Source organism: Sturnus vulgaris, chromosome 2 (genome assembly GCF_052056855.1).
Source record: "Sturnus vulgaris isolate bStuVul1 chromosome 2, bStuVul1.hap1, whole genome shotgun sequence".
Lineage (NCBI taxonomy): Eukaryota > Metazoa > Chordata > Aves > Passeriformes > Sturnidae > Sturnus > Sturnus vulgaris.
The window spans coordinates 104,354,528-104,469,454 of record NC_142244.1 but is presented as its reverse complement, the minus strand read 5'-3'; the positions used below and the strand labels follow the sequence as shown (position 1 = coordinate 104,469,454).

General features: G+C 39.5%; 2 protein-coding genes and 1 long non-coding RNA gene across 9 annotated transcripts; 2 read left to right on the top strand and 1 right to left on the bottom strand.

Annotated features, from left to right (window-relative positions):
• Nucleotides 1-1,089: 1,089 nt before the first annotated feature.
• EIF1AX (eukaryotic translation initiation factor 1A X-linked) lies at nucleotides 1,090-10,235 on the top strand. Its single transcript, XM_014875849.2, has 7 exons — nucleotides 1,090-1,261; nucleotides 2,117-2,200; nucleotides 3,766-3,869; nucleotides 5,224-5,274; nucleotides 6,676-6,757; nucleotides 6,865-6,956; nucleotides 8,521-10,235. Exons 1-7 carry the CDS (start codon nucleotides 1,246-1,248, stop codon nucleotides 8,524-8,526), a joined length of 435 nt encoding a protein of 144 aa, XP_014731335.1. The 5' UTR covers nucleotides 1,090-1,245; the 3' UTR covers nucleotides 8,527-10,235.
• A 14,841-nt stretch (nucleotides 10,236-25,076) lies between these two features.
• On the bottom strand, nucleotides 25,077-28,118 carry LOC148224939 (uncharacterized). The gene is made up of 2 exons (XR_015801776.1): nucleotides 27,917-28,118; nucleotides 25,077-27,085 (listed from the first exon to the last, which is right to left on the bottom strand). It is a non-coding gene; the product is annotated as an uncharacterized LOC148224939 (long non-coding RNA).
• A 3,742-nt stretch (nucleotides 28,119-31,860) lies between these two features.
• On the top strand, nucleotides 31,861-112,626 carry MAP7D2 (MAP7 domain containing 2). Of its 7 annotated transcripts, XM_088160255.1 has the most exons (18): nucleotides 31,861-31,930; nucleotides 76,638-76,715; nucleotides 79,845-80,008; nucleotides 86,086-86,200; nucleotides 87,112-87,210; nucleotides 89,126-89,236; nucleotides 90,524-90,646; nucleotides 93,452-93,603; nucleotides 94,652-94,779; nucleotides 102,406-102,638; nucleotides 103,013-103,139; nucleotides 104,345-104,549; nucleotides 105,320-105,424; nucleotides 106,591-106,644; nucleotides 107,277-107,355; nucleotides 108,040-108,226; nucleotides 110,165-110,444; nucleotides 111,013-112,626. In XM_088160255.1, the coding sequence occupies exons 1-17, from the start codon at nucleotides 31,888-31,890 to the stop codon at nucleotides 110,412-110,414; spliced, it is 2,253 nt and encodes a 750-aa protein (XP_088016381.1). In that variant the 5' UTR covers nucleotides 31,861-31,887; the 3' UTR covers nucleotides 110,415-110,444; nucleotides 111,013-112,626. The 7 variants fall into 7 exon arrangements, with proteins under 7 accessions (XP_088016381.1, XP_088016383.1, XP_088016382.1 ...); XM_088160257.1 differs by lacking the exon at nucleotides 90,524-90,646 and having other exon boundaries at nucleotides 93,476-93,603; XM_088160256.1 differs by lacking the exon at nucleotides 90,524-90,646.
• Nucleotides 112,627-114,927: the final 2,301 nt, after the last annotated feature.

Genomic DNA, 114,927 nt, shown 5'->3' with positions numbered 1-114,927 from the left:
AAAATATGGGCATGTTGGATAATTAATGCACTTTGTAAACATTTGAAACATGATAGTATATGCAGAAGTACTCCATAAGCAATAGGCCCATGTTTTAGCAACTAATACAATTTGGAAACTAACAGCTGTGATTCTTTTTAACCTTGCAACCTGGAAAAGATGGAAGATTTTCAAAGGTTGCATAGTCTACAAAAAATGGCTGTAATTGTGATGGATGATTTGTGAGGAATGTCACCAGCGGTTTTGCAAAGTGTACCAAAAGCAAGACATCAGACAACATGGAGAGGTTTGGTAATGGATACAGGGCAAGGGTACTGTGATTTCCTCAGTGAAATTCACGCATGGGATCACAGGTGTGCATAGCTGTGGCCCTTTGTTCACATAAGGATTTATCGTGCCTGTCTAAAAACATTTTTAAATTTGTTTACAAATAAACTGGATAATTTGTAAGCCCCCAGAAATTCTGCAAAGGCAGAAACGGGGGCTGGTGTACCACAGCTTCTGCTGTCAGCCTTCCTCACCTTTGTACCCTCTGATTTACAGAATCATAGAATAGTCTGGGTTGCAATGGAGCTTGAAAATAATCTAGTTCCAATCCCCCAGCCGTGGGCAGGGACGCCTCCCACGAGAGCAGGTTGTTGGGAGCCTCACGCAGCCTTGCTTTGAACACCTCCGGAGCTGGGGCAGCCTGTGCCAGTACCTCACCACCCGCACAGTGAAGAATTTCTTCCTAATGTCTCATCTAAACCTACTCTCTTTCCATTTGATCCCGTTCCTCCTTGTTCCGTCACTACGCGCTCCTATAAAAAGTCTCGTCCCGTCTTTCCTGGCAGGTACTGGAAGGAGTTCTCACTAACACCGCTCCCCCGAGCGCTGTGCGGTGTCCCGGGGCTGGCTGGCTGCGCGCTGCCCGCTTCTGCTCCTCCTTTTCCGCGAACTCCACGCAAAGCGCCTCGCCGGGCCAGGCGGGGCCGTTCCCGTTCCCCCTCCCGAGGCCGGGCCAGGCGGGCTCGTTTCCCGTTCCCGAGGCCGGGGCCGTTCCCGCGCCGCTGCAGTCCTCCGGGCCGCGCGGGGGCGCTGTGGCCGGGTCGGCGCAGCGGCCGGAGCGCAGCGCACGAGCCCGCGCAGCCCCGGCCCCGCCGCTGGTCCCGCCCGGAGCCGCCGCCGAGCCCGAACCGCCGCCCCCGCCCGGAGCCCCTCCCGCCGCCCCTCCCGCAGCCCCTCCGCGGCGGAGCGTTCGGCGCCATGCCCAAGAATAAAGGTGAGTCTCCATTCCCTTCTCCGGGCCCGCGGCGGCGCGGCCGGACCCGGGTGCGGTCGCGCAGGGCAGGCCCGGGGCCCCTCACGTGGGCGCCGCCGGAGCCCGGAGCCCGCGGGCGGAGGGGCCCTCCCGGCACCCCGGCGGCTCCCCGGGCCTTTTCCGCCTGTCGGGCGCGCAGCGGAGGCCGCTGAGGCCCGACCGGCAGCGGGAGGCCCTGCCCGCGGCTCGCTTGTCAGGAGCGGCCCTGCCGAGGAGGCGGCCGGGCCCCTCCGTGCCCTCGATGGGCAGTGCTGCTGCCGCTTCCCTTCTTTCTTACCCCGGAAAGGAAACGCAGAAACCGTGAGGGAAAGGAGCAGCAGATTTTAACAGCGGGGCAAGTATGAGCTGCTCTTATGCTCTTCGTGAAGAGCATCTAATCTTGTTGCCACGTGTGTGCCTTTTTAAAAGGGCAGCTTCACTTGTAGAGTAAGCTTCCTCTTGAGTATTTCAGGGATTTCAGCACCACGGTAACTGAAGTTATTCATCTGCTATTGATGATTACGTGCATCAGACTATCCCACCGTTATTTCTGAGGTGTTTGGTAGCAGGGATCACAGAAACTGAAAATGGCCATTTTGTGAAAACCACTCCAGAGCAACCAGGACATCTTAAACAGTGGAGATTCTAATGTATAATTATTTTGTTACTACTCGGCTAAAAATTTAGACTTAAAAGTAAGCAAAAAAACTAGATCTGGGGAGGATACTTAAAATAGCCATATAGAGTACAAGCATAAAAATCTCCATAAATCTGATTTTTTTCACTCAATGTATCTAGAGACAGTAACGCTTTTTATTTCTCCCACTTTTAATTTAGGCAAAGGAGGTAAAAACAGGCGACGAGGTAAGAACGAGAATGAATCAGAAAAAAGAGAACTGGTGTTCAAAGAAGATGGGCAAGGTGAGTTTTTAACTATAGTATGGCAATGTCATTGTTTTCAGTCACGTACGCTAAGTGACAGAATAGAGAGAGGTATTCTTATTGGAGTTGTGTTTGAATTCCAAATGACGCATTGAGTGTAAGAGAAAGACAGTAGGAGAAGGGAAATTTTTCATAGCTTCACCACTTAAGAATGAAGTTTCCCCTGTTCTTGACCTTAGTGTAAAACAGCACTTGAACATTCTCTAGAAACCTCTTGATAGCTTTGTGTGAGAGTCTGTGAGCAGATGTGGTTCAGTTTTGCCAGTAATTGTCCCTGAGATTCACCGTCCCACTTTGTGTTTTATATGGACTCGAGCATCTCTTGGATCCTTCACTGAGCTCCCCAAAGTCACTGATGTGGCAGAGCAGCTCATCTCACTGTTCTGTCCCCTGATGGTTTGGTTCAGTTGGCTCCTGGGCTGGAAATCTAACCAGAGCAGTAGGTGGGATGCTGTCAGGTGAAATAAGGCACAAGTGAGTTCAGCCAGGAGATGACTGGAATTCCCATCTGCCCTGCCTTTGGTGACACCTCCCTTTCAGCTCACCCTGTCCTGTGTGTCACACTCTGGTGATTGCTCACATAATATGAGTGCTTTCCTAATAACCAAGGAATCAGTTGGTTTGTTAGAAATATGAGAAAGGTACTGATTCAAATCACTGTAGAATAAGTGCCACTGAACAAATTTCTGGTATTTTGTTTTGGTTGTAAGCAGAAGATGAGTTTATTTTTATGTACGTCTGAAACTTAAGATCCTTTACATCTCCCAAGCAAAATCTATTTAATGAAACATTATTCTCAGTTATGAAAAGTCTTGTGGTTAAGTGGACTATCTAACTTGTGTGAAGTTTTCCAGTATGTGATTTTTGCAGCTTGGTGAGGGAGAAGACAAAATACAAGGTGAAGAGATTGAGGGGGTAGGTGTTGGAGAAGTGCTTCTCAGCTGAAGTCTGCTGGTTGTCTTCCAGACAGTGTCTGATAACACCAGGTTATGTCCTTTCAAGGACAGTGGGGTGTTGTCCACAGAGCCTCTGCAAGAGGGATTCAGAGTCTTAGTGAGTGGTTATACAGGGCATGCAGCTTTCTCCTGCCTCAGTGACAGCACTGAGATGTTGTCCTTTAGGACAGGTGCTGCGATGTTGTCATAAACTTTCAGACTCTGAGAGTGACTCAATAGCTTTGAGATTTTCTGTAGTAAGCATTTCAGAGGAAGCAAAAGGGTGGATGCAGCCAAGAAGGAGCAGTATTTGAAAATGTTAACATCAACAGCAGTACAAAACTGTGATACATTCAGCAGCCTCTCTGGGTGCTTGAAGCTCCTCTCAGCAGTTCATGTTTGATAAAATGTTACAGCACATTTGGGTTACGGTGGAAGAGTTACTGGATGTCTTTTGAAGTTGGGTTTGTTCAGAAGTTTAGCTCTGTGTGCTTTGTGACATGGCTTAGCGTTGGACTTACCGTGCTGGGTTAATGGTTGTACTTGTTGATCCTAAAGATCTATTCCAGCCCACATAATTCTGTGTTTCTGTGTTACCATCTCTTTCAGAATATGCCCAGGTGATCAAGATGTTAGGCAATGGAAGACTGGAGGCATTATGTTTTGATGGTGTGAAGAGGTTATGTCATATTAGAGGGAAGCTAAGGAAAAAGGTAATGCTGAAGCATTGCAATAGGAAAGGATGTCGTTATGCATGATATGTAATTGTAAAAATTTACGTATGTAGCTTGTTACAAAAATGAATATTTCTACTTCACTTAATACCTTAAACTACTTTTTTGATAGTAAACTAGTCTGTCCTTCTGTTTCCATTGCTGGCACAAGAATAGGCTGTCTTTGGCTCTTGGGTGAAACTCACAGTTGAAGGGCAGCCTTTCAATGTGTATATTTCAGGGGAAGGTTTTTTGACTGCTTATGACATACAAGCCTTTCATATTCTAGACAATTACACGTATATAAAATAATAAAATTCTCCCTAATTGCAGATGGGGAACTTGGTAACTATTTAGAAAATACACCTCCAATGCCATTGTTTAATTGTCCACTTCATCAGTTCCCAAAATATTTCTGTTGAAAGCTAATCTGCAAAGATTTGTACCTTCAGGGATGTCAGGTGTGAGTGTTTGCATTCTTAACTTTGCCACCTTCAGATGGTGTCCCCTCTGGCCCTTGTCAGGTGTTAGATCTTGCTGTTCTCTGCTGGTGGATGGTAAGGAGGAGGTCCCTCAGTCTGTTTCCAATGAAAACAGACATTCACTGGCTTCATTCTGGATTGTTCAAATTTTTGTACAGCAGCGAATGCACGTGTCTTGGGATCAGTGAAACCAGTGCTATAACTGCCTGCAAGAAACTGTTGAAGGTAGTGGAGAATGTGCATAAATAAACACTAAGTGCTGCAGAATTGACTTCTTGCTACAAAAAGCACCACTTATCTATTCTTTATGTTTAAAAGAAGGGAAATTCCAACTGAAATGAATTCATTCTCCAAAAAAATCAAGTGGATGTGGCATAGAACGCACACAGAATCACCCTCTGCATTTAAAGGCATCTTCTGTTCTGCAGATTTGTGGTTAACATAGTTTCTAGAAACAACTCCATTCATTTTCTTGTGCTCTTCACTGTTCTTGTCCATCACCTCCTTCATCAGGTTTTTCTTTAATTTTTGCTCTTGAGGAGCCCAGTTCACGACTAGTGCCTTGATGCTTCCTTTCTGTTTTCTCACATGTTAAGGCTTTATAACCACCCTGTTGGCTAGAAGCTCTTCAAAGAAGTTTGATTACCCTGTAATAGCTCCATAACATATAAAAATAATGTAACTATGAGTCTTTATGAACTTGGATTTGCTGTTAAAACATTAAATTGGATATTTCTGGCATACTGGTTAGGAAATGAAGGTGGGGGCTGTAGTGAAATGTTTTATGTCTCTCCGTAAATCTAAATGTGCTATTTGGTTTTTGTGTTATACAACAGAAGTTGAATTTCTGTAACACATATTTTCTCCTTCAGGTCTGGATAAACACATCTGATATTATATTGATTGGCTTAAGAGACTACCAGGTAAAAATTCAGTATAATATGCCACTATAAGGAGTATCTTACAAATAGCTTTATTTACTTAAATTACAACAGGTATTGTGAGGAAATTCCTGTCTAACTTTGTGTTTGTATTTAGTTATGCTAAATCATGATTTTTGGTTTCCTTGTAGTACAGGAAGATTGTAATGAGTAGACAAGTTCTGGTTCGACTTGTTCTTCTAAATTGCACCCTGAGACTTTGTGAGTGAAGGTGCTTATTGTCATCAAACTTGGCCTTATTTTTCAGATGCAGCTGTTTGGTGCTTGCATCCTGTAGTAAAAAGGGAGATTGAGTCAAGTACCAAATATTTTATTGTGATAATTAGAATTTTTGGTAATCAGAATTTTGGATCCTCGATGTTCAGGCTTTTACCTTAAGAGGCAAATTAATCAGTAATTAGTTTGCACTTAAATTTTCCAAAATGAGTGGCATAGCTTTACGTAATATAAACAGTAATGGGAAACAGTTGTCAAGTTTTCATTAGGTGAATGCCTTTCATGAATGTTAGTGTTGTCATCAGTTGTTGAAGGTAGATTCTGCCTGTGAAATTAGGTGAATTAGGTTTATAAAACTTGTAAGAGACTGTCAGTTACTGTATATATTAAAGTACTTAAAACTAGGAATTTTTTGGTTTTGACTTTGCCAAGGCAAATATAGGTTGGATGTTAAGAAAAAGGTTTTTACAGAAGGAATGATAAAGTACTGTACTTGTCTGCCTGGGATGCCAGTGGAGTCACCATCCCTGGATGTGTTTAAAAAAAGACTGGATGTGGCACTCGGTGCCGAGGTCTAGTTGAGGTGTTAGGGCGTGGGTTGGACTTGATGATCTTAAAGGTCTCTTCCAACCCAGTGATTCTGTGATTCCTGATTGACCATGAAACACTTCACTGTGTGTATTGTCTGAAGATAGGTTAATTTCAAAGGCATGAAACTTAACTTGTGAAGTTGTTTAATTCTCAACATTGCTTATTTGTCTCAAATTCTCTTGTCTTGTTGCCCAGGGAAGTTGTGGATACTCAATCCCTGGCAGTGTTCAACGCCAGATTGAGCTCTCTGATCTAGTGGAAGGTGTCCCTGCCTATGGCAGGGGGTTGAAAGTAGATGATCTTTAAAGTCCCTTCCAATCCAAACCATTCTATGAATCTATAAATTACTTTTAATTTGAGATAATGAAGTTTTCACTCAGCAGAAATGAAAATATTCCAATGTGTTTACTTCACATTTAAAGAACTGCAGGGGAAGGAAGAACAGGATGTTCTATAAATATTATAGGTGTTAATCCACTTCAAATAGTATAGTTGTAAATAATGGAGTCTGCTGAGGTTCATAGTTTTGGTTTTCCTTCATAGGTGATTAATGCATTCTAATAAATTCTTATTTAGGATAACAAGGCTGATGTTATTCTAAAATACAATGCAGATGAAGCCAGAAGCCTGAAAGCATATGGAGAGCTTCCAGAACATGGTAAGAATCTTTTCACTTCAAATTGCAAGTTCATGTTGGACTAGAATACTCAGTCTGTCTTGGCACAGTGTAAGTGCACTCCTTAACTTCTCTGAATTTCTTCATAGCTAAAATCAATGAAACAGACACATTTGGTCCTGGAGATGATGATGAAATCCAGTTTGATGATATTGGAGATGATGATGAAGATATTGATGATGTAAGTAGTAAATGTCTATTTTTACCACATGCTTGAAGCCCTCATCTTTGGCAATAAGCTGTTGTTGTTAGTTCTACAGCAAAGAATACACGGCTGCTCAGGATAGCTTTGCTCCTCAGAGACTGCCTCAGGAAGTGGTGTGGTGCATGCATGTGCCACCTTTCTATCCTCTCTCCTGTCGTTCCCGAGCTGGCCTCTGAACACATGGTACACTTGGTGTCATGCTGCTGAAACACACATGCAGCAGTCTGAAGGTGCCTGATAGAAAATCAGTCATTTGACCACCCCCAATTCCTCTGTAGGTTTAACAGCCTCACTGTCCCACCAGAACTGCAGAAATCATTGAGGGATTTGCTTTTTAAAAAACAAAGGTTTCAAGTCTCCATTTTTGTTTACATAAAAACTACAAAAAGCTGCATCTTAGTATTTTTTCTAAAATTAACATAATCTTGACTGTCACAGTCACTTGTGTTACTGCTTACCACTAAATTGTAATAACTGGTCATGCACACTGAAATTATAATAGTAAAATTGTTACAACTCAAATTTTATAATAAATTGCAGAAGTAGAATCTGCTGTGCAATGTTTTCTAAGTTTGATGCACTTTAATTTACAGCTGAGAGATGAATGTATGCAGGGTCAGCTGGCTGAGAGGATAAGTAGTAACTTACCAAGCCAGTGAGTTAACTTAATTGGATAGACTGTTCTAAGAATACTATTATGCTTTAATTCTTCATCTTTTTAGTCCTCTCTCTCTGAGTTGATAATATGACTAATTCTTTTAAAATGTTTACATTATTCTGACTTTTTTGAGGTTCTCAATATATGATTCATTAGATCAAGTATTTTAAAAATATCCAAATGCTGAGGAATTTTTCTTCAGACTTCTGAAAATTTCACTTTGGGCCTGTCAGTGATTGAGCTTGCTGAAGATTTAGCTCATTGAAGCCAGAAAAACTAGTGCTACATGCTTTTAATAATGAGGCTATTGTAAGACATCAAAGAGATAAGTAGCTGTAGGACAAATTTGCAAACTAATGGATCAGTGTGTGGGGTTAAGTGAGCAGCTGTGATTGTTTTTAAGCTTTTGTCAGCTCTTCAACAAAATATTAGTATCATGCTTTAAGAAAGTAAAAGATGTAAAGAAAAGATGTGAGTAACCTCTGAGGATCCCTGTCATGTATCTGGAATGAAATTCAGCCTCGGAGGTCCTTGATAGGAGGAACTCTGTGGAGCCTTTCCTATGTTTTTTATGTCAGAAGAATGGTTAGAAAGTCACTACTTAGGGAAGTGAGTCTCAAATTTGGTTTTATTTTCATTTCTGAGAATCATTGGCTAATTTATGGTTGTTGTAGTGATGTATAATTGTATTGTAGATACTGTAGTTATACAGAATTGCTCACCTGCATGACCCTAGTATTGTCACAGGGCTGGTGGGGACAAAAGCAGGGAGTAATTGTTCATGTGTTAACAATGATCTGTGTATGATCTGTGGCAAAAAAGAGTTGCTTGATGAAAAATATACTTGGATGAAATACATGATGTGGTGTTTTTGCTTTTCAGATCTAATTTGGAACAGAGGTTTACATTCCAACTTTTTTCCTCCAAGGATTGTTCTACATTGATACTTCGATTATTTTTTGGGTGAAGTCCCTTACTTTTAAGAAGACTGAAAATTCTCGGTAAAGAGTGTAGTTTGTTACATCAAAAGGATTTATTTTCAATGTTTGTTTTAAAGTATTTATATTTCTTTAGAAATGGATAACGCTGGATTATCACAAAGGTTCAATGACATGCCACAAATATTTTGTCTCTTCACCAATTAGAGCTTTTATCTCTGGATGTAAGTGAGGTACAGTGACATGGGCTGTAAAAGACTGCATTTTTCCCTCTTCTGCTTTCATCACTACAATTCCAGTTAAACTTGTATTTTGAAATAAAAATTGTTTACCCTGTAATTATCATGGATTTTGATTAAAGGCAAATAACCCAGTTCAGATTAGTATCAAATCATACTATGCAGTGTCTGTCCTTATACCCCTTGCCTTGATGTTAACTTTAAAAAAGATTTTGATAGTATAAGAGGAAGGCAGAAATCTGCATTTAAACTCACAATGCATGATGAATCTGCTTTTCACATCTAGTAGCATGCTGCTATTTTTATACTGATTTTGATAATTAAAAACACTCATTATTTCAAAGATGTACATTTTCCATGGTGGAGGGCGTGGTGGGAGAGGAGTAAAGCTGAAAAGTGAGCAGCATCTCAAATTTGCAATTTTTTGGAAACTGCGGCTGGTGCAGTGGCCGAGCTGCAGCTGCAGACGATGAACACTGGGTGGCACCCGACTGAACAGGGAGACACAAATGCAAAGCCTTCACAGTTGGGTTTGTACTGAAAAATGCATAAAATAGATTTTCCCCAAAGTAAATGCTTAACATTCTTGATATGTTAAACATGTAGAATATTTTTTACATTATATAAAAGGTTATGTTAAGAGTAGAGTTTTATTTTAATCTGAAATTCCATACATTGTAAGGTGCAACATAAAAGCTTATGTGAACTTTGAGTAACAATATAAATAAGAAAATAAGTTTGTGTCAAAAGTAGAAAGAATCTTTTCATCCAGAATAAATCAATGAAACAGACTACTGGAAAGATTCTTGTCCACCTTCAGACTGGAGGAGTCAGTTGAGAAACTGAATAAAGACTAACATCATCATGCAAATATTATTTTGTGGTAGCCTTAGTGTCTTTGTCTTTAATGTATTTAACAACTCTGAAAGCAGGTTAATGGAAAAATTCCTTTTGTGCCATAAAGATCTGATTAACACTTGTATTCCTTATACAGTCTTTTTGGTATGATGTAAAGTGACTACCCCAGTAGATAAAAACACAATGGCTTTAAATACGGAGTGGCCTCTTTGCTTTACGTGTTTTTTAAAGGAGATTTAGACATCCAGAGCTTTTTTTAAAATGTCTTCTCTTTTTCTTTCATTATAGCGTCTATTTTCCTTACCTATGGATCAGCTATCCTGCTCTAGAAATAACATTTTCTTAGTATTAAGTAATTTCGCCAAATATTTAATGGATTTTAACTATTTGTTGTAAAAACCTGGTAAATATTGAGGGAAAGATTCTACCAGTACAGCATTCTTACTCAACTGATCTTAAATGTATCAATTTTCTGTCTTTGTATGTCTGTAAGGTTCAATTGTGAAGGAACATAAATGGTGTAATGTTTCAGAATAAGGCTTATAAACCACTTCTAAGCTCATTGGTTTCCTCATTGTATTCAACAGGCTATAAGCAGCTCTGAAAATGGTTAAAAACTCTCAGAGTTCCTGAGATCCAAGTGCAGAAGGTGTCTGTCCTTTCAGTTGTATTAGCAGGAAGGTCAGTGATTAAACTGTGGGGAATGTGTACTGAAGATTCAGATATTATGGGAACTACTTGCCAAAACTAATCTTCTGTATGTGAAATGTAAATGCATGGTCAGTGGTAAGGGGAAACGTGTACACACTGCTGCTGTAGGGAGCCTACAGTTCTCAGTATAGCACAGACATCAGCTGTGGGTCAAAGATGAAACTGTTTCTGTCAGAATCTGTTGTGGTTTGCCCTTAGGTTCCCTCCAGTCTTCATTGCTGCCAGGTTCATGTCTGGCTCAACCTAAACTGCAGATTTTAAGGAAATTTCTTACTTAAATATTAATTTCTTACTAGTTCACTAGCTTAACACTCTTAGGTTTCTACTCATAAGCTGGGCTGTATTATCTTTTTGAGTACTCTTGGCCACCTTGTTTCTCCATCCTCTGCTAAAGCTCCTTTCACAGTCCAGTCGAGACAGCTTGATATCATCCCTCTTGCCTGTCTCCTTTGGGGCTGGAAAAACAGCTTGCACAAGAAGCTGTCTTTCCCATGTTTAGAGAACAGTGGTAGAACAGCAGCTGCCAGCTAGAGCATTGCAAGGTTGCTGACTCTAAAGCTATGAAAGGTGCTCCATCTGTAAAAGTATTTCTTAGATAAATTTTTAATTATTCTTGTGTAACTGTGAAAATTGCTGCTGGCTTTTTCCTTAGAGTGCAAAATTGAAAGCAGGGATACAAAAATTAATCTCCCACAGCTAAAATACAAACTTTGTGTTCTGTGTTTCCCACTTCAAGGTTTTCTCTGTAATTAGCATTTTGATAAACTATTTGTGTCCATTGTTCGAAATCTTGTCTCTTCACCTTGCAATAGGGGCAACTGTGCATTTGCTTGGACAGCCCTAATGTTTTTCCACCCTAGTCCTTAGATACAGTCCAGACACAGCAACTGAAAAAAGGTGTATGAGAAACAACCTCTCGTTCCCTTCTCAAGAGGAGGAGCTGGTAACCCATGACTGCTGAGCTCTGTGCCATTTATTTGTTACTGCTGATAGGTTCTGTCATGGCTGTGCTCTGCATGTGCCAGCATGCACATCTGAGGAAACTGTGTGCTAGTGCCATCCAGATATGTGATACATGCCATAAATCTCATATAGATGGTTCCATAATATACACACACACTTAAATCAGTGTACAGATGGAACCTGCAGAGGTTAGGCTGGCACAGGGGTTGCTCTGTCCTCTGGGTATGTCCATGAATGTCAGTGAGCTGATGACCAAGGCTGGCAGGTTGCACTGTGTGGTATTTGGCCACACTCCCACCAGGTTCTTTATGATAAACTGGTAGGACTGGTGGCATCTCTGTGCGTGAAATAATGCTGGGACTGCTGCTCCCTGAGACCCTCTGGCCATAAAGTAAGTCCTGCTCTCAGGTGAATTGGAATGTCAGCTGTTTCTGCAGTTGAGCAAGTTCCAGTCTAATCCATAATTATTTGCTGGATATGAATATCAGAGGACTTGGAGTTATCCTATGGTTTCCTGGAGGACTCAAACCTAGCTTTTCATCTGTGGACACTGCTATCCTATAGGCAGGTTGACTGCTTCATAGAAGACTTAAAATTAGGTGTAGCTTTTTGAAAGTTGTATGGGAAGAGGGAAGTATTATCTGAAATAATTCTGTTGTAGTGTGAGTGCAGCTTATTTGTTCCTTTAAACTTGAGTCCCATGGCTGGCTTTTCTGCAGGTACCTGTTGGCAGTGCTTTCTCATTTTGTTGCAAAAATGGGTCTTCAGAACTTACTTCTCAGGCTGTGATTGCCCTTCCTTTTGGAGAAGGAGAGAGAAGTAAAGGAGGAGGCCTTGGCTTCATTATGTTTTTAATCACAGCAAGCAAGAGTCAGAGTTCCCATTGATTAATTCAGGTTATAGCTTGTGCTATCTTGCCTGTCAGATTGAATGCCAGAGATCAACACAGTGATTATAAAATGCAGTCACAACCAAATAAAGAGGTAAAGTGAAAACTGAGTACCTTCATTTTAGTAATTGCAGCTAGTTTAGTGGTACAAAAAATACTTTCAGAAATGCACAGATGAGACTTCTCTGATGTATGAGCTGTTCTTCATGTTTTTTCTGTGTTTGTAGAGAGGACACTTGCACAGCAGTTTTATTTATATCCAGGCAGCCAGCTCAGGGAAGGAAAGCTTCAGCAGAAGCTGACAGAGACTCGGGGCCTCTTACTGCATCACTTGCTTAGCAGTAAATTCTCTTTTGAAGCCCTTTCACTGTGTTTTGTAGGCACTCATTTTTCCCTCTTGCAAAAGTGGGTGGCTTGTCATTGTGTGTCTAGGCTGTGATGGTGTAGGAGTCTGCTCTGTCACCAGCACCTGTATTCCTAATCAGCCCTACTCTTCGTTATGGTTAAATTAATGAATTTTATTCCCAGTTGAGGATAATGATCAGCTTGGCCTCTGGAGGGAGCAGACAAACAAAAAAACGAAACAGGAGCAAGCAGCATCTCAGCAGGAAGTTTCTAGTCCTGGCTTTCAGAGACTCTGAGGTGCTCATGTCTGCAATAAGTATTGCCAGCAGTGGAAATATTAGAGATTTTTTTAGGGCTTTGGAAGTAGGTCACCTTCTTCCTAAAGAAGCAGCTGATTGAAACATGTTAGTATGGGCTTAGGTGCACCTCTGGCACCTAACACACACGATGGATACTGCTGTTGCCAGCTGGAGTAAATACAGCAAAGAGCAGCAGAAATACTGAAGGATCCCCATGGGACACCCAGAATTGTGTAGCTTATATATGTTCCACTATCAGTGGTGCTGGCTGTCAGGAAGATACAGCCTTGTGACAGTCCTCAAGACAGTGACAGGACACGGTGGGGACTGTGTTTAGCCTCCGTGCTTGGAGAGGAAAGCCAAGTGCTGCGCAGGGCTTGAGGAAACAGCTTCTGACTTAAAAGACTTTGAAACTAACTGTAGGAGACAGTGGTGAAGGGTGGAGAAAGGAGCATTAACGAGGTTTCTGAGAAGAATTTTAGTCGGCTGCCTGACCCAGTAACAAGATCTGCCCTGGTCATGAAGATGTATAGAGAAGCTACAGTGATTAAAGCAGTAATCTTGAAGACTAGAATCAAGGAGCCCAAGACCCTGGAAAGGTTTGGAAGACCTTGCTGCCTTTTTACCCACTGGACAGTGACTGTCCCAACTTGCCTTGGCAGATTGTTCTGGAATAAATTGGGATGTTAATAATGAGCTGTTGCAGCAGGTGGCTGACCAGAGGGAGTCTTGCAGCAGCTCTGACAAAGGGACTTTTTTGTCTTGGACAAGTGACAATATGCAGCTAGATCATAAGCTTTGCTGAAAATGGCAGAAGGAGCCAGAATGGAATATACAGAGATGGATCTTCAGACTTGATTCTGGCAGCTCTGTTAATTGAAAGCAGCTTAAAAGATGTCCTAAGACCCACTGGTGTGTTGTCCAGCCTTACTGTATTCCTCTTGAGTGACTGGGTCAGAAGGAATTGGCACCTGTATCTCCCTGTGGTTGTCAGCTGCATCCCCTTAATAACAGCTTACACAACTTCCAGCCTAGTCATGTGTCTGGATTGCTGCTGTTAACCAGAGTATGGGCAAGTGAGCAGAAACCTCTTCCCGAAACAGGGCACCAGTTTCACAGAGGTGTTGGAAATGTGTAACAGCCTAGGGACTGTTTCATTAAAAGTGTGAGTGTGCCTCTTGTAAGTGGAACAAATACTGTTACTGGTGTATTGTTACCCTGGCACCGACTAGTGAAACAGTTGCTGAAAAGTGGAAAATGCCAGTATTAGCTTGTCCTTTTTTTTATTAAATTATGCTTTAATCCTCAACAACTCCCATGTCTGCCTCTCCTCACCCCAGTTTGGATTGATGCTATCATATTGCCAAGTGTATGCTTCATCCACAAATGTAGAAGGAGTGATCTCAGGCTTCATGAAAGGTTTTTAACTAAACTGATGTAAAGCTACTGCTTAGGACTACAAAAGTCTCGGTTAACTGTAATATTTAGTGTAGAATAATACAGAAAATAATGTATGGTTACAAAGAAAAACAATGTAATAGAGCCAGTAGCTGACTGTGTGTGTTTAGGGGCAGTTTAGGTTAAGCTATCAATAGGTACATAAGCAGATGTTGGTGAACCAAAAAACACTGAAGATCTGTGTCTGGTATAGCACATGGGGAGGCATTTAGAGGGAACAGCTTGAGTGCCAAGTAGCCAATAACTTTATATTGAGAAGACTGCATGAGTGTTTCTGATTATTTGTGTAGATTGACATCCAAATCAATTTTAAAAATAACAGGGGGAAGGAAGGAGAGTATGACACCTAATAGTTTCCTTCTTTATTACCCAAGCCTTCCTTATTAATGGTTTTCAAAATATTATGTACTCTTGAATAGGTTTTGGGGATTTATTTTGATGTGTGCACGCCTAAAGAAGGTAAGGTGTAAACCACTGAGCATTCTCCAAACAAGCATTCTGAGAAATTTAAACTTTCAAGGTAATCTGGGAGTTTCCACTGATCCTCTGAACAAACTGGAGAGCACAATATGTGAGGGTATCTGTCAGTCAAATTCAGATTAGGAGCTCCTGCCTGTTTACATATTTTTAGTATTTTTCACTCTAACAATAATGAATGTTTGCACAGCTGAAGTACTATATCTATGATCTCTTCAGCAGATATTATTATATCTTACTATTTACTGTTCAGTAACAAGAAATCAGAAGCTGCAGAAACCTTTTTCTCGCTTGAGCTGAATTAGCAGTAGCCTGTGAATCTTTGCAACAAATTCCCCTACTGTAATTCTTCTGTGAGAGTAGTCCTTTAATGATACTGAAGTTAGTTTATTGGTATAGAGTTGGTACTGACTCTGGGAAGTCAGTATTTGTGTTACTCTATTTCTCTGTAGTTGTATTGGCAGAATAATGCTACATTGGTGTAAACGGCAGAGAAACTACCATTTATTAAAACAAGAGAATTTCTGGATTTCTGAAACTGTAAAAATTTTAACTGATCACTGGCAAGACAATAAATTTGGATAAATGATCTTTAGGGCCTTCCCTGGTCAGTACTTTTGAACTTCTGCCACAGTGTGTACAATACAACAGTTTGTGCAGTACAGGGCAGTTTAGTTGTTTAGTTACTAAAGAAAACTTTTCTTTTTTTTTTTGAAACCTGTTTTGAATCTGGGTCACTTCACTGTTCCATTTGTGTTAGTGCCAGCCAAGCTGCCAAGCTGAAGGAAAAATGCACTGAGGAGTGGAGGCACAGATACTGCTGTGAGCTGGTGGTATATCCGGACCTCAAGCAGCTTTTTGACTCACAGAATTGCATAGGTTGGAAGGGACCCCTGGGGCTTGCAAGTCCAGTGTTCTGTGCAAAGCAAGTCAAGTTAGAGCAGGTTGCTCATGGCTTTGTCCTTGTTACCTTTTTAGTATTTTCAAGGTTGGAGGTTCCACAGCTTCTCTGGAAAATCTATTCCAGAGTTTGACAACAAATAACTTTCTTGCGTCTCATTTGGAATGTCCTGTGCCCTGAGTTGTGTCCATTGCCTCTTGTTCACTCATGATGTGCAGCCAAGAAGAGTCTGGCTCTCTCTTTGCCTCCACCTCAATTATGTAGTTGCAGAAAGGAGTAAGATTTCCCCTCATTATTCATTTTCTCCGGGCCAAGCAAGTCCAGATGTATGACTGTCTCCCCAGTATCGTGCTCCAGTTCCTTCAATCTTGTTAGTCATTTGTGCTCATTTTTCTTATGTTGGGGAGCCCCAAAATGGACACAATGCTTTGGATGCAGTGTCAGCATAACAGTGTTCTTCACTGCTGAAGAAACTGAAACTCACTTCTGAACCAGGCATCTGGTCTATGACTTTTTAATCCACTGCTGGGCTGTTGAAGCACTTGATTTGAATCACAAGATTAGAACTTGACTCTAAGGATCTGAGAACTCCTGACTCACCTCTCTGTTAGAGAAGGTAACTGAGCAATTGACTGAGCAGAAATGGAAAAATACAATTGGGAAGTATTGCATAAAAAATGTAGAGGTTCTCTTTTTAAATTTTCTTTGTAAACTAGGTTATATCTTCAGCACAATTAGAAGTGCCTGTAACTCCACTGAAAACTGCACCATAGATTACGGTACTGGTTACTGTCATAACCACAGACAGATCTCAAAATGTTTGGAAATCTTGGAGCTAAGCTTCAAAGGTGTGATTTATATCTATTGAATCCCAGCTCAGAAAAGTAAATTCTGGTATAGAGAATAGGATGTATTTCTCATACCAGAAGGACTTTCAAAGGTGTACTTGCTTGAGCTGTGAGGTACTGGAGTTATTTTTAAGTTCGTGTTTAAACAAAGTATTTTTCTTAAGCCTATAATCAGTTTGAGTGTTCATTCTGTAGGATCACTTGTTCATCCTTTAATATAATTAGCTTGCAGCCTTTCTTCTAGGGAGGAAATAAGTGCAACTGCTGGAATAATTTAATTGTTATTCTGAGACTCTCTCTGTCCCAGCCCCATTTTAATCTCCTCTCTGTCTGTCTGGATTTGAGTATTTGGTGGATGAGAAATTGGTTGCATGGTCTCATCTAGAGGGCAGTGTTCAGTGGCTCAGTGCCCAGATGGAGAACAGTGTCAAAGGCTGTCCCTCAGTACCAGAACCAGTGCTGTTTAATGTCTACATTGATGACATGGTGGGATCAAGTGCACCCTCACCGAGTTTGCAGATGACACCAAGCTGAGTGGTGTGGTTGCCACACCTGAAGGATGGGATGCCATCCAGAGGGACCTGGTCAAGCTCAAGGAGTGGCCATGGGAATCTCATGAGGTTTAACAAGATTAAATGCAAAGGGCTGCACCTGGGCTGAAGCAACCCCAGTATCAACAGAGGCTGGGAGATGAACAGATTGAGAGCAGTCCTGCTGAGAAGGACTCAAGAATACTTGTGGATGGAAAGCTGGATGCAAATGGGCAATGTGCAGCTTGCAGCTCAGAAAAACAACCATGGAATCTAAAAGCAGTGTGGGCAGAGAGAATTTTGCCCCTCTACTTTGCTCTGGTGAAACCCCACCTGAGTACTGCTTCCAGCTCTGGGGTCCTCAGCACAGGAAAAGCATGGATCTGTTGGTCCATGGGAGGGCCACAACTACAATCCCAGGGCAGAAGTACCTCTCCTTATGAATAAAGGTTGAGAGAGTTTGGACTGTTTAGCCTGGAGAAGGCTCTGGAGACACTTTCTGGCAGCCTTCTAGTTTTAAAAGGGGCTTAAAAGAAGGATGAGGATGAAGTTTTTAGCAGGGCATGTTGCAATAGGACAAGGAAAAATGGTTCTAAACTAAAATAATTTAGTTTTAAACTAGCTGTAAAGCAGAAGTTTTTTACAATGTGAGTGATGAAACACTGAACAGTTTGCCCAGAGAGGTGTTGGATACTTCATCCCTGGAAACATTCCAGGTCAAGTTGGACAGGGCTCTGGGCAACCTGGTCTAGCTGAGGATGTCTCTGCTTATTGGGGGGTGGGTTTGAAATAGATTATTTTAAAATTCCTTTCTAATGTGAACTATTCTATTGTCTAATCCAAAACCCTATTTATTTGTCACTGCCTTAGTGTCAGCAATCCCTAAAGCCATAGTTTTCCATCTGCAATACTTAAGACAAAAGATTCTTCAGCTCAGTATTCTAAGTGAATAGAATTGAAGAACCCTTCCATGGCCAAGTACCCACTGTCACGGGCAGGTGAGTAGGAACAACAGTCACCAGTGGTTCAAACAGCACCAGCTTTTACTGAACTGCTTTATCAGGTACTGCATGAGACAAGGGAAGGTAAAAGGAGATTTCTACTGCATGGACTTCAACAAAAGAAAAAAGGAGATCAGACATAGTGTTTCAGTCCATCCTCAGGTACTTCACTTTTTCTCCCCAGGTGCAGGACATGGCATTTTCCTCTCTTGAACTTTACAAGGATTCTGTTGACTGATTTCTCCAGTCAGAGTCCCTGTGAATGGCAGCACACTCATCAGATGCATCGCCTACTCCTCCCAGTTTTGTGTCATCTGCAATGGGTGCAGTCTGTCTCATCATCCAGGCCATTAATGAAGATGTTATGCAGTATTAAATCCGGGGTTACACCACAAGTGACTGACCTCAATCTTGAGTTCACGTCTCTGATCACAACCCTTTGAGCCCAGCAGTTCAGTCAGTATTCAGTCCATTGATTTTGTACCTATTTTATCATTTCTCTACAAGGACGTTATGAGAGACAGTGTTAAAAGCCAGTATAGACAGCACCCACTGCTCTCCCTTCCTCCACCAGGTCACTTACATGATCTCATCATAGGGAGGCATAATCTCCACTTTGTACATCAACCCTCACTACTCCTCAACACCTTGTTCTCTTTCATGTGTTTAGAAATCATTCACAACATCACTTTCCCAGGGTCTGAGGTGGGACTGGCTGCCCTGTAGGTTCTTGGATCCTCATTTTTGCCCATCTTGAAGGAAGCAGTGACATTTGTTTTTTTTTCCCAGTCCCAAGGAACCTCCCATGATCACTGACACCTTTCAGAGATTAGTGAGGGTGACCTCACAATGGCATCAGACAGCTTTATGCTGTTATAACTTACATAATTCAAATCTAGAAGAAGCAACACATTCCATGAATTGCAAGGAGGTAAAAAAACCTCATCCTTAGTTTTATGTGACAGTGAACTTTAAGCTTTGGAATTAAGGTTAGTTAATGTTTGATTAATATGTTTCCTCAAGTTTTGACATATATGACAAATATCTAAAGGCAGCTCTGCAAAACTTCCATAAAGTTACATTATTTTCATCTTTCATGTGGGTTAGGTGTAGTCCATCAGATATCTTCTGGTTTTAATTTCTCCAAATATGGCTGCTCTGCTCCTCCCATTTAGATACATCATGTCCTACCATTTCTCCACTGAAACTTTGAATACTGGACCCAGATCAAATCCATAATACAAGAAATTATTCAGATGCATGGCATATATGGATCTAAACTACCCACTGAGAGTGGGGGTAAAAGATTCACAGTTCTAAATAGAACACAAGCAGGTTACTGTTTCCCAAAAAAAGTTCTCTTGGTGGTGGGATCAGTCTGTGAATCTACTGGGCTGAGGTGTTATGGAATCAATATAGTTCACTACAGAATATGCCTATTTATATCAAATCATTTTCTACAGAATAAGTTGGATACTGCTTTGATAACAGAAAGCCAGAGAAAGGCTAATTACTATTTGTTTCAGATACACTGGAAGGAGCAGCTGAGTTTATATTCGTATTTTAATGTGGTGGACGCCCAAGTCAACTAAGCTGGGAAGACAAATGGGCACCAGGGCAAGGGAACGTGGAGTAGAATTGTGACTTGAAAGCCTTTCCTTAGTGGAAATCTCTTGCTACATTTCTAGCTCCATAAAGTAGGTTGGTGAGAGATGTTGTCCCAGTTAGGCAACTCACCAAGGTGTTTCCCATATATTGGGTCTTCTCTTTCCAAACAGGCTAGGTGACAATCTTTTACTACCACTCATGAAACCAAACAAGTTAATAAATAGATTATTTTAATAATAGGCTTTATTAATAAGATGTGAAGACCTGAGACCTGCTGCAAGAACATCAAAATGTTGGTTGAAAGGTACCTCTGAAGGCTGTTTTTTCAGTTGGACCAGGTCAGTACTAGACTATGTCAACCTTGGCTTTGCCCAAGCCTAGAAGATCCTCACTAACAGAAATTCCTCCACTGCTCTGGACAGCCTGTTCTACTGCCCAGCTACTCATTGATTTTATTTTCTGATGTTTGGTCTGAACCTCCCAAGTTGTAACTGTGGCAATTACTCTGTCAAACCAGCTGCAGTGATAAGAAGAGTTCAGCTCTGACGTTTTCCTAATGATCCTTCAAACGCTTGTAGACTGATGCTATGTTGCTTCATGGCTTCCTTTCTACCAGCTAGGTCCAGTACCTTCAGCCTCTCCTCAATGACTCTTTTATCAGCCCTCCACTGAACATACTCTAATCTTGCCCTGTCTGTCTTGATCAGAGGTATCCAAAACTACTAAAGGCATGGCATCACCAGTACCCAGAAGAGATTATCAGCAAATGCCCTGTGATGTGCTGGCCATGCCTCTAATGCACCCCAGTGGAAGCCTCCTTCCAGAAGAGCCATAGGTTCCTGTTGCAGTTACGTCAAGACAGACACAGCCAGCATCACCAACAGTCCTTTACTAGCAAGCTCTACATGTGTTCTCCTCTTAATGAGCTTCTTACCTTACAACTCTCACTCCTTCTCTTATTGACCTCTCTCAGACAACTCTGTCTCCTTCTCTTATTGTGGCAACTTCCCACAGTACTGATTCCTTGTCTTACAGGCAGTTCCACATAGCTCTAACTCCTTCTTTCACTCTGCACGACTGGCTAAACCCAAGGTGTCCCTTTCCTGGACACCTAACCCTGTTTGTCCCTCACACAACTGCATATCCCTTACCTGTGCACAGTACAGCAGCCTCCTGCTTTTACTCCAGCAGACTCTCATTCAGGCAAGTGCCTGTAACTGGTGGTCAGCTAACCCACTCTTTTATATCCCCCAAACTGATTGGCCAGGCACAGATGTTTCCACTCCTTGGTAATCAGTTCAGCTGCAAGTCATTGGAGAAGATTTCCTCCTGCACTATCCTTTCAGCCTAGCTACCCACAGGTTCCTGTTCACCCTGGTGTGTGGTGTAACCCACAGGACTGTGACCTTGCCAGCCACTTCCCACTCTGCACCCATACCTGGCAATTCCAGCTGTTCCAGGGGCAGAACTTCATACTTCTATAAGAATCATGATGTCTCCATAATCCTTAAGCTTTTCAGGTACTTTCTGGTTCAGCAACCTTCTGGGTTGAACCAGAGCTGCTCCCCGACCTCAGTCTTACCTGCTCAGAATGAGCTCTGCACTGCAGCCAGGTTGTTGATCAAGGCCCTGGATATGGGTGCCAGTATTGAGCCCAGTCTGTTCTGCTGATTACCAACCAAATACTAAGTTAGTGATTGCTATCCTTACAGCTTCCAATTCATCCAAACAGGTAGTTTGTCTAGTCCACACTTCTGCTATTTCCAGAGGGGAAGGGTGGGGAAGGTTTTGTCAAAAGCCATATTCAAACCAAAGTCTGTTGCAGCCACCACTCTGCCCTTGCCCACAGGGCCAGACATTTCATCACTGCAGGCACTCAGCAGGTCAAACATGGTTTGCCCTCCTAGGCTGACTCCACTGATTATTGCTCCCTGATCTTTCTGTTGACTGAGATGTGGCCGAGCGGCCCATCCAGAGGGCAACTCTCCCATCCTCAACCCCTTCCAACCCAAACCATCCTGTGATTCTATGATTCCCATCTTCCTTCTTGCCATTTTTTAAGGATGATGATTGATAGTGGCTTCACAGTCAGGCCCACCAGATCTACCAGTAAGCTTGGGGTGATTCCCATCCAGCCCAGTGGATCTGAATACACAGAGCTTCTCTAACCTCCTGCTCTTCTGTTGCTGGCTGCCCAGTTCCCTCCCCAGTTGTGTCTGTACAGGCAGGAGTTGAGGAGCTGGCTTTGGCTCTGAAGACAGAGGCAGAAAAAAGGCACTGAGTTCATCAGCTTTTTTGTCAATACCTGTTGTCACACGGCCTCTGTCAGTAGAAGTCCATTTTCCCTGAACTTGCTTCTCCAATTAGCAATCTTCAGAATCTGCTTTGTTCCAACCAGTGCCCCTCGGCAGTCTCAGCTCCAGCTGGGATTTGGCATTCCTGTTTTTGACACTAGGTGCCTCACACTCTGGGTGTTTTTTGTCTGTCAAGTGGTAATGATTTACTTGGGACATTAAAATACTTTTTTTTTTAGTTTGGCTAATCAAAATCACATAAAAGAGATGGTCATTCTGACTCTTGTACACTTTTGTTCCAGTAGGTCAAGACTTATGAATGAACATGGAAAAATTGCTCCAACTGCAGAAGCAATTGGCAGCTAGCAGGAAGAGATGGAAAAAAGTTTTAAATTATAACCCAGTGAAATGTGATTAACACAATATCAATAAAAATGAATGGGATTCTTTTGTTTTTTAAAGAAGGAAGGTGCAACTAGGGAAGACCAACAGATGACCTGTAGGAAGGCTTAGGGTTGGTCTGCCATTGGCAAACATTCTTGGAAGAGGATCTTGCACATGCACACACAGAATAGTTTGAGGTCTGGACTGGGATCAAGGCTAATTTGATTGATGAAAGCTTAAATTTTAAAGTAGGGAACAAAGCTGGGAAAGGTTCATTTAATCTGCATGATGATAATGTAGTGAGAAAGGAGTATCAAAAGGTCAGAGGAATGAAAGTGCCAATACTGATACACAGAGTGGAAAAATGCTGGCTAAAAATTAGCCTCTTGTGGTGGCCAGCATGAAGATACTGGATTGGTAAAACAAAACAGAGCATCCAAAACTATTGTATCAGAATACAAAACTAGCTAACACAGATAAGTGTGGCAGATTAGCAATTGTGGCTGGAATAATAGGATGGAATTACATGCATAATTTAGGAAGGATGGAGGAGAAAAAAAAAGATGGTGAAACAGCATTTTACATTAATTACTTCAGAGAAAGGAAAGGGATGGTGTGAATAGCAGGAGTCATGTTTAAGTAAAGATTGTTTAGAAAAAGTTAGAAAAAATACTGTACTGTACTGGAGTATCAGAGAGCCTGCAATATACAAGAAAACCTGGGAGTTGATTTAGACAAGGGTGTAGATGTCTGTCGTGCCAATTGGAAAAGAAAATAAGTACCTTTAGTGTCTCTATAAATATGGAGATATAACATTGTAAGAGCTATTCCTGAAAGTGCTGAAAAAAGAGACCACTACACTGCAGTGAGAAGATATGCAAGAGTGCTATGAAAACTTTGCCATAGAAAGAAGAAGTTTGTAGTATTATTAAATATTTTTAACTACAAGAAAGTAATTCCCATTACTTCAATATGAAATTAAAAGAAATTCTGAAATGTCAGAATTCTCATTGAATAGAAACGCTGGTTTTAGCCATCATAATTTTCCAATTTTCCCCAATTAATTGTGATAGTTGCATCCGGTTGTATCCTCAAATTGAGATTGAAGACAAAGTAACTTCTGTCATAAATATCACAAATTAATTTAAAAACAAACTTCAAACATTCTAATATGCAGTAAATATATATAAAAGAGAGAATTTAGAAAATACATGCTACATATAATTCTGATTTTTAGTGGGAGGAGAGGGAAAGTTGATGAACTAGAATTCAGAAAATACACAAAATGGCTACAAAAACAGCATTATGCATTTGGGACCATCCTCGACACTATTTCGACATTTCTCTCATGCCTGTTTTTATTCAATAACTAGCAATTAACCTTTTTTTTTTTTTTATTTTGGTCTCTCTTATGTTGGCTACAAAGGTTTATAGACACGTACCAAAAGCATACACTGTATTTGGTGAGTTGTAATTCCTATAAAATTCGAATCTAGAGGAAGCAGCATGTTCCATGATTGGATTGGCAGGGAGGCAGAAAATGGGTGCTTAATTGTTCATGAGAGTGATCTTTAACCTGTGAAATTAAGGTAAACTAATGTTTGATTAATATCTGATGTTTATTGAAGTTTGATCTAAATGCATCTCCATGAGACTGCTTGAAGTTGTCATTTTATCTATTCAGCATATCTAGTTAGGATTTTTTATCAAGTGTTTACACATTATAAACTAAAGTAACTGACTTTTCTCTTCAGAGACATACTGAGTAATTTGTTGTAGCTGTGTTGAAGTCAGTGGAGCTCAGCCTGAAAATCCATTTCATTCTTGATGAACAAGTTTTAACAATAGACCCTCCCCTTTTGTGTTAAAATGCCTGGTATAATATTTTATACTGATTGATTTCAGATTCAGCTCAACCATTTTTCAAACACTGCTTGCTTAAAAATTATTGATCTCATTTTAATAACCAGGAGGCCTTCAGGCTATAACCATCTCCAGGCATAGCCTGATTTATCATGCTTTGAAGCAGCCACAGAATGACTGGGACCAGCGTTGCTTCCTCTATGTCTGAGTGTGCCAAGTCACATGGCACACTCCTTGTCTGTGGAATTTAAGGAAGAATGCAAAATTGATTATAAGAGTAAATAAAATCCTCATATTTTACCATGTTCTTTCTCTCTTTCAATAAAAGTAATCAGAATTTGATTTCTACTTCCCTATGCTGGGCAGGCATTAAATATGTTCTTAAATTACATGTGGGTCTGTCATAGATTACTAAAAGGTTAAAAATTCATGAATGTTTATTATTTTAAAAAATCATTGAAAATTAGTTATAGAAGCAGATTTGTCTCCTAGAATTATCATGTCTCTCCCATAGTTATCTTCTGGACAGTGCTCAGAGGGGCTGAGGCACTGGACTTACCAGGCATGTGGGAAGTGGTGAGCACAGAGCATCCAAACGGTCTCACTGTGCCTGCGAGGCAGTCTGGCTGTGCAGATGCAGTGCTACTCATAAACTTGTGTAATCTCAAGACCACATGAATTTTTGGACTACCTGGTCTATATGTTGCAGAGGTTTTGCATCCCCAGGTGTCCTGATTTAGGGCAAATTTGGGAGGAAACTTCCAAAGGGGCCCCTCCAGAAAAAGATTCAAGCGGCCCTTCCCTCACTCGTTTGGGAAAAGATTTCCTTGGAGAAAAGTGGAAAAGAGCTTGTTTATTTAGCAAGCGAAGTATTCACAAGCATAAAAAAAAGAATATTACACAATAAAACCTCTCGCTGTTCTGAAGAGATGGTAAATTCAGAAAGTCCTTTCCGTGGAGTGTAGCTCAGTTTGCTCAGTCTCTCTCGGTCCCTCCTGCTGGAAAATGCCGCGTCCTGGCCCCGGTGGGACAGAGGTGAGAGCTCCCGGTGCTTTTCAGTCCGGAGCAGGGCTGATCAGTGCCAAGAAAAAGAAAAGTCACAGTCCGGGGAACTGCTCTGCCTCAGCCAGCTAAAAAGGCTAACTAAAAGCAAAGGAGAGCTCTCTCCCGCTGTCCGTGCTGCAGACAACACACCGAGACCCAGCTGAAGCTCTTATCTTTATTTTCGAACACAGCCGCGAAAAAATCCCGCCGCCTTTCCTTCTCCCCCACATCACTCTCAGATCTAGTTTTAAAGGTGCAAAACTTATTTCTGGGCTAAACAGACGAATGGGGATACAATTCAGCGTCGTAAAGTCACCCCAGGACACCAGGGTAGTCATGATTTCCCTTCTCTTCGAAGTGACTGGATTTATTATACCTGGGATGCTAGTTTAACCAAAGAAAGTATAAAAAACTAATTCTCTATTGACTGACTGACATCTGATGCAATACAATTATTATTCAATTATAACTAAACTTGATTAGTTTAATGCTATTTTAGGCATTCAATCAGGATAGAAACATCTTAGGATTTGATATTCCATGAACTTGAGAACAGTTCGTTATCAATCTGAGGCAGGAACATTCCTGTCCATGCTTCTCTCTTATACAACAAAATCTTTTCCTGCATATTTAATTGAGGTACTGCTGAGGGAAGAATATTCCACTTCCTGGCAAAGTATCCTGGTGCAGTTAAACAAAAGTACTACAAATAACTGCAAATCCTTCAGGCAAATATCAATCACTTCAGCAGGTGGTGAAGAGAAACAGAAAAATATTTCTATGGCTGCAGGGCAGACATTCTTCCTTTCGAAAGCAAGACCTATCTCCTGCCTCTCCTAGCAAAGATAAGACCGTGTCACATCCTCTTAAAGAATGAAAAGCTGACAGAGCTTTTGCCTTTTCTTTGCCTAATACTGCAGTAAATAACCTTTAGTTGCATCCCAGAATCAAAAGCAATCGAGAACTCATTAAAATCGAACTTGTTCATATTCCCCAATGATGCCTGCCGACAAATCTGCAAAGCAATTAGTAACACAGCTCTTAAGATTCATGGCTCACAAGGTTTTGAATCTGGAGGAGAATAGCAGATATTTGGTGGCAAATATTTAAGGACTTATTTACAGGATAAATAATAGATATCACTCTTTCAATGAAATACTGATAACAAAATATTCAGTTTAAATCAGTTAAAATCAATATGAAATAGGTTTGCGCTGCATTCCACTACTGTTTATTCCATTATCATGCTCAGCAAAGCAGGGTGTGTATACAGGGCTATGTTTGTACATGACTTAAAATGCCTCTGCTGTCAGTAAATAACAAAGGACAAGGTGATGAGAGAGTTCCTCTCTTGCTCTATTTTCACTTATTTTTGTGAAGATCAACCCTGTTAGTGCCAACTTTTTCCAAATCAAATAGTTATGACTGAACTTCAAAGGATGAAAGTGTGAGACAAGTGGGGAAAATATTCCCCTAGTCTAAGGCATCTGGGAAGTACAAAAAAATCACATATGGCACAGGATGTTGGAGTGTGTGATTTAACAATTTAACATTTAACAATGTTTTAACAAACCTACTTTCACGTGAAGGAGAAATAATATACTTTTCACATGTCAAATAATAAATACAAAGGCAATCCATTATGATTCATCCTAAAAAATATTTTAACACTAGGCTGATATTACTCACTGAATGACAGTTCTTAGATATGGAAATACACAAAAATAAAGCAGACAGATGTAGTTCAAGTTTTTCTGGACTGAGTTGTACATTGTTCCTGCTCTTCATCAGGGGAACCTAAAAAGGCAAGTTTAATACCTGTGAGTATCTGTGGCTTCTTAAACAGTGAGAGACAAACAGAAATTGAAGCCATTTCATCTGAGCAAATTAACTATTTTTATAAAAGTATTTTTGACTAACGGGTAGTAGTCCTTCAGAAATACAACCATGCGTTCTGATTTCAAAACAGTGGTTTTGAAAGAGAGCAACATTTTATTGTTGGTATCTACCTTCAAGACTGCTACCACCAACACGTTCTATAGAAAGTCTCAAGCTACTGGAAAAAAATATTTTCTCTGTTATCACAATGATCCTCAGTTTATTGACTCAGTACCCATGATTTTTTTAAAGATTAGTCTTTTGTGATGGAGATTTTTTATCATCAATTACTCCATGAGTGTTTCTGTCATTTCATAGAACATAGAATTTGAGTTGGAAGTGACCTTTTAGAGCTCATCTAGTCCAACCCCGCTGTGGTGAGCAGGGACACCTTCCACTAGACTGAGTTGCTCAAGTCTCCATCCAACTTGGCCTTGAGCATTTCCAGGAACAGGGCATCCACAGCTTCTCTGGGCAATGTGTCCATGTACCTCACCACCCTCACAACAAACAATTTCTTCCCACTATCTAATCTAAACCTACCCTCTTTCAGCTTAAAGCCATTCCCCCTCCGTGCCCTTGTCATCTATTTTAGGGGAATGCTTAAGATGCTGAGTTAATATTTCAACAATCAGGAACAGCTATATTTAGTTATACCCACCACCTTTCTTCAGTTTCTGAAACATGTGCTCAAACACTCTTTCTAGCTTCTGAGTCATGTTCTGTTTATCTCAGAGAACACAAACTTACCTGATGAAGAGGAGCACTTTTCTTCAGATGACTTTGCACTGCTTGCAAAAATACTTTGGTCTGAGCACTGAATTTCATCCAGAGGTTGTGAGGCACTGGACTTCCAGGAGTTTCAGAAAACGAAGGATGATTTTGAAATTAAAGCAGACAAATACTGCCTAGGAGAAGTGAATTTACCATCTCTGACACACAGTGTTTGCCTGACATTGGGCCAGTTGCTCCAACTGAAATGCCCCAGGCAGCCATTCTACTTGCCTTACTTTTTTTGGGCACTCAGACTCTCGGCTATTGATTCAAAATGGCAAAATACAGCAAAAATTGTGGACCAACATAGACTTACAACATTGTAAATTTGGCTAGTTTGCTCAGGACTGACTGTTCTGTTTTCCCTCAGAAACATTCCTAGGGTGGGAAGGCTTTGGTTGCATAGATACCACCATCTCAAAAGCACTGAGAAAAGAAGCCAAGATTTTCAAAATTAGTTTACACTTTTGACAGTTTTTATTTGAATGTCTGTTACGGTGGAAAAATTATCAGTCTCTCCAGCTTTTTTCTGTCTGCACCCTGAACTGACTTTAAGAATTTACTTCTCTACAGATTTACCTCTAACGTTTTAATAGGCTTAGGTTGACCACCACCTACCATAGCTTATTTGCACAGACCTGTTTAAGTACAGCATTTCCTGAAAATGTATGATGAGAGGAAAAATGTTTTCCACAAGAGAAATCCAAAGTGGTGTTGATTTTAACAGTGCACAACACACTTTAAAAAAAAGAACAATGCTTCAAAATACAATCTAGAACAAGTGTTACCAGAGCTTCATTCATAGCAGGACAAACTGGGCTTCAGATGAAGAAAGCAGAATAACCAAAGTGTCTGCTATAAACACTTTCCCAAATGGAGTGCTCAGTGTGATGTGCCTTACAGAGATTAAGTTGTGTGTTGGGAAAATTCCCGCACTGCTTTATAATTCATGCCAGGAAGCTGCTGGCAATGCCCAGCAAACACACAGCTTCTCCCTGCTGTCTCACTGCCCTTGAAGGCACTGATAATTCACACTCCTGGCCAAGGAGGTGAGGAGAAATTTTCCAATCCCATCCCTCAGCTACCAAAGGCTATAGGGCTGTGTAAAAGTTGTGTAATACTTCCTCTACCACTCAAAAGAGGACCCTCCCACTGCTCCTGGTGATGTGCAACCTCTAGGTTTCCTTCTGCTGATAGGAAGGAACATTAAAGGAAGGTGGGCTGTGGAGAGTTTGGGAGGAACATGGTGACATCTCCAATGATTAGCATGCAGACAGCTGGGAAGGCCCTTTTTGCTGCTATAGTCAGGAAAATAATCTTGTTCTGTGAAACATGGGCAAAATTAAACTGTTCATTACTTCCTTTTAAAAGGTTGAATATTAAAAAATTTCCTGGAGTTCCTGTATCTGTCATAAAGAAGGATACACAGACATGCCTGAAATTAGCTCCTGGCTCCCAGGTGTAAGTGTATATCAAAGCTTTGTAGATTGTAAGTAACCCACTACATCTAGTGCTTAAAGATCTATAAAGTATTTAAAGTCAAACATGAGCAAGAACAGTTATGCTTTTATTTCTGAGATGCTAGTGGATGCACACTATATTAAATCCACTATTCCTTGCTTTAAAACAACCTACCAGCCTCCACAACATAAAAGAATTTGCAAACCACTACAGACAACTCCAGACACATTACCTTCTGTTAGCTCTTCCCTGTGTGGAAAATATGATAACAGTACTACTTCAACTTAGAAGGCTGTTACAAAGTTAAATTTATGAATGTTTTGTAGGAGTTATGAGACTACCACAGGAAAGTCATCATGGAAATTAATTAACCTGCCTTCAAGGCAGGGTTTGAAGAATGTACAGATAATATGACATGAAAGATTCCACTTTACATGATGAAAATGAGGACAAACATTGAAGAACTACACATTAATTAAGGACATCCTTGTATTGAATGAGGCGGGAGTCTTGTGGAAAAAACCACTCTGCAAAGGTAATTTAAAAACCGATTCATATCACAAACGACATACAATAGTGTAAGGGAGGGGTTTGTTTTCAGAGCTTTCATGTTTTCTGTATAATTTCCTTAAGTTTACTTTAAAATCTCTCGTTTTTTTTCTTTTTTTTTTTCCACTGCATGACTCCCAGTCTGAATGCTGTGAACCAGCTATCAGAGGAAATTACATTTGTAGGAGAACACTTCTCTCTCCAAGTGACATGCTGTGCTTATGGGCTTCACCACCACTTGAGAACTCGAGAGCCAGCATTGGTGGGCTCATGTTCCTCGGGGCCCGCATCCATCCCTGTCCTCTCAGCCACTGGCTACTGCCTGAATACCCACCCTGCAGATAATACCCTCATACCCCTTTCTCCAGCTTCTGCCCATAATCCTCCATCTTTTCATGCCCCACATCCATTCTCTGCTGTCCTATTTCCTAGCCCTGGAAATTCATCCTCTCTGTTTCCTTTTCCTCACTAAGCCCATGTATCTTGCATCGAGACCAGCTGTTCTTTCCCTTGTGTTCATCAGACAGCAATAGGCTAAAGATTAATTAATATTACAGGAGATTCTTCCTTCTTTTGGTTTTGTTGCCAAAGGAGCCCCTGGAAATTAGGAGAGACAGCTACAGTAAGACACATGGGGTTTTTCTTCTGTAATATGACCAAAACTATGGAATTTAATCTTTAAACAGGTAGAATAATATGTGGAGACCCTTGATGTAGGATTAGCAGGAAAAACAGCTGAAATGAAAACATCATTTGACACTTTAAAATTTGACAGTTATAAACAGTGAAAATTAAGTATTTCTTTGATAAAGCAACATTATAAATAATTATTACTATAGGCACCAGATCTGTGTAGCTAAACTTTTATTGAGGTGTGTGAGCCCAAACATGAGAAAAACACTTGAATGTGTAGATGGAAGTACTGTTTCCCAGCACCCCAACAGAATAATTGCCTCTTAGGAAATAGTGATTTACTAGGAGATACATCAGGAATACCAAAGTAAATGCTGTCCTCCTCCCTACTCTTACATTGACTGTGGTCTGTACTTGCAGGTAAAGAATATAAAGGTAATAAAATTGCTTGGCAAAAAGAAGAAAACAAAAGGAGTAAGAATGAAAAGTGGAAGGATTAAATATATCTTAAATTTTGGTAAACTGTCAATGAAGATGGGTCAATAAGGTTTTTGGCATCTAACACCGTTCTAGCAACGTTTTGAGCAGGAGCTGTCCGAAAGCCACAAGCGCTGCGGCCGTGTGCGCTCCCGCAGCACTGCTGGGTCCCAACACGGTCCGGAAACAGCAAAGCCAGTGATGGGGGAGCAAGAGAAGCGCACAAAGTGCGTGTTAAAATTTTGGGGAGGGGAGTTCAACCACTAGTATGCGAGTGATGAGGAGAAAAAAAGATGATGTTAATTTGTCCCTGCTAAAACCGAGTACAAAGTGGTCCTGCCGCTGCAGGGCCAGCCCGGCCCGAAGGGACCCGGCGGGGGGAACCGCGACCGCAGCTGGAAGGGAAGGACACGGCTGTGCCTTTCCCCGGTGCCAGCGATTCATCCGAGGCCGCGCGAGGCTGCAAACAGCGGACGCAAACACCTGGATGGAAAAATCTGGGAGAACGGCCGGATCCGTCCGGAAAGCCGGAGAGCGCGCGTTGTTTGGCTCTCAGGGATAACCCAAAGCGGGGCTCGGCCACGGCCCTGGCCAAGCGCGGCCCCGCAGCCCGAGCGCTGAGGGCGGAGGTCGGGGCGCTGTGGGCGCGGCCCCACCTGGGTACCGGGCCCGCCCCGCCGAGCGGGCCCGGTCGCGTCCCGCCCCTGCCGTCCCCTCCCCTCACCGCCCCGTCAGGTGCCGGGGCGGGCACTGCGCCTGTGCGGCGGCCGCGGGCGCAGCCAGCCCAGCCGCCCCGGCGGGACGCGGCGGCGGCACCGGCGGGGAAGATGGCGGAGCCGGGGGCTGCGCGCAGCCACCCGCGGGCCACAGGTAAGGGATGGGGCCGCGGCCCCCTGAGGTGCCGGGGGACGGCGGCTCCCCCGCCCGCATCCGGCGGCTTCCCCCGGCACCGTCCCGTCCCGTCCGTCGCCGCCCGGGGCCGGCGCTCCGAGGAGGGTCAGGCGGGGGTCGCTCCCTGGCAGGTGCCGCCGGGTCCGGCCGCCATCTCGAGGGATGGGGCGGCCGCTGCCGGCAGGAGCCGCGGCAGTGCCGGTGCCGGGCGGCTGCTCCTGAGGGGACACGGAGCGGGTCCCGCCCGCGGCTCCCGGCGAGCCCCGTCCGTGCCCTTTGTGGTGCGGGAGGTGTTTGCCATGAGGTGCCTTTTGTGCCGCCGCGATTTCCCCGGCCGCCGGCGGTGCTGCCGGGGCGGGCGGGCGGCAGCTCGGCTGTGCCCCGAAGTGCAGAGCGGGGAGGCTGCGATTTGTAAAAGCTCGTTCTCGGCGGTGCCTGGGCCTGCCCGTGCCGGTGCTGCCCAGCCCGGGCAGCAAACTGGTTGAGCGGGTATCGGGCGTGAACACCGCACGCAGAGCCCTTATAAAGGCACGGCTCCCGGTTAAGGTCCCTCCTCGCTGCTCGGTGAACATAACTTTTAATTTCCGAGGGTGAAAAGGGCGTGTGAGATGTGGTGAAGGTTGCTGTGCTGTATGTGCGGAGCAGCACCTGGCATGGGATCAGTTCCCCGGCACCATGAGATGTTGGGGCCAAGGCTGGTGGTCGTGACCTTGGCCCTTGGCTTCGCGTGTAGGTGTTAGGGTGGGTCTGGCTGCTCCTTTTCATATTACCTCTCCTGGGCTCGAGTATGAGATGAGTGGTGATTAAGGTGTCATACAGGTGCTCATTACACTTTTACCTTAATTATCTGGTATGGAACCTCTTGTTTGTGAATGGTAAACCATCTAAACCTGATGCATAAGAGGGAATTAATTTCCCCGTTTGTTGTAAGCCACTGTAGTGACTAAAAGTAGCTTTACAATTGTTTGGGAGATAAAGAAGGATTACTCTGCCAAATTTATGGAGTGAGAATCTGAGACTTTGACTTCTCTGAGGTAATGCAGTGTGAGGAGCTAAGGAAGGAGCTGGCAACACCTGTGTTTGCTGTTCCTCACCCTTCTCCACACGCTTGCAGTGTTTTGCTGTAACACTGTTGCTGTTGAGCAGTCAGGCACTTCTAGGTCTTAGGTCTCCATATTTTAGTATTTCACGTGGAAGACGAGAGGAATTAATGTTCAGAATTTATATTTGTAAAGATTTTTTTCACCTCTTTTTTAAAGCATAAGAAATTATTCCCAGTATTCACTTGCACCTTTCCCAGACATTTTTGGTTTTGTGGTTTCGTTTTTAGTTTATACATTCTAACTTCAGAGGCAAATGTTGCAAATAACTTTCACTCTTTATATTGACTAGTACATAATCTATTTTTCACCCACTATTAGACTGGGAATCCATAGAAAAGTAGCATGTATTTTAATTAAAGATAGTATCAAATGGGTCATGTGTTGTAGGGCATGGACAGGCACAGACAAATGTAATTACTTGTGGTCAAGCATTGGCATTTGAACACTAATGCCCAAGGAGGGTAGTACAGAGTGGTCTTGGCCAAATTAGTTATTTGAGTTGTATGCTAGAAGATAATACATTGTGTGGTGTAAAAGATTGTGTATGTGTGGTGGGTGTTACAGACAGCAGTATGGATGGGATTTGGATCTCCTGTAATTGAGAATGAGGCTCTTTTTTGTGAGACTTGGCAATTTTGTAACTAGCACAACAGCTACTAATGTGACGTATGTGGATGTGGAAATGATGCTCTCATAATTCATGTTTGTATGTATGTCTTGGTCATAGGAACAGGAAGAATCTTACCTTTGTTCCAGAGTAAAATGCTCCTTCCCACAGTGTTGTGCCCCAAAAGGATGCTGCCCCAACAACAGGCAGAGACTGTAGCCCTTCCCAAACTTTGTAGTTCTCTGGCAGCATCTGAGTTTTGGTCTGTAGGATCCTCCAGTGCTGGGGGAATTGCTAGGGCATCTCAGACTGTCTGCCCAGACCAGGCTGTAACAAGCAAGCCTGCAGTAAGGGAATTTTTTTTGCTTCTCTTGACTACTAGGGGAGAGAATATTGTTAGATTGTTTATAATTCTGCAAACAAGGAGCAAAATTCAGTGGCGCAAGAAAATGGTATTTGCAGAGCTCAATTATATCCCTTTGCCAAAAATCAAAGACATGAGAAGACACTGTAGGAATCTTTTTGTCAGGGAGAGTGTTAGGTGACCAAAGTGTAGGCATTATTGCTGCTGCTGTCTGTAGTAAAGGTAATGACTAAAGAGCATTTGAAGGACAAGTGGCTCAGTATTGAATCTCTCATCTTCCTTTTTACTGCCCGGTGAGATTTGCTTAATATATGTTCTAGGAGGTTAAATACTGGGCACTTTGATTTTCAGAATAAAATGTGTTTGGTGGTTGTTTGGAGCTTTTTCTTTATAGAAAAAACGATCATGCCTAAAAGAATTTAAGAGAAAAAATGATGTGTTGTGCCATCTTAGACTGTACATCGCAAAACCAGTTTATGTGAAAGGAATTATTGTGTGGATTCCTTTAAAAATACTGTGTAGGATTTTCTTCTTGATCTCATTGCTTTTCCAAATGATTTCTTATAGGCCAGAATTATTTAAACAATATATACTTACACTCTTCTTTTTGTACTGTACTGTTTTCTCTCATATATGGACATTCAAGGTTATTTATCCCCAAGGTTAATTCATGTGCTGCTTTTCATGTGATGTTACCATTTGCAAGTATTGACTTTAGTTCAGGGCAGTTTAATACACTACACTCTATTGAGGTTACTGTTTTGGTATTTTAAGTGTTGTAACATTGGCTTTGTCCTTAAAAGTCAAACTACTTTCCAATAAAGTTTATTAAACTGCAGTGAAGAAAAATGTCTTGCCTTTGAATTCCAGGACTGCAGAAGTAAAAGGAAGGTGTATCACTTGAAATGCACAGGTTAGGAAAGTGAAGCATCTGAAAACTTTAGTGCTTATAGGACAGTGTTGTACAGTGTCACATACCTCCATTTGCTTTGGCAGTTAGTGTATCCAAAGCAGTGGAAAGGCATCAGGAATGCTTTTTTTAATGTTAGGTAATTATTTCTAGATGTGCTAATTGAAGAAGCATGTACATATTTAATGTAAATGAAACTATATATCCTGTGTGATGATACTGTATGAAGATTTATGCAGTAAGGCTCTTTAAAATCCTATGAATAAATAAAATACAATTATAACGTTCTTGGTTATCAGTCATTCAATGTGTGTGGACCAAAGCTGATAGGGGAAATGCTTTAAAAATCTTATGTCTGTCATTCACTTACAAATGCTTTCTAAGGCTACAGAATAGATCAAGGCTTTAAATTCTGTTCAATTCTGGACTACTCAGGTGATTGAAAAAAAATCTTATTTCCCTCTTGTGTGTTTCACCTCTTCAAGAAGGTCTCAGTGTCAGGATTATTGAGTAGTTTGTTTGGTTTTTCTCTTTCAGTTATCTTGACCACTCCTCATGAAATCAGGTTTTTGAACCAGCTCTCTGATAGTGCATTGCAGCTTCCAGCCCTTTGTTTGTGACTGGCTCAAGCTGTTGAGCAGATCCTAGAAGCAGTAATCCTCAGTTTAGATTTTACATCAATTTGTATAATTTTTTTTTGTTTTTTAAAGATACTGTTTCATGAAATATTTTTAAATAACTGGACCGTACAGGTTGGAGAGAGATGAAGCTGATCAAGAAGCTAATGCAAATTTTGGGAATGTTAACTGCATCTAGTTACTTGTATTACAAACTCAGATTTAACTTTCTGGTAGACATCTACTGGTTGAGAGGGAAAATCTGGATTATATACTTAAATAGTGGAAGTAGTTATGCTCAGCCAAGGTTATTGGAGTAATCAAAAGCAAAGTTCAGTACTGTAACTGGGTTTATTTTAATCTGCCTGTCTTAGGTCATTTTATGTAATTTGAGTTATTTTGCTGTAATTGACTCGTGTTTGGTCCCAACTTGATACATTACTAGTGTATTTCCTATGCCTGGAATTAGTGTGTGTAGGAACATAGTATGTATCAGTTTTCCCAATATACTTGTGTTCAAGCAGCTTACCCAGTGAAAAAAGGGGCTTGAAATCTTGGGTAGTCACATTACCCTGGACTGACTTTAGATAGGATATTTAGAAATACCTTTCACTGTGTCTTATCTCCACAATGATTGATGATGATGGTGTGTCGCTGTGTAAAGATAGAAGATAAGCGGGTTTCACAAAGTGGAAATCTATCTAACCATTAAAATGGGAAAAAATCCTCTCAAGATTATTGTGTTGTTTAAGACTGTAATGCATCTGACAGACCTTGTGTCTTGGGGTCACTGTATGATGCCTATATCCCCAAATCGTCTGTTCTGTTGGTGTTGAATATTCAAATAATGCACTATTGTTTTTCTTCATTTGTGTCATGGAGCTGTCAAGATCCTAAAACCCTAGCACTCTCTGTGGGTCTGAATGTTGTAAGAATCTTAATAAAGTACTTTTTGTTGTCGTTAAATAGTAATCTAAGTTTTAATATGGAATTACTTCTGGTTTTGAGTTGTCTTCTGTGTATGTACATATGTAATGCACGTATATTTCAGACTTTTTGCAGTCATAATGAACTAATATATTCAAATGCTTGTTGGTCACATTCTTAGTTTTCTAATTTTCTTCTTGTAACTCTTAAATGCATTACCACAGTACACTTACCTGTAACTATTTAATATCTATGCCCTCTGTGATCTGAAGTTTTGTGAAGTATTGTGCTTCTTTTAATTTAATGTATTATTTGTGTGCATGTCGTCTTTGTTTGCCAGATCAAACTGTTTTGCCCTAAATTCTGGGACGTCAGTTTTGGTTTTGCACTTGAATATCTGAAGGTTTTTTGCTACTTCTTTCATGTGTTTGTGTCTGCTTTCCTTTGATCGAGGAGGAGCTGATTATTCTTGTAGTATTGAGGTGCTGCAGACAAACGTCTACTTTGCTGAGATTGATAAAGCAGTTCTGTGATCTTTGCATAAAATCCACTTACACAGCAGGCGTTTGTTTTTTTAGCAGCTTTTCCGTGAGAAGGTCCAAAGCAGTGATGAATAGGAGAGATATTCCTGATGATTGTGCAGGGTTTGCACACTTGTGTTGTGGTAGCTGTTTGCTTAGGCATGAGCTTTAAACTGTTTTTCTGTTTGCTCAAGTTTGTTTCTTCTCTGTGTTTTCATGTTACTTATCTTGGCATGAAGTTGCCAGTAGCAAACTCCTGGTATTGTTTCACTTATATATATTTATTCGTTTACAGTGTGTAAAATACAACTTTGTGTTCCAGTGCTACATGTATGTGCTTTTTGATTGGACCAGTTAGAAAAGCAATGTTGAACTCAATTTCTTCTAATGATTTTACAGAAGAGATAGTTTCCTGTGCATCATATAGTATTAACTTTTTGAGCTCTGTTTTTCCTTTCAAGAGTAAATACTCATTTGATGCAGTGTTGGACACTCAAAGCTTTTTCTGGTTTATGAAAAATCTGGAAACTCTCATTTTTCTGTATTTTGAGTACAGAAATAGATAAAATTATCCAAGTTTTCTAAGTCAGCTCCTTCAGTGTAATTACCTGTGTTGTTTTGTATTCCTGTGTGCTTGCGTTTCCAAGAGCACCAGTCAATGGAATATGTATGAACTTGGTGTAATATGATGAGCATTTTAGTCTGGGGTGTCTTCTGCACTGTTACTTTGTGATGGAGCCAGTTGCCTTGTTGGCTTTGTGCATGGTAATACATCTGCTTGCACAAACAGGAAAATGGATTTTATGCCCCATAACCTTACCACCATCACAGGTGTATTGTGCATTCAACCAGTTTAGAAGAAATTATATGAAGCTTCATAAATCTAGCTTTCTTTGTTGAATAGTTTCTCTTAGATACTTCTTTTTCATAGTAGTGATTTCAGTAAATAAAATGAGTGAGAATTTATCACTTACTACATGAGATTTTGATAGGATGGGAATGGGTGTGTTAGATAAAAATATATGGTACCATATATTAATTTGTGGATGCCACTGTAAAAGTATCTCAAAAAATCTTCAAGGAAATAGTAGTAACACTACTACAGTTAGTACAGTTTTGTCTGTTTTGATGCCAGATGCTGGAGGATGCATTGTGGTTTTGTTTCATTTAGGAAGATCTGCAAGCATGCCTTGCCCAGTTCAATCCATGTGAATTATCAAATTACTTGTCTTTTGCCAAGCAGAAGCCATCAAGGCTCTGATTTATTTCAGAAAAATGCTCATTCAAATATTCATAGCTTGAAATTAATTTTACTCGTGGGTGTGGAATAGTGAAATTCTTCATGTGGCTACGATCAAAAGAGAAAGATACAAACTTTCCAATGGTGCTGTGGCATGCCTGGGTTTGTAACCACAGCAGGAGTGCTGAAGGGGTCTGGGCAGAGCTCTGCTGCCTTCTCACTTAAGCAATAGATCAAGTGAGAGCTGGAAGAATACTCCAGTTTGAATAAACTAGCCTTGATTGCTGAGTTGGAATAAATTTTCAATATCCAAGTATATTGGGAGTAAAATAAACTTGACTTTGAAAAAACTCCAGTCATGTGAAACAAAAAAATTTTTTATGCTCCTAAGCTTGCTGCATGACAAATCGCCAAAGGAAGGCCTTTCCTTTTGTCTCAGAAGGGAAAATAGGACAATATTGCAGAGTTTATCCACACATCATTACTGTGATTTTTACATATTTTAAGGGATTTAGTTTCCCTTCCCTTGGGAGGGTGGTATCAACAAATGAGAAGTGCATTCCTTTTCCTATTGCTGGTGACTTGCCTGCATCTTGCCAGTTTTCATTCCCGTGTTTGTGTTGAATGTGGCATGTGTGTGTGCAGACCCACTCTATGTCAAGGGAAAGAGACCTCAGGGAGAGAACTGGAATGTGCTGTTGGGCCTCTTAAAATGTTGATAAACAGTGAGCAAATTATGGCTTCCAAAATAAATGGTGGATGAGCTAGTTCTCCTTTCCCTCTCCTGAAGGGAAGGGAGAGAGTAGGGCTTTACTTTCATGCTAGTTTCTTGACTTTTGATATCATGCATCAGCCACAGGGCATATTTTTCCTATATGCATAATGGTCTATTAATAGATGTAAGTACTTCCATTATGTTTCCTGGGTTTAGTGGTGCTAAGTGCTGTGGTTACAAGTAAACATGGCACTTTTCAATAGTCAGAGGAAGTGGTTTTAATGGTGCAGTGAAATGAGCGTGACCTTCCGTTGGCACAAATGAGTTTTTGATGAGGTTCTGGATGTGGGTGCTGTGTTGCAGGGTTGTGGGCCAGGATGTGTCTCATGGCTTATTGAGGCCAGGTTATGGCTGGCACTGAATGAAAATATTTGAGTGCTGCATAGGGAAGAAATTATTTAGAGAAAGTATTATGGAGAAAGGTTGATTTTTTTTTTTTTTAATGGTATTATCAAGTTACAGAACTGAAAGAAAATTTGAAACAAATAACTGCACAGATTGAGGCATTTACAGATAATGGAAATAGCTTGGTTTTCATAATATTAATTTTATATTCTGTGGCCAGTTTTCCATCTCTTTTGTGCCTTGCAGTATGTTTTCCCTGATTTGGGTTGGGTTTTTTTTTCCTCTGAGGTTTTTGCAATCTCTGTTCTTATAACAGAGTCACTGCCTTTATCCAGTCTTCCTTAATATAGTCTCAAGCAGACAAAGGATGTAATAAAAAAAGTAAGTAACCTACCTTTGAATTTTAATATATTTAATCTGTGATGAAGTTGTCCGAATCATGTGTGCATGGAACTAAAAGTCATGTTACACAGTACAAGCACATCCACTTTCAGATCCAATTTTTGTCAGGATTGGTCTGTTTGAAGTGCTGAAGATGAACTGGAGACTCTAAGGGAAGTCTTCATGCAACCTCCTTGTAGTGAGCACTCCCTAAAGCGTAGTGACAAGCTTACAGGCCATGTAGCAACTGGAAGGTGTTTAAAATAGCACGGTCATGCTCCTGGAAGATCACTAAATTCTCTGTTGATAAAACTCCTGCACTGCATCGAGTCCTGGTGCCTACTTGCTGATAATGGTGCATCTGTGCTATTGATAAAATGATACTCTACTAGGATAACTCAAGATTTTAGAAGTTGGCTTTTTTTTTTCCTCTCTAATGGGGTTTTCTTCCTTCCCTGTAGTCATCCACTCACTCCTGCCTTCAAGGTCATGAGTGACCACCTTAGTCTCTCCCTCACTGTTGTCTTCCCTGGTGCCTACAGACAGGCATTAAGGGTGGGGTGTAAGATCACCGCAAGCATACAGTATGCTTCCTAGAGTCCCTCAAAGTATGGATACAGGACTTAGATGTGTATCCAGAAGACTTGGTTATATCTTCCATATGTACATATTCCCATGCTCTACTCTGCTTCTTGCTCCAATTTCATAATTGTACTCAATACTCTACACTCATAATTACACTCAATATAGTAATCTTTGCTCTTGGTGCCCCAGCAGAGCCCACTCCATTCCATCCAGCCTAGGGAGTGGAGGGAGAGAAAAGTGTGGTGGAGGAGACTGGGTTCATCAGATGGGCTCCAACAGGAACTGACCTCTCACCTGCCCACCTGCCTCCTGCAGTGGGACCCCAGAGGGCTGAAGTAGCTCTGAAATTTTTCTTGTGGCAGCTGCAGGGGAGGCAAAGAGACCATGAATAGGAGACAGGTGGAAAGGAAAAGAAAATGCATTCCATGCTGTTTAACCTCTGCTTCAGGCAGAGGTTGCTGTTCAGAAATAGAGAATCACCATATCAAAGAGCTCTTTGAAAATCAAAGGTAACAAAAACAAATAGGCTGAGGAATGTTGTCCTAGTCTTCACAGCAGCTCTTGGTTAACTGTTGGAGTGTGATATACTTCCTTGAATTATAGACTTGGAGAAGTAGAGGAGCAAAAGTCCTTGAGATGGTTTGCTAATGTCTATTTTTCACTGAAATGAATCCAGATATCTCCTGGTGATGCACACATCTTGAGAAATTCCAGTCAAAACTTCCATGGTATAAAGTAGTACCTGGAAGCTGTAATTTTCCTATTCTGACCTTCATCCCCAGTGGCTGAGAACGGTTGGGTCTCATTCTGGGGAGCAATGTTTCATGCTGATTATATTATACAGTCCTTCATAAATTTGTACAACTGAAAAGCCCCAAGACAGAAAATTCTTAAAGGATTATGGAAAACTTCTCAGCAGGTTAAAGCTAGCTTTAATTCCAGTTTTAGATTTGAAAGCATTCAGCCCCCTCTATATGTTCCAGCTGTGTAATCTAGTCCATTACTTTATACCTTGACAGAATAAACCGAATTTGTTCTTCTTGGGTATAATTTAGTAAAAAAATGTAATTTCACCATTGTCTGACAGATGCCAAGAACTGTTATTGGGGAACAGTGAAATAAATAAATATACATATTTGTTTGTAGGTAGAGCTAGAGTGACATTCTTTGAGTATATAGTTTGGAGTCTTTAGGACTTTCCTGTGTCGAAGTTTACACAAACTGATATGAGTTACGGTGTCATGTTTGTAGAGGAAAAGATTTTCAGTGTGCATCATCTAGCTCTGCTTTGAGAAGGTGCTACAGGTGCTTCTGGTTCTGGATTTAATGAAGCATGTTACACTGAGGTAATATGCCCCTGAGTCTTCAAGTGTTTCATCAGGAACAAGATCTTCATCTTCTGCTGCTAGCCAACTGTCTCCTTTTGATTCAGAAGTGTTTGTGGCATCAATAAAAAAGTACTAAAATCAAAGACAAAAATATTTCTTCCTTGCCAGTTAGATGGTTCTCTTGCCTATGCACAGGAGCAATATCAAAATGTTTGCTTGCTTGTTTGGGAGAAGTTAATTTCAAATCTCATTTGTATTCTCAGGTAAGAAGTTTGGATGCTGATCTACTGGAAAAAAAAAGTGGGATTTTTTTGGTTAGTTTTACTTTGTTTTTTGTTTATAGCATTAATCGTCATTGAGGTAGAGAAGGTGGGTATAGTTGGCTGCTTGTGATGATACACCTGTAATTAAATTTCTTTGTCCCATTGCCTGTTAGCCCAGCTGAATCCGTTCTTCCTTCTACTGTCAGCTGAGGCTTAGAGAGCAGCCTTCTTGTGTGTGTAGACTTGTGCTTCCTTCTTCCCAACTTTCTTCCTACATGCACAGGACAGGATGTGGCTTTTGCCACATCTGCAACTCCTCCTGCCCTCTTCCAAAATATTTACTGGTTTCTCTTTCTTCAGACAACTCAACCTACTCATCCCTCTCTTCTTTTCCTTGCTATGGGTAGGCAGGTTTTTCAAGCCCTGACTCTCTCTCTTTTGATTTGTATCTACATGTGAAACAAAATCCTGCAGAAGAGTAAGTGCTGACTTTCAGCCTAGGTTGTTTGGTGATATGGGGCTCTATATTCGGCAGAACTACTTCGTTGCCACTATCAAACAAAGGCCTTTGCTTGTACAGGTGTGTCCTGAACTTTGCCCACAGTTATTCTGTGTCTAATCAGCCCTGGCAAGGAGCTCCACAGGCAGCTGCCTGCACTGACAATCCTACGATGAATGCATCTTTCCAGTGAGGCAAAGTTTGTGGACAGATAACCTCTTCTTATTAGACCAACCAATTACAGTCCAAACAAGCAAGATTCTTTGCCCGTCAGTCTGAAGAAGGAGCAGCTTGGTTCATGACATGTGGAAGTAGAGAGAAGAAAAGAATAGGACAAGTGGATGCATAAGCACTGAGGTTCTGGAGGCAGCAGCTGGTTCCTGCTCTTACAGGCACACAGGATGTTGTGGCCCAGCCTTTAATACTGGGACTCAGCACCTGGGATCTTTTGCTCTGCTGTAGCTGTGCAGCAGGGTGGCAACCACTGCTCAGAGCAGTTCTGGTCAACTCAGTTCAGATACTAGAGAGGCACTGGACAAGAGGGTGGGAATAACAGCTCAGATGTCTAATTTACTGTGGAAAGTATTCTAGTGTGGTTCCTGGCTTTTCAGGGTGAATATTTGCTATTATGTTTCAAGAACAGACTAGGTGAAGTTAAGACACATCTCTTGGGGTTTAGAATAAAGTGTAAAACCTATTGATGGGTTTTAGTTTTTCTATGCTTATATCCAAAACTAATTTCACCTAATGAAGCAACCCTGGTGAGTCATTTTATCAACTAGAGTTGTAATGGTGGAATTCCAGATTAGCAAAGGGAAACAAAACTGGTGTAAAATAGAAATAAACAAAAAACCCAACCCAAATAATCTCTTTTTGACATATCTTTCATGTTTTGGATGTATACTTCATGATTTTTAGAAGTAACTAAACCAAGAGATAATTAATGATGTGTGTCATCATTATATGCAGTTTTCAGATTCCTTGTAAATGCTGGAGGTATCAATCTTTTGAATGCTCTCTTGAAAAATTGCTAAATGTTAATCAATTCCTAAGTCTAGTAAGTGCATTCAAGTAGGCAGGCAAGGCTCTTTTTTCGTGTACTGCTGTTAATTTGTTCCTAGGTTTTTCACCTAGGTTTGCACTGTATGGTAAAGATAGATGACACTACTGGTTAGCTTGCATGGAAAAACACGATGCAGTCTCACTTTCCTCGTTTCAGACCTTCCTTTGTCAAGGAAAAATATCAGATGAAAGCTTGCTGGAAGTAGTAAAAATGTCAGCCATAACACTTAGCAAGCTTGGGGTTTTTTTTGTTCAAGATATGATGGGATTTATGGCACTAGGTGTGGGCACATCTGGAGCTAAATGAGCAGACAAGCACATTGCTGTGACTGTTTGCAGGAGCTCTGCTGTTACAGGCTTCTGCCATTTCTTTAGTAGAAAGGAATTTAACTGTGTCAAGTGTATTGTATCACTAAAGCAATGGCAGCTTTGCTGTTTTTCTCTAAGATTTTTCTGGAGGTTGCCAGAGTTTAGGAGAGAGTAAGAGATCCTGCTGCCACCTACAGCATCAACAAATATCAGATCTGTTCGGAGCATACACGTGCTGTCCTTCAGTGTTTCAGGATTTAAGTTACTAAGATAGTTAGGGATATGCAGTAGTTTTCTGGAAAAACACCTTTTCTCGTACTTGGTTGAGCTGTGGCTCTCACTGGGAGCCATAACTGGAACCCACTCTCAGAGCCTTACATGCCCAAGGGTAGATTTTTTCAGCAAATTTGAGAGGAAGGGAATTTATGAAGCCAAGTACAACTGCTTAGTTTCAGATTTAAGAGTTTTCAAAGTAATTATAAAAATGTTCTTGTTATTTAGCATTGTTTTATTCGACTTGACAAAGTTCAGTGCAATATAAATAAGGGAATTAGGTCATGTTTTGAGTGTTATCTATAATATCATTAAATTTTTTTGCCTTTGAAAATAGGATATACTTTAAACTCCTCTACAGATTGCCTGCTAAGTATAGAGAGCTATCAGCTCTTAACACTTTGCTTGTAGCATGAGGGTGTTTGCTTTTTAAAATGGTTGGCAGAACAAATTACAGACGGGAGGAGTGAGGGGTTTTTTGTGTACAGCACAGACGTGTAGGAGATGGAAAGTTAAATTTTGGAACAGAAAACTATTGAGAAAGTTGAAGATTTCCCTTACTATTTTTATGTCTCATATTTTAAAATACAGCGAGATGAAAGGTGTTGTAGTTTTATTTGACTGACAGAATGAGAGTAGTAGTCGAATAGTTTCTGGAGAGGAGGTTTTTCAAGTGTGTCCTCATACATGTGTGTGGAGGCAGGGGGTTGACTGCAGAGCAGTATGTGTCAGCAGGGATAGCATGAACAGCCAACTTTATTTTAGGAAGAGTTGGAAGGAATAGGTATGAAACTACTTTTTTTTTTAGAAGGAACGTAAAGCTGAAGGTAGCTGAATGCTTAGAGAAGGTGATAAGGAAGCAGCTATAACCTCAATGAAGACAAGTCTTGTATTTGATTTCAGGAGGAAGAGGAGCTGTGAGGTCTCCACAGTTCAAAGCTGAGACACTGAACATCCACATGTCTTGTGATGGACCTTGTGTTGGTGTATAGGCAGTGCAAGGCAGCATGGGGTTAGCCTCAACTTATCGCAATGATGGAAAGCCTTCAGTTTCAAAAACCTACATTTGAAATATATAATGAAAACGTTAGTAATCTGATTTTTATGCCTTTGTTAACACTACTGTAGCCTAAGTCTTAAAGTATGACTGACATGAATCATGTCCAGGATTGACAGCTCTGATGCCACTAGTAAGGAAAGAATCCAGTTTTTCTTTCATTTTTTCTGTAGAAGCTTCTAAGTTCTTCTGAAAACAAATAAGATCTCTGCTTCAGGAATACTTGGGTAAGTTCTGGCAAGTTACCCAGTGATTTTTCTGTGCAGCTGCCTGTAAGAACATTTGACAATGAGGGGAAAATGGCAGGAAGCTCACACTGATGTGTGGGGACAACAGGAAAGGTATTATTTGGTGCTATTTACATGTAGTATGTTCCTTTGGTAGTTGATGCTACCAAGACATGGCTGTGGTTATGTATATGTTATCAATAATGAGCAACTGGTATTGTTTTCCTTAATCCTTCTTATGATGCATTGATTTTTTTCTCCAATATTGAGTATGTATTGTAAAAAATCTTTATTAGTTGAAGTCACTAATTCATGACATTTGTTCTTATGTTTCCCTTTTTACTTAGCTTATTGAGGTTTGGGTTTTGTGGAGAAGCCATGTTTTCTAATCAGTGACTGTGATTTGATCTGCTAGAAGGGCATAGAGCTCTTCAATCACTTGAATTTTAAAAAGACAAAAAAAGTATTAGAGAGGGAGAGGAGATGAGACGTTGGAAAGCAGGTGGGTATGTTGGGTTTTTTTTTAGAGATGCTGACTTAAAAACATGAATGAAACTCATCATTTTAGTGTTGAAGCTCTGAAAAACGATGCAGATTAAATAATAAGACACTTAAGTTAAAAGTGAGCAAACCCATGATTAATAAAGAATTACATATATTAATTAAACAATGAACAAGGTCCATATGCATTCTTATTCTGTGAAGAAATGTTATTATTAGAGAGTAACTCATAAATTTTCATTGTAGTCCTGTTATATATTTACTTATAACTGTAAAAATGTAAGGGGTTTGCATATTGATTTTTGTCTTTCCTTTAGTCAAATCTCTGCTTTTATGAAAGAATCTTTTAAAAGGAGCATCCTGCTTCTGTTAGATGATCCTGGAAAAGAAAATCAATGTATGAGGTTGCATACCAAAGCATCTACTAGATGCATTGATTTAGAAATCTTTAATCCTGCATGTAAACAGAGAGAAAAATGCTGTTTAGTAAGACTGTTTTTTCATACTGTTTTTTATTTTTCATCTCCTGGTAACAGATTTAACTCCTGCAGTTTTTGTGTGTGTGTATATATATATACACACACGTAAGAGTTCTGAAGTGTCCTATACTTATTCATACTTGGAATTATTGTACACAGAATCACCATAAAGAAAATGGTGTGCATCCCTTTGGTTCAGTGGGATTTATTGTCATGATGGGAAAAAGAATAATAGGATTAAGATTAAATAAAGGTTGAGAATTTTATGTTGGCATTACTGCACTGCTGTTTTTTCCTTGTGACCTTTTGCAAGCATTGCTCTTGCTGTGCTTTCATTAAACTACAAAAACTCTGAGCTCTGGTCGGGTTTGTTCTTATCTCTGAGGTTAACAGGGCATGAGCACTGTCTATTTCATGTTGCTCTGAGCATTCATCTTGAGCAAGTGCTGAACCTGGAAGTGTGTATTGGAAAGCTGGTACTATTACTGTGTTAATGAAACTCTGCAAAGCAGCACTGCTAATGAACATTTACACAGATTTGTCATAGGCAAAGAAGATACTGTCAAGTGCAGATTTGTCAGTGTCACATCAGGAACTGGGTTCACTTCACCTACTTTAGGTATTCTGCTTAAATGAAATCAGTTTTGAGGTTATTTTATGTCTTTAGCAGTCCAAGGAGATAAGTATGAAATTAAATACCTAGTGTTTCAGTTCATTTGCTAAGATGCTTTAGCTGGTTTCTTCCATTCTTCTCAGTCCTGCTGTTCTGTCCTTTCATTCCCTTGACATCTGTTCCTCTGACAATGTAGAAGTGCTGCCTTCATTCAGGAACCCAAAGTCTGATGGTGCTGTGTAGAGTAATGTGTAATGGAATTGAAAAATATGAGCTTTAGATAGTCTAATTGTTAGAAACCCCGATTTTAGAGCTCTTTTAGAAGCCTTTGATCCTTAGGTGAAAATTCATAATGAAATGTCCCTTCCTTGAAGGGCATCTGTGTTCAGCTGCTAAATGTTCATTTGTCATCAATAAAAATGTAGAGTTTTGAGATTCCACTCCTCCCCCAAAAAAAGTTTAAATAAAACTCCCTCCTTTGCTATTACATGTACAGTGTCATTTTTCAGCTGTTAATAAGCAGGCAAATGAAGATGGTTGAAAATACCTGTAGAAAATCCTGCCATTCTCTGTATGTGCCCTAATGCCTCACTGGTGGGAGAGTGCACAAATTGCATTACTGTGCACAATTAGGTTCTCTGCAGGAATTCATCTGACATCTGTCTACTCTGGTTGTCTTGGGCTCCCTTTGAGTGGAGTGGAATAGGCACTTCTAAATTCCTTCCTCAGGAGGAGGTGACAGGTCTGAGAAGTACCCCAGCTCTCTGTAAAGTGAGTGAGAGGGAAGCTGAGAGCTGGTGAGGGTCTGTTTACTTAGGCAGCTGAAGTTAGGCTGAATCTCACTTTTCCTGGTACACTGGAGGTGCTGTACCTGTCCTGATGTACTGCTCTGTAAATGAGGAGACAATTTGTGGCTGCCATCCACTTCATGATATGCTGACAGTTGTAGCAGCTGCTTTACTCTGCACTGCTCAGGCTTTGAGGATGCTTAAGAGGCACAGGAGGGCTGGTTATGGCCCCTCTGTGCACTGGTGAAGCTGCTGCCTACACGCCCAGAGGCAGGAAGATGGGTGCTGTTTATAAGTCAGGTTTACCATTTTTGTTGCAAAGGTTAAGTGCCAGTCTGCTCTGACATTTTCCCCTCTGCAGCAGTGTGTTGCTACTGATTGGGAGTTCATGGAGCCAGGGCTCAGCCAGGGCCTTTCTCAGAAACCTTTCATTGACTCACAAAGATGCAGTTAGTGGGACTTTTCCAGTGGCAGCAGTTTGTTCCAAGCTGCTGTCTTACTCAGTACACCTATGGCCTTTCCTGGTGTGTGACTTGAAATGCCCCATCTAGGCAAGGGAAAGCTGTTTGTGATCTGTGTGACTTGTATGATGGGCAGGATGTGGCCAGGAGGCTTTTGGTTTGGTACCACTGAGTTGGTTGTTGATAATCGTTCAAATCACTTATCACTTCATTTAAATCTCTTCTTCATTTAAGAAGGCAGGCAAATTTCATGGGATGTTCTCTTTCAATTATAGATGCATTGATGAGAAGATATGTCATGCTCTTGCTTCTCTGGCTCTGAAAGCTTATTTTAATCATCAAAAGAATTACTGTTCCATATATATTGTATATCACTATAACCTTTGACCATTGAGGTTACAGCACGTGCCACTTAAGCAAACATTGTGGTGTTTTAGCTTTTTTCAATATGGTAATTAAATAGAAGTGTGGGATAGAGGTTATGAGAATTGCCAGTCCTTGTTTTACAAAAGTCGTTGCAAGGTACACCCATATGTACATGCATTCCTGTGAAGTCTGACATTCAGCAAAGCATTTTGAAAATATTTTTAAAAACTCCAAAAATCATCAAGCTTCAGGCTTTTTGAGTTTTGTTTTGATTATACAAATTGTTTATCTATGTAGGGTATTTTTATTGCTAAATTGAGGATAGTTGTGAAGACTAAGACTTAACATACTGTATTAATTCTGTTTATTGGACCTTGATATTGGGTACATATTTTCTCATTATGTGCTTCCTGGTGAATGTAAGATTACTTTCCAGATACAACTAGAAGGCCACAGAATTTTAGCAGGCTTTGTAGCCCCCTGCTTTGGAGATGAAGTCTACTGATGCTCTAAAACTGAATAAATGAAACCTCTTTTTCTGCATCATTTGCTAAATACAGGTAGTATTTAATCTTTGACTAATTTTCCTGCCAGAGCTGCCTTATGTAATTTTTAATGCCTTATTACTATTATAGCTAATCACTGGGGGACAAGGGACTGCCTTTTATTTTGTGCTTCTACTGCACAGTGCAATTCTTAGCCAAATATTAAAGAGTTTGTGCGTTTTTTTCCTACAGTAGAAAAGATTATTTTTTTCCTCCCAAAGGAAAAACAAAGTCTATCAAAATAGTATTTTGTTTGAATCCTTAAAACATGGTTTACCAGCAGAGTAAAAGAGTATATTGCAAATAAAGGAACAAGGGGGAAATAGATCCACACAAGACTGTGGAAGATAGCATAATCGCTGGAAAGTTTTAAAAAAACCTAAAATTGCAAGGCAAATATTTTTGAGGAGCAAACTGGCAAAGACATAAAAAGAACAGTGAACATGTCACCCTTGATACAGACCCTGCCAGACTTTGTGGTAGGTTGCTAAATGGTCCATGTGTGAAAGGAACAGTCAGGAAACATAAGGCTGTATCACTGAAGTGTAGTTGCTTGCTTTAGTGTTGCGTGGGGAGGAGCTATGGGGTTTCTTGTCCAAATCTTTCTTAAAATGGAATATACCTTGATCTAGTGCTTAAATTATATTTGATACTAGAGGAAATTAGCCTTAATACAAAGGTTTGAAAACTCTAGAGAAGTGAAGAATGAAAAATTAATGTTTTCAAGCATTAAACTGAGTAGGCAAAATATGATACACTGGGAAGAGCCTATGAGCTTTCTGTAAATTTTGTACAATTTGGCTTCTTGCAAGAGATCAGCAAATAGGCAAGGTGGACTGATCCAGAAGGAGTCTGCTTGGTTTTCCTAAAAGATGTTTGTAGAAACCTTCATCAGAGACACTAAACATCTTGAAAGCCCTTTACTGTCTGGTGATTTCGTGATTGATGTGAAAAAATGTGTGAATACTGTGATGGAGTTTTCTGTTGATAAGGTTTTAAGAAAAGTCATGTAAAGAGTTTGTTAGAAAAATGAGTACCAAGTGACTGAGCAGTAAATGGCAGATACATTTCAGTGTCCATTGGTACAGATGTCAGGAGTAATGCCTATGAGAGACAATTCATAAACAATGAAGTGTTTGGAATGACCCAATAATATTACAGAAGGCAGTCTTGGAGGAGAGGCAGTTTGTGGGGGTGACAGCCTTCTCTGCAGAAAGTTCCTGAGTGGTGAGGATGGGTTTGCCTGGGATCTTCTCAGATCCTGTGTCCTCACACTTAGTGAACCTTCCTGTAGCTGTAAAAAGTTTCTTATTCTTAGTAGTATTAATGATCATTCAGAAGCTGGTTTTCTGTGGAGGTTTTCTATGCAATACACGTGAGTGAAACTTTTTTTTTAACCAGTAATTAAGGGTTTATGATAGAAGTATTTCCTAAATATGATGCATGATTTCTTTTTTCAGAGAAACTGTATCAGTCATGTTAGAATTATTGATGCTAATTTTAAAATAATTTTAAATACTTATCTCTCTGCAGAATTTGTCATATGTGAAAAGATTGAGTATTATAAATGCCTTTAGCCATTATTTGCACTATGAAGTCTCAAATCTATTTGAAAAATAACTTTCTGCTGAAAATATGCAACAAGGAAAACTTTATCAAGCCTGCCTCTTGTAAAATCTACAGGTCTACTCTGTATTTTCTGTTTTTTTTTCTTCTACAGATTAAACATCCCATTTCATCAATATGTAACCATAGTGTAGATTTGCAGAGATTTTCTATTATCTGTTAAAGCTAGGAGTAATTTTGAGAATGCAAATTTAATTATCTAGAGAGTATTGCCTTTTTTCCTTATTCAGTATTTTCTGGTTTAATCAGATATAAATGTAATCCTCCATACCAAAATGAATTCTTTCTTAATGGTTTATGATCAAAAGGACAAACCAAAGGGACTTCTAAAGTTGCCCTTTAAAATCCTAGTGTGGATTTAATCAAGACTAAACAACTTTTTTTTTCTTTCCAGAAGCCAGATTTTTTTTTCCTTTTTTTTGATTGCTATTATTAGTAGTTTGTTTCAAAACACCTGCAGTAATGCTGTTTCTAGAACATACATTGTCTGGTGCTACTGAGCAGAAAAGCATGTTGTTTGTCTTGATAATCAGATGATCTTGCAATTGTGTAGTGATATAAAGTCAAGTCAGAGTTCTTGGGTCCTGTTTTTGCTTTAGAAGGCTATTTATTCTAACTGTGTTGACATTTTAAGTAAGGCAAATGGTATTCCTGGTTGAGTTCAAATATCATGGCTTTTACTGTAAATGACCCAGTTCTTAATGAAGTTCCAAGATAAGTGGAGCTAATCTATTGAAGACTTAACATGGTCTAACATTTCTATTTTCCATTACTGATTCTCCCCCAACATCAGTTTCCTGCATGTAAATTTGCATGTGTGGCCTAATTTGCTTTTTATTCCCGTCTTTCACCTTTAGAAATGCAGTCACAGCATTGCATTTGCTTGTTTTTCATCCTTGTCAAAATGCCCACATCTCTATGTCCTCTCTGTGCTGTTATGTATGTCCTGGTTGTTCAGACAGCAGGTCTCTCCTGGTGTCTGCAAAGGAAAGCAGTCCATGCATGTCACTTCCATGCTTGGCTCTACTGGTTTCAAGTTGAAATCAAGAGCATTGCTTGGCTGTGCTACAAATCTACATGCTCTCATTAAATTTTGAGCTGTTTGATGAAGCAGTATCTTATTGTAATCTCATTTTTATGTGTCTATTAGATGGATATCTTGTTTTTTCTTCAAATAGCCCTGTAGAGTACAGAAGTTAGTTCTAATTCTTACATCAGTTGGACAGGATTGAAACACTGTCTAAAGTGCTGGCATCCCTAATTGCATTTTGCTTGTTTTGTGAATGCCTGTTCTGTCAAGACAGGAGAAAGGGAGGTCCTTTCCCTGCTTTGCCACATCCCAGGCACTTTGCCCCCTCCTGGTGGTGTATTTAATTTGTCTCCCTATGCCTTCTGCCTAGCCCTGGTTCCTTGAGCTTGGCTATTATGATGCCTATTTTGACTAACCTTAGACTAAAGCTGTACAGTGTGCTCAAGTTTGGCTCATTTCATGATGATGCAGACTATTTTCTGTGCTTTTCTTTTTTTACCCACAGAAAAATTACTGTTAACAACATGCATAAGTACATTGATATCAAAGAACTGAAGTTTTGACCCTTGAAAAGGGGCACAGTGCTCTGAACCCCTCTAGGCCTCTGGGATGTGCACATTAAGGGAATTTTCATTGGATTATTCTAAAAGATGGACTGGCTTTGTAAAGTATTCTGAACTAGGACTTGAGTGACTGCAGAGAATATAAGCTAGAAGAGCATGCAGTTAAATCCTCATAATACTCCAACTTTGTCTTCCCACATACACTATTTGCTTCTGTTTTTCTTTGTAAAAGCTTTTTTTGCCTCTGGAGGCTTTCAAAGTTATGCTCTTTCTTCCTAGGTTCCATATGCCAAAATAGTTAGCTTGGTCTGAATTTTTTTGTGTGCAGATGGAGAATGCTGCTGCTTTATTATGTGCTCCTCAGTGTTCTCAAACCAAATAAAATGGTTTCAGTTGCTCCAAGTAAAAGCCCTTCCTCCTTGCCCTGTAGAGCCATCTGAGCCCTTGATTTTGATTCGCACAATGATGTTCTTAAGCAAAGACTGGGGCAGTGGTTGTCCTCTCCCTGTACTTGGCACTGGTGAGGCTGCACCTCAAGTCCTATGTCCATTTGCAGACCCATCACTGCAAGAAAGATGTTGAGGGGCTGGAGTGTGTCCAGAGAAAGGCAGCAGACCTGGAGAAGGGTCTGGAGAGAAAAGTCAGTGAGGAGCAGCTGAGTCTCTTTAGCCTGGAGCAAAGGGGGCTCAGGGGAGAAATTCTCTCTCTAAAACTACCTGAAAGGAGGTTGTAGCCACGTGGGGGTTGGACTCTTCTGGCAGGCAACCAGTGACAGGAGTAGAGGAAATGATTCAAGCTGTGTCAGGTGAGGTTCAGGTTAGATATTAGGAAGAATTTCTTCACTGAAAGGGTTGTCAAGCATTGGAATGGGCTCTCTCATGAAGTAGTGGAGTCATCACCCCTGGATGTGTTCAAGAAATGACTGCTTTAGTTAACAGGGTGATGTTTGGTCAAAGATTGGACTCAGTGATCTTGAAGTCTTTTCCAACCTGAACAATTTTATGATTCAATGAACGGACATACAGTTGGATGGATAAAGTTAAAATACTGCAACAGATTAAATAGTCTGAAAGAAACTAGTTGTCATACTCAGGCATAGCATTGGATTTAAGTGTATGATAAAATAAATAAAAGCATTCAACAAAATCCTAAATCAGGTTGTGTGGCTTAGGTGTAAACTTGCCTAATTTAGGCAGGTCAACACTTAGCTCCTAGCCTTAAAGAGCTGTGATGTCACGTCCCTCCCATGTGTCAGCTAGCTGCCTGCTCCAGCTGTAACCTGCCAAACCACTCCAAGGCAGAGGTGATGGTGCAGAAGTGCTGTAGTGTTGGGTGTGCTGCTTGGGGTGCTTGCTTTCCTTGCACTAGTAGTGCACAGGGTGGCCCTCCCACACGTGTCTGCCCTGCCCAGGCAGTGTACAGTCACCTTTCCAGGGCAGGCAAGAAGGTGAGAGATCTGCTGTGCCTTTGTGCAAACATAAACTAGAAATCCCCAATAGGATCTGCTGCTTGCCGGCTTGAGCTATTTTAGTTAGGCACACTCTGGATTGCGTGTACCTACACACAATTTAGTAATTCTGTTCCCAAGGCCAAATATTTCTACTTGAAGCTATTTTGGTACAGTGAGTAGGATGAAAATTTTCTTACTAAGCCTTGAAAAATAGTCAGAAAACAACCTAGTATTTTCAAATACCACACTTGAGTGTGTGACAGACTTGCTGGGTGAGTAATCTACATGAGTTATCCATAGAATACTCATCACCTTGGTATTGGAATACTAAATCATGTGTGCTGTAGATTCACAGGCTCTGTAGGGACTCTGATGGCTTGTTTGCCTCTCGGGTGCCAGCAGCCCTGCAGTGTAGCTGCACACTGCTGTGGCATTATATTGAGAAGGTAATTCTTCCAAACAGATTTCAGAGGGGCAGTCTGAACATGAGCCCTGCTGCAGCAGTGTGGAGGTATTTCCAGCTGTCACAGGTGGCAAGCTGTCCCCTGGGAGACACAGCCTTGCATGTGGCCATTAATGGATTTCTGCACCTGCACGGAGCCTTCCTGATTGAGGCTGGGGAAATCCATTGCAGGATAAAGGCACACCTACAGACCTTCCTCACTCCTGGAGCACACCTGATATGTCGGTCTACAATAAGTCATTTTTTGCTGTAGAAATGTAAAAGCAGAGCTCTTACACTTCAGGCTGCAACTACTTACAAAATCTCATAATTATGTCTTGGCATGGTCATGTCTTAATTTCTTTTAAATAAATTGACTCCCCAGGAAAAGCTGTTATACTGCGAATGAGCTTCATTTGTCATTTACAAATAAGTGAATTTCATAACAGCTTGAATGCCTTATGCTGAGCTGCTTATTTCTGATTTAATGAATAATGAAAGAATTGGAGGACACTTCATGGTGGGTTGTTTTGCTTTTAGTTGCATAATTTGATAAACCTAATAGATTTTAATAATTATGAAGTCAGAGACAAGCTCCTGTTGCCCAAATCAGTATCCCACATGTTGTGAAACAAATAGGTGTGATCCACACTTCCCCAAACCAGTTGACTAGGGCATATATATATATAAAATTATGAAGATCCATTCCACTTGGAAAAAATTGGATATTTTTGTATGGAAATTAGATTCTGAGCACCAGAAGGCAGTTATCAAAAATACCATTTGCTTGGCTGCTGTAAGCTGGCCCAGTTCCTCTCCTGTGGCTTGGATCTTGAAATGAAAGTAATACAGTTACTTCTCACACTGCTGTGGTTCCAATCAGATATGTAGCTATGCTGATTATCACTACTTAAATGTGCCTGGTTTTGATTCCCCTATTGCCCTAGGAAAATAATGCCCCAGTATGTTGGTTATTTTTGTTACTGAATTTGAAGCTGCTGTAGCATAGAAGCAATAACATCCAAATTATCTTCTCTGCTATAATTATGTATCGTAGATGAGAGCCTAGTACTACTCACTGCAAAAGGGAATTTGTTCTGAAATTGACTGTAAAGTGCAATGAAAACATTCCTTTAGCAAAGAGGCAATTTTCTTTTTCAAGGACTGTGTGCAGGCTCACTCCAAATTAGCTGCATTAAGGTAATTACAATATTCACCAAGTAAAAACAGAGTATGTTTTGTGTACAGATGCTCAAGGGCATCCTTTTGTATTGAAATGATGGCTGCAGAACTAGTGACTGAAAGAACTCTTTTGTTGTGGGTGGGTTTTTGGTGTGGGTTTTTTGTTGGTTTTTTTTTTGGTTGTTGTTGGGGTTTTTTTGTGGTTTTTTAAAATTTTTTAAATCTTTATCCTGATGTTATTTATAAAGGAGCAGATCTGCAAAGCTGACTGTATTCCTTCTTGCTTTCAGTGATGTAGTGCAATAATGTGAAGCTTTTAATTGGCCTGTAGGTTGGGACTGTGCTACGTGTGTTAGCTCCTTTTGCTCACTGAACCAGTAATAATCTCCCTAAATTGTTCTGCTTGCTCAGTTCTCCCAGCTGACAAGAAGAGCCCGCAGCCTGCCCTCAAGGACCCTGAGCCATTCTCCTCTCCTGATCCCATTTATCAGGGGAAAGTTTTTTTTACATCTTTACAAAGCTTTTCTACTCAGGCAAGCCTGTCGCCCTCAGTTTCTGAGCATTGCACTGAAGTGGCTTTGGTATCCAAAGATTTTCTTTGAAAAGTGGTGTATGAAGTAGAAATTATGGTTGCTTTGTCCGTGTAGCATGACAAGATGTTTAGAAGGTGGCAAATAAGGCTTTAAAGCTTGAAAGCAGAGAGATTTGAGGACTCAGCAACAGTAACTTCAGAGAATTAAATGTCTTTGCAGATGAGTATAGGTGGAGTGAAAAATGGAAGAAATATTTCTTAAAGAGGTTTCAGAGACTGTCAAGTCAAAACAGCTTTAGCTAAGGATGAGAAAGTGAGATGGTTTTCCAGTATATCATAGTTATAAACTAACTGGTGTGTTATTTCTGAATGATGTAATAGTTTCTATTTATAGTCTCAAAATTGTTATCAGTGATTTTTGTATTTTATGAAATACAGTGAACACTTTAGGAAGAAATACATATTGGACTCACTGGTTGTGTAAGTAGAAACAAACAGAATTCTTCTGTTCAAGGCAAAGAGCAAACTTGAGAAGATCCATTTGAAGTTAAGGTTCTAGTTCTTACACTTAAAAAAAAGAGAGTCATCTTTACTTCTCATAGAAAACATAAAACCAGATAGAGTTAGGATTCTGACTAATGCCACAAGATAAGCCAACTTTAGTCATAATAAAAGGGATGCCCAGTACATCATCTATGTATCCTTTAATCCTTTTAGATAAAAACATACTGATGTTCTAGTTTGGGTCAGGTCACTGCAAGGATGTTTAGATATGCCAAATACTTGCAGATTACTTCAATATCATGTTGGGGTGTGTGCTAAGTTTTAAGAACTAATCAGAAGTACATTGTAAAAACTAATTCAGTCTTTGCTTTAAGGTAGTTCTTGTGTACTGACATCGCTTTCTAATGTTTTAAACTTCATTTTTACCATTTCCTTGTTCCTTAAGCAGTCAAATATGAAGGCTTATTTACAACGGAAGTGTAAGGCAAGGCATGCAGAAAACACTTCAAGTTAAATTTCACTTGTTCTTCTGATTGCCACATTTCCTTTAGCCAAACAATTTCAATTGATTTTGAAGAGATGGTGTTAATATTCCCTTTTACTAGCTTTAACTGTTACAGTTACAAGAGATTTATTTATTGAAGAATGTTTAACTAGGTATAACAAATTAATGTTATTTCAAGTATGCTCCTATGTACATTTTGGTGAAGATATGACTTGGAAGTTTAAAAATAGAGACATGCGTGTATTTTAGAATCCAACAGAACTTGATTTTGTGGAAATGTGATATTGGTGTGGACTTTTTATATTGGAAATCATGTAATCTAGAATTTTGAGGCATAAACTTCAACAGATGGTTTCTAAAAGCCCTATCTGACTTAGGATCAGTTTGGATTTTAATTTTGTAGCTGAATAATAATAATCCCTCAGTGAAATTTGAATGATAGAGGGATCATAAGGAGAATTCTTATACATAAAGTAAGAACAATTTTTCACTTGAGGATTTTTATCCCATTTCTAAACTTAGGCTATGTTTATTGAATATTTTATTATTAAAGTAGCACTGTAAGCTCTCTGTTGACATCTGGATACTGATTAATAACTGACATTTTTTCATCAAATATTTCTGGACTAATTTGGTTCAAAAAGAAAAACCTATTTTCCCAGTCAGTTGAGTACAAAACACGTTTCTGATTCTTGTTAGGGAGCACCTAGATAAAGTTCTATAAAACGTGAGCTTTTAAATATTTATATTTTAATACTGTATAATTCATTTGTTTGCATTGATTTTGTATTTTCTTCTGTTGGAAAACAAGTGTCAGGTGTACTGGAGAAAATTATGCTTGCACCTCTCAAATAAAATTGACAATAGTACCTAATCTAGTCAGCTACTGTAAGGAAACAAGTGTTCTTTTCTACTGTCATTTTAAGTCTGTCCTGTCTTAATGCACACTGATGAAAAAACTAGCTGTGTGCTTTTGTGTTGTGTTCCAAACATGCAAAAATATGAGAATTCTTTGACTTAAAATTAGCACAACTGGCTCAGATAATTTCAATGATCCTGACTAGGCTGCTGTCCTGCTTACAATACTCCAGGACCCTGCTGCAGGCCTGTTTCTAGAGTTTTCCACCTCTTGTTTCTGCCCGTCCATCTGTGCTGCAGCCTGATCTTCTGCTCACATCTTTTTTCCTGCCACAGTGGGTATCAGCAGGCACTTGTTTTAATTTTTCTGCTCTTCCTGTTGGAGACCAAGCATTTAACCTGGAGAAGAGAAGGCTCAGGAGGACCTCATCACCACATTCCACTATTAAAGGATACTTAAAGGACGGCTACAAAGAGAATGGAAGCTCTGTCTTCTAAAGTAGCTACCTGGAGAAAACAAAAAGGAATGGTACCAAGAGAGGCTTTATCTTGATAAAAGAAATAATTTTTTTTACAGTGACAACAATAATCACTGTAACAAGCTCCTGAGGGACATGGTGGAGGCCCTATCACTGGATGTTTTCAAGTTGGGGTTGGACAGGATGTTAGATAATCTCATCTGGGCTCCCTCTCTCATGGAATATTGGACTAGATGATCTTTTCCGTCCTTTCCTCCCTAGGCAATGCTATGGTTGTATGAACCTACAGCCCTTCAGAGCACAAACTCTAGAAAGCAGCAAGCCAACCACATATTTGCAGTACCAAAACTGAAGTTTTGGAGTAAGAGCTGATGTGTGATTTTTGTAAGGAAAGCCCATGTGTGGTTTGTCTGTGAGGCCTGGAGCTGCCTCTGGACCAGGAGCACCGGCCTCATGGCTGGCAGAGGTTGTGGCAAAGCCCACGGACGTGTCCAAACCACCTTCCCTTGTGAATGGAGTGGATGGGTGCGGGGGAGAGACTTTAGAGTCCTGAAAAATGTCTTTTTTTTTCTGGCTGTGAGCTTCTCAAGCTTCCCAAACCAGTGGGCACGTGTGGGGTGCGTGGGTTTGCCTGCAGCTGGTGTGCTGGAGCGTGCCAGCCTCCTCTGACAGCACAGTGCTGCTGGCACTGCTGCTGCCATGACAAGGATGTCACATCAGCCCTGGCAATCCCTCGGGAGCTTCCTGGGGCAGTTTGTGAATCAGGGGAGCTGTGTGGGATGGTGGGGTGCAGGACAGTTGTGCTGAAAGTCACGGGGCTGCAGGAGCAGTGTGCTGGATGTGGCAGATGGCATTCTGTTTGAGGGGAGGCAGGAGCTCATGCAGATTTGTGCTGAGAAGTGGGAAGGTGTGAGGCATGCTAGAGAAGGGGTGTAATGCATTGGCAGAGCCTGAAGGCAGGGAGCTGGTTTTGATGTAACTTGAATTATTTCAAAAAGAAGGGGAAAGGTAGGGAGAGGACATCTATTTCTTGTTCTCTCTTTATTCATAAGAGAGGAAAACTGCTTAGAATGAGGAGAAACTGCAGAACTCAGCATATTGGTGCTCTCTACAGCCAAACTTCATAAAGGTGGAAACAGATAATCATCCTAGCAACACTGAAGTGTCTTCTCAGAAGCATTGTATACATATATGTATTTCTCAGGTGTATATAAATGCAATTTGTTTTCTTTGCTAAATAAAGTCTAAAAGTAAGCACTGAAGCTTAATGTATGTATTGTTCTTTACACATCACAATTCTTAATGTGGCTATAACATGCTCAGTGCTGCCCATTTGGCCAATTCCCCATCTGCCTTGCCCAAGGAGGTTGTGGCAATAGTTTTTCCATTGATACTTGAGACAACTTTCCTGCCCTTAAGACTGTTTCCAAGCCAGGATGCTCATGCCTTTCAAGGTTAAATAAGCCTGACGTGAGATCTCCAAGAGGTGTTTGAAAAGATAGATGTTCACACAGCACTACTATTTATCACTCTGCTTATAGAAAATTGTTCCAGTTTTTATGGCTTTTGTTTTTCAATTTCTGTCCTCCCCCTTCAACCATATATATGTATGTGGGAGGAATCTTATTTATCTAGTCATACATAAATCTTTTTCTAAATCTTACTATATATTCTTCATGCTGTAAATCAATTTAAAATGGCTGAGTAAGAGCTAATCCAGAGTCTTTGGCTCTTCATATAACAGTCAACATTTCTGACAGAACTCTGCCATCAAGAAAAGTAATCTTAATTTAATTATGTGCTCACTGTATAAGGTGTGTATGTATATATATTTGCCTAGAAAGACAGCATTTACGGAGTGCTACTCACTGATTCTTCTATAGAAGTTAACTTTATATAAATCACAGTAATCGACTGATTAATTTTTCACAAAGTGTGGAAATTGCTTAGAAAAAACCTGCATCCACTTCTAGTGAGAGGAAGTTCAGTTGCCAACATCACTAGCTGCAGATGTATTTGTCCAAAGTAATTTTGAATGCAACTGAATAGCCTCTATTCACACATTTTTTATATTCATGAAAGGAGGGAAACATACATGATCTCTTCAAATAGTGTTTAGGAATGTTGTCTTTGAGATTATCATTCTGTTTGCTTAAGTGGTTGTCAGAAACATCCTTAAGAGCTCCTCTTCAAAAGAGAGAAGGAGATCATTGTGGCTTGTCTGCGGCAGTGGCAGTTAGAGAACGACTCAGGAGAGGCTGTACTTTACTTTTTATTCAAAATAAACCCTGCAGAGTGTTTTCTGAAAACAACTCTTAGTGCTGGCTGTGGTATTACAGTTGAAAAGAAGAATGATTTTGTTTCCCTGCTGTTATTTTTTCTCAGCTGCACTGTGCAGGATATTGTCTCCCATCTGGCTAGATCTTTATGGTATTAATAAAGAGAGTTGTTTGCAAAGCAGGCTGATTTCATTTTCACATTGAATGCTTCCTATTTTCAAACTGAAACCTTTCATATTTCCTCCTGGCTCTACCTTTATCAATTTCAGAACTTGCCATGTTTTTATGGAGTTGCCCTGTTTTGTTTTCATTAATATGTGGATCTTTAACTGGGTTTTGATAGACCTATCACCTTGGACTTTTAGAGCTGCAGATTTTACTAGGCAGGTAGCCCTGGTCTTTTAGCTGAGCTGCCATGATAGATTACGTGGGGTATGAATCTGCCCTTCAGCAGATGTCTGTTCACAACACCCTTCATCCTAAGTCTTGCTTTTTAAAGTGGCAAGATAAAAATACTTCATTTCATCACTCAAAACCTGATGATTCTCATTGATCTTCCAGCCTTTAGTTTGGGGAAGTGTTGATGAGCAGTATGTCCAAAAACTTAGGAAGAAGGTGAGAGGTTAATACAAAGCAAAGTGGGGGATCCCGAAGCATAGCTGTGTAGGTCATTTTCTTTCCCCTGAAATTGTTTTTATCTGATCAGTTCTCACTTATGAAGCAGGAGTGGCTGCTGCTTTCTTGGGATGTGCATTATGGAGCAGAATAACTTTTCCTTCCCCTCTGTTAGTACCTGGTGGCCTCTGTGCAGTGAGTGAATGGATGATTTGCTGGCTACTGGTTACTTGTGCACCAGCAGCCATTTCTGTGTGTTAAAATTGTTTATTTATGAACTTCTTTTATGTACAGAGTATTTGACCTAGCATAATCATAGGTGTGGGTTGTAGGCATGTGTTACTTATTAAGAGAGAAATAGAAGAATGTAATAATACCAGTTTAAGCAGTAAATATCACTATACAAAGCTTGTTTTGTTTTAAACCAATTCACATAACAGTTGGACTTGATGAGACATTTGTGTTTAAAAATTCCTGAAACCTGGTACACTACTTGCTATTGACATAGCTATTGTTTTGCTCAGTTGTTATCTAGTGGGCAGACTAGTTATCACCCTATTACTTTTTTTGTTGTTGTTCAATTGTTGTTTTATGTGATGAAAAGTCATCCTATTTTATGTCAGTGATTCTAACTGACAGAAGTGGAAGCCAGAAGTGGAAAAGAGCATGGAAGTTTCTGTTGCAGTAAAAAGGATGAGACATAAAAAGGAGCCAGGGAGAAAGTCAGTGTTTACTGGTGCTGTGTTTTTACAGGGCTGTTCAGTGATGGTGTGCAGCCTGTGCTCTCCATGTGCAGTGAAGGAGGTCCTGGGCTGGGAGCAACTGAGATGAGCTGAGCACTTTGACCGTTCTCTGTGTGAAACAAAGGAGTAATTCAGAGTTTTGTGCCTTGGCAATAATGCAGCACAGTTTCTGTGCTCTCTCTCCCAGGACTGCAGAGTGAGCACAGCAGTGCCATGCCAGTAGGGTGGTCATCTGAATCCAGGGAGCCAGCTGGGATGGGCAGGAGTTGGGCTGGAGATGGGGCTACTAGTGACATAGCCCGGAGGTACAGCCAGTCTGCAAGCTCAGTTTGGATCCATCCATATGGCATTGGCCCCTTCTCCGTCCAGAGGTGTCTAAAAGGGAGTGATGTCCTGTGTAAAGCCCCTCTTAATAAAATAGCTCATGTGGAGGGCACATGGGTGCAAGGTAATTGCAGTGTCTAGCCAAAGCTCTCATGCAGTCCAGTAGATCTGTTACTGTGTGGGTGGTCAGGGTGCTTGGACCTTGGCTTTTGTGGGGACTTCTGAGATTGTGGTGTGTTTTGATTTTTGTTTTGCTTGCAAATCCCTTTGGATTAACTCCTTCTGTTGTCCAGTGTATGTGCAGTTTGTAAACACTATAAATTTATAGTTAAGGGGTTACCAAGTAATTTTTAATATCTTTAGCAACTATTTATCACTTGTAACTTAGTTTAGATTGCATAATTAATGGGAAATTATTTCAGTCAGTCATATGAAACTTACCAGCTACAGCCCATTTCTGAGGTAGAATATAGCAAAATAACATGTTTGTATATGGTAAAGCCTAAATAACTATATTGCAAACAGAAAAAAAAAAAGTGATGAAAAAAACAATCTAACCTGAATAAACTTGGTAGATTGCTGGAAGAGAAAAAAGTTAGTTCATTGATAATTGTATGGTATTTCCATAATTGTGTTGCAGACTTGCACAGGTTTATCTCTGAGGTATAACTGAGAAGATATTTTTTAAAATGAAAACTTCTTTAGTTTTGTAGGATCCAGAATAGGAATTGTTTTAAACAATTGATGAGGTTCTTGGCATGAGGAAAGTTTTATGTGTCTCTACTTTGTAGCTGTAAAGCAGCCCAAGAGGTGAACAGTCTCACTGGAAACCACAGTGAGACATTAAGGGCAAATATAAGGAGTAAATTATAAATAGATATTCAGACATTCAGAATTACTGAACATACAATATTTAATGGTGCAAATGTCAGGAACTGAAGTACTGTATAAAACTAGAACTTACTGTTTTTGTGACATGAAAAGAAAAATAATCAGATAGGAAAGAACATAGTTTGAGATTTAGTGTTGATATTGGGGCAGGGAAAAGTGATGAGACGGGTTGTTACAAGAATTAAACCAGGGCTATTTAACCATTTTTTGGTGCCAAGTTTTACACTTTTATTATTTAAATTCCTATGCTTTGGTGCCAAATAAAGATACGTTTGTTTTATTTGTAGGATCAGTCAGGTTAAATTTTCTGCCAGTAGTTGTTTTATTAAAACTACAACTGCAACACATCAGACAAGAGGGAGAGGGAGGAACAAAGAATAAGAAAAAATTTAAAAGTAAATTTTAAATAGAAAATACCGGCTAACCCATATACAGGCTAATTGTAGACTTACAAAGTCTAAACACACATTAGAAGGAATGAAGCCAGCTAGTCTCTGTCTTCCAAGATGTATAATTACGTTGTATTACAAGTAGATAATTTAATTGCTAAATCATTATTCAAGTGTTTTCAAAATGAATTAGACAAAGTACTGCCTGCCAAGCGTATGCGACCTTCAATTCTTTGCATTCATCGTGCATTTATCTCTGTTGAGGAGCTTTCTTTTTATCCCCATGAACTCACCCACACCACTTGTTACTAGACTATGTCATAGCATTAAATAAATGTGTGCCAAAAAAAAGTCAGGCTGTGTGATTAGATTTGGTGGATTCAGTGTGGCATCTCACACAGGAGAAGGCTGAGTGGAAATTCAGTCATCTTCAACCTTTATACATTTATGCTGCTGTTCACTTGTGCAAATAATTATCTTTGTTTCCTTTTAGAGCTCGGTATGTTTCCTGCAATTATTTTTTTCAAACTCATCTGCCAGCCTCCACTTTTTTAGCCAAACAGTGATGTTTTGATAAATAGCAAGCACTCCGTTTCTTATTCTGTTTTTTATAAATATCCCAAAAGACATTACCACTTAAAATTATTCTGTCATTATTGTTGGTCAGTTTATCTTGGCAGTTTAACATTGTGACACTGGATCAAGCTTCTTTTACAGTTCCCATTTTATATGTTGTCTGTGCCTTTCTTTAAGCCTGTCAGTTTAAATGTCAGGTAGCTAATTAGATAAATATCAGTATTGCATAACGTCATATGTATTTTTCCTGAAATATTTAAACTGTGTGTTTAAATTTTTTTTTGGCAAATGTATGTCCTCTCATTTTTATTGTTACCTTTATTCTAGGTGAGTTATTCAGAAAATGTGCAGAAGAAGCTAGAGATTTTTTTTTCTTAACTATTAGGTTGTCAAAAAACATAATATGCAGATTTCTGTATTTGTTCTTTTAGAAACTTCCCTGAGTTTTAATAAATTTTTTGAGTTCTTGTGGGTTTTGTTTTTACCCAAGGCCATCATGTTATGAGTAGCCAGAGCCTTGAAGATAGAAAGCCTTTATTGATGTAGGGCATTGTATACTTAATATGCTATAATTCTTGAGGCATGCAAATGAATAAGGATTTTGATGCAGGCTTTAAGTGTCTTGTTATAATTTCAAGAACTCAGCTGTCCGTATTTCTTCAAAAAGAAATTAAATGTAGAGGATCACATCTGTTTGTCCATCCTTCTTTCTTCTCACCAATAATTAGCTGTTGAAGCCATCAGTCAGCTTCAACCAAATTTGTTCTAAATGACAATCTAAAGGGTTCTATGTTCTTGCAAAGATGATAAAACCAGGTGATGCCACAGAACAGTCAAAGCTCACCCCTATATTACATGGCTTAAAATTCACCATTTCCAGGAGAGAATTGTTTATGAATGACCCTGACCTCTGACAGCACTTCAGTAGAGAATCTGGTGTCAAGGCACAGCCTTGTAAGAAATGAGGTTTTTCAGTGCCCTGTAGAGGCTTTTTGGAAGTCACTTGTTTGAAGAATTTAAATTATCAGAAAAATAAAAATCTGTGGGCCAGATTTCTAACTCTGGCCTTATTTATGGATGAGAGCAGGAATTTTCTTTGCAAAGTGCTGCAAAATCATGTGCAAGAATATACAGAGGCAGAAGGAATAAAGTAATAAAAACGTTTTGCCTTTGAACCAAACAGCTTTTCTTATAGTGTGAGACCTTATACCCATGAGAGCTTCTTAATGGACGTCTGTAATGTTGGACAAATATAAGCGACATTTTTTTCTTAAAACATTTAAAATCACGTTCTGCTTGTTTTGTGCCCAGAAAGCATGTGGACATTGTTGAATTACTGACTCTAGCACTTACAGGCTAGCTTTGGACTTTGTCCTGAATCAAGTCACTCGTCTCCAGATGGCTGAAGGATCAACAGAAATACTCCAAGAAATGTTGTTCTATAAGTACCTGTATTTTCTTTAAAAATTATGTGCTGGGCCAGTGTGTCTGGTCGTTGAAATGACTTCTGCTAACACTGAAGAGAAAACACTGTGCTTATAGAGTGCCTGTGTATGTGCAAGGACCTGTTTGTGTCTAAAGGCTCTAAAGTGCTCATGCCATGGGGACCAGCTGTTCTCCATTGCTGTCCCTGGTGCCTGCAGTGCCTGCTCCTGCACAGGCACTCCCTGAGCGAGGGCAGAGGGCAGGGAAAGCTGCACGTTGTTGACTGGAATATTAATTCTATCTCTTGACTTGTTCCTCTGTGGGCCACAAAGGTCACAAAAGAAGGTAGGAGACACCAGTGCAAACTGGAGTTTTTCTTCATCCTGTGTAGTGTTGCCACACATCACCGCAAAAATTTATATGAACTTGGATTGAAAATACTGAATACAGGATCTGATCTCTGTGCTGAGCACTCCTTACTACAAAGCTTAGTGACCCACTATGTTTTAATTGGCCTCTCTGTGTTGGCCTAAGTGTGCTGTCAGGCCTGTATTCAGTGTATGTTTTCATCTTAGCATAACATTTAAGAACTTTGCATACAGTTTAGTCACTTTATGTTCTGATTTATCCTTTAATTTTATAGATTTTTGTAAACCTTTGTAAATACTCCAAATTCTTACCCAGGAAAAACCTCAACCTTCTTTTTGGGACTTGAAAAAGCAGTGGATGCATAATCCACTCACCTCTCTTGTGTGGAAAGTTTGAGTTTGGTAAATTGTCTTTATTATTCTGCAAGTAAAGAGCTCCATGAATAATGTGCTTTGTGTTCTGAGTTTGCATAAACAACTAATACCATTTATAGCTGAAACTCAGTCAATAGTCTTCTCAGAAATGACAGATTAAACAAAGATTTTTCTTCTGCAGTGGTAAAAAGGCAGACTTAGTATTTTTCACATTTGTTAAGGTATTGAATCTCCAAATTAATTCCACTTAAGAACGTTGGTTCACCTAACTCTTTCAAGGGATGCAGAAATGTTCAGCCTTATTTGTGTATTCATCCATCTCCATGCTGTCTCTTGCTCTTGAAAAATAATCTTCCAAGTACTAACCTAATAGGTCCAAAGTCTTCCATTTCCATAAAGTGCAAACATTGTCAGAATGGAGCAGGATTTAGGCAAGGGGGTGGGACCCAACATGTCTCAGTTCTCACTGTTCCCTCTCTGACCTGGGCTCCTTCAACAGGCTGTGCCAGCCCCATGCATAAATGAGGTTGCCTGGGTCAATGTTAAAGCAGTCTCTACTTTAGGAAATTTCCTAGACTTGTAGAAGCTCCAAGTAATTTAAATCCTTTAATATAGTTCAAGGGTAAGAGTTGGATGAGGTTCATTTTGGAGCCTTGCCCTTCAGGAGACTTGATTGGTTTCTAACAGAGACAATTAACACTTTCTGTGCAGAGTGGCCAATATTAAATTGCTGGACCAAGAACAGTCAAATAAATGATCGTACAGAGATGCATACATTATGTACAAAAGGATGTATGTAAATGTAATGTTTTTGTTTTCTGGGACAGAGAGGTTGCCAGCACATGGTCAGGTCTCAGCAGTGAGAACTTGCATGCACTGAAAGCTTCATGCTTGGAATTCCTTGGGCATCAGAAGCTCACAGCTAAAGCACAAGTAGGAAAGTAAGCAGAAGTCCCAACAAGGACATGTTAGCTCTTGATGGAAGACCTATAATAATTAGATTCTCAGATGAGACTGACTGCAAAAATGCCAGAGGGAAAAGTTAATGTTCTGTATTTAAAATGGTATTTGGATCCCACCACTAAATTATGTGCTTTATTAAGAATTATATGTAGGGGCCAACACTGGGTGATGCATAACCAGTAGCTGTGTGAATACACTTGGATGAATTGACATTGACCATAAATATAGTTAAAACTGTATGTCCATATATAATGTTATAAATATGAACTATGTTGGTGTAGTTCATCTACTAAAATGCAAGAAAAAACTTTAAAGCAAACATTTAATTGTTAAAGCTTTTCTTCCCTATGAAGATTTACTGTGCATGTTCCTAGAATAAATTGTTTTGATTTTGATAGTCAATGGGTGTGCTCCTGAAATAAATGACTGGGAAATATAATTAATGTGAAGTACAGCAAAAGCAACATTTTAACTGTTGCTCCTGAACATAGCCAAGTCCACAGAGGATGAAGTTCACTTGATCATGTGTGCTGTGGATTAATCAGCTTTGCTTCTTTTCATTTTGGAAGCTTTTGCCAAATTACAGGGAAAATCTGCTTTCTACATCTGATGCTGGTAGTTGCTTCTATTTGGAATAATGCACTGTTTCAGCAATATCCAAGTTGTGGGTAGAGCAAAGTGGAAGTTATTTAGGTTGGTTCTTGATAGCTGCATGTCATCTTAGTGCGTCGACACTTTTTTATTTTGATATATATATATAAATGGAAAATTGCAAGTGGATTCTTCTTTTGTTAAATGTTTTATATTCACTTTGCTCACCACAAAGAACAGAACAAACATCCTGAAGCTTTCTCCACATCTCCACTCATGGGGGACAGACTATAGTGGTAAATGAAGGTAATGTTACAACTAAATTTTACTATGTAGGGAAAAAACCATTTAGACCTGCTGTGGTAAGGTAGGACATGCTGGCAACACCTCATGCCTCTGTAAGCATTGTTAGGGGCCAAGGGTGTTTTCTTGGTTCTCTAACTGTATCTTTGCTGCAACTCAGAGCAAATCTCAAAGTACTGGTGTCTCTTTTGCAGTTTCTATTAAATTAGACTTGAAATGAAAACAAAGCTGGTAAAAGGGCTGCAGAACCATCCCTGTACATACAAGTGCAGTGGAAAGTTTCAGGTCTGTGCTGCACTGTACAAATTGCCACCTCTGAGATGCTCATTGACCAAACCTCTGTTGCCCAAATGTGAGCCTTTTATTTGTAGATTTTTTTTTATTTATTTTTTTTTTTTTTTACCGTTTCTTCTGTGATTAGTCTTATTTTTTTTAAGGACAGTTTATAAGAGCATACTGACAAATCCTTGTCATTTTCACTTCAGGCTCCAAAAGAAAACTTTCTGGCTGAAGTTGGTTTAGAAGCAAGCTGTGATTTTTTTGTCATGCTTTTGTTTGGGTACCTAGACATAGAGGTTAATTTACAGCTTGATTATAGGATTTAAAAAAAAAGTCTTTATTGGCTGCCCCATCTGCAGGCAGTCACTTTGCTGCAGAGATCCATGGCTTGCAAAAAAGCCACAGTGGAAGGCAGGATGTACAGGGACTGCTGGGACTTTGTCCAAAATGCTGTCCTGTGATCCCTGAGTCAACTGAGATTAGGGATTTGCAGCTGCTGTGGACTGGTACTGTGAGAAGCAGCTCTGGCTGCACAATAATGGCCTTCAGCAGTGCACTTCAGTGCCTTGAACTGGGCAGCTTGACATGTTCCAGGTAATTGCCACAGTGGGAAAATCATTCCAAATTCCTCTTCTCCATGAAGCTGTATTTTAGTGCTGGGTGCTGATGTGGGGGCATTGGCGGTGTCTGGAGGCAGGACAGCCACCCACTGCAGAGGGAAAGGTGGCTGGGGCTGCATGGCCAAAGAGGCTGAGCATGAAGACAGGAGCTGAGCCCAGAGTGCTCCAAGTTACCTGGGTGCTCACAGCTGGGAAGCTCTCTGTTTTCTGCACATAATATTTGCAAGTATTGGCTCCTGCAGCCCTCGGTTTTAGATGTGCAGCATGGGGTGCTGCTGTGAAGGTTTGATCAAGTGTTGAGCAGGAAAATGAGCTGTGATGCTCCTCGGCTGCAGGTCAGCTCCTCCTGCCTGAGGGCTGGGCAAGGCTTGTGCTAAAGCTCTTCCTACCTGGACACAGGAAAGCAGCTCAGTGCTCCCTTCTCTTTTGCTGTCTGAAAGTGCAACACAGCGGTGACATTTGAAAAGCCACCAAAGCATAAGATCATTATTCGGTGCCACACACCAGCAAAGCCAATTAATTGGAACAGGAAGTGGGATTTAATGTGCATTTGGGGATTACAAGCTAGCTGGAGGTGTGAGAAATGGATACTTAGAGTTCCCATCTGGTCTGCTCATGCTAAAAATATCTAAATTTCTCAGTGAGATGCTAGTGTTTCACTAAGCTTTGGTTATCTAATACCTAATGATCAATACATAACATCAGCAGATGTTGATACATAGATATGTAATGTCAATCCAGAAACACTTTCAGTTAGAATTGAATTGTGCTAGACTACACTATAGACGTGAATATAGCTATCAATTTTCATGTGTGTTAAATCTGGGAGAAAGACACTGTCAAGCATTGGTTAAGCCTCTGGACTCCCTTCTGCCTGACAGATTACAGAAGCACCTAAATTAAACATCAGTGTAGAACACACATTGGACACAGTGCTGCTGACTACATCTATGCACTTTAGATTGAAAACTTTTTTTCTTGTTCATTTTGGTAATAAAAATTGTTACCAGTAAATGGAATTTCTTTCATTTGATGTGTATGTTTTTAAAGTGAGACTGTTCAGGTTGAATTTACTGTGATGGAGAAACAAATGTATCTAAATTGTTCCTAAAAAGTTTCCCTTAGATAATTTGGGCAAAATAACTGTGACTTGAGGTTTATTGTCTTACATTGAGGCTTTTTATTGCAAAGTAAAGTGAACCAGGCAAGCAGTGTCTGCAGTATTTATAGCTACCCTCCTTCTAAAAAATGAAATTTCCATTCAATATGATAGTACATGAGTGTTAGGACCTTTTTTTTTTCAAATTTGGGTGGGATAAGCATGGTCTCCTGATCTTTACAAGGTATTTCCATATTTCTATTTTAACACAGCCATTCTGCTGAAGTCAGTGAAACTAGTCTGTGCAAGTTTATCAATGCATAAATTGTAAATACAAGCTGGGACTATTGCTGGTTTAGGAGATAGGCAGTAAGTGAACTTTCAGAAGTGAAAGAAGAGAAGTTTTTCAGTCATTGGGAAAAAATGTGTATTTGAAATGTTTATAGCTTTGGGGTTTACAGGTTTGCTTGTTGTTTTAGTATAAAATTTCCAGCTAGTGCCACGTTGGCAAACCCTAGAAGTTTCAAAATGTTAATTGTGAATAAGAAAGAGTATTTTTTGGTTTCTGGGGTTTTTTTTATCCTTTCCAGAATGCACGGTGTTTCCTTCTAGAAAGTTGCTGGACAGGCTATAGAAGTGAAGATCCTACCTACAGATGCCAAATGGGTCTGGGGTCTAGTGGTGGTTGAAAAATACAGCTGTGAATGCTCATGTGTGTTATATTTGTGAGGAAGACACTATCAAGCACTGGTTAAGCCTCTGGACTCCTTTCTGCCTGAGAGCTTTTAGAAGCACATGAATAAAACATCAGTGTAGAAAACGTGGACACAGTGCTACTGCTTGGTAAGGGCTATGTGGGGGGCTGTCTAGCAGGGACCTGTTCAGTAAACTAAATAAATAATAACACTAGATTAATTACCAAGTGTTTTCATAAGTAAAAATGTTCAGCTAATGTATCTTACCATTCTCTGAGTGCTCTTGAGGTGCATCTGTGTCTGCCAGATACTGGAGTCTCCTTTGGGGCCCTGTTAGGGCAGCACACACATTTGTACACGATCCCATGGAGCTGATTAGGTGTCTGTGGACTCAAGCAAAACTGAAAAAATCTGCATTTATATTTTAGCAATCTTTTCCTCCCCATGCAGTAATTAAGTTATTTCTGTTAATATATGTGATCACAACATGACCTGTATATACTCTGTGTATCATTTTGAGGTTATTTGGCCAGCATTTTGGAGCAATTTCACCATAAACTTAAATAAACATACCAGTAGGATATATTTTGCTACTGCAGTCTTCGTGTAAGTATGTTTTACAGCTGCAGTTATTGATTCAAATGGATAATTTGAAAATCCAGTGTGGGGAGCAGGAGCATAAGGCAGGTGTCCTAGTTGTTTAACCAGAGCGTGCAGTCCCTGACAGCTTTTCTGCTCTATCTGCCAGACCACCTCTCAGACAATTAGCCTGGGGTTCTGAAATGTCACTGTGTTTGGCAACTGTTGGTCTTTAATTACTTCATCCACTTAACATCTTTATACCAGCAAATAGCCATCCTGGTATTTTAATTAGACGTAATGAAAAATGTTCTTTTTTCTTTCCTGGTTATATTTAAAATCCAGCCTGGCAAATATAAAAATAAAATTAAGTACCTGAAACTGGGGAAATTCTGATTCTTTGTATTAAGATTTTTGAATGCAATAGAATAGAGAGCTTTTTTAATTAAAGAAAATATTGAAATTGATAATTGAAATAATTATCATAAAGGACAACTATCCACTAAATCTTACTGAACCCACTTGTAAAGCTTTTGTGTCGTTTGCATGTTGCCTCTACCTGAAAGCCTCTCAGCTATATAATAATTAAAATTTAGGAAAAGTTCCTTTTGCCAATAGAAGCTGCCATCCAGGTACAGTCACATGCAGCTTTGTAACTATTTTTCCCCTCAAAGTACAGTTAATAGCTGAAAACTTGAACATTTCTTCAGTCAGAAACACCCAGAGAGAAACAGTGACAAGTAGAAAACTTCTGTTCATTATTGTCTCAAAGAACAGTCCCAAGGGAGACAAGGCAGGTTTTAGGGAGCAAAACATCAATTTTATAGATGATTGTTATTTGAAACAACAGGCTCATCTTGAGCTCAAGATGAGCTTAGGCTCATCTGGTCCCAGGCAAGGCCACCCTTTGTCAGAACGATGTCCAAACCAGGAATTTCAGTAATTCAGCATCATCAGTGTAGATGACACATACTGTGGCAAAGGTCTAGAAGTGTTGGACAATGTCAGGTAGAATGGACAGAGGTCTAAATGTGTTTAATGTGGTCATGCAGGATAGCCAAAGATCTCTGTGTGGAACACTGTTTACACAGAGCTGGTCTCAGATTCCCAGCTGACTTTTCTTCTATCAGGGTGCCTGACAAGGGCTTCAATATCTGCTATGTATAAATATATTGTGAAACCAAATACCATGAGGTATTAGAAAGGACAGACGGGAGGTGGGTTCAATAACAAACTGGAAAAAAATTAAAATGGAGACTTTACCTACCAACAATTCTCAGGTGTGAATTTCAGGAGAGGAGATGCCCAAGCAGCCCATTGGTCCTTTTGAAATGTAGTATCAGCTTCCAATAATGTAAGTGTCCTGCTTGAGTACTTGTTTTGTCACAAAACAGGATATGGATTTCAAAAGACTGATCTTGCCTTGTGTCTCATCAGGAGAGGACAGCCTTCCTGTCTTGAGCAACCACCAAGAGGCTTATCGCAAGCAGTATGTGGAGCAGAGCAGGGTGTGTGGACATGTTCTGGTGCTGTTTCATCAGTCTGAATAAGTTTGCCTTGCCCATAAAAAAAAGTCTAAGCAGTGATTAACATGTTGGATTTTACTTCTGTGATAATTTATTTTCAACTAACATGGAAGTATTGAAGGAATCCTGCAGCATTAGCTGTTGCATTATTGCTGCAGTTGTGCTGCTGACATTCGAACTGGTTTTACATTATAGTCTTTTTCTTTAGAAATGCTCATTGTAGCAAAGTCCCAGATGAACAGCTGTCCCTCCTCAATCAAAAAATGAGGCACAATCTCAAGGAATTAGCCCAGTGCCTAAGTGCATGCCTTTGAGAGTGGGGACTCTGTGCAGAGAAGACTTTTGGGAGTGGGGGGGGGGCTGGGAGATAGAGTAATAAATAGAAGCAATTTGTATGTGTGCATTTCCTGAGAGTAAAATCTTTGATGTTATTATTTGAGCAGTTTCCTTATTCCTCTGCAAGTCTGGGAATAAACCTTTATTGGGGAATTTTCTGCCATTATCCCCTCGTATTCATTACTCTGGTTGGCAGAAGAACAACCAGCCTGCATTTACGTCCTGATCTTAAACATGTTGTTAGCTGTTACGTGTCTCTCCAAGTGAGGGATCAGAGGCTTAGCTGTAAATATGAGGAAAGCTCAGGATAAAGCTGCGGATACAGACTGAAGCCGAGGTCACAGCTCAGTGAGGGCGATGCCGCGCGGGTTTTGTTGTTCACTCAGACCTTCTCCTGCCCTCTGCTGGCAGTTCCCTGTTACAGGGATGCCCTTACACTGTCCAGGGTTGGAGTTACCTGTGCCAGCCTGCTGCTTGCAGTCTGCTTAGCCAAACAGAATTGGAATTCTCGTCATTAATGAAATTCCTTGCCGCAGGTAACTGCTGTGCCCACTGCATTTGTAATGTTATATGAAGATGCATAAAGTATGGTAATTTTGGCCTTTGAAAATCATCCCAAGGTACAGGCTATCACCCAGGGATCAGTTATTCTGTCCTTCAAAACTATATTTCTGAAGGCAAGCAAGTTTCTGCCTTTTGGCAGGCATGCTGATTTGCAAAGTCAAGTACTTTAGTTAAGAAATACCAGCATTGAGGATGTCTGTGCTATTTTAATGCTACTCTTGCCATCTTGTGTTTGATGCCTGTATGTATTAGAATGCAGTTTTTCTTCACTGTTTTTTTTTGGTGGGTTTGTTTTTTTCTTTCCCCATATTGGTAGATTGCATATGTAATGAACAGTAATTCCATGTATTTGTAGTTTCACCTGTGACATAGCCAAGTGTGGAGTGCTGTTCTCCAAAAAGCCTTCAGGTTTAGTTTTGTCTACTTTTCAGTTTCAGAAGAAATGAAGCAAGAAGCACTGATATCTTTGAACTTGGTTCAACTTTTATGCACTGAACGAATAAGGAAAGGGACCTAAAAGGAAAAAATTGTAATTGTAAGCACAGGCAAAATAAAGATTGTACAGACTGTTTCAATTTGGATACATTCTCATTTCTTAAATATGTGACATTACAGTCTTGATCATCTTTTAGTTTTTTCAGAATTGGGTTGAGATATTCAAATGCTTGAGAAAGCCAACCTGAAAAATTGTGCATCAGCTTTGGATAGCAATGGGGTTGTGAGCAAGGTTTTTAGATCCACTTCGACCAGTTGTGTTTGTGAAGAAATCTAAGTAGAGATGAGTTAGCTGTGATTTTATTGATAGGCATAATGGAATGCATTTTTGCTGACAGGCTTCTGAGGTAGTTATTGTAAGCCAGGAGAGTGATGAGAATCAGTGCAGGATTTTGTGAACATAGTTCATGGACATGAACTCTCTTCCCATTCCTCTCCATCCCTCCATTTATCCCTATTCTAGTTTCTGTACTTTAGGTTCCACCTCTCCATCTGAGTTACATCCTTTGCCACAGAAGACTTTACCCCGTGCTTCTGCTTGTTTCTTTCCCTTTCTCCAGCCTCCTTGTTCCCAAGCTCAGTCTTCTATCTTTGGGCTCTTGATCCATCGGAATTTCACATCCCCCTGCTGCCTCTAGCCTGAGTTGTAGGTTTCATGTTTGTTTGACTTTAAGATCACTGAAAGAGTTTCCACTGGAGCTGTAGAATACCTAGGCTGATTCACCTTCTTGGCTACTTATTGCAGACCTCTTCAAAGCAGTTACAAACCTTTGCTGTGGTTGCTTTACTGAGCTGCCACCTCTTTGTCTCTTCCTTCCTTGTCAAATCTGAAAATAAATGTCAGCCAAGCAAGCAAACAAGTGGACTAGTATGGAAATAGGATGAGTCTTTGGTAATAAATAAATAAATATGTATTTGACCCACAAATTTAGTTGTAATTAACCAGCTGGGAGCTGTAATCATATTTTTCCAGGGGCCTGGCTGCCTTCAGGTAGTCGCAGTCTGTGTGTGCTGAGGATTAGAGATGGTCTTTGAAGGTGCTGCTTGGGGAAAAAAATCAAGCTGTTACTGTAATGGGGGACAGCTGAGACCCTACCTTTGTCACCAGGCACCAGTGAGGCTGGCTTTCAGCCTTCTTACAGACTTGTGCATTTTTTAGAGAGGTACTTCCTATGCAAAATCCTGCAGCACCCTGCTTTTGGAAAGGAACCTGCAAGTATGATTTTCAGGAACATAGTTAGAGTTACAGTCTATGTACTTTTTCCATTTGTATTTATCTGATAAAATTAACAAGTGCAGTTTTCAGAGCAAAAGGAAGAGGACTTAATTAGAATTCAGCAACTCAGTAGGAAGCCCAGATAATGATTGCAAATGATGTAAACTGTGCTGTGAGAGGCTATGTCAGTGTGCACTGCAGCACTGCTCAGACCTCAGGAGATGCTGAGAGGGGAGGGCACTGGAGCCCTGTCAGCTGTGTTAAGAGGATACCATCCCCTGGCTGGTCTATCGAGGCACTCGGTGGCCTTACTCCTGCTGTTGCAGAAGGTCCATCTTGGGTCCCTGTGGTGCTTGTTGCAGGGCATGCAGGCAGGTGACCCCAAAGCACCTCGTGTGTCACACTCTGCCTTCCTCCCTCCTTAAACTGGGCTTTTCAGCTGCTCATGCTGTGCAAAGAACTGGGGTGTCTGGATCCAGGTACAAAACATCCTTGGGCAATCTCCTCCCAGACAAGTATCCTACTTTTAGATACCAACTCCAGGAGGAAACAAAATGTTTCCTGCCTGGGAAAGAGGGCAGGAGGGCTGCTGCTTCTGTAGCCTCATCCAGCAGTAATTGCTGCTTGTTGAAATGCTGAGCAAGCCGGGAAACTGGGGGGGCTGTGGTCAGCCATAAATATGAAGGCTGGGACTCCATGTAGCTGCTTACTGCTTTTCTCAACTACCTTTTTCTTTCTATCAAAAAAATTTAAAACTAGCTTATTAACAAAGATAAATGCATGTTAATTGCATCCTTATGGTTTTTCCTGAGGAAGTTTCAAGTTTTGAAACAAGCACTAACAGCATGCTTGTTTACTCTGAGAAGAGGAGTCAGGCATTTACACTGAGGAACCGTGCTTGGAGTTCAGCAGTAGGTGGGAGACTGTGCTCCAGAGGTACCCAAATCCCAGCTCGTTAACCCAAGGCATACAAGAGCAAAATTTGTTTTCTTATTGGAGTTGTTAAATGCAGTAGTTATGATTTCTTTTTGATGGATGATTTTAATTTCTTTTGGATCTTTCTTTACTTTTGCTAACAGCTTTTTAAGGCTTTTTGTTTTCCCTCCCTCTGTCTTCAGCTATTGATGGATTTCTGAAAACTGATGAAAGACAAAGACTGGCAAAGGAAAGAAGAGAAGAAAGGGAGAAATACCTTGGTAAGTTGGCAGGAGGTGGATGTATTATTTATATATATATGTTTTAATAGGCTTAGCTAACTAACATAGCATTTTTTGTGTTCAGAATTTTAAATCTTGTTGTTCCGTTTTTTCCTGGTCTTTATCACTTCTTTTAACTTAAATTATATGTCTTTCTGGATTTCCAGTCAAATATTTAATATTTTATATTTATAAGTTGACTTTCTTCTTTGATTTGTGTGCCTTTGAATATAGGTTTATTATGAAGATACTGCAGTCATGATCCTGGTTAGTGAAAATACCAAATAAGCCTTGAATAATACTCAGAATAATATGTAGGATGAGGTGGTAAAGCAACCTCAATTTTAATCTGTTCGGTTTTAGCCATATTGAAATATATAATAGAGTTAAGTACAGCATTAAAGTGTGTACTTTTCTGTAAGATGTAAAATGGTTAATCTTTCAGGAGAATGACAAACCACATTATTCAGTTCCTGAATAACATGAGTGATTTTGTTTCAGATTTTGTTTAAAACATGCAGTTATTTTTAATCTATTATGACTGGGGAAATGTAGAAAGAATTGTAAAATATACATGTAAAAAGTATATATATTTAAGGAGAGTAGGTGTATACCCAATTAAAATACACATAGATATGTGTGTGTGTGTGTGTGTATATATATATATACATAAATGAAATTTTCTGTTCAACATTGATTTGGACTTCCTATATCTCTCTCTGTATATAAAAAAGTGTTGAACAGTTAACTTCACTTCTCATTGTAATGAGAAAAGTCAGCAGCACTGTTCCTAGAGATAACCTGACAATACCTAGCAGAAGGAATTGTCAGTGTTTTATGATTTTTGTAAAATCTAAGATAAGCATATATTTTGCGGAAATGTCAACTAAACAAGTATGGGCACCTGTCAAAGAATCATAGGAAAATACTGTTTTACTTGCATTAAACAAACTGTTGACAATTTCTTTGCAAAGTCTGGGGCTTGAGACCACTGACTCAACATTTTTAATTACCATGGGCTTGATCAGCACGATTCCTTTTGGTAGTTCTGGTGAAAATCTGCTGTTCTTTAGCTCTTAATCTTGCCTGAGCTTCTGTCTATTTGGGACTTACTTCTCTTCCAGGTACACTCAATCTGGGCTATCTCTTCTTTCCTCCTGATAATCCTTTCTTTTCTGGGTCCCAAGAAAGTGATACGATGGTTAGATTGGGAAGGACTTGGAGTAGAAGAGATGAGAAGGAAACTGAAACATGGAGATATTGGGAGTGGTTGGCCCAGGGGATTTGGAAGGTGGTGTCTGCAGTTTTCTCACAGACATCATATATGCCTCCTGGAAATATATTTCTTTAGAGTTAAGACCATTTCTGTAATGGGGAGCTTTGGATCTTGGTTACACTTTGACCGTGAGAATTTTCTTCTAGAAGTTCAGATAAAAGCATCGTGTTCCCCCAAAGCTCAGATCTTTAAGCAGTCAGGTACTATGGAGCAATATGAAGTAAGCAACAAGAATTGTATGTGTGTCCATGATGACAGAATTGTTTACTTCTCTGTCCAGAATCAGTCCCAGGTTTCATCTACTTACTCAGAAGGTAATCTTAGCACAATCTCTGGACACTTCACTTTATTTTTGGTTTTTATGAACTCCAGCATGCTTTTTTCACCTGCTCTACCTGATGTGGCTAGCAGTTGGAATAATTAATGCCTGGTGACTTGTTATCCACTGTCTCTGAGGTGACTTTTTCTGTTGACTAGTCTCAACTTCATGCATTCAATCCAGATGCACTGCATCACTGACCTCATACCATCTGTCTTGAGTGGGGAGGATGAGTGGATCAGCTGTATTTCTAACAAGAATAAGCTAGGTGGTGTTCTGGAAAGCAGGCTGAATATGAGGAAGAAGTAATGTAGGATTCTGTATTCAAGGGAAAGAAATGGAATGTTGGAAAAGGATTTGGGTGTTGGGAGGACTCTGGCTTTCACCCAAGGGAGTGAGGATGGAGTGGGGCTGAGAGGGACTGAAAGTCACAGCTGTGGTTAAAGAGCCTGGGGCCAGGGACTGAGAGGAAAAGGCTGATCTGAGAAGAGGCATTTGGGATGGCTGGGCAAGAGCCTAGGAATGATGGGAAGATAAAATGAGAGAGAAGAGTGATGATATGCTGCACAAGGAAACAGGAGCTGAAGAAACACAGGCTGAATAAGTGAGCAGGAAGGACTAGCTCTTATATAAACAGTGTTAATTCTGGCTTTCCCTGACTTTCAAGTTCTTAGCCTGGCAATATTCCTTCTATATTGGCTTTATGTGTGTTGCTTTGTGGCACTACAGGCTTGTGTGTATATAGGCATGCTTACTGAACTCCTCTTTCCTGCCTTTTTATGGAATACACTTGCATGGGATTTTTCCTCTCAATTTGCCACGTTAATTCCTGCTACTTGTTCTCCTATGTACACCTGAAGCAACAGTCCAGTATGTATTGTTGCAGTCTGAGTTTCTGAAACATCAGGGTAATGCCCCATGAAGATTATTGCTCCAGTTGGAAAAAACAGTTGGGCAAAACCTCAGTAACAGAAGTAATTTTTTTTTTCATGTGAAGAGGCAGAAGTGGGTAAAGATGTAGCACCAAATCATGAGCTGAAAGATGTATTTTTGAAACTTCATAGAAAACTTAGCATATGTTGTTTACATGTGTCTATTTTAAAGGCAGCTCCATAACAAGAAGGACAGTTTTAAAGAAGTCCCAAGGGCTTTTGCTTTAATATATATCACTAATTTCATTCAAAGCTTACTAGGAGCAGTATGTCTGAAAAATTAATTTGGCTTTAAGCTTCAGAGGGACTTGAAACAAAATAAATAAATAAAATTTGCCAAACTGTTCTGTACACTGTTTTTACATAGGTAGGGGGTACAAACTGACACCTTGTGTACAAGGGCTTCCCTATATATTTATTGAGCAAATTCCTTAGATGTACTAATAATTTCAGCACCTCTGGGCACTATATTTTTAATCTTAGTGGATTAAAACCATGTGTACTTGTATTTGTTATTTTACACTATTGTTTCACGTTACCAAGTAATTTTAAAATAGAAGAAAATTGGCATGATGTGAAATGCACCTTTTTGTCTGCACAAGCTGCTAGGGAGCAGCAGATCCTGGAGAAGGAAAGAAGAGCAAAACTTCAGTATGAAAAGCAAATGGAGGAGCGCTGGAGAAGACTGGAGGAACAGAGGCAGAGAGAGGAGCAGAAGAGAGCAGCTGTGGAAGAAAAACGGAGACAAAAGCTTAAAGAGGAGGAGGTGAGGTCCACTGGGAGGTGTATGGCAGCAGTGAACATGGCTGAATATTGACATGCATTAAATGATTGGGGGTGGGGGCAGGACTGAAGACATGTGAGCAATTACTGCAGGAACTGCAGACCACATCACCACAGCTCTAAGTAGTCTACCACTGTACAGCAAAAACACTTTCCAAAACAATTTTTTTTAAATTTTTGTCTGATCTTCTAGAATAGCCATCTACTATTGCTAACATATCTGGGACTCTGATTGTCAAATATAAAGCACCAGCCTTCTGGAAGGAAGTCTTTAAAAATGAATGTTTCCAAAAACGAAAAGATTTTTCTTACTGTTCTGTTTACTGCCCATGAAACAGAAGTGTTTGTGAAAATATGTTCTTCATTTTTCCTCAGTGACAGAAACTCAGAAACTTGTACTTAAAGCAGTGAAGAATCTAGGCTGTTTTCAAATTCTAACATAAAACAGAATCATATATTTTTAAGCATCTTTATGCCTTTCCTCTCTTCTATGCTCCCTGCTGAGATCATTTAAGGTTCTTTTTTTTGCTCTAGTGAGTCCAATTTCTGGTACAGTTCTCTGAATGCAGGGTGTGTGTGTATATCTCTGCATGACATTATGTGGAGAACACTAGCACTGCTACCCACAACTGATAAAGAATTAATGATTTTTGGAAAAGGGGGCAGTGGTTTAAAAAAAAAAAAAAAAGCCAGAAGAGAATATTTCCTCAATTGCTAGATAAGAAAAGCTTTAGAAATCCATTTTTCTGCCCCTATCCTTTCACCAAAATAACTTTGCAAAACAGGTAAAACACTTCTGCATGATTTCACAATAACATACAGCTGTTCACTGAATTTTTTGTTTTATTTTTCACTTTACTTGAAGAGAAGATTGTATCCTGTCATTCGTTGTTCAACTTTAACATACTCATTGTGGCTTCTATGTAATGGCTGAGAATTAATTTTAAAATATTTTGTCATGTGGTTTGTTTAAAATTCTTTTAAGAAAAATGGGAGAAAGCAGAAACAAAGGGTAGGAGGGTTCTATCTTGTGATAACAGCATTGAAGTCATGAGCTCCTTCCCCATCATTTTCTGCTGTAATAACCTTTTGCAGCTAAGCAAAATCGATTCCCTTTGTGAGGGTTGTAAGGGAAAGGGCCAAGTACAAAAACGTCCAAAACCCTGTCCTCAAAATTTTCAGCAGAGCAGGACAGAAAGGTGGAGAGATGTAGGAAGAGCAAGTATCTGCCAGCTTTCCCTGCATTCATGGTCTGCCTTTGCTGAAGAAACGAGAGCAGAGTTGCTGGATGTGAGAGGCTGTGACAGACCCAAAGCATCTGTTTAGTGAGTGACCTCATCTCCAGTTTTAACACCAGTTTACACTGGCTGGGTACTAGAGTACCCATTTTACTTGCTCCTCAGGTGTCTGAAATGACAAGTAGATTTTCTTCCTTGCTCTCTGCCTTACTGGTTGTCCTTTATATTTTCCCTGAAATATTTTCCTTGTTTTTTTAACAGAGCAGAAAGTAGTGCACATTCATGATAGGAAGAGGTTATATAAATCTCTCTCTACAAAATATTATTGTTGCATCTGAGTCTGAGAGGAATAGATCTTAGAAAACTGATGGGGACTTGTTGGCTCCTGTATCAGAGCATCCTCTGCTTGACTCTTTTGCTTGCAAAGGACTTCTTAAAGAGGTGGCTAAAATTTTATTTCTTTTGCTTGCTTTTCCCCCCTCTACAATGCCAGACAAGAGATGGTGGTTTTGAAGTCTCTCTTGGTAGGAATTAAGGTATTCTATCAGAGTTCTTTGGGGCAGCTGGAGCTTGTTGCAGAGCATAGTGAAAGTGTCAGATTCTTCAGAAGGAACTGAATAAATAATGTTTACAAATTATTCTGTGTACATTGACTGCATCTTTCTTATCTACAGAGGTCTTCAGTATCTCTGCCCTTCCCTTTGTATTACTTTTAAAGCTGTCTACTTCTTTTAATAAAGTAGTCTTTGATCCTTGAGGAAAGCAATGTGTTGTTCTACAGAAGTGATTTAAAAGTTTCTTTTAACAGGGAACTGGACAAAAGTAAAGCTAGTCCTTTTTCAGTTGGAATAATTTTTTCTTGAACTTCCATGTGACTTGGAAATACCTTGTGAATAGATATCTAGCTGAACACAGCTTATTGGGAAGAGATTGTTTTGGTGCATGCACGCTATTTGTTACATTTATAAAAAGTATGCACTTAGACATGAGAGTGAAAAGCTCTCAAGATGTTGTAGCTTTATTTACTTACTCTACTCCACTCCAAAGATGAAGCCAACTGATATTGTCAGGAAACCTTGAGCTACTTACATACAGTGCTATATATAAAGTAAGGAGGAAGAGATGGTTTGGGGCTCTTTCAGATGTTTGTCTTGCAGGTATAAGGAGATTGGTTTAGAATTATTTGTACAAATTATTTTAAGTCATAATACTTGAAACATTTTTTCCCTTGTCACATCTGTGTTATATTTACACAGAGAAAAGGAGAGAACTTAGTTGTAAGAAAACAAGTCATTTGACTGAGTTTTGAGGGATGGGTTTGTATTTTTATTCAGACAGTACAAGTGCTTATTCTCTTGCTGAGGCTAAGGAAAGCTTGCATGAGTAACTGGATTTTGGAAAGTAATGTATATTTTAGATGCTAGCAGTAGATGGCTCTCTTATGTTTTTTTTTTTCATTTTTAGTTTAACCTACATGCAGTGCTTGTGCATTATAGGGTTTTTTGTCCGAAACCTCACTATATCTTGAGAGCAGACATTGTTTCCTCTGTCTCTAGCTGTTAAAGTTCCCAAATGAGATCACATGCATAGTCTGATATGTTGTCAAGAAGGTGCTTCATCTATAACATAGACTGGAAGGGTTTTCCACATTGCTGATGAATGAAAGCTTTGTCTTGTGGTTTAGTTTTAGTAGTGGAACAAATTATTAATGTAGGAGTTGTTTATGCTATGCTTGCTTATGTCTTATTATTTTCTTTGGCTTTTTAGTTTTGTGCCAACTTAAAACGTTTGTTAATAACTATCCTTTCTTTGTGAAAAGCAGCCTTCATATTGTTCTTTATGTAACCTGTATCTGCAGAGGTTTTGTGACTTTAATTATATTCTATAGGGCTCTAATGAAAGGCTCTTTGCAAATGAAAATGAATAATCCTCTCCAACTAATATCACTGAAGATTTCAACCTCAGATTGTAGGTAGCAGGGGCTTTCAGATGTGTATGAAACGTCATTTAATTTCTTTAATCTATTTCGGCATGCATTTTATTCTTGAAACAACTTTGATAGTAGGTGGTATAAGTGTATTCTTTGGTTTGCAATTATAGAATATTGCTTACTCCAAGCATCATTAAATAACCCCAAACAAGACAGCAAACAGAAATAATTGAAACATGAATGCTTTAATCTTATCTTTTTTGATTAATGAATAACAATGTTAATTAGGAATGGGAAAAAATGGTTCTGTGTAAGAGTATGCTTTAATGAGAAGGAAATGGGAGGGTGATTTTACTTGGTAAAGAGTGTGGGTAGAAGGATTGATTGGAGCATGCTGCATCGTAGAAGAAAATAGTGAAAAGAAGCACACTGCAGAGAAGAAGTGGTGATGAAATATGTGAGGTTTGGAAAGACTAAGAAAAGGGAATCAAACAGAATTAAGTTAGAGAGGTGGGAAGCTAAAAGTAAAAAAACAATGTAATGCAAAGCCTGCACACACAGGATTTAAATATGAAACTTGTATCATCAAGTAGTAAGAGAAGAAAGAAAGACTAGCAAACTAAAGCAGAGGGCTGACTTCAGATTCCAGAGAGTGGAAGATTGTTCAATTTTCACAGGCACGATGTGTGCAAGAAGCAAACGGGGTATTCAGGGCTGTGGGGGGTTTCTGTGCTCTTGCAGAAGAGGCTGCGCTTGAGCCTTGTGATGCGTCGTTCGTTTGCTCTGTAGGGAGAAGGAAAGAGGCAGAGCTCTCATTTTCATGCCTGCCTGGACACTGATGGCACTGAGTAGACAGAGGAGGGGGATGAAGGGGGGAGGGAGGGCAGGGAAGCAGCTGCCTGCTCTCAGTGGTCTTTGAATGATGTTACCTGATAGACCGTGGGCTCACAACACAACTGAGAGATCTTCCTGGAGACAGCAGCAGAAATTGTAACAGCAGGGTGGATCACCTGGTCAAAAGGTAACAGGGATAGGAGAGCTGGGAATGATAGAGGATGGAAGAATTTCCTTTTTTCACTCTTTGTATAGAGAGTAATAGAATATTTTATAGTGCAAGTGATTTGTAATAAAATTAGAAGAAAGCTTAAAGATTAAAAGGTAGTGGCTTGCACTTGATACTCATGGGTAACTGCTAGCTGGGTTGGATGAGGTGGAAAAAATGAGCTCAGAAATACATTACTGCAAATCATGGTAGTAGAAGAGATTCTTCAAAGATGTGGAAGAGGCAAAAGTATATTTTAGATATATAGATGATTGCACATCTGGCAATGTAGAAAGTCAATGACTGAGGTCAGAAGCCCGGGAAAGTAAGACAAAGTTTACAGGTACGTTTATAAAAGTGTGGGGATTACTGGAGGTGCCTGATGTTAGGGTCTGGTGTGCTAAAGGAGCTCCATCAGAGACAACTGGCTCACCACCAGTGCAGAGCCTGAAGGAAACACACTTGAACAAAGACTGAAATTTTTTGGTAAAATAGTTCAGGAAAGGCAGACCAAAGGCATTAATTAGTGAGAGAAAGTAATCTGGCCAAGAGATGTATGAAGGGTTTTTCACACTATTTATCTGAGCTGCCAAAACATATATGAGATAGAGCAGGGGATTGATAAAAATCAAAATGGGTATGATGTAATCACAAAAGCCTGCAGGATCCAGTTTGAAGTGGAAAAGAGTAGGAGTTTTATACTAGACCCAACGGACATAGCAAAGGTAATAAGGAATAGCACCAAAAATACTAATAGGATCAAAGGGCTAAAACTCGCTGAGGCAGGAGCTGGAGGCAACAAGAGTAGACTTATCTTTCACAGTAGGGGTTGGGCTGCTGAAATGTGAGGGTGAGGAGGTTGCCAGATGCAATGAATGAGGTACTGGGAGGAGGAAGGGAAGAGGCTGTTAGATGATGGAATTGTGGGTGGGGAAGAAGCACATTTTATCTGCTTGAAAGGAGGAAAAGAAAAGGTGCAGGGATCATTGCCACTATAATAAATCACTGAGAAACTAGCAGAGGGAGGAGGTGGGAATGAAACTCGGTGGAGGTCTTTGATAGTCAGGAGGTGATGGAGAGGGAATAAAGTGACCATACATAGCTGTAAGTTAGAGGTCGAGCAAGATTTGGGGAGAGAAAAAATTAATTTCATTCTTCCTCCTGTGAAAATCCTAACTCATGGAGAAGAACATGAGCATAGCGAGGGGAAATAAAGCAAATCTTGGAGCAGTATGATGTAGGCATGCACTAAAATAAATACACAGAGAAGAAAAAAAAATTATAAGGTCTTAAATGCCTAGACTTAAGGAACATAATAGAAGAAAGGAGGGAGTTTTTGTAAAAATAAATAAATAAGTAGGGCATCCTGCAAAGTAACCTACTTTGGGTTTGAAGTGATCATTTATCTGAGTGACTAGGTGGAGCCACTGGCATTGCAGCAATTTAACTGTGCTCAGAAAGGGATGGGAAAGAACCCTGATGTCTGCATAGACAAGAAGGAGTTAATGCTTGTCGAGCATTATTCTTATACAAATTAAGTCCAGAGCACAGCAGCAGCCTCACCAGCAGGAGCAGATGCTAGGCAGTGATGCAACCTGTGTTATTTACTTAGGCCTCTGTAGTGACCTCAGTGGCTTGCAGACAAAGGATACACATATCTGGAGGTAGGTAGCACGCTGATACCTTCTTTATTCAGTTCTTTTTCTTTTACTGTGAGCCAGCTCCTGTAATCATCTTGCGTGGAGCAACAGGGGGACTGTGTATTTTTAGCATGGTTTCAGAAGGCGGGGGAAGGAAGCCCCTGAAGAACTGACTGAGATTTGTGTCTGGGTTTGTACCCAAATCACCAGGAACGTTTAGAAGCCATGATGCGCCGGTCCCTCGAACGCAGCCAGCAGCTGGAACAGAAGCAGAAGCGATGGTCGTGGGGAGGAGCACTGGCAGCAGGCTCAGGAGGCAGAGATGGTGAGTGAAACAGGCTGCCTGCATTGCAGATCTGGAAGTGCAAAATGCATGAGACTGTGGAGATAGTAAGTATGATGGGTTTATAGTTAGGGTGGTACCCTAGGGGCTGCTGCCTTGGGGCGTGAATAAGTGCTTTGTAATTGCTTGTCGGGCTTCCTCTCCCTACTACCTTCTGTGGAGACAGGTTCCTCCTAACTTTAGGAATGCAGATCATTTTAATAGAGTAACCAGAATCTGTTTGGAGGATGCTAAATGCTAAAATTAAAATTGATGCACTGTCTCCCTTATTAGCTTCTTACACATTATCTTTCTGTGCACACAGTTAGCAAGTTTAATATTCACCAAAGGACTGAGTGCTGTCTAAGGCTTGCAGAAGATGATCTGTTTTTGTTTGGTACTTCTAAAAACCCGATGGGAATTTCTAGATGAGTATGCAGCATGTGCAGTTTAAAATAGTTTGGGCTTTTTCTCCACGTACATTCTGTTACTGCTATTTTTGCTTTGACTTCAGAGGAAATTCTTTTTATTACATAATGAGTCATGTGCTGCTTTTATATTTCAGAATGTTTTTTCTTTTAAATCATACAATTTATTTGAATTTATCAGGTTTGAATAAACTTATGTTATAGGGAAAAACACCCGTGTTTGGGTGTTGATGAAATATAGCAATTACTCTCTTTCAAACAGCGTGTAAGTATACTTAACTTTAAAAAGACAAACTGTTTCATATCATAGTTTTCATGATACATCATTTTAAAAGCCAGGAAATTAAATGTATATAACAATGAAAAGAAGTCTTTTGAGAAAGAAACCAGTTTTCTTTGTGATGCAGTTTGTGCTTAATTCCAGCTCCCCCAACTTATACAGTAATTTCTTTCACCTCTTTTTGCTCTGATTTCTCTGCTGTATAGGTGAATCAGAAAATACCCCACCCCCTGTTCTAGGTTTAGCTGCCAACACCCTTCCTCCAGACCCTGTGACCTCTACTGCTCCTGCTGATTCCTTCAATGGTATTTCAGAGAATCACAGTACCATCGTGTCTTGTTTATAACTGTTCTAACCACTGTAATCCATCCACTGATCTTGTTCTTCCTAACCACTGTTTTCTTACCATTTCAGTCTGGTGCTCTACAGTATTACCCTTAATGATGTAAACCAGTGTCTTTTAATTTCCTTTTAATTTTGCCATGGTGAAGCACTGCATGCCTCACATTCCAGCACAGTAGAGGCATTTCATGGTTTTCTCAGTAACTGTAGACTTCTACTGCTCAGATTCTCATGTTTGTTAATTCTGTGGGTACTCTGTGTATGTGTGTATAATTGCACATATATTTGACAGTTCTAATGGACGTGCACAGGTGCTGTTGAGGAAAATTTCAGTTGCACAGTAAGAAAATGTGTTATGAAGATCATGTTTCATCAAAACAGCCCTATTTTTCCATCTCAAGGGCCTTCTTCTGCAGTATTTTATGAACAAATAAATTTGGTATAAACAGCCATGTTACGTTTTCAGCCTCCTGAAATGAATTTTGGCCAAACTGGTATTTGTAACAAACTCAAGTGGTTGACATTGTTTAAGCAATCATGTTTTATATTGTTCAGTTATCTTTTTTTCTGCAGGGTTTTATTTGTGGTTTGTTGAGGCTTTAAAATTATTATTCCCATAAAAGGACTCTGAAGTAGATGAGTCCTCCAAAATAACAAATGGATTGCATATAGAATTTCTGATTTTGATTGCAAATGTACTTGGCGTTTTGAAAAGAAAACACAGCCTGTGCTTTTGAGAAGTAGGTTCCTTCTGTCCCTCACGGGAGGAGTTAAGCTTGGCTATTGCTCCTGCAGAATTTACAGTAAGTGTTGTTCTGCCCTATGATCTCACAAAACTATTATTTCTGTGCAAACAGATTCAATTTTTTACTAATTGTTGTTCATGTGCAAATGTATTTACCTGTGCAACTGATGTTTTGCAGCATACCAGCATTATGTGTGCTTTTTAAAAAAACAAAGGTAGTGAATGGTATTGTTTACTGTAGTAATGGAGGCAAATCTTGGAAGCTTGTCCATCTATTATCAGATGGACATAATAGGGAATGCAGTAACTTAAAAGGTGTGGAGTTAGGGCCACATACATGTCTCTAGCTGAAAGTATTTTTGGTTTTGAAAGAAATAAAATTCAAATGTAAGGGACAAAGCATTTGTGCTTTTAGCTTCTGAGTATCAGATAGTGATCGTCATGTACTAGTACTCTGTAGTAATACCTGAGTAACATTTCTCTTTCATTCAGTTGAATAAATGCCAACGTAGGAAACGGATATTGCGCTCAAACAGACTTTGTCAAATGGTATTTCAGAAGAGCAGAGGTCTATTTTTTTTAATTTTAATTCTTCATGAGCACAAAAAGATAAAGCCAAATGGCTTTATCAGTCATTAAAACAGTGAGGTCTCATACAGATGCACAAATGTTGGTTATTTCATTTTCTTATTAGAGTAATATCTGATATGAACCTCAGCTCTTCCAGACTGAAGTTAGAGGGGAGGGGGAATGAAGATGAATTCAGAACTATCATGTGTGCAGTTTGTTTTCTTTGGGTAGCTTCATGCTCGTGCTGGTATTGAGTGTCTTGTATCAGAATAGCTTCACTCGTTCAGACGTGATATACAATTATTTATTAGTGTCAATGTAAAAAATAGGCTGTTGTGAAACTGGAACGTTAAATTCACAAGCAGAAAAGTTGCATGCTAAAGCATGTGTTGTGTCATAGAGTGCTGGTCCTCAGCAGTCAGAAAGAGCTCATCTCATGCCAGTTCAGTTCTATGATCAGTGCAAGGGCCACAAATGTACAAGAGTACAAATGCAAGGTTAATTTTTGGAGTTTATTAACACTGTAGTGTGAATACAAATATCTTCAATGCATTTCTCTGCAGCATGTGACAAACTTTCAGCTTCTACAATGAATCTGCCAAAGCAAATGGAGTCTCCAATCAGTAAACGCCTCTCGTCCTCCACAGCGGCCATAACGCATTCCCCTGACAGAGGCAAGTGAACACGCTGGTCTCCTGCCAGCATAAACTTCCTTCTGCTTACAGCACTTCTGTCCATAGGGCTTTGTGGTTTGCTTGTGTCTGTTATTCAAAGGAATTCAAACATCTGAGAGGTTCTGTATTAGTAACATGGTTCTGCAGCCTGTCCCAAGGCTGTGCTGCTGTGCTGGAGATCATAGTTCAGCAACAAATGCTGTGGGTTTTTTACTGATTATTTTCCAGGTTTTGATACTTAAGCAAACAGGGTTGTAAAGGCTGTGACTGCAGCAATTTCCTATAACTGTGCTGGTTGTGACCTTCTGGAAAAATAAGAAAAAGAAAGCAAACCAAAGGGGTGGTCTGGCAGTAGATATGGGATGTTCCATAGGCAGAGGCTCATCTCCGAGATGAGTCACCTGGGACATTTCAATCTGGTGACCAGAGTTGTAGAGCCTGCTAATTTCTTATGAAACTGATCCTCAAGAGACTCTGCAAAAGATATCATCTTGTAGGATTAGTGGTTGCTAAACACTACAAAGAGGACTGAAGGGTTTATCTCACTGTGAATTCCTTGGATTTTTAGGTTTATTTTGTGTTTGCTTTTTTTCCTTCTACCCCACTTTTTTAGAAGTCTAATGAGAAAAAATATATGTTTACTGAAATAAATTACTATGAAGGCTTGTTTCTAGAATGAAAAAGAGAAGGTAAATTTATTTTAATTTTTGAATTGCTTAAGCTCATCAGTAGCTTTGAGGTTATTGTGACAGATGGCTATATATACATGTAATAGGAACATCTATAAATATGTCTTATAGAGTTGACACTTATATTTATGGAGTAGGAAGTAATGCAGGCATATTGTATAAATAAGACTTACGTAACGTGGTGAGATGGCAGATTTCAAATGCAGTCCTAGCACGGGTGGCACAGCAGTGAGCAGCTGCACTGTGCTACCAAGTGTTTTACCTTTCTTACTGGGGAAGGAGACACACTTTTTTCGTGCTGACTCATGAAAGCGGCCATTTTGCAGAATGGAACATGTCTCTGAGTAAAAACAAAATACAACATGATCTTAACCTTAATGTGTATAATGTATAAGTGGGAAACTTAAAACAATGGAGAAATTAGAAGGTTTTTTTCAGAGGGAATGAAAATTATCCTCAAGTATTTTAAATCTCAAAAACTTCAGGATTTTTTTGTCATTTCATTAATCATTTCATCATTTTGTTTCCGTTATTTTAATGTAACACTCTTTTATTTCTTTGCATTTTTAATTTTATTTTATTTGCTCCCATCCTTCAGCTCACCGCATGCATCTTAGTCCAATGGAAAACTTTATTGTTTCTCGACTGCTGACTCCCACACAGTCATCTTTAGCCAGAAGCAGAAGTACATTAATGCTTTCTGAGCAGTACAATACTCCAGGTAAAAATGTGACTTCCTCACTTTAAACCATTGAGGTATGATTTTAGCTACATTTATGTAGCTGCTGGAAGAAATGGAGTACTATGAAACAAATGACAATTTACAGGATAGTACAAAATCAATGATGAACAAGTTGTTTCAGATAGAAATGTATTTAAAATCTTTGAAAAGCACGTTATCTTGTCTGTGCTGTTCTGAGTATCTGTTTTAGGAAAAAAAACATTAAAACTGCAGACTGTAAAAAAAAAAAGAAGATACTCATTTAAGAAACAGGTTTTTCTACAAGGATGTGACAACTCTCAGAGGCTTTGATTGATTTATTAATGTCAGCCCTGTCATACCCGAATAGTATGTAGAACAAAAATCCCAGTGCACTACCAAGTCTTAATTATTTTTACCAGGGTTCCAGTTTCTATCTGTTAAATATCTTTTTGCCTTTAACTGTGTGACTGTGTGTATGTGACGCCTATATATGTATATAGGTGTACATACACATATGAAAAAACAGAATAATGATAGGAAGGTGTTAGTTCCAGAAATTATTGATCTTTAAGGGATGATAGTTACCATTCCTATGTGTAAAGGGTATACTAACAAAACCATTATTTTGCAAACATCTACAAAAATAATGTTTCCAGTCCTGCTAATACTTAGGCAAGTGCCTGACTTTGAGTAGTTTCTGCTTATAAAGCCATACCTGGTCATAGCATTGGCTGAAACAAGCCCTTTTTACTTTTAATAGAACAAACAAAAAAACTGCCCCAAAGCACACACCTAAATGCCTGTCTGCAAAAGGAAACACTTTTCCAGGGAAACACTTTTCCAGGATTAAACTATCTTCATGATGAATGTTTTCACACATGTTGGTTAAAATAGGCTTAAATTCTGCATCTGTGCTTTTCATGCAAAGCTATTTTAAAACGAATTGCTAAGTAAACCTACTTTCCCTTGTGTGTTACTTCTCTGTTCAGTGCATAGGGACACTGTATTGAATGCCTCTAAAATTGCTTCCCTTGTTTCTACATTAAAAACAGCCTCTACTGGAAGCAGCAATGTTTTCAATATAGTACTTGAGAAAGTTCCCAGTTTGCTTACTGCTCAGGGACCAACTACTGCCAAGAGCGAGCAAACCCCAACTCAAATTTAGATCAGTACATTCTGCTTAAGATTTTGAGCTGAATTGCTGCAGCCACGTATGGATGATTTTTTCTGACTTGTATTTGATATGAAAGAAATCAAAAAGGATGACTTTTGTCCTTCCCTCACTAATTTTGATTGTAAACTCTCAGGTTTATCTCTCTTCATCACAGGATCTTTAAAGGAGCACACTGGCATGTCTGATAAGGGTACAATTTGTTCTGCAAACTGCTTTTTCATTGAGCTGAAACAGGGTAGCTGATTTTGGGAACAGTTTTTTGAGCATCTTCTTATCATTTCCCCACAAGGCAATCAGGCTGTAGCACAGGTTGCAAATAATCTCAGAGGCCATTGACATTTTGTCACTAATTGCCAGCAAAATAGTTGAGGGAGATCTCCCATTTGTCATGTACTTCTCACATAGAAGTAGCTTTGTGAACAGGGATCTTCCTTTACAAGAGCTCATACTGTGCCTCCTGTCATTATGCTGGGGTCAAAATTTGCTCTGCTACTGCATTTTCTGTAAGCTTAGAAATGAGGAGCCTCAGTTTCAGACTCTACAGCAACACATTATTAAGGTCACTCAAAGTCAAGGTATTAAGACAAACAGTTGTTACTGGATGCACAGTTAATTCTTTTAATAGTGGAAGCGAAAATATTTATTTTAGGCAGTTTTTAAATTTCTGAACGTTTTTGTTAATATACAGTGACCTTATGCCAGTTGGCTGGAAAGTGGACCAAAGAATACAAAGGTCCAATTGAACTTCAAAGCATTCAAAAAGGCTTCATAAAAATTTTATTAGGGCTGCCTCCAATAAAAAATGTTCGAATGTGACTTTATTTACAATAGTGCATAATTACTGCTTTTTCAAAGTCAATAGTCAATATCCCTCCTGACTTTGGTTGACTAAAATTGGAAACACTCTATCACTTGATTGCAATTAGTGTCTGTCTTGTTGATAAAACATATACTCTGTTGATTGTTCTGTATGTATGTGAAAGTTTCATCTTAGAAGTCAATATGAACAAAATCAGGAATAAAATATCCCACTTTAAAAAAAATCTTGTTCATATTGCAAATAAAAAAAGGTTGCCCTGTAAGCTGTTAAACCATGTGTCACACTCAAATTGATGTCTCCCTCAAATAACAATAACTGAAATACCTACAGCAGCATTTAGTTTAGGTATGGGGGATTTTTTTTGTTAGTTTTTCTGATTAAATATCATTTGGGAAAGTAATTAACATATTTAGGAGCCTTTGCATGTTTAGGCTTTAAAAAAGATAAAACTCCCTGTGCTTCTGTCACCTTTCCTGTTTTGCAGTATGTGTTCAAAGGTCACCTAACTAGCATTATCTGCTTACTCTTTTTATCATATGCTGGACTTCTAAGAAGAAAAAAGAGTGACAGTATTAGTCAGGTGATTCAAAACATATATGAGTAAAAGAGCAATGTTTAGAGAACTTCTTCCTATAAAATGTTTCAGTTGAAACATTTTAATAAACATGGAATCATATTGAATTCTTTATATGTGATATTTTAAAGCACTAAAAAACACTTTAAAACTACCTTTGAATGTTATAACATAAAAGTATGCTGTTTTCTCCCCTCCTTTACTTCCTCTATCTGTGCTCCTTTTTGCTCTTGCTATTGTACTATAACTCTTTAGTATTCCATATCTGTCCTCGTGTAGCACCAGCTAGTCCTCTTAAATCTCCCTACAAGCCTTCCCCCACCCGAAGCACTGACAGGAAGAAGGCAACTTCACCGAACTCCACTGCCAATGCCATGAAAGGGGCACCTGCAGCTGAAGTTACTCAGGTGAGTTTGTAATGGTTTTGGTTTCACTGCTGGGTAAACTGATGCAGCTTCTGCTTGTTATCTTTCCCTTTACATGAATACAAATGAAGTGCTTCCCCGCTATACGAAACAGCAGTAGAGAAGTAATCCCTGCCAACACCTGTTCCCTTTGTGCTCCTGTTAAGGAGCATTGTAATATCTTCTTCCTCCTGGGAATCAGTGTTGAGTGCTGGTATTGGAACACCAACACCCCTGTTTTCAGAGAACTGAGGCACTGAAGTGTTTGTTTTTGGACTTGCTTGTAACTTCTGGGAATGGGGATGACAAATATAATTCCCCCCTAAGTATGAGCATCCAGTCTTGCTCATTAATGAGCAAGCTTCATATATTTCAGAAACTCCCCAAGTGTATTGATAATGCCTCTGTTTTACAGCAATTGCTTTAACTCTTTCTGTGGACATTTTTAATGCTGCTTGCTTAAAAGATGCATTATCGATCCACTGTAGTTTCCAGAAAAGAAAAGGCAAGTCACTCATTTCACTGAATCTACAAAGTTTAAGGCATGCTTTAAAAAAATTCTGTGTTAGGGCTATAATACTCACATAAGGTCCTGTATCTAGTAATATTTAATGATAGGGGGATTTATGCCATTTAAATTAGCTGCAAGTGAGAGAAGCGTCAGTTTTAGGTATGATTCAGTGTTACATGCAGTAACATTCCTGTGACATGCCTGTTTGCACTGCTGATCATGTCTAAGCAGGGGCATATGGATGATTTTGAAGATACCACCCAGTGCCACCACCTTTCCCAAGCACTCTTGCAGAGGCTCTGATGCAGTACTTCTCTGAAATTTGCATGCTCTGCTCATGTAAGACAGGAGTGGGTGTGTGCTATGTCTATGTAAAATAAACAACTATTAATAGCGTCTCAATTGTGAGCTGCTGTTTAAAAAGCTTCTACAAGTGTGCCACACAAATCTCTTTATATGCCTTCTTGCTAATAAAACAATCAAATGCATTTTTGATTTATTGATCCTAATTATGGAAATTAAAACAAACTGTGTTTCTAGACTGAGAAGATAAAGAAGGAGAAGCGACCTGCAACACCTGGTTCATCATCTGGCATGGGATCTCCTCTGAGAAGGTCTGATTCTCCTGCTGCCATGTCCAGAAGATCTGCATCACCTGCAACACCTAAGTATGCTTTTCTTATTAGTGGGCTAATATCCTGTGAATTTCTCATTATCTGTAAATAAGGCATAGATTCTTGAGGATCTTCCTTTGAAGTGTTGTATAAAATCTAGTTAATACAGATGGGTGAAAGGAGAGGTGTAGATGACAAATCTGTTATCTGTAATATTGTATTAGTACCCACTAGAGATAATTCTCTCTACTTTTCCTCAGTCTTGAGATTACAGTGCATTTCATTATTCATATGAAATTTTACTTCACTTTTTTTTTTTTAATGCTTTTTTGTTGTTTGATTTTGAAGAAACTGCCTAATGTGAAGAAATGCACTCATCATGAATACTAACTAGAAATTCCAGCATTTAATATATGCATTTCCTACTGTTGTCATGACCATCTGGTGCCATAAATACACTTAACTATGTGTCATCTAAACCATTGATTTTAACCTTTGCTCATTTGCAGACCTCTGTGGTTTTGTTGCCTTTTTTTTTTTTTTAATGCAGAGCTGTGGATCTATAGCATATCTGGGCTTAATGGTGTCATAACATAACATTGGCAACTGACTTGCTTTCCTTGATTGTCTTCTGCTGAAAACTGTATAATGTGTACCACAGCTTGAAACTCAAGTCTCAGCAAATGGTTCTCCAGGTTTCTTAGAATGGAATATTAAGTCTGGCTCTAATGTAGGAGTATGCTAAAGTAGTCCTGGTCTACAGTACTGCCTAATTTATTTGGCTGGTTGATTGGTTTGGGATTTTTCCCCTAGACCCTGTTTGTGGGTGCTACTTCTGTCTTGAAAATTCTTATTTATTTACCTTTTTTAATCTGAAGCTGGCTGTATTTTGAACCAGGCTTGATGATCAAATTTCTGACAAATTTCTTCTGCCTAAAAAACCAGCTGGTGTTTCTTTTCTGTTTCAGCTCTGAGGGCATAGCCCTTTAGAGGGGGATGATCTTGTGTATGAATCTGATGTTAGACAACATAAGGAAACCATCTGACTCTTGGTATTCTTTCTGGTTTAAACATCCCCTTGCATGTAACTGGGACACTGCAGTTCTTAGTTTGTATTATAAGGCTACAAATTCTCAAACCACCAATATTATATATTTGATATCATCAGATTCTGTGGTATGAATTACATCCATTTTGTGAAAAATTAAATTAAATGCAATATTAATGGCAATCAGCTTTCTTATTACAATTCTGAGCAGATCATTGCCTATGACACCTTGTAATGTAAAGTAAAACAAAAGTTTGAGCTCTAAGACTGTATATTATTCTGCAAGTACTGATACTCCCTGCTCAGAATGCATTTTTCAGTTTGATCAGCCAGTATAAGAGACAAACCAAGAAACACACCAAGAGACACATTTAGTTAAGCAAAATGATTGGTGGGAAATGAATCAGCTGAGAGTCAAGTGCTTCTTGCTGGGCAGATGGAGGTCAGTGTGGACCATAAGAGAAACGTTCAGTGGTTAAAAGAATAAGTTGGGAGACAGCTCTTTAGTGCTTCAGGAAAAAGGTATGCCCAGTCTTAATGTGTAGCACTAATTTCCATAAAAGATTAGGAAATGATGGAGAATGTTTTTCCCAGAGGTGCAAATTATGATAACCTTTGTACAGTAAAATGTTTTCATGCCTATAAGGAATATGGTTTTCAGAAGAAGCAGCAGATGCTGCATGGAGGAATTAAGAAGCCTACTGGTGGGTTTCTCTGTGATTGTGAGCCACAGTAGTGATCCCTCTTTTTTCCCCCCCTCCTTCTCTTTCTCAAGGGAATCTGATTCTGACCATGGCTAGAAATGTTATTACCCAGCATTTAATCTTAACATGGCCCAATTAGAACACCCTTCTTGACCTTATGAGAGATACAGTAAATAGAGTTTAAATCCATGTTTATTACTGATTGCAGAGAGTTCTGCTTCAGCACTTTTAAAACTTCCCCTCATAATTCTAAAACAAAAAAGTGCCCTAATGACCAGATTGTATTATTATATATAGATGATAATAGTGATAATATATGCATTTTTTCATACAACTCAAATTCCACTGTTAATTTTCATTGAGGAGATAAGATTATACAATCTAAAGAAAGGTTCCAAAAGCCTTACTGCCTGTATTTAAATCCACTGACCAGCAAGATCATTATCTGACATTTAAGTTTCATTTTAGTGTGACTAAATATGCATACAATTACTCATTCTCCTTGCAAACCTAATGATCTTTTACACATTTAATCTTTCTCCTTCTAGTACACTCTATGACTGAAAAAATATCTTGGAAGAAATAAGAATACATATTGTACAGCATTAGTAGTTAGTGATCCTGCATAGCACCTTAACCTCTAAAGCTGCTGGAGAAAGAATCAAGTGTGGCCAATTATTTACATGACAATTAGCTGTATGCATTTATTTTCTGAAGAATATGTGACTTGGCATTCAAGTTTTCGTGGTATTGTTCTAGTTACTTGTTCTTCACAGTTGTCATCTTGGTTTCTAAATGGCAGTAACTTTTCTTCTTAATATGTTATTTCATTATTTATTAAATAAAAAGCTCTTTTTATCATGGTAAAGTAACTGAAACAGGATCAAACAAGAAAATAAAACTTCAGCCTAAAGAGACACAATGAATAATGGCAGAAGAGACTTGCAGTAATTACATAAATAAAATACTAATCTTTTGAATGGGCAAATTTTGCTGAGAAAGCAAAAAAGGTCAGCCCAAAAACATAACAGCTGAGACAAGTGAACAGATATAGATATAAAAAGGAGAGAAGGGGAAAAATAAATACATGCTGAACAACAATTAAAAGCAGGGAAGGAATTCAAAACTTGATGTTATTTGGAAAAGTAAATATATCAAAAAATGTCATAGGAAGAAATCTGAAACTATTGTTTTGAATCTAAATGTGTATCAGCTGACTAAGATGAAAGTTAATGGATTAGAGAGTTTGAACAATTGAGAAATTGTCTTTAATTTTTTTCAATTGCTATTGGATGCTAATGGTGTAAAGTGCTCACTTTCTTTAGATCTTTCACAAGATCAATAATAACAGGATGAGGGGTTTGGGTAATTTTTTGTTTTATGCTTCATCTTTGAAGATCTATACATTAATCAGTTTATTCTTCCAGTATACCCCAGAGAATAAGTAAGTGTGCTTTCTTATAGATCAGGAAGGCAATAAAGCCTGTGTCCTTCACATGTCTTTGGGTAAATAGTCCCTAAATAAATCAATGGCACTTGACTGAATCAAGGAAGTAGGGTTTAGTTGTGAGTGTCTTCAGATGAACCGTAGCATAAGCCAGTGAATAAAAATCGAAAGCTCTGACAAGCCTCTGTGTCACATTCTTTTGCCAAAGCATAACCCCATGAGAGAAGGAGAAAGGGGGAAGGGCAAGGTGACTGATGAGTGGTGGTCCATGTTTCCTTTCCAGATCCCAGGCTGGGCATTGTCCTTTGCTCACGGTTTCACTAACTGAACCCCTCACCTGGTTCTATTGGGTGACAGCCCCCTGTAGTCTGGGGGAAATACTTTTGATGTCAGAAATGTGCATGTTCAGTCAAACTGTAGAATACTGATGGAATATGAACATAGACTAGTACAAAAAATGCCCTCCAAATTCGTAAAATATTTTAAAATTAGTTATTGGAAAGGTGTCTGCATGTGGTGAATTCCCCACAGAAGTAGCTTCTGTCCTGCAGTGACCCATTTTAGATTTTTTTAGTATGTGCTACATTTACTGCTCTTGGTTTTTGTTTTGATTTGGAAAGATAAAACAATGGCTAGGATCAATGTTGGATCGAGAGTATTTTGAGGTATTTTTCAGCAGTTAGCTAGATAACAGGCCAGGTCACCAATTTGAAACATCTGTAATAATGCAGCTATTCAAAAAACTATTCTACAGACCTATGCTGAGTTTCTTCTCTTTTAAGAAATGTAAAAGATAAATGAATCTTTTTGGCTACAAAAGATCAAAACTAAGAGTGAAAAAAACTGTTTTTGAGAAAGTGTCACAATGCAAAGATGTCAGAACCCAGAAATAGCTTGTGATCAGAGCAATGTTAGAAAGCAGGCTTGAGAACATGCAGGTCCTTCGTGTGTTTGCAGCAGAGTTTTTGTTGAATTAATGGAGAGAAAGTGGAAAAATAATGCAGCTCTGGCATTGCTGAAGAGTTCTGATTTAAAATCAGCCTTGTGAACAGCTGTAACCAGTGACCTGCCATGACTTTTCAGGAGAGCATGCTGTTCATGGCCAGAGCTGGATGTGACCTCTGATTTGTGTGCTACATGTGCTTTATTTTCTCTGCTTGGCAAAAGCAAGCTCAGAACCCCTCATATGCTTTTCCTGAGACATTTTTCTGCAGAATGGATTATCCCTTTTGTAATTACATAGGAGCCATTGTAATTAAGAATCAGTGGATCCTCACACCTGATAGATGTTCTAGCAGTGCATGTAGGGGGCAGCTTCTTTCATGTTGTCCCCATGTCACCTCAGGGCAGTTAGGTGAGAAAACAAATGTCTTCTTGGAGAGAGGAAGGTGCTTCTATATTCCCCTGTAAAATCCAGTTACTGAGAATTAGCAAATTGTCTGACAACTGACATGCTACCACTTCTTGAATTTTAGTAATTTGCCATCTTAATTCTCTAATCCTTATCAGGCATAATTCTGTTTCCCACTTTCTTATCATGGTTTAAACCTAAACAGGCTCTTATACAAGTGATTGTAATTTTTTTTTCTTAATAATTCCCTTTTTCTGCCTTTTCAATCAAGTTTGGCTCTTTATGGTATTAAGCAGCATAACTTAAATACTATTTAGAAGGAGTGTTTTTTCCAATAATAATTCTGCCTCTGTCAAGGAATGTTAGAGCTGCTAAGTTGAGAGTATGTTTTAAACACAAGGGAGAAAACAATGTTGATTTAATACTTTCTACTGGCATCCAGTAAATTATATAAAAATTCTGAAAAAATATTCCTGATGGACTTTCTCAGCTTCGCACTCCACACACTGCACTGTTCTCATCCTTGCAGTAATCAGTCTTTTCTATTTTTATCACTTTTAGCCACTTTATATGAAACTCTACTATTTTCTTGTTGTTTTTGTCTAAGAGCCTATAGCAGTTTTGGTAAAAAAAAATTACTGTAGGTATAAAAGTTCAAAGATGCAGTACCTGAATAATACATTCAGAACATGTTTGTAATCCACCAGCTGAGTTGTGCAGCCAGTCTGCTCCAATGCCTATGCAGTGCAAGATATGTGGCTCTTATGACTAGACTCCTTCCTACCGACCTCTTTGATTGTCATGTCTTTATGAGAGAACAATTACTTCTCTACTAATACTGAGAATGACTCAGCCTTACTTATTAGCCTATTTTGCTCCTTCTGTCACAACAAGTGACATCAAAAGCATTGCAAGGAGCGTGTGGTACAATTGGAAGTGTGAACCAAAGACAGTGAGAAGGGAGTCTGCTTTGAAGAAGTGTCTAATTAGCAAGAAGCAACGTCTGTGCTGCAGAAAAACATGGGAAAAATGTTTTCTCTTTATTTATATTTTTATGAAATGCAGTTGGAAGTGACTGCAATGATGAGGCACATGTGAGATGTACACGTGTAGGGGGGCCTTGAAATCTGCCTTTGCTTTCAGAAGGACCTGAAATCCATCTATATCCTAAAGAGGAATCTAAGACAATGCTAAAAACAGATTTAGTCAACACAACCAAACTCATTGGCTTCTCGCATTGCTTTTTTTTTTTTTTTTTCAATAAATCAATCAGACTTGCCTGTTCACAATTTCCAAAGCCTGTTTTTGTCATGGAGCAGCAGGAGTTGTGGGTGGCAGCAGGACAGACCTGGGTAGGGATCTTGCCCACAGCACCCCATCCCATAGCAAGCAAAAGAAGTGACCAGGGTCAACTAAGAGCCCTGCCAACAAAAGCCTTACTGAGGCAAGTCCAAGGACAAGCCAGGACATCAAGTCAGGATCAGCAGGTTAGGAAGCCAAGAAGAACAGGCTTACCTAGAGCTGAGCTCAGCCAAGGACCAAGGGTGAGGACCTGAACTGACAAGGGAGCTCCTGGTCCTGCCGGCTGGGGGCACCTGAGGTGAACTTCAAATTTAATTGGGTGCTACTGTTCCTGCAGCCTGAGGCTTTTGGAGTCTGTGGTGGCTCTTCAGTGGGAGAAAGTAAGTAGGGATGGTGCAATACTCTGCAGTGTTTACCTCCCCACGAACCAGGCAGCTCTGAGTGAGCTCCTTGTATTCTAATGTCTCAACCTCTTTCAAATGCAGTCTAATATGGTAGAAAATAACCCTTTTTTCTACTAAATTTGTGAGTTTGGGGAGGAGTTGAAAGATGTGTTATTTTTATTTTCTGCTCTGTAATGCAAATGCGGTTCTGGTTATAATGGTCTCTGATCACACAATACTATAGTTAGATCTATACAAAACTTGCCACTCCAGTCCATTAATTTTCAGTTGTTGTTCATGTTTTTCTTGCTTGTGGTCTGCCAGAATGAGTGTATAGTCCAGAAAGCATGTTATAGTATATGAAACTCTATATTGTGTAGATGAAAAAAGTGATAAGGGATAATACATTTATATAATAATTGCATATCCGGGAAGAAGGTTAGAAATACATGTGTAATGTTCACTTTAATGTAAGATAATTTATTCTAATGAGACTCACATAAATCATTATTTTAAGATTGTAATCTCTTTATTCTTATATTACTTAGTCACACATCCCAGTCTTTCTTAATGTTACAAGTGCTAGTTACTGGTGTTACATAAATAATGAATGGTGTTTGTGTGTAGTTTTATGTTTCCTGGTAATCTGTTCTCTTTGTGTGCACCAATTTTCAATGAATATCAGATATCTTTACCCTTCCACTTTCCCAGAACTGACTTCAGGGTTATCACTTCACCTGAAGTGTGCAACAGCCAGATGAGCAGTGGGCTGCATTGCTGCTGTGCATTGCCATCACAAGTGCAGCTGGTGAAAGGCTGCAGGCGCTGAGTTTGGAGTCTGGAGTCTGTTGTGTTCATGCTGAAAAAAACACTAACTCAAACAGGTGTTGCTGACAATATAATGGTTTGGTTAGTTCTGTTTCTTTCTGTAGTACCCAGCCTGACCTTTGTGTATACTGGTATTTGGTGCTTTTGTGGAAAATCAGATACTATTAGAAAAAGACCATGGCTGGAAAGGTGTTATTCAGATGAAAGCAGCACTCTGTAGCTCATTATAATTCCGACAGAAAGCGAGCAGTCATAGCTTTTCATAGTTTACATGTTGAGAAGGACTGTAGAAATAGTAAAGTTGCTGGAATTATTTTGAAATAGTCATGACTAAAATAATTGGTTTAGGTAGTCCACAATTTCCTGTATCTCACCTAGACCTTAGACAGTGTTATTGGTTTATTTTAATGAGAATTTTCTGTAATTGTGTGCACATCCTTGTCATTTCTATGCATTTTAAGTTCTGATTGTATCCAGGTGGTTCTTATCAGTATTGTGCAAAACAGCTGATACTTCTCTGTAGCCAGAGACAAGAAAGAATGAGAAATGTGAAGGTGGAATTTGATTCCAAGCTGTGTAACGTCTGGCCTTTTTTGATTTTTGTTTTCCCTCATCAGGACAGTTGCAAAGACATATCCTCAGTCTCCTAAAAACACCAAACAATATCCAGCTTCTCCTGTAAAGCATCGTGCCACTTCCAATCTCAGCCAGGAAACACCTAAAAAGAAAGCAGACAAGGAGAAAGAAAATGCCAGTCACCTGAAATCCCCAGGAGCACGGGCTGATGATGTGGGCCAGGTGGCTCCTGAGAAGCACGTGCCTTCTGCTGGAAAGGCCGAGAACAGTGAAGGTGAGCCTTACTGCAAGGTGTTAGTGCAAGATACCATGGGTCCCTGAGACTTTTAAACAGTCATGAGCTGTTCTTCTCATGAAGCTGCTCAGTCATAGGCTTTTGAGAATGTGTAAAAATACCTACTGGAACCTGTGAATAGACTTTTCACTCATGTACCAAAAGCACTTGTTAATGAGGATATAAAAATGCTGACATCCAGGGATGCCCTTAAATATTCTATCTTCTTTATGCTGAAAAGGCTGAAGTGTGCTTATAAAAAGGTGTCTTACCACTCTGAACAAGGCCAATTTCAGCCTCTGTACGAACCTGGAATTGCTGGACACTCTCTTTGATCTCTGCCTGACTTTCCACCCTTCATTGTCTTCTCCTAGGGAAGATCACAGCAGGAACAAGTGATGCAGAAGAAGCTGCAAAAATTCTAGCTGAAAAAAGACGACAGGCCCGCCTGCAAAAAGAACAAGAGGAAAAGGAGAGACAGGAAAGAGAAGAAAGAGAAAGGTCTCTCTATTGCTTTGTGAAAGTTATTACCTAATAATTTAACCTGTATCCCTGAAGATGCTTGAAACTGTGGTAGTTTTGGAATCAAGTGGGAGCTTATATGTATTTGTTAATTTCTTTAATTTCAGACTCACATTTCATTAATGTCTTTTGCAGTCTCTTTGATTAGTGAAGTTAGAAAATAATAATTTGGCCTCTTCAAGAACCCTGAATAAACTCTTACTTTTCCAAATACTTCAAGCATGTCTATGCTGAAGTGCACAATGCAGTCTGGACATACCTGAAGTATTTTATATTGTAAAAAAATATTTGAGGTGGTTTTAAATGAGCATGTAGCAGAAAATAGTCTTGCAGCAGCAGGATATGCATTAAATGGTAAAGCTTGAATCATTCATAATTAAGCTGAAGTTCATCTTCCTGCCCAACTCTGCTGCAGGCATTGAGCAGGCTTTGAGGGCAGAGTGAAGGTTGCTGTGTGTGAGCAGTGAAGTTCTGGCTCTGTTCTGGGAACAGGCTTTGAGGTGGTTACAACATGGAATGCTGTTTGCAAGTGTCAGCAAACCATGCACTTCCTTCAACCCTCTAATAGTAAATCAGTAATTCTGCATGTCAAGATTCAACTTTGAGTTTTCTTATTAAAAACACAGTGGATGGAGTGGGAGTGGAATGACCTCCTACCACTTACAAAACACTTCTTAAGGAGCATGATGTCCCTCAGTGGGCCAGGGAACAACACAGATGGAATTTAGACCCACTCCTTCCAGTGTTCCAGTGTGTTTTGTGGAATTTTTTGCTAGTCATTCCACCTGTTCAGATGAAGGAAAGGATAAGAGAACTTGCTTGTTTATAGATACCAGCGTTCTGGGTGTCAAATACAGGGGAAGGGGGTTGTCTTTGTTCTTGAAACTTAATTTTATTATTGACACTCTAATTGAAATTACAACAGAAATGTTTTCTTTGATCACACATGTTTTTCAATGGAAATTATAACTTCTATGAAATATTTTAGGCATTAAAAGCAAGATTGGAGTAAAAGCTTGATAGCAACCTGAATTCTGAGCATGTGCTCAATGTCTTCACTGTATCCTGCCATCTTTCATGAAAATATGTGCTGATGCATGTGTTATCAGTTACTGATGTACATACAATAGGATTCATGCTAAACAAGATGAAGCCTTTTAAACCTTCTGTTACATTTTTTGCAGGCTTGAAAGAGAAGAGCAGAAAAGAAAAGCAGAAGAAGAAAGACTTCGTCTGGAAGAAGAAGCTCGTAAAAAGGAGGAGGAAAGAAAACGTGAAGAAGAGGTAGCTAGAAAAAAGGCAGAAGAGGAAGCCAGGAGAAGAGCCCAGGAAGAACAAATGCTAAAGGAAAAGCAAGAAAAAGAGCTCCAAGCCAAACTTGAGAAACAGGTATCATTTCAAACAAAAATGTGAAATTTTTATACATGTACAAAAATACTTCTTAATACTTAATACTTGGTAGTCTGCCTGAAATAAATAATGGCCTGTCGAGATTTTCATGGGTCTGGGTCTTCAGAGAGACAAGAACAGTTGTCAGTTGCTGTAAAGTTGTTTATTGCATGAATACATCAGTCTTGAAGGCAAAGAGTTGAGAGTATTAAAGTCTAAAAGCTTATGGCATAGAGTCCCGAGCAGAAGCAGCAGCAACAGCAGCTTCCACACCTTTCTTCTTCCTCCTGTTCTTCCTCTCTCACCCCAATACAGGGAATTTTATTCATAAATCACCTAATCAGCTAAAGCCACGATTCTAAAACATTCTTCCTACACTTATCAGAGCTCAATTCTAAAGTACAAAAGTAGTGTCAGTCCTTACACATAATTTACACATATAGTTCTATCTATTCATGTAAGTGGTTCTATCTGTTTTATCTAGAAATGCAAGCAATGTTCTGCTATGTTTTCATTATGTCTGGAGCTAAGTTACTGAACTTTAAACTAGGCTTTAGAGCTTTTTACTCTCTTAAGGCACTTAAAGTATATTCCTACTTAAAACTAAAACTTACATTTCTACTTCATATCTGTGTGGCTTAATATATTTTAATTTCCCTAAAGGCTTAAATTCAATCCCTGCATTCTTTTCTCTCTCTGAGGGACTCAGAGAGGCTTCTATTTTATACACTCCAACAATGGCCCTAACATATTTTACACGTTTTGATTAGAGGGAAGAAGCAGAAATCAAAGCCCGTGAAGCAGCTGAACAGCTTCGTCTTGAAAGGGAACAAATCATGCAGCAAATTGAGCAAGAAAGGCTGGAGCGGAAGAAGGTGGGTGTTTGCATCTCAGGATAATGATTTCATTTCTTGTTTAAATACATAACCCAGGAAGCATCCAGTAGTATCTGCTAACAATAATCTGGAGGGATTAGAGGTGAATAGTTACAGAAAATTTAGTATGTGTTACTTGCTTGTTAGGGGAACATGGACATCAAAATTTATAACAAAGTGGAATTGCCTGAGGCAAATGCCTTTCTACAAGGCACCGAGCAAACAGAGAGGCAGCCTCTACTTGAAAAGTTAAATGCCTGAGACAAACAAGGAATGGCATGACAAGGCAAATGTCAGTTGCTGCCCAGCCCAGGACATCACTAACTACTTAGAAACAGTGACTTTGTTTAAAGCTTACTCAACAAAAGCTCTGTGTCATTAATTGAGAAAGTTTGTGATTAACGAACAGCTTTTCCCCCACCTGGCTGTCTCTGGTTGCCTTATGCAGAGGAGCAGGATTGTCTGGCCACTGGTGCTGTGCACAGAAATGGCTGAAGCTGCATAAATTAGCTTTGTTCACAGCTGTGTGGCAGGAAAGAGAACAGCTGCAGAGTCCCTGTCTGGTTACAAAAGGTCATCTATCCATATATGTTATTCCAATATGTTTTAAACTGCTCACCACTGAACTGGAAGCATGTTGCAGTTGCAGATTAGAATATCAAACCAAAGTGTTTACATCTCAAATAATTGCCTTTTTAATGAAGAAAGAAGGAAAACAAGTGTTTTAGGATAATGCCTTACACGTTTCCAGCAAGAAAAACTTCAGATATTTCATTTTGCTCTTCTATTTTAAAAATGCTAACTATTTTTAAAGGAACTGTTTGGAAATAGTTGGAAAAGAAACTAGATTAAAATAACCACTGTTTGTTTTAAACAAATGCCTTGTTCCAGAACTGAGCATAACTTATAGCTCCAAACACTTTGTACTAAAATACTTGTTTCTAAAGTACATCTACTGAGAAAATCATATTCTCTAAGATCTGATAGGTTAAAGCCAACTTCAAGATGTTTTCTATCTTTAGTTTTCTTATTTGTTCTCCCTTTTCTGAGATAGGCAGGGAGGATGTAATGACAGTAAAGAAAAGGTTCTTTGTCCTTTTTTCCCCTGTCTCTTGTGTTACATATTCTGTCTGCCATCTCATCTTCAAATTTATTTTGATTTATAGAGAATAGATGAAATAATGAAGAGAACAAGGAAGAGTGAAACCCCAGAAATAAAGGTATGAAACAGTATGTGGTTACAGAATTTTTGTTTTGTTTTATTATCATATGTGGAAATTAAATTCTAGGGTAGTACCATGTTAGTAAGTGTACTTAGGTACACTCTAGACCCAAATTTTAGATGCATTTCAAACTGAGAGTGACTATTGCTGTGTCACAGTCACTGCTACAGAGACACAGCTTTTATGCAGCCTTTGCAGGTAGGATCATTGTCCCCCTCACTACCTAGCAAAGGGCAGCAGCCCATTTCTGCATGCTGGAGTTGCAATGTTTGCTGCTATTGATGTATCTTCCTGCTTTGTACCAGCCAGTGAATTAGTTACTGAGCTCTCTTTGTTATGCCTGTCAGGAATGTGAGTTTGAAAAGAAGGCAATTTTGTCCAGCTAAGAAGTGACAGGTTTTAATTTCTAATCTCCTAAGGAAATTGTTTGTTCAGTTACTTTCAGAGAATATTTTCTTTTTTAATTTCAAAAAGTGCTATGCCTAACTAAAAAGGAAAAAACGTCTTGTCTTGCTGTTGGTCTTTTGTCACCCTATGGCCCTGGGAAGTCTCACAAGTTTTGAGTCCAATCAGTTCCATGAAGGTTACAGTCTTCCCTCTAATACAGCTGAGTCATTACTTGATTTCAGAAGGAAGAGCCAAAACTGGAGATCCCATCAACTCTGAATGTGGAAAAGCAACCAAAGACCCTTGTTCTCAACCAGCCAGGTAAAAAGTGCCATATTTTTCTGACCTATTTTCACAGTTGAATCTCTTCAGATTTTTTTGATCTGAGGCAGAGCACTGTGTATTATCATAAGTTTCTTGCTTTCATCTCAAAAAGAACAGCTGCATTTGCATCAGTGACAAATGTTAGAAACTGGAGTCAGCTTTGCTTTGCCACCTAAGCAAAAGCAGAATAAAGTTTCTCCTCCATTTTAGTACCTGATGTAGCATTTTTGTAAATGAAAAGTTCTAATCTGCCAATATGTTTGATTGCTGCAACCTACCTTTAAATTTTGTAGGTGGAAAATTCTTGCATACAGCCAAGCTTTTTATAGTATGACTCTAAATCTTACATTTAATTTGACATCATAAAAAAATATGTATTTAAAGGACTATTAAATAAAATGCACATATCTGACATTTATCTATATTTTGTTTACTTCTCCAGGCTAAGGTTTTTAGTACATGACATAAAAGATAAAACATTCTCTTCCTGTTTCCTCCAATTTAAAAGATGTATCATAGGGCAGTTTTGGAGTGGAATAGAGGGATGACAGTGTAGTATGATGAGTAATGGATTAAACAGAGTCTACTGCATTGTCAGTCTTCCTTTCTACCCAATCTATAACTTAAAACTGTTTAAATAACAAAGTTTCTACTGTCATCATTTCTAACATTCTTTTGTAGAGATCAATGGATTGGCAACCTGCCTGAAAAATAAAAGCTTAGAAAGTGCTGCTTCTGTAATCCCTTCCCAAGATGTAGTTGCCAATGGACTGAAGTCAGTTTCGGGACTTATTCAGCTGGAAGCTGTTGATGGGAAATCTAACAGCATGGAAGATTCAACAGATGAGGTTCAGTCCATGGATGTGAGGTACAGACTGGATGTACCAACAGGGTTGTGGAATTCATATGAGACACGGGATTTTGGCTTTTGTTTGTTAATACTCTACTACTTTCCTTCTCACGTCCCCCCAGGGTGGCAGCTGGGTGTGCACTGGGCGTGTGTTCTGATCCTGCCAGGAGGCTCCTGCCTGTTTGACACAAGAGCCACGGAACCTTATCTCACTCTCGCATATTTGGGGGAGGGAACTCTGAAATCCTTCCACAGTCCTTACTTACAGATTCCATCCAAGTTTGCCCAAACCTTTCAGATAGTTTTGTGAAATCAGCTACTGCACATATTGTTCTGATGTCACCATTTTTTCATCGGGCTGCATAGCTGTGGTGTGTGAGCATTTCTGCTTCCATACAAACAAAATAAAGAAAATAATGGATTTAGAATTTTAATTACTTAACAAATAGAAATGTATGGAAATCAGTAAAAAACTTTGCGGTTCTAAATACTCTCACATTTTGATAGAAGTATGTGCAGAAAAGAAGGATTTTTAATTTTAAGTTTTTTAATTTACATATTTATATATGTAATATATAAATATAATAGGCAATTCATTTAAGGCTGCTAAGTCGAAGCTACATCTGAATTTTTATACTGTTCTCCCTTAATCAGTAAGCCTCTCATAATGTCTCAGTATTTCCAGCAAATATGCATAAATATATAGAAAATGCCTTGCTGAGACTGACCAAAAGACTTTGTAGCCCATTATTTGCTCTCGGAGAGGATCAATAAGAAAAACTAGTGAGGGAGAGCACCAGAGCCTGCAATCCAAGACCACTGAAGTGTAACCTTAGGGATATTAAGGGTGCAAGTTTGCCTTGGCCACTGATTGACATGTTGTCCATGAATTTATCCAACTTTTTTTTTTTTTACCAGCTGACATTTGTGTCTAGGACCTTGCCTGAAAGCAGTCTGTACAGTACAGTCTCACTGGGTAGATTATGTTCTTTGATCCCTGTTAAACCCACTTTCTTATTGGTGGCATTGGACACCCCTTAAATTTTGTGTTGTAAGATTTCATGCACGTTAGGTTTGCCCTCAACTCATCCATCATGGTTTTAGAAATGTCTGTGAAAGGCTTCTTCTGCCTTCTGTTCTCCAAACTACAATGCACTAGCCTTGCTAGTCTCAGTAAAGCAGCTGATTGTAGCATTTCTTAAGTTTAATTATGGGATTTCTATGTCTGACCTTATGCCCTACTTACACATTCTAAAACTACTGTCCACACGATCACACATTACTTGATTGGTGCTGCTCTCTTGTCCATGCACTTTGCAGGAGATATGATTGGTTACAGTCCAGTGCTCCACTGCCCACCTTTATCTTGGTTCTTGCAATCTTGGTATTCTGTTTTTCAGCTTCTTCTTTCCCAATTTAGCACAATTTATGTTTCAGTAGCCTTGACGAATTCCAGAGTGTTTGATAAAAACAGCTAAAAATAGCTTGGCTGGTGCACCTGGTATAAACTATGGCCTGGGCTGTTCAAATACATTGCTACAATAAGGTCTTAAGAAATAACTTTTTATTTTAGTTTTGAAATGTATGTGCTTTGAGTAAGTGTTTGCAGGATCAGGACAGTAATATGAAAGATGCAATAAACATTTAGGTAAAGGAGTGGTGCAGGGACTGAAATAATGTTTGGTAAACTCAGTTCAGTAAACAGGTTTAGGAGATGATCGCTCATGTCACACAGCTACCACAAACCTTAATCATTAAGGGATATAGGTTAGGTATGACCTTCCATCCTGAACATGGCGATATCTTTTTCCTTTGGATTAGAACATTGTCTAGGTAAAAACTTGCTGCAGCTGCCTTAAGATGAGTGGTAGTTTCTGAACAGTCAGAGGTTTAATTTGATTGTTGCTTAATGAAGTTAAACACCTCTTTTTCTGTGTCTTTTTATCTTTTGTATAGCCCGGCTTCAAAAGAAGAACTTATCTCTATCCCTGAATATTCACCCATGAATGAACTCATGCCAGGGGTTTCTTTGGACCAAAATGGGACGAGTAATGCCAAGGCTCTTGAAGACCTCTTGGATTTCACAGGCCAAGCTACCTACTCCAAGATGTCCAGTGATACCCTTAGCCTAGATGACTGTAACAAAAACTTGATTGAGGGATTTAACAGCCCGGGACAGGAAAATACACTTAATTCTATCTGTTGACAGCCTCGCTTTTCAGCAGAACAGATACAGGTACAGTATTGTGATAAACATCTTAGGTATGATAAATTGCTGTGATTGCTTGCTAGCTTCCCAGAATATTGCAGCAGTTGTACACAGCAGCGTGGAGAGAGAAAGAAAGCTGTTCTCCTAGGTATTTAAATTCAATATAATCTTTGAGATTTGCAGCTGCCTGTGAATTGGCATCATATGCAAACTGACTGTATCATAGCAACCACAAGTATCTGGGAAATAGAAACATTTCCTTTAGGCATCCAGAATTTCTTCATTAATACAATACCTTTCCTGTATATCTTTGGAGCCTATTTGCATGAAGAAAATAGTTAAAAGTGGGGCCAGTCTAGGCCATGATAGTTATTGCTGCTGTTTACTCTTTTCTGCTGCTCTAAAACTTGCAGTGTAGAATCACATACTCTAAAAAGCCAGCATAGTAAAAACCTATAGTAGGCTTCAGTGAGAGTTTCAAAGTATAAAGCCATAGTCAGGTTTTTTGGAAGAGCATATTCTCTAAATTACAAAACTGAGGTCATCTAACTTGTGTAGCTGACTTGATATTCTTCTCTCTCTTTTTAATTGACAGAGATAACAGTTTCTGGAGGATATATATCCCTGTGATGCTACTGGCAGTAAAATATGAGCTTGTCACTTGAAAAAGCTTCTGCAGTCCTTGAACACTGGATTTCAAATAATCAGAGCTGAATATAACTTGTCTTCCCAGGGAATATGTTGAATAACTGGCTGCTTTTGGTAGAAACCAATGATCTAGAGCCTTGATGTTTCAGGGAAGACAGAGCGTGCATTAGAATTTGAGCTTTAGCTGCTAATAAAGCACTTATTTCTTCTTTAATTTAAAATTCATCTCAACACTTCACTGTGATTTTTACCTGTGCATTTTATTTTTAAATAATTCTTTCCTAGGATTGATCATACATCCATTTAGACATCTTTTTCTTGTAAATAATGATGGAGTTTGCCCACAGTGCATTGAAACAAAATAATATACTGTACTTTAGTTTTGTGCCTATCTTTTTTTGTCTTCAATAAGGAGTTATTGGCAACTTTTATGAGGTGTGTAATTCAAAACTGTAGCTGAAGAGGCTTGAAAAACATATAGCTGCTGGAATCAAAAGAGCCTTTTATTGACTGTGGAGTGTGGGAACTATCCCTTTATGATGATGTTGACACTTTTAGTCACTAGTGGCACTTACTGGTTAATATTAATTAGTCTGGGAGCAACTATCGACTGTGTTTAAAATCATATTTGTGTAACACTTGTAAGCAAAGTAGGCAAAATGCCAAGTGCAACCCCTTAATATAAATGTAGTATAGCTGTAGTAGAGCCAAGTGAGTGATCAGGAGGGTGACACATTAACCTTTGAATATGCAGACACTTGATTGATACCAGCAGGCTTTCTATCACACAGAGAAGTATTTTGTCTTCCTGTAGGCTCAATAAAATGGGATTTGGTCAGCAGCAAAACAATATGTGAGTGTCAGAAACACAAAGGCCAAAATGCATGCCAGGAACACTGGGGGCCCTTAACGTTCTGTAAACATCTGTGTGGAACAGTCCACATCACGGTGTACAAGGTCAGGGCATCATGTGCCATACAGTGTTAACTTTATTTCTGTTGGTGAACCTTTATGCTAGATCAAGTGCTGCTTTGAGGACATTTTGTCCCGTCCCTTATAATAATAAATTATAAATACAACTCTCTTTGGACACTAACACAAAAGACATGAAAACTTGGTGGGGAGGGGTTTGTTTCTCTCTCTCTTTTTTTTTTTTTTTTCCACATGTAAGAGTTCACAGCATAGATTGACCAGAGTTGTAGCACCATTCTTGTGCTCTTAAAAGTCAGCAGTGGGAAAGTAACCAGTGACATGATGTACAATGCCTAAAAAAATCATACCTACAACAATCCAGCTCTATTTATGTTAGTGTACTTCAAAGAAATACTTTCTTTTGACTGTGCAGTAAGCTGTAGCATGGTACTGTGTCTTCCAAATTAGTCCTTCATCTATTTCCTAAATAATAAACAAACAAACAGTTTGTTTTGCTGTAATACATTGTGTTTGACAAATGTCATATTATATTTTATTATGGTGTCATTGTATAACCTGTAGATTTCTGTATTTGCATGACCTGTATAGCATGTATAAAGGTGAAATACATTTTCATTTATGAATCTGACTTGTTTCTTAGCACCTTTTATTCCCACAACGATATGACATTTAAAAATATATATGTTAATTTGTTCTGAGGTATTTTCTGATGAAGGGTATAATACTGAATGAAGGAGTTGTTGTCAAAACCTCAGAATATTTCACATTGTTCCAACTGCCATATATTCATTTGCTTTCTGAGGTCCTGCCAGTACACTGAGGAAGTGCAGGCTGGTGGCCAAAGAGCCTTAAGGTGAGGGCTCCAAATTGTGGCATCCAAAGGGCTGGTGACAGTATAGGGGCCAGTTTGCAGCCCCAGCCTCTGCTCTCTGGCAAAGAAAATAGGCAAAAGAGAATTTGAGCGTTGTAGTAAGTGGACATTGTTCTGTTTAGTGTGCAAGAGCTGTTCTGTAAGAGCACCTGTGACATAAATGCTGAACTTCTCTTCAAGCTGTGTGTACACACTGCTGCTTGGAAAGTGACCAGCCTGGAGCTGCTGTTAGTTGTCTAGTGAAATGCTATGGGGAAACTTTATATATTTTTTTAAGTCATCACTTCAGTCAAAATTGCAAATGAGAATCTGGTTTTGTGATGAAGTATATTAATACTTTCTATGGTGACAGTTCATTTCATTTGTATTGACTCCTGAAACGTTCATGTTATTTGTCCACTCGATTATTTACTAAGATTGAAGGAAACAAGATGAGAATTTGTGAAGAAATTGCAGATTTACCTTTAGCTTTCAAATGTAACTTTTCAAGTTTGGCTGAGTATCTGGAGTAGGTAGTCCCAGCTGAGGAGTTAAATTAATTCTTTTTGCTTTTGATGATGTAACTTCTTCATAGGAGCACCATCCCAGTGTTTGCTGCTGTGAATCAAGACTGTGCAATAAGCTTTAATTTCAATTTGTCAGTGGTCTTGCAACTGCAGCGAATGATCACTAGTGATTCACACAAGTCCTTGACAGAGCTTTTCTGCTGTTATTTTATATAACTATTAGTAAGTTTCTAAAAGATAAATAACACCTGTGAGGTAATTGGGCATCACAGTAGCTTTCTAATTAGGTTCAGCACTTTCCATGGTGTTACCCTGGGAAATGGCATCGAGAGCTTGCCTTAGATCACTGTGAAGGTTCTGAGCAGACCTCTTGTCTCCCCAAGGAGTTAATTTCAAAATAAAATTGCATCGATGAGGGGTGGATCTGGATCCCCACGTTGTATTTTCATCTGGTGATGAACAGCTAGAAGCAGGGGGAATCATCCTCTCTCCTTTAATTGTACAAATGAGATGTGTGCAGAAAGCTGCATAAATAGCACAGATTGCTACTCTGGCTGGAAGGGTGAGGATCTTCCCTCTGGCATAAAGAGAGCAGTACCTTTCCCTGCTTCCCACCCCTCCTCAGTCCCAGCTTGACAGCATCTACAACTGAGGTGCCTCTGCCACCACCCTGCTCCTGTTCCAGGCATTGTCAGTGTGGCACTGCAGCTCTTCTGCTGCCCAAGGGAGCGCAGTGCCCAAGGTTCAGCATTGATCACACTTCTTGGAGAAGCCTGAGATCTGAGGATAACTGGGCTTCAGTGCTGCACAGCGGCCTGGAAACCCTAGAATCCTTCCCATTAAGGTTTAAACTGTATTAAAATGTAGGTAGTTCAATATTCAAGAGCTGAAATCGAGACATTGAGGTTTATATCTTGCTTTCTCTCAGCCTGCCCTGTGCCCTGCACAAGAGGGAGACTGTCCTGTAAGCAGCACAAATGAATCGGTGGTAATATGTTGTCCCTTTTCCTGATTTAGTGACCTGTGGGAGACCTGTGGGACTTCTGCCTTACTTCTTTTCTCCCTCCCTATTCAAGAACAAGGTGCAAATTGAAAAAAGTCTCTTCATTTGTTTTCATTTCAGGATAATGTTGTTCAGGCTGTTGGTTGCCTCCAAAACCAGCATGAAGAGTGGTGGTTCCACCTATGCTGACACTGTTTATGGGTGCACAAAGAGGCCTAAAGGGCAGTTATCTGACACTGGGGATGCTGATTTTCAGTATCAATATTAAATTCGGAAAAGTGTATTATTACTGCTTAGCCACTATGCTATAATCTGGAAAATACATTGTATATTGTTACTGAATGCAATTTTCTCTGGATTTTCTTTTTGATCTTCAGTAAAGCAGGTTTAAAATGCAATCTCTCCAGATTATATACACTTAAAAATAACAGAAAATTTAAAATGTTCAGATGCATTTTTGTTATTGCTGTTTGTGCAATAATAGCGGTCCAGAACACTGTGAGCCACAATGTTCATTTCTCCCCTACTTTTTTATCACATCAATCATCT

Coding starts and splice junctions, on each gene's coding strand:
- MAP7D2 (XM_088160255.1), top strand. CDS start 31,888: ATGGCGGAGCCGGGGGCTGCGCGCAGCCACCCGCGGGCCACAG. Junction 89,237..90,523: donor AACGCATTCCCCTGACAGAG/GCAAGTGAACAC, acceptor CCCATCCTTCAG/CTCACCGCATGCATCTTAGT. Junction 105,425..106,590: donor AAAGGCTGGAGCGGAAGAAG/GTGGGTGTTTGC, acceptor TTTGATTTATAG/AGAATAGATGAAATAATGAA.
- EIF1AX (XM_014875849.2), top strand. Junction 3,870..5,223: donor GAGGGAAGCTAAGGAAAAAG/GTAATGCTGAAG, acceptor TTTCTCCTTCAG/GTCTGGATAAACACATCTGA. Junction 5,275..6,675: donor TTGGCTTAAGAGACTACCAG/GTAAAAATTCAG, acceptor ATTCTTATTTAG/GATAACAAGGCTGATGTTAT.